The 117374-nt window shown below is 38.0% G+C and overlaps 1 protein-coding gene across 2 annotated transcripts; it reads left to right on the top strand.

Annotated features, from left to right (window-relative positions):
* The first annotated feature begins 38294 nt into the window (after positions 1 to 38294).
* PTPN12 (protein tyrosine phosphatase non-receptor type 12) lies at positions 38295 to 117170 on the top strand. Of its 2 annotated transcripts, none has more exons than XM_086745926.1 (18): positions 38295 to 38514; positions 71001 to 71109; positions 74726 to 74802; positions 75833 to 75928; positions 76964 to 77002; positions 77806 to 77877; positions 80689 to 80748; positions 83515 to 83657; positions 85139 to 85205; positions 85835 to 85912; positions 86046 to 86144; positions 95977 to 96062; positions 107544 to 108505; positions 111733 to 111801; positions 113189 to 113277; positions 114255 to 114285; positions 115138 to 115254; positions 115861 to 117170. In XM_086745926.1, exons 1-18 carry the CDS (start codon positions 38416 to 38418, stop codon positions 115920 to 115922), a joined length of 2355 nt encoding a protein of 784 aa, XP_086602052.1. In that variant the 5' UTR covers positions 38295 to 38415; the 3' UTR covers positions 115923 to 117170. The 2 variants fall into 2 exon arrangements, with proteins under 2 accessions (XP_086602052.1, XP_086602042.1); XM_086745916.1 differs by having other exon boundaries at positions 111733 to 111810.
* Positions 117171 to 117374: the final 204 nt, after the last annotated feature.

Here is a 117374-nt window from a genome sequence, read left to right as displayed (position 1 = left end):
CCCCTTGAGGTACTGGAAGGTGGCTATAAGGTCTCCTTGGAGCCTTCTCTTCTCCAGGCTGAACAGCCTCAACTGTCTCAGCCTGTCCTCATAGGAGAGGTGCTCCAGCCCTCTCGTCTTCATGGTCCTCCTCTGGACTCGCGCCAACAGGTCCATGTCCTTCTTATGCTGGAGGCTCCCTAGCTGGATGCAGTACTCCAGGCGAGGTCTCATGAGAGCAGAGCAGAGGGGCAGAATCACCTCCCTCGACCTGCTGGACATGCTTCTTTTAATGCAGCCCAGGATACAGTTGGCTTTCTGGGCTGCAAGCGCACATTGCCAACTCATGTTGATCTTCTCATCCACCAGTACCCCAAGTTCTTCTTCTTGGGGCTTTATGTGGTTTGTTTGATTGAGGGGGGTTTTAGCTTTTGTAAATATTTGTAGTGCTGATAAGATGCTACTCCATGGCTATCTATAGCCTGCCTGTAATTACCATTTCTCTTCTGACATGTGCTGCCTGATGTCAGCCAGCTAAAAGTGGCATAAAGGTGGATAGACTGTAAGGGCACGCACCAAGCTAGATACGTGCCAAGTACAGAATAGCTTGAGCCTGTTCTAAGAGGTAATCCAGTACCAAGTTTTTTCCCCTTACTGCTAAGCTTTGGAGCTATATAAAGACTAGATGAGAATCAGGTACGACTGCAAAATGCGGATGAAAGGCAAGTTGATAATCAAAATGCAAAGCAGACATATGCTTTGTCTCAAACTCCGTATTGTCAACTTTTACAATTTTATCACAAGTTTCATAGTAAGCATTCTTCTTAAATCTCCTTGGATCAAGTGGTTGTGCAAGAATTTCAGCTTATATTTTCACTGTTGTGAAATAAAGCTTGAAAATGTGGCTGGAATATTTATTTCAGAAATAGAAGTAGAAAACAGACAAAAGATCCCAAATGGATGCATTTTTTTAGGAGATGAGGTGGGGCTAATTCATGATTATGAGTATTTGAGAATGACACAATTGAAGAGGCAAGCAAAGGAGGGAAACAAAGCCAATGAAATGACTGAGCCTATTAAGTATGTGCAAAAAGGGAAATTTTCACATGGAGAAAATCTCTTGTGCCCAGAGCTATAGAGCGCATTTAAGGCCAGGATGAGGCCAACTGGCAGAATTTTTGCTTCTGCTGTAAAGCAAAACAAAAACAAATGTAGAGATGGGTAACAAAGAGTCTACCTATAACAGCAGGCACTCCAAATGTAAAAGGAAAAGAAAGAAAATTAAATACAGCTGTCTAGTTTGATGGTCCTGCATTAAAACAAACAAACAAACAAACAAACCAACCCAAACAACTGTCACTGTTCTTTTGTTTCAAAATCAACCGTGTCAATTATAGTTCTTGAAAGAGAGCCCACATAACTGATGGATGAATTATTCTCTAATATTTACAGACTGAGAATCATATGACAACGCTGTTCCTCCAGAGTATCTTGCACAATATGTGCAAGGCCTTTCAGACTGTAGGAGCTATATGAAGTTAACTAGAGCAACTGCTGGGTCTGACGTAAAACTTAAACTGGTTAACATGATTAAAGGGAATTGGAAATGTTCTTAGATGATGAGAGCTGGTGAGTAGCTATGCAGACAAGTGCGTGTGGAGGAGCTCCATGCACTTGTGGCCTGTACGTAGAATCCATTCCACAGTCCTTATTCAGGAAAGGACTGGAAGAGTTTATACAAGTTGCTGGAAGAGTTTGTACAAATAAAGACTTCACGGTCAGGTGTGCAGTAGGAAAAACCTTTCTTGTTGAGAAAATAGTTAACAAAGTTTCCCCTCAGACCGTGTTTTCAATGCAAAGGACTTCATTATTTTTGTATGCCCAATATGTTTGCATTGTCTCATTGACATTTCTAAGTATGCTTTCTTGAGACTCCTGGCATAGAGTGGGTCCTCACCTCCAGTGTACCTTTCTGGGAACTTGGAAGCTTCTCTGATGTTAGTTCCTGAAACCAAGGCAAGAGAAATTCTCTCAGAAGTTTCCCTAACTCTTCAGTGAGAAGGAGGAAGTGGTAGCTTGACAGATGAAGAGATTTGAGAAACAGGAAGGGATGAGGTGATTCATGATGACTATTGGGGTTTAGAGATACAGAAATATAAGAAGAGCGACCATGCAGAGCTGGGGAAGATGGTACCAACTGAAGGAACTGATAGGAGCAAGAAGCCAGAACAGAAGGGAATGAAGAAGAGGTAATCTGGAGAGACAAGACAAAGGTTTATAACTTGTGTAGAACTGAAGTCAGGATTCCTAAGTTTCTCTGTTGTCCAGCAAATGATTTGAAATCCACTATTTTCCAGTGTCTTATCCATATAAAAATACAAGATATTACTTCTGCCAGTTTCTTTGGTTCAAGTGGTAAAGGTTTCCTTGTGAATCTCAAAGGTCCAACCCTGCTGATGACCCTTGGGAATGCCATTGTGATTCTATGGTGTAATCATCTGTGCTTTCTCAAAAAAAATCACACACAGTTATATATAAAATGACAATAAAACCACTTTTAGTTTAGATAACAGTCTCATTTGTTGTATCTTCTTTCATTTCTAGAACATAATCCATGTTATGAACAAAATAAAAGGAGAATCTTAAAGAAAATGGAGTGTAAACTACAAGATTGATGATATTTCAAAAGGAACTAATTAAGCTTGTACACACAATGCTTTTCTGGCAATTTCTTTTTTTTGAGAGCTTAATTTACATTAGGAGTACAAGTATCTGCATTCAGTTGCCAGAAATATATTTGAGAGAAAGCAGATGGTTTGCCAGCCTGTTTGTGTGTTTACATAGTACAGAGGAAATACTTCCAATCAAATAAATGGTTCACAGTAAATGGAGAAAGTGATGTAGTTTCTGAATTGATTAACTTTAGCAGTCAGACTTTTTAAATTATCACAGGAAACATCATAAAATGCTGATGACTGATGTCAGCATTAACTCAGAGTTAAAACGTACAAGATACCCCGTCTTTCAAGAAACAACAACTGTAGATTTGGGGCTGTACAGTCCTACATTTAAGGAGCAAGCAAATGGTCTCGCATAAGAATTTGCAATGCCACAAAGAAATTTAATCCACTGATGCTCTTTCTCTTCAAGATACCACTATCTAACTGTTTGCCACAGCTGCTGTCACTTGAATGGCACCCAATACTTTAAAGTGGGTTTCTTCTTTCTCTTCCTGTCCTCCCATTGTTATCTGCTGGTTTTATTCTCTCGTTTCTACCTTTATTATCTATTTCCTTCACAACTGTAGAAAATAATTTGCAGATTTAGAGCTTGTTATGTGAAACTCATTATTCCCTGAGCTATCAGTCTGGCTGTGCACATTGGAGGCAGTATCTACAGGCCCAGAGATCCAGGTTGAATTCCTAGAAGCACAACACATTCCTCGGAAACCACAAAGCTGACTCATTCGGAGTACTTCAAGTAACAGTACAGTGTATCATGCCACCTCAACCCTGGTAGATAAAATTAAAAGCTTGATGCAAAAGCCATAAGCATCTAAAAAAAAAACCAAACCCTTACACTTTCTTCAGCAGGCTTTGAATTACCGCAAAGGTCCTCACGTATTCTTGATAACATCTGCCACTTTGCTAGACAGAGAAAGAAGGTCTTGGTTTAAAAAAAAAAGAACTCAAATTCTTATCTGCCAAGTGAAATTAATGTTATAACCCATTTCTGACTTTTGCTTTCTTTTTGCTTGCACCATGAAACCAAATTATGAATTTCACTTTCTATTTATATTCAGTGTCCCTTTCTGATTATCATGCTCAGTTAGTTTGAGTTTCTAGAGCCAGACTGAAGCTGTGTGCAGGCACAGGAACTGATTCCAATGGAGCAACATCTGAGATAGGGATGTGAAACTAGAGCTCTTGTAAAAAAATGACAGGTTAATTTTTTCTTTTTTTTAATCAAGAATCTGTTCCTACCTTAGTAATGGGAGGATCTCCTTCAAATTTCTAGCTGGAGTGGGTCTTGACCATAGTGAGGCAAATCATCAGAAAGCAGTAGTGGCCCTACTGATCACATTGTAACCAGCATCAGCATTTTTTACCACTAACAACAATTGTTGTGCTAATTGCCTATCATTCCTTTTCAAGCAGTTCATGTGGCAGGAATTACAAAATCATGCCATGAAACAAGTGTGGGGCTGATGAGGCATTGCCCCCATCCTGGCATTGACGGGTGTAACATACCTTTCAGTCCTCTCCACAGAATAAAGCTTCATTCATGGACAAAAACATGTGGAGCCATAAATCATCGATGTGTTCCGCATCAGGAAATTATACTTAAGACTTGTTATGAAGAACGAATATCTGAAATAATTATTTAAACACATGACAGCCTGGCAGACGGCTCATGACTTCTTTGGGAAATGCTACTTACTGAGGGCAACGTCTTTTCCCGCCATTCTAGCAACAGAGGGCTTATTGTCATCATGTCTAGACAGTTGTTTCCTTGAAGAATATTTTCAGCCAGTCAAACACGAAATATATAAAGAAATTGTTTTCCTCGAGGAGGTGGTCAATATGTTTATTAAATCCTCTAGGAAACACAAATAAGATGCAACTAGAAATCAATATTTTGGTAGTCAAAATAAAGGCTGATATTCAAGGGCCTTTATTTCTGTGTGTGAGAATAACAAGTTTTTCAGTATCTTTAATCACAGAATGTGAACATAAATCAGAGTAGTTTCACTGAAGTCAGTCAGCATCCTTTACAGATGCCAGTACTTCATGGACATGTTTTTCTATGCTTTGTTTAATAATTAATCATAGGAAATAGTCTTTTAACTTCTAAGGGAAAAAAATCCATCTTGCTATTCATGCTCATATTGAACAGCACCTTCTTCTTTTAAATAGCTTCACTGAAGTCAATAACATGGTCAAGCCATTAATATATTTCAAGTCAATGAGGCTTCTGAAACAATTGAGGTATTCCTCAAAGTGAGGTGGGGAATGGGACCTAACGAAGTTCCTCACTGTCATCCAAGTGGCCTTTTTGTTTCCGCTGGTTCTCCCTCCATGGCCCAGGCTCTGAGGCTCCTTTGTTCTTTCCACAGATGAACCCCTGCTAACGCTGATGAAAGCTCTGTGGGCACACACTGTCTCAACAGCTGTTGAAGGAGCTCTTTGCTCTCTGTTTGTTCTTCCAGCTACAGCCTCATTAGAACTCATCAGCTGTGTTTAGAAACTTGCCCTTTTTCCCTTCGTGATCTTTCCATTTTGACTTCATTTCGCATTGCAAGAGGACAATGTCGATAATCTGCAACAGACTTGCAACTCTTTTGGGAACAGATATAATAATGCATTTATCAGCAGATTAATTCCAATTTCTTTCACTTTTTATGTCTTTTCATTTTCATGGATTTTTTATTGTAAAATATAAAAGAAATATTTGTGCATTCCTTTGAAATGTAAGGCTACAGCATGGTTGTGTGGAGATTACAGACAAGGACAGCCAGGATGAACACATCAATTGAATTTCATCTCATTGAGCTTCAGCTGTTTTGAAACCAAGGTTCTACTATGAGTTCTTTGTCTAGGCTCCTTCTAGTTAATGAAGAAAGATAAAAACTCCAGAAGGCAATTGATTCAACCTGGTTTTGGGACTTAATTTATGGTGCATTTTGCCTGAGTCAGGATGCTGGGTTTCCTGTCTCCTCCCATCTGCTGTCATGCCTACTGGGAATGTGCAGCTGGAGGCCTGGAGGAAAGTGGGACTGTCCCTTTCCGTATCTGCCTCCAATTAGATCACATACAATGTAATACTGAAGAGGGCCCTGAGGGTGTGGTTTGATGAGCAGCTGATCTAACAACTCATGACTGTTGAAAGGATGGTCCCAGACTTCCTTCTCTTCTCGTATTTTCACCCTACCATCATCCTCAGGTTATCCAGCGCTTTTTTTTTTTTTTTTTTTTTTTTGCCAGCTCTGCTGCACATCTGACGCCTGTGTGATCCAACTCTACTTGCTAATCTACTAAAATCTATTTACTTTTTTTTTTTAATGGTTTAATTTTCGGCCAGATTGTGAAGGTGTCTCTGGTGACAGAAGTCTTTTACAAGTGCCACAGCCATTGCAAAGGGAAGTGGAGGTAGCCTGCAGCTGGCAGCAGGGAGGGGAACAGGAGAATAGAAGACCTCCCTGTAGTGGCACCAATGAAGTGTCAGACCCATATGGCTCATTCAGAGACTTTGCCAAACACTGTTGTCTAATTCCCAGGTTGAATTAAAGACACAGTTGTTCTGGCCCAGCCACCACTGGCGTAGTTTCCAGACCAGAGAACTGGTGCAATTGAAAAATAACATTGAGGGGAGAAAGGATGAGGTGGGAGAAGGTGGTTTCAGTAATATCACCCATCAAGTTTACTGAACCCTTATGCCAACAAAAAAGAAGAGCAGAGGACAGAGGAGAGGTTTGGAGCGGGGAGGTTTGGAGAGGAGAGGTTCAGAGAGGTTTGGAGAGGAGAGATTCGGAGAGGAGAGGAGTTGGAAGGGATCTATAGTGATTGTCTAGGAATTCTACACAACTGGGAACAAACCACTCATGCTAGGCAAAGGGCCTTGGAGAAACTGCTTTTCCTGATGTTCGTGCTCAGTTAGGCCAGTTTAAGTTTATGCCAAACTACAGTCTTATGATGGGGTTAATTGTCCGTGGAGGCACCTGCTTCACTCAGCTTAGAGTAAAAGAAGTCTAGGTATCAGCTCTTACCTGGTATAAATCAAGCAAGTAAATCTCATTCTTAGCATCCTTGGCCTGGTTTCCCGTTTCATCAGAATCAATAGAAACCATTGGTTTTTACTATCTTATTTGTATGCTGTAACAACCATTCCTTTGATACAGTGCAACACTTCAAATACATTCAAATTATTCTCTCAAAATCTGAATACATTTTCCTGGCATGTCCTAAAAATATCTTTTATTTATTATATGTGTTGGTTCCAAACAAATGTCACATTAATAAGCAGAGAGGGCTGGGTAGGTGTACGTCATGAGTCACGCAGTGGTTTCTTTTTCCAAAATACTTCCAGAATTCAATCTGACCTCTTTTAACAATGAACTATTTATAGGATTCATAAGAGCCTTATCCTCCAACCCTGACTCAGCCAAAACTCACCACTGACCCTGACCTCCTGTAGTCTATTCTTACAGCCTTACTCATGTGAGGAGCTTTTATTCGCTGACCTGACTTGGGGAGTGTATTCTCATGAGTATGATTTTGCAGGCCTGGTTCCCAGCTCAGTGGGACTTGGTAAATGTCACAGAATCAACTCCTAAGGATGCATATATTATTCTTACAATGTTATAAATACAAAAATCAGGGGAAAATATGCAGTTAAGTTCTGCTTCCAGTACCACAATAATAAGCTGAGTGTAATTACATTAGGTTTTTAGAGCTACAAATAAAAGCATTGAATTCTCCTTATTTTGGAAGACAGTGCCTACATTTTTAGAGGAAGCAATCACTACGTTTGAATCATAACAATTATTACTAAATAAAGTAGTTGTTTTTTCTCAACAAGATATAATTGTTAAGTAGAATATTGTTGCAGTGTTAGGTGATTACAGTAGCACAGTATGACGACGGCAATTTTTTTCTGTATTTTTTACATCTTCTTCTGTAACATCTGAAAACATAATAATAATTTTCTGGTTTTCATTCTGATACAAGATGATACATTTTTTTAAGCTAATATACTGTCATTAGTGGAGCTGAGTAACAAGAGGTATTGTCTGTATAAAAAAAAATATTCTTAGCAGTCTACTATCTCTCAGTTTGTTTGAATGACTCTTCCAATTATAAAGATAATAAATAGATACACTTGATGGATCTTCTTTCCAACATATATTGTGTTACATATCTCTTACATTTCCTTTCTTATTCCTCTCTTGTGGAAGAGTCCAACTTTTTAGGTGCTTCTGTAAGTCTCCAGTGCTTTTTTCATTCACATCCGAACCACTTCTTTTTATTTCCCTATGTTTCATCGTACTTGGTGAAAGTGTATTTATTATATACTTGGATCATCAGTATATTATATGGTGGTCTTTTGTAGCTCCTCTATTTTATTTATTCTTTTGAATATAAGCGTGCAACGAGTGGGTGTCTTCAGTTAGCTGTCTACTGCGATGCCTAGGCCTTTTTCTCAAGTAGTTACAGTAAAGGTGGAATCCATTAAGTTCATCAGTAATTGAAGGAATTCCTTCCAATCAGCACTGTCATGCATTTATCAGCATGACTTTTGTCTGTATTGCCAGTTAGCCTAGTTTCACCAGTCATCAGAGCTTTTTGTATTCTTTTATAGTTCTAAGTGAACTTTATAAAAAAAAAAATGGGTAATCTGCAGATGTTCCCAATGTACAACATACTTATTTTTCAAGGTATTCTGAAGTATAGATAGATACGTCCCCAAAGCTAAGTGGTAGCATTTCATTCTACAATAGCTGCTTTCCTCTATATAGTTAGTGAGAAGTACTTGATCATTGTGATAGTAGCCCAACTTCTTCGAGATTTGCTTGGAGATCATGTAGAAGATGCTTACAGGACATACAGGGTTTAGCATCCTTCTCTTGTTTCTTTTCCAAGTTCTTCACACTATGGGTGTAATTGTCATAACTCATTGTTAAAAAAAAAAAAAAAGTCTCATTTCCTTGCTTCTGAAGACCCACAAACAGCAGGGCCATAGGCAGAAAGGAGCTGCCCTTTATCAACCGTGTTGGAAGCTGAGGCTCAGATTTTTTTCTCTCTCAAGACCAGGCCAAGGCCATGGTGGAAAACAGACCATGTGTGCCTTAACTACTCCATTACTGGCATCAGAGGAGTTCAGCTCTTCTATCCCTTCTGGCTCCTTCATATAGTCTTCATATTTAATGGCCATTGATCCTAATGTCCTACAAGCAGCAGTCTTCATGCCTTGTAATTTCTTTTTTTTTTAAGGTCTCCAGCTTCCCTCCATTCCCTCCAAAACACAGCTGACATAGATATCTGTGCCAAGTTCCCTACAAGCACGTACTGGCCAGCCTCCTCTTCTATATTTTCCTTTGTGTACTCCTCTCCTTTAATCCCAATCAGCAAACACAAGCATTGAAATCATCATATCTGACATGCTTACAGCTGCCCATCTACCCTGGTGTTTAACCAAAAGCCTTCTTTTTTTCTTTCCTCTCTCTCTTATTTTGGGCTACTGGCACCTCATTTCACTACAAATGCCACCAGTCCTAAACAGAGGAATGCTGCAACTTGGCTTGATTCTACCTCTTCCAACAGCACTACTTAATTGTTCTTGTCATGGCGGGAGTACGGGAATTGAAAATGTATTTAAAATTGCATATAGATTGCACTGTTGTACATTCAGAAGTGGTCAATTCCAAATGCTTGTGAGAAAAGTGCAAGAATCCCTGTGGTTGTCAGCTAAAGATATTCTGCACCTGTCTTGGATGTTAGGTTCCACTCCGATCTCTAATAATCAGAGACTGATTTATACCTCCAAATCTAACATTTAATATTCCAGGGTATTCAGATTAATTAGAACTCTGTATATTCTTGAAATCCATGGAAATGTTTAATTCCTTTTTAACTTCTAGGCTCAATGACCGTTTTTATCCGCAGTCTAATTAAAGGGTACATAAGAAGTAAGAAATGTAATTATTTAAGAAACTTCCATCATTTAATTACTTTGAATTAAATTCAAACTCCTGCTCCTATAGCGTGTTTTAGTCTTCTGTCTCTTAATAAGTTAATCACAATTAATCTTCTAGATTTGTCTTCAGAGAAGATGCTTTCCATGCTATGGATCATTCTTAGAGCCTTTTCTGAATGTCTTCTGAGGAGGTACTATGAAAAACTTTATTTAAAAAACAGAAATAAGGTATATGTCCTTGTTTTTACATTTTGTCAGCACACTTAGATGATAAGGAGCATGGTTTTCCTTTACATGGGCAGAAACGTTTGTCCTATGATGCTCATGGTTAGGCCTTTTGTAAGTCTGTCTTTAGAGACCGTCTCAATCACTTGACCTTGTGAAAAAGACTCCCATCTTATAATTCCTAGAAATATTTTTTGTCTTAATTATGTAGATATATACACATGCTACAGACTTAAAATACTATTAGGTAATTAGATTATTTAAAATCAATTCTATTATTCAAAATGAGAGCATTTGTGTGTTAGCTCATTAACTTTCTCATTCTTAAAGTGTAGTTGGATGTATCTTGCATAATTTTTCTTCTAAATTTATCAGTTTATATTAACATCTAAGTCATTTACTCTGTACTCTGTTATTGTATTTCTATTATGATAATAATATGATTTTAACAATGTTCTCTGCTGGAGAAAAAGGTAAACAGAGATGATTATTTGTTTTGCATAAAACTTCAAACTAAGTGTGCCGGTCAGATCAAAGGTCTATCCAACTAGCTCTTGCCTCTGACAGTGTCCAGTAATAGATGCTAAGAGAAAGCATATATAAAACCATAACTTATTATATTTCCTTCCATTGTAACTCTTTCAGATTATAAAAAAATCAGGGATCAAGACAATTTGGAACCTATTAATTATTTTGGCATCCAAAAAATCTTGTGACAAGTAGTTTAATGGTTTAATAAATGTGAAAAAGTACATCTGTGTATTTAATTCTTCTGCCTGATAATTGTGTGATATACTCTAGTTTTTATATTAAGAAAAATAGTGCATAATCATTCTCTAATGAGAATTTTATATATATTTATCATGTTTTCCTTCCCTCTCATCTTTATTCCAAGGTGAGGAATTATTTAATGTCTCTTCATGTAAAATCCATCCCTTACCTCTTATCATCTTTATTACACTTGTTTGTGTTTTTCTATTACTGTATATTATATTTGAAATGGGATACAGAGGCTTTAATGCTTTGTAATTTTTGGTTTTATTTTCTTGGGAGTCTCATGGATCCATAATTTTTATCTTTAATATTGTAATAAAGTTCCCTGTAATTTGTCTTAAGTCAATGTCTATTTGTTTGTCATATTCTCACCTAGGTCTTCTAATTTCCATTTATACTTTATTTTCCATAAGTATTTTTTATGAAGAATGTAAATTAGTGGTTTGCTTTTCACAGGCACAAAAGCCATCCAATGTTAATTATCAATTGTAGTTCAAACATTGTTTTTTTGTTGCAGTCCCTGTGTACCTGTCAGGGCTGGCTTTAGCCCTAGGGAAGGTAGCAGCTGTCTAGGATGGCAGACTGGTGGAGAAAGCAAAATTGCTGTAGAAACAGTCTGTACTTGGCACCATCCACACTGAAGGCTTCAGAATATCAAGATGAACTTACTTCCTCAGCCCCAATAGTAAGACACCATAGCACCATGTGAACCCCATGAGGTTCAACAAGGCCAAGTACAAGGTCCTACACCTGGGTTGGGGCAATCCCCAATACGGAGATAGGTTGGAGGATTAAGAGGTTGAGTGCAGCCCTGAGGAGGCGACTTTGGGCGTACTGGTGGATGAAAAGCTGGACATGAGCTAGCAACGTGTGCTTGCAGCCCAGAAGGCCAACGGTATCCTGGGCTGCATTAAAAGAAGCATGTCCAGCAGGTCGAGGGAGGTGATTCTGCCCCTCTGCTCTGCTCTCATGAGACCTCGCCTGGAGTACTGCATCCAGCTAGGGAGCCTCCAGCATAAGAAGGACATGGGCCTGTTGGAGCGAGTCCAGAGGAGGCCACGAAGATGATGAGAAGGCTGGAGCACCTCTCCTATGAGGACAGGCTGAGACAGTTGAGGCTGTTCAGCCTGGAGAAGAGAAGGCTCCAAGGAGACCTTATAGCCACCTTCCAGTACCTCAAGGGGGCCTACAGGAAAGACAGGGAGAAACTTTTTAGCAGGGTCTGTTGTGATAGGACAAGGGGTTTTAAACAATGGTTTTAAACTAAAAGAGGGTAGATTTAGACTAGATATAAGGAAATAAATTTTTATGATGAGGGTGGTGAAACACTGGGACCGGTTGCCCAGAGAGATGGTAGATGCCCCATCCGTGGAACATTCAAGGCCAGGTTGGGTGAGGCTCTGAGCAACCTGATCTGGTTGGAGATGTCCCTGCTCCTTGCAGGGGGGTTGGACTAGACAATCCTTAAAGGCCCCTTCCAGTCCAGAACTGTGCTATGATTCTATGAACACTACTTGCCAAACCCATTTTCTTACCTGCTTCTTGCCCAGCAGGAAGAGAGTGGCCACACAAAACAGCAGTGTCATGCAGTTGCAGACACGTTTACATGTTCTCACATTCCTGATGGGGACTGTGGGCAGAGAAATGTGCAGGGTGGTGCCAGGTACCCAAGTAGTCGGACCATGGTTCCTGGTTATGGGAACAGGAAGCTTGCTTAGTTTTCATGTTTTGAACTGTTTAAGGACCTCAAATCAGATGCTCTGAACTGCTTTCTGGACTGAGAGCCTAATCAGGTTAGCTAATGAGTTGTGTCCCCCATGTTGTGCAGAGTGAATGTTTCTACACAGTTTTATTTGAAGAACTCCATGAATAATGGCCTTGAGTGGTATTCTCAGGCTGGAAAACAACATTTACATTTAAAAAATGTAAATATGGCTTTAAAAAAAAAGTTTTAATTGTTTAGAAGTCTTAATTCTAACCGTTTGATTGTTCTGTGACTTCCCTCTGAAGTGAGGTTACAGTTGTTTAGGTACCTTAAGGACACATTGCTATTTTAACTTATTTTATTTCAACTATATCTAACCTGAACTCTGAATATTCTGGGACTCAGAAAACAATTCTTTTTGGTAATTACCACAATCTTATTCTTTATTCTAGACTTTAATTACTGGTACATACTCTGTATCCATATTAGTCTCCTTTTCTCAATATCCTGAAATAATATTTTTGACTCTCAATATAAAGGTCAGCTTCATAGGTCATTTTAAATATCAATACATCTCAAATTGCTTGAACTAAAGCCAGTGAAGTCAGTGGAAAGTAATACAGCCTACTGCTGATCTGCTTTTTGTCATTTCTGAAAGGTTTGAAGTTGTTTAATGTGTGGAAAGTTTGCAAAAGAGTAAACTTTTTTAAAATCTAGGTGGAGTTAGAAAATTTGCTACTGTCCCCACAAAACAACTTGATGACGTAATCATCAGGGTCACCGAGGAGGGCAGGTGGCATCCTGCAGAGCCGCACTCCCAGCTCCAGGATTGGGCTTTGTTCATGCAACTAAAATGTGTTGAGGAGCAGCGTATGAATGCACAACATGCAAATCCAACCATTTGTTTGTACCTTTTGTAGTTCTCACATGACTAAGAAGCTAATGATCACAAGTAATGTATTTCAGACTTTTATCCTGTGTCTTTTTATCTAAAGATGGGATCCCCAAGACATCACCTTCCCGAAACCGTGGAGAGCACAGACTGCTTATTTGTAGAGATCCCCTCCATGCTTCATTTTTGGATGCATCACTCTGTAAAGCTGCCACTCCTCCAGCACACATAATGGGCTCACCATCATAGAATCATAGAATCACAGAATGGTTAGGGTTGGAAGGGACCTTCAAAGGTCATCTAGTCCAACCCCCCTGCAAGGAGCAGGGACATCCGCAACCAGATCAGGTTGCTCAGAGCCTCATCCAGCCTGGCCTTGAACGTTTCCAGGGATGGGGCTTCCACCACCTTCCTGGGCAACCTGTTCCAGTATTCTATAACTCGCATTGTAAAAAATTTTTTCCTAATTTCCAATCTAAATCTACCCCCCCACTATTTTAAAACCATTACTCCTTGTCCTACTGCAACAGGCCCTACTAAACAGCCTCTCCCCATCTTTCCTGTAGGCCCCCAATCAGTGTAAATACATCTGTTTCAGTGGGCTGCAAACACTGAAAGTAGCTCTGCTTGTGTCCGCTAGCTTTCATTTTGCTCAGGGCTGCAGCCCCACTGTAATGACCGCTCTCTGACCATCCTTTCAGTAGGAGTTGTCACAAGCAGGGGAAGCTAGGTGTTCTGAAACATGCTGTTGTTCCTGGAAGACCAGTTTAATCAGAACAGACTAGTCCTTTCAGGTGAAATGCCATTAATTCACTTATAGGCTCTGGATGCACAACATTTGGAGTAACCAGGTGATGACTTCAGAGAGTGAAGTAAGAGTCATCCCCATGGTTGGAGGGGATGAGTGTGAGGTGGAAGGCTTTATCTTCTCCTGTGGAAGCTTCAAAACATAGCCAAAAGCTGATGAAAACATCCCAGTCCTTGAGAATTACCTGAGAAACTAAACTTGTGAAATTATTTAGCCAGCGGAGGAAGAAGGGAAAGAGTTGTTCTCCATCTGGATGCTTTGTAACTATCAACCCTGCAATACAAAGCCAAAGCAATGTGTAAGAATTATGAACTCAACGAGCAAAACGATTGCAACCACGACCTGGGCCTGCTCCTGGCTTAAGTTGGGCTTAGTAGCCTGCGAGGGTGAATTGTGTTCATAAAGGTGGGGGAAACGTGGGGGTTTTTTTCTTACAGGTTTGTTGGGATTGGACTAGATCGGGTATAAATATTGCAGAAGCAAAAAAGCACAGGAATTACTGCTGGGCCTGAAAGATAAAGCTGCAACTTTTACCATAACTGTGCACATGTAAGGCATGTATCATTTTTGCTTAAAATGGGGTATCTTTGAACAATAAGAAGTAGATATGTTAGGGTCTGTAGGTACTACAGTAAGTATCTTCTATTTTTATTTGCCCAACAGAAAAGGGAGTGTCACTGTAAATTAACTGGCTTATTGGTCTCAGACCATCCCAGAAGCTAGATTCATATTTCAGCTACTGTTACCCCATGGGTATATAGTTAAAGCTACTAGGAGTTGTATTTCACAGCATACTTTCTAAATACCATAATCCAATGTTTGGTTAGGCTTCCACCTCTCCCAACCCATCTAGAATACAGAATAAATGCAGAGAATTAGAAGCAGATATTACAGTCTTGGAAATACAACTAATAAATATAAAAGCTGGGAAAAAAAAATCTGTGCTGCAAAAATAAATTAACATGATTAGCATAGCATATTTAAACTTTCTTTTTTTAATTGACACAACTGCAGAATTAAAGTCACTTAAGACTTGTCTTCAGGCCAGACTGACTGGAAAATGTTTCAATTTCAATAAACCACTATTTGGTTTAGTCTAAAACTGGTAGGACGTGAAAAACTTCAGCAAAACCTCATTTAAATATAGTGATGCCCAATTTCGGTAATGTAACATGTATAAACAAGATGTCCACCAGTTTAGTTGGCAATTTTGAAAGATTTCCACTAAATACTCTGCAATCTTCTGAAGCATTTGAGAACCACAGATGCTAGGGACTTCTTTGCTATTTAAAGCGTAAATGTAGCTTACTTTCTACTGTTATTTTATGCTAGGATTTTTTTATTCCTGCTTCAGTGTGGTTGGTGCAGTGAAGCTTTTGCTCAGAGCTCAGCTGGAGTCTTTTATTCTGTTGGCTACTGGTTGTGCCTTTGACCTGCAGTGGGGATTTCCTGGTGCAAACCAGGAACATAATTTGGTTTTGGTTTGGAGCAGAATTTGATGCAATGTTTATTAACATTTCCATTCCATTTGCATCTTTATAGATTATACTTACGAGTTAAGTACGGGTGCACATTTGAAAATCAACTGTTAGCTTTCTAGACACTAGCTAGACAGGTAATTTTGTGGATGGGAATAAAATCAGGATTTAAGGGGAACATCGGTGAAGTTTATTTGCTATTTTTCGTGTTTTGTTTCCTATAGTATTAGTTAGAATGACTGTATATTTTTAAGTGTGTCATTTCAGCTTTCAGTTTCTATTTTTACAGAATTAGATGGTCAAGACTGCATTCGGGTCAGAGTTTGGATTTTTACAGACAAATGTAATTTGTACCATGAAAACTCAAGTCACAAATTTGCAAAAACTGAAGAAAGTGAAAGTAAGCTTTATACACAACAAAGGAGTTACGCCGCCAAAGAATTTGGTTCAGAGGCCAAGCTCTGGCTACTTGGAAGGATTTGCCCTCTCTAAAGGGGTGCAGACAATATGACTGCAGTAAGGCATCAGTTTTCAGTTTGGTTCATCTAAACTATTTATTTACCAGAAGTGCAGGCAGCTAGCCACAAAAGTGGCCAAACCAGGAATGTATTGTTCTAATGTTTATACAGTCAAAAAAACCCAGGCAGAAACCCTTCAGCCATTCTGTCCCTCTTTGTCAGCTCTTCTAAAGTCTTGCAAAGACAGGGTGATAGGAAATATGTTTCATTTAGAATAAAACGTTCCCAGAGAAAGCTCTGAGGGCATAAGCCACATTTCTGAAAATCACAATGACTCAAGTGACCTCTTGTTCTGACAACTGCAATTTTAAGCCTCTGCTACTCTGATCTGTAATCAAGATAGGGAAAAAGAAACAGTGATGTGGGCAACACAGACAGGACTGGATTGCATCAGAATATGGTATTTGTTTTCTTGGCTGACCCAATATAATACATGACTTAGAGATAAAGAGTAGTAAGAAAACTGTAAGGACATTTCCTTTCTCTTAAATTTATTCACTTGTACAATTGTTTCAAATTGGTCATTTACTTTCAGGATTGTTTGCACTGCACCAGTCTAAGGGCAGTCCTGCCCCTCTGGGATCGTAGTGCTGAAAAGCTGGATGGGATTTTAGGACATCAGTGGTGCACTCCCCTACACTGGGCTGGTTAGCTGTGTCCTTGACCATCCTCAATAAAAGTATGCCTAAATGTTCTTAAAACTTTGTTGTGGTTTTGTTTAGTGAGGGGGGGCCTAAGGTGGCAGCTTCTGTAGGAAACTGCTAGAAGTCGCTCCCCTTTGTTCAGTAGACTTGGCCAGGCCTAGGGTGGACCCACTGCTGGCCAAGGCCGAGCCAATTGGTAGCAGAATGTTCCGTGATAATGCCTCTGCGATAATGTATTTAAGAAGGGGAAAACAGAAAAAAAAAGAGAGAAGAGAAAATGTGAAGAAGCTGAGCAGGGGCAGAGGCGCAGAGGGGGAGGCGCAGACCTCATGGGCCTTGCAGGCCTCACCCTCTGGCCTCTCGCCAGGCGGCTGACTGGGCCCTACTTGGCCCGGCCCGGCTGCAAGAAGTGGAGAGGAGATGAGCTGGATGATGTGAAGAGATTCTGAGAGGCATCTGCCAGCCTGTTGTGAAGAACTTTTCCTTGTGAGAGAAACAGCTGCAGTTACCAAGGTCAGTTCAGAAGGAGGGGGAGGAGTAATGCGGCTCCTGGGCAGAATTCCCTTGCAGCCTGTGCTGATGACCATGGTGGAGCAGGTTGTCCCCCTGCAGCCCATGGAGGTCCACGGAGGAGCAGAGATCCACTTGGAGCCCATGAAGGACCCCACGTCGGGGGAGGTGGATGCCTGAAGGCAGCTGTGGCTCCTGGAGGACCCGCTGGGACAGCCGTTCTGGAGAGACTGAACTCCGTGGAAGAGATGACCCACACCGGAGCAGTTTCACGAAGGACTGTGGCATATGGGTAGAACCCCACAACAGAGCAGGGGAGGAATGTGAGGAGTTCTTCCCCCAACCATGAAGCAGCGGTGTAAAACAACGTGTGATGAACTGACCACAACCCCCATTCCCTCTTCCCCCCTGTGCCTCTTGTGAGGGGAAGGTAGTAGAGATAATGTTAAGCTTGGGAAGAGGGAGGGGTGGGGGGAGGTTATCTTGTTCTCTGTCTCATTATCCTGCTGTTTGTAGTAATAAATGAATAGTTTTCCCCAAGTCAAGTCTGTTTTGCCCGTGATGGTAACTTTAAGGATTTTCTCCCTGTCCTTATCTCAAACCTTGAGCCGTTTTTCTTATATCATCTCCTATTCTCTCGGAGGGTGCAGGGAGTGAGAGAGAGACTGTGTAGTCTGGTCCCGATCAGGGCTGAACTACAACAAACTTCCAGTTTCCTGACACCTTCCTAGTCTATTGCCTTCTGAGCTGACCTATTTTGGTGTTTAACAGTCCTTTAGGTTGGAAAGCATTTTCATAATGTCTGTGCTAAATCTCCCATGCTATAAATTAAGCCAGTTATTTCTTGGTTTTCCTCTTGTGGCCATGAATAAGAATTAGCCATCTGCTCTTCATTTAAGGAGAGATTGTTTCATTTTTTAAAATCTACAATTATTTAAGTATATATTTAATATGATAAAATGCAATAATACTAGTAGGATGAGGATTTTCTGTGTTGGACCTAGTTAGCGGCCTGTAGGCTCCCTCTCCTTTCCCTGTGCCAGCCTAAAAGCATTCCTTTGCAGTAAGAGAAATCTTCCCTTCTACTGGATAAATGGCTGCCTGTATCTACATCCACTGGTGTAGCCATGAGTAAATTCAGTAACATCTTGTCCTGCTCTGTAAGGGCAAAATTTTTACACTTGCAGAGCAGATGTAGCAAGTACCTAGGGTATTGGCAGATACCTGTGTTCTGTGAATTTTTCTCTGGCATAAATTTTATCCCACAACCATAGTAATCCCTTACACAAGCTTAACCTCAAAATGAGTAAATCCTGCAATTGCTTAAAACTATGGAATCCAGTAAGACCACAATGATAGCTTTGCAGATGAGGAGAAAAAAATTGATTCAATATTTTAACCTCTTTAAAATATTTGTAAACACTAAAAGCCAAATTATATTATCATGTAAAGCAACTGAGTTCTGCTGAGTTAATCCTGAGTAACGCTGCTGCCCATAAAACCAAGTTTGACCTCAATGTGTATGACAGACAGGATTAATCAGTTTAAAATATTTTCAGTATTTCAGAAACATGAAATGTGGTGTGAATGGTAGATATTAATTTCTCTATATAATGTGGATTTCAATTGACAATGGAGAAAAGTATTTAGCCCAGTGACCAACATTTGGTCTCAGTGTGAGGTACAAACTGTAGCTCTGCAGAGTGGCTGGGGTCATCCTGCTCTTACTCCAGGCTGTGTACAGGAAACTTAATACAAGCATAGTAAATGAGGATAGTAAAAAGCTCAGGATAGTAAAAGCTTAGGAGCAACTCAGCAGAACAAAACTAACTCTAAGAAATAACAACGATGTTTCAGCAGGTCCCTTTATGTCTGTCCCCCTGCATGCTTTGAAACATGATTGTCACATACACAGACTGTGCAATGGGTCTGTGTCATGTAGAGGGGCATTTACGGGACCTACCAGCAAATTCAGACTTCAGGAATTTCAGAATTTCAGGAATCATTAACAAAAAGGGATTTTTTCACCTCATAGTTATGGAAAAATCTCCAATGTGAGCCATTTTGCCCAGGCTGCAGAACTGATGCTGTACTATTTTAATCAATTTGCAGAGATACCAGGAATCTCCAAAGTGTGAATATTTCTACCTTTCTGTAGCTCTCGTGACAATATAACACTTTATGATACTTCTGTAGCAGTACCATTTAACTGGTTAAGTGCTGGCCAGATTCTACCTTTGATCGTTGTACAAACCATCCTCTGCTATTAATTGAGAAGTGACTAGGGCAGGTGTAAAGTGCAGACTTGGAAATTCTGCATTTCCTTAGCCTTTCTGCAGCTTCGAACATCCCTGCTGAAATCCAACATCATATTCCCAACTGCAAACTGATGGTGATAGCTTCCCCAAAGCTATCCTGGCAGCACAGTCTTATCCATCGCTTTCATGCAAACCTAAGTATTCTGTTTAAAATTCAGTGGGATTTTTCAGAAAATTCAAAGTAAGTGGGTATTTCCATGTGGGTTAGAAGAACAGAAGCAACACAAAAATGAAAATAACTCCACATCTTGCACTCAGTACTGCATTGGAAAGCCGAAGCACTCAGTTTCCCAGTAAAACTTCTCAGTGCCAATTTTCATGCAAAAAACCTACTGCTTAGAATGCTAATGTGTCTTTTGCTATGACTTGTGATACATGTTTCACTGTTTTGTGATATTCTTTTGCAGGTGCAATAGCAGTCTATTGCCTACATAAGATTACACTTTCAAAATGTAGTCTTTTTAATGTATGTGCCATTGTTCTGGCAATTTGAATTGCATATAAAAATTAGTGTGAAATTTTGCATTGTAAATTGGCTTTTACTGTGCAAATCATAGTGCATGCATGAAAGTTTTCAGTCAAACATTGGGAAAATAGACATAATTTTTTTTTCTAGTGAACTGATAAGGAGATATGTGGAATATGCAAAAATATTTAAGAAAAGGAGGAAGGATACATAAAATGTCAGCCTTGAAATTTTTGTCACTGCTCATTTACATTTTTCATGAATGAAATAATGTCCAATAAAATGCCAGATCAGCTTTTCTTTTCCTTACTTTGAAGCAGTATTTTTAATAGCTAAGATTAGATATTTACTCTTTGGGGCAGAATTGGCCTTCTGTAGTCCTAGCTTTAAGCTGTTACTGTTGCTTTCAATGAAAGTTTCCCAGAGTAAAGAGTTTGAGATTTGGTTCTCCCAAAACATGGCATAGAGTTCATGGAAAAATTCATTCTGCTTGAAATGGGCTTTGCTTCTCAAAAGAAAGAAGCAATGGGATGGTTTAGCTTTATTTTCTGCTCACTGCAGTCTGTTGTATCTACAGAACAGCATTAACCTCATAGGGAACATTATAACAAGTAATAAGGATTTTTTAAAGCAAATTTTGATTGCAAATATAAATTTGGACCAAACACACAGTCAGCAAACAGTATAAATGCAGTAGAGATCTTCGGAGTTGCAAAAAGGCTCAAGTGGGCTTTGAATTCATTCCAAAGAGCCTTCAAGCCTATCCCTACAGTTAAACTTGTCTTTGGAGCTCTGCAAATGCATTGTATTAATTTTTTATTAAAGTTCTCTTGACTCGTTATGCACACACGACAAAAAATGAAAAGATGTTTTAATAATATAACTACAGACATCTGAATGATAATAAAATATTAATAGTCTCTTCGTTTACTTTAGCAATTGATCGACACTAGGGAAATGGAGCCTTGCAGGTGCTGTTTTAAAACAGAAAGTCTATAGGAGAAGATTGGTAGAAACTGCACAAAATAATACAAAAAAGTATGGATATGTTGGAGAAAAATCAACACAGCCTTTGTATGTGATGTGGTGTTTCACAATGTTATTAGGGATGTTAGAGGTCAACGGGCAAGGGTCACCTAGTGTTTATAGCACACTTTTGTTTTCAAGATTTTTAAAAGCTTAAGGCCCTCACCAAAGTCTTTGAAAGAAATGGAGGTATCATACAAGAAAAGAGAAAGTCCTCTTCAGGATTCTTGGCTTCACAATGAAGGAAGTTATGAGCAGTTTCTGAAGGTATCTGTACTGAGACGGATACTGCTCAATAAACCAGCCATAAACAATCTTGGATAGACAGAGAAGATCCCAGTGATTAGTTTGAAAATGGTGAAGGTTTATTCAAGATAGTCAAGTCCAAAGACAACAGCTGAAAACTGCAAACATTGACTAGCTAGAATAGCTTCTGTATGAAGAAAGCCAAAACAGATTTGGACTGACCAGCTTACAAAAGAAAATTTAAGGAGGGATTTAAGAGAGAACTCTGAACTTGTGAATGCAATGGAGGCTAGTCATCATTTTCTGTGGTCCAAGGAATTAGGAGGAGTCAAATGAAATCCTATCAGACAACCGATTTTAAATGAACAAAGGGATGTACTTTTTCACATAACATATAATTACGTTGTGGAACTCAGTACCACAGAATGTTTTGCACATGAAATATATAGTGCCAAGAAAAGGAGCTGATAAATTTGCAGATACTGTTTGGTAACTATAGCACGGGACTGTCAATATATAAACTCTAGTTCAGGATCTCCTTCAGCTACTAAGTGTCAGTGCCTGTGGAGGACCACCCCATGGACGTGTGATCTCTTGCATTCATTCTCTTAGCATCCACTGTTGGCCACTTTAGAGACAGGTTACAGGCGGATATGGACCCAGATGAGACTATGGATCCATCTGTGATCTGACCTACCATGACAAAAAAAAATGTTGTAATTCTTTCTTCATTTAAATTTGGGAAAGAAACACAATGAAATAATTTTGCTGAAATTCATTCTTTGACCTCTGTGTACATCAAATAACAGTACAGAAAAAAAAAAGAAAAAAACAGAGGCATAAAAATAGACAAATTGTTAATGTTAAGGCTTTTAGCAAATATCAATGAGTGACCATTAACTGACCATTACTGTGGGAGACCATTGCCTTTAGACTGCCCACCTGTTGAATTTGAGTGGAGAGTGAAATAGTGAAGGATTTTAATGTATGTTGCTAGTAGTCACATGCACATTAGTATGTCAGGTACATTCAACAGACCTATAATTTCTACACTAAATTCCTAATTCTTAGAATTTTATCCTATTTCAACTGGAAAAAAACTCCTCTTCTGTTGAAATATTTTTCTTGATAGCAAAAATATTTTCTCCACCTATCTCTCAAACAGATGTAGAATGTAGAATGTAAAAAGTAAGATGTGCTGGATTTTTAAAGCTTGGGTGATTAATCTTTCTTATTCAACTTTGGTAGAAATCAAAGCCTTACTGAGTAGAAATATACATTTAGTAGCCATCTACCACAATCCATTTTGAATTATAAACTCAGAAGATGACAAGAAAATAATAACTGAAAAGGTATTACCATAAACATTTCTGCAAGGTAGGTTCTTCTGTGAAAAATAACTGAGATCACTGGAAGGTCAAAATGAAGAAGTTTGCATTATACAAGTGTGTGATGAGATGAGCAATGTGCACAAAAATGACAGCAAAAGGAGTGAGAGGATTAAGTATTTGGCATTCATAGGACATAATCTACTAAATTATGTTGTAATAATATTGAAAAATAATTACCTGACCTTCAGAAAGCTATTTAAAACCCCAAGTTTTTGAGACATGCTTCACAGTTTTTTCTGCAGAAGCAGAAAGTATTTTACAATGTTAAAGATTCTCTATGCACTTTTTGCCAAGACGGAGTATGGTATTTATGAGATGATTGATTTTGTTTCTGCCTTTGCAAATTATTGCTAATGACAGAATAAAAGTGCACATCAGAATCCCCTAATATTAATGTTCTTAAGCTTATTCCATCTTTATTTTCTTGTGGCCGCACCACAAAGAAGAAATTCAGAACTCAGCAGCGATCAATATACTCTAAAACAACAGCCAAAGCCGGTGTCGACTGGACTCCAGCAGTGCTATCGGTGATTCCCCGTACCCCTTTTCCTGCGGTTGACCCGAATGAATGTTCACGCTGGCTACCTCCATTCCTCTTCACAGAGCATGTGGAACAAGAAGGCTAAGCAGGGCTATCTCCTGTGACAGAAATACTGGGTAGTACAAAAGGCCACAAACATCTGCTCCCATATTGTCCCCTAGGTCCTGGCAGGCTGTCGGCTGCATAGGAGCCTCCTGCAGAAGTTGGATTGCAGTTGCTGCTGGGAGTGTCTGCAACCAACATGTATTGTCATTTGGGGCGTCTTTCAGCTTAAAACATGACTTTTTCTAAAATATAAACTAGGCTGTTCATTATTGATGAATTATGTTTGCTTAAGCTTTTAGGAGATGAAATGAGAAGTCTCTAATAAATACCGATACCCATGTATATGCTGTTTTAAAAAAAGAGGCTAAGCAGTTGAAATCAATGGAGACTCCGGCTTTTTGGTGATTGCTTCTGCTGAGCTGACTGTGGAAAGCAGAGTGTGAGCTGGAAAGCCTCATAATTCCTGAACGTATGGAAAGCAAGGGGAAATGCCTCAGGTTTATAAGCTGTTTCATAAGCAGCCCTTGGAGCAGCCTTGTGGCAGGAATGGAGCAAATGGAGAACACTGATGCTGAGGTAGCAGAACTGTGCTCAAGCAGAAAAAGAAGTATTTCACATTGTCACTAGATGTCAGAAAGTGTATCTGTGGTCATTCAGCAACAGTCAAAAGTACCAACCTCCTCCCAGTAGAAAGTCACATTTGTAACAGTAAGAAAACATTCCATGTTTCGTAGTGAGACACGTGAAAATCATAATGCATCTACAAGAACTTTGGAGTGAGACATAGTGATAGGGACAGCAAGGATAACAGTCTGGACAACCTCTGGATAAGTGAATTGTATAAAGAATTCCTAGAAAATACTCTTGAGGAAGGTTTGGTGTCTCCACTGCCAACTTTTAATTGAGAAATCTTAAAAGACAGAAAAATATAGCTTGTAATTTAACTTAATCCTGGGGGAGAATTTTGACAAAATGGTCTCACTTACTCTATTTCAGAGTATGAGAATATGTAAAAGATGTAAAACCAAGAAGAAACAAGAGCACAATACACTTAACATAATCTACAAATGATCTATCAAACATAGACAGAAGCAATGCTTTTAAAGAAAGAAAAAAACTTCAGGATAGCTGGTAGAAAACTTCATCAGTTCTTACAGACATCTAAAATAAAAAAGAGAATTGACTGTAGGGAGTGGGCTAGTCCTACAAGAAAAGAAAATAGTTCTTCTGTGGAAAATGCATATTTGGGGAATATCCCACAGAACTCATGCTAGTATTATGCTAACCAAAGAACATGAAAAAAAAAAAAAAAGAAAAAAGAAAATAATCCAATACGAGGCAGAAACAGAAGATTTTTTTTTTTCACTTTAAAGAAAATACAAAAAAAATGAACTTAAAATAAGCCTGTGCTAATTTGTAAGGCAGCCAGCAGAGCCTGGAAGCATTTGGTAATGGAATTATTTGAACACAGACGTGGCCAGAGCCTGCTCAGAGTTGACTATTGTGCTAGCTGTATTAAAGAAATTCAGCTAAGTAATTCATTAGTCAGCAAGGAAATGAATCACAACAGTATAGCATTAGCCAACAACATTGATAATAAAGCTGTTTCAGATAACAGAACACATTAAATATCTCAGGAATTACAAATATTTGAAAGGTATGGGGGTTTCATAGACACTCTTGCAGCCTGTATTATTCAGAGGTCAATGGACTTTGAAAACTATGTTGAAACAGCAAAGCAAACACTAAGGCAAATGAAGATGATTAAGGTCCTAGCTTGGTTTACCTCACTACAAAGCCACACCTCTGCATTCAAGAGCCTCATTCACAGGTATAATACGGACGAGGAAGATCAGTTTGCCAAAAATGCAGACATTTCAGGGTGTTCTCATGAACTCAACCGCCTCTCATTACGAGAGTGCAACTTGTCATGACAAAAATGACAAGGGTAAAGAAAAGTAACTGTCTAACAAACCCTTAGATCCTACCACCAAGCAGAGACAAAGAGGCAGCTCATTTGCAGACAATGGAAACAAGAACCACCAAATGATATAAAACCTGTCTTTCAAGTCAGAGAAGCCGCATTCACTCGAGATAAAAGAGGATATTCCAAGCAGGACTACCATCCTTCTGTTTTCTCATGAATACATCCTCTTTCTCACTTAGGAATTTTGTCTGGCATGATAGAGAGCAATTCTGTATTTATCTAAGATTTTGAGGTATGCAGCAACCTTTTCCTGGTAAACCTGATGGTTTTGCAATGACAATGAGCAAGCACAGTTGCGACTGGAGGTTTGACATAGTTTTGGAAATCCTGGACATGCACAGCACATTGGAGATTATGGTTCCATGTGAGCAGTAAGTTTGATGATTCCACAGAAAGTGCGGCCATGCATGCACAGTATGATGGCACTGCTCAAAAATTCCAGGCTCATTCTGCAGGTCCAGCACAGAAGACTTCTATTGTGCACACTGATTCTACCCTGACAGTGCATAACCCCAATTCAAACCTGAATAGTAAGATCAAACCTGAAGGCTAAGATCAGAGTTTCATCTAGCTCTGCACCTTGTCTCCAATAGTGACCACCATGTCTCGAGAAGATTATAAAGACCTTCTAAAGACTCTTCCCAAAATATTTTTTGAGTATCTAGTGATAAGGCTTCCTAAATTAGATGCTGTGGTTTTGTATTGAATAGCCCTTGGTGTCTTTTTCTTCCATGAATTTATTGAATTCTTTTTTTAATTCAGGTACATATTTAGCACCCACAAGGTCCTGTCACAAGTTCTACTGGTTAATTAGGTGATGAGTGAAGGCATAGCTCCTTTGGTATGCCTAGAGGCTGGCATCTTCTGGTTTCATTTTATATCTTCCAGATTTTGTATTGAAAGAAACAGTTATTTCCTATTCACCTTGTCCAGGCCACCCCTGATTTTATTGATCTCTGGCATATGTCTTCTTAGTGCTTTTCAGAACAAAAATCTTCATCTATTTTATTATTCTTCATCCTGTAACTGCTCCATATCTTTAACCGTACTTCCTGCACTTATCTTTTACAGTACTTCTCTATCTGTCTTCAGAAGGATACATAACTATAAACACTATTGAAGATGTATTTATACAACAGGAAAAAAAAAGGATATTTTATGTTCTTGATTCCTTTTGTAGTGATTTCTAGCATTGTTTGCCTTCATTTTACATTTCTGTATAGTGCATATTTGCTGCCTAGTCATTAAGTGGTAGAAGGTTCTGTGACTCTGCAGTCGGCTCTAGCCTATGTCACTCTGACATCTTCAGTGTCATCAGCAAACATTTTCATCCCTTTTTGACACTGTTTTCTGATCACTTGTGATCTGTGTTGAGTAACACAGACGTCAGCACAGAGCCATGTGGGACTCCACGTGTGATCTCTTTCTACTGTGAAAGGCAGCTATTAGTTCCTCTCCCGTCTTCCTATCTTCTAAATGTGTCTTCATGTCTGATTAGTTTCCTCAAGAGCCTCGAGGGAGGCAACTTTTTGAGTGCCTTCTGGAAATACAGGCAGATAGTATCAAACAGATCTGTGTTGCCAACATGTTTTATTGACTCTGTCAGAGGACTTTGGCAGATTACTGAAGCTCGACTTCCCTTTACAAAAGCCATGTTGACTCTTCTTCATTGTACCATATTTATCCTGATGGCTACTAATTCTATTGTTTATTATAATTTCTTTTTATTTAACCAGTACAGGTTATTAGTTCAAAGCATTGAAGATCTGCCCTGGAGTCCTGCTTAAAAACTGGTATCAGGATAATGATTTTGCAATAAGGGTGGTGGAACATTGGAACAGGTTGATGCCCCCTCTCTGGAAACATTCAAGGCCAGGTTGGATGGGGCTCTGAGCAACCTGATCTGGTTCAAGATGTCCCTGCTCCTGGCAGGGGTGTTGGACTAGATGGCCTTTAAAGGTCCCTTCCAACCCAAACCATTCTATGATTCTATAATAAGCACTACGTTTAGCAATGTCTTCTCCGAGCAGTCTTTTATGGTAGGTGCATTAAATGAAGGCAGTTAGACAGTCAGAGCTCTGCCCCTTTAACGTACATGCAGGAGACAGCTCCCAGACACTGTGCATGCCACAGCATGGGTTGAGCAGTGCTGCTGGGATCACTGTGTGTGAGAATAATAATCTTGCTGAGTGTTTGCTCTCCTGTGTGGATCTCCATTTCTGCAAGCAATATAGAAGATGACCATTCATGTTTCATTTAGAATGAAACAAGACCAAAACAAAAACAAAAAAAAAGCTCAGGTAGCATCTAGGTTTGAGCTTAACAATAGATCAGGCTTTTCAGGATTGGTGAATTTTGCTGAGTGTATTAAAAGACTGTATATTTGGTTCTACTAGTTTCACAACACTGACTGTTGATTTCATGGGATTTGCATAATGGAAATAAAGGCTAAAATGAAAAGCAGATTTAAACCATGAGTATAGCTAACTTTGTGAGCATTCTGTCTTAGAAGTTGTGTGTGGACCTAAGAGTCATTTGTTTTTCTCTATTTGGTATTCAAAGCATTCAGCCATGATATTACTTACTCATTGACTTTGCCAGATAGATTATGGAAAAAAGTAAGTGGTTTGTTATGTTACAGGCTCTTGGGTTCTTGGTTGTTTGGGAGAAAAATAATGTAATCCAAAGAGTTTCTAATGGATTCTGCAGGTATTTCCAATCAGATGGCTTATATGTATATATAGCAGATTTGATCTATTTAATGTTTTTCAATTATGTATATTATTCTGGCCACTTCTTCAGCGGATGTTCCAACACACTGAGACCATAGTCATTTGTAAAAAATATCAACAGTCCAGACAGTATGTCTATCACAGGGCACATGCTGTAACTTCAAAAAACATGAATGGAACAGATTTGCCTCTTATTTTTTTTGTACATTGCTTGTGATTATTGCTGTCAGAAATTAGAAGTACTCAAGTGTGTCCTCCATCATGCACACTTTCAATTTGGCTTTGTTGTTTCCTTGACATATGACAAGATGCTGTCTGTAATGAAAGGCACAACTTTATCTTTGCTGCTCTGCCCACATGCTTAGGCAGTCTTTCTCTTTCTTGATATTAATAGTTTTCATCCAGTTACATTCTTTGACACATAGTGCTTTGAAAATGCCTAGTATATGCTATAATACTCAATGCTGATTTATATCTTGCTTATTTAGTGTGTGAAATTACATCAATAGAGGAGGGAAAGCCATTTTCAATTTGTAAACACGAGGTTCCCAGACAGCATAACCATCCAGATGGCAGAGAGCGTGAATTTTGCATTTTGATTGGGATGGTTAATATTGATGTGAAAACAACAAAAAAACCCTCATGTTGGCAGAAAATTGCCTGCTGACTATGCACCTGGCAATGTAGCAGGTACATTATTTATTCCAAGTACAGAGAACATGTTGCACTCAGAAAACATCCCCAAGTAAAATGGGTTCTGATTCTAATCAAGCAGATTTTCTTTTGTGACGAATGGAAATTAAGGTGTTCCCTACTTGCAGAAAGTATAATTTAGTACGGCAGCCAGTAAGGAAAAAGCAGTGAATTGTTTTAATGTTAAATAATTGAACCAGAGAACATATATACAATCAATAGTGCAACCAAGTTAGGTTAATGCTGAAGTCTTAGCACTTTCAGGAGTGTGTGCTCAAAAATGATAAGCAAATGCATGTGCAAAATAGGTTTATGACTGATTTATTTAAGCAATTACTGCATTTTTGTACATAAGAGCTAAATAAAAGGAGGAAAAGAGATCATTTTTAAAAATCCTCATGTTACTTTTCTTCAATGAGTGATGCTGAAATATAACAGCTACATTATATTCTACCCTCTTTGTGCAAATTTCCTTTTATCACAAGTGAATCATTTTTTCTTCCTCTTTCTATTTTAGTTCACGAATGTATAGATTTTACTATCTACTTTAGATTGCTGTGAAACTAAGTAGCCCAAAGCCTCTACTATGAAAATGGAACAGTATTTAACTACTGAACATTGCATGCTAATATTTTTTACTCTCTGGATTCTTTTGTTCCATCCAATTTAATTCAACAAGTGTCAATATAGGTGCCAGCTGACAGAAATCAGCTTTTTAAAAGAATATTCCATTATAATAGTCTGATTAGAGAAGCCAAAACTGTATGCCAACATTTTGTAAAATGATTACATATGTTAGTATCCACTGCCTTGATTAGCTGTTAATGGAGTGTGCTAGGAATGTCTATGGTTTATTGATGTCTACGCTGTATTCCGAGTGCAATATATGGTTTATGGTGTGAATAATGACGGCTACCCATTAGGGTACCTTCGGCCATTCCTTGCTGCTGTTCTCAGGCAGCAAGCATAGATCCTCTAAGTGACATGCTGGTCTGCTCTTGCTTACCACTAAGCAGTGGGACTCTAACCAAAAGCTTCCTCCCGTGTTTGCTTCTTTGCCCTCATAATCGTATCTACTCATTGTGTCTTTTACCCTTCATCCCCAGCAAGCAGACCCAGATGTCTGGGAACGTAAATAATCTGGAAGCTGGGACATATCTAATCTTCCTTATTCAAGAAAGATTGATTCAGCTTAGAGAACTAATTTGATTCTCCGGCTATGGAGAAGACCTGTTAGAAATGATTAGAGGTTTATGGCATAAGAGGACAGTGGAAGTGTAGCTTCTCTCATGTAGTAAGACAAAGATGATTGTGATGAAGAGATATTTTACACAGGAAAAAAAATGTCCTTGAAATATTAAGGTTGGAAGTAAGAAAAACCTCCCAACATTATAGCACTGAGGTTTTGGAACAGTCTTCTCATGTGGCCAGCAGAGGCAAAAAGTGATTTATTTTGAGACGAAGCTTAACAGTGTTATTAATCGAACTATATCCGGGTTTACATGTGATGGCAGGAGCTTGGACTTGGTGATTTTTGCTACTCATTTCCAGTTCCTACCCAATGTTCATCTATTCCTAAAGTCAGGGGACGGTTGTGCCCACAGATTTCAGCTATATGTGAGGCTATTATGCCTTTTTTGCTCTGTCAATAATGGTTTGTCATACTCCAAGCCCATAGTATGGCATCTGGCATATCTGATGGAGATGCTGAAGTAACAAAGGCTAAATTAATGGCCACATTTTTTTTCTACATTTTCATTAAGAACATGATATGCATCAAATCACTATATTTAGAACAGTACTGCAAATGGATTTCTGCAGAAGGGAAACTTCACTAATGGTTCTTGCATAATGTGTATTTCTCATGTCACTGAAATAATTCTGAATAATTCCTCCTTTTCTGAAAGACTTTCCTTCTGAGATAGACATGGTCAACAGTCAGAGAATAAGGAACCAAGGACTGCAGGGGATCTCCCAGGTGAACTCCACACGATGGTCTTGAAAACAATAGCATTAGATAATTGTCTTACAGAAAAATAGCCTGTCCTCGTCACTCTGCAAAGGCTGCTTAAGAATTCCGTAGTCTTCTCGGAGTAAGAAGGCTAATCATTTCTAGATTTCACAGCCTCTATTTATTTATTCTTATGACAATGTTGTCTTTTCACTCAGCTACATTCCTCTTTATTTTTTTAATCCCTTGATATGTTTACAGAGCAGTCATGTCCCTTTTCAACCTTCATCTCCAAGTCCTTATTATTCTCCAAAAAGAGAGACTTTCCAATCTCCTTTTCACACTAGTAACCACTCTGAATGTGACCGCAATCTCATTACAGACAAATTGATAAAGCAATACGGAAACTCGTTTTATTTAATTTTTTCTAGGAGGTCTTGGAAAATTCAAGTTGAAAAATTAGTTTATGGAGAGAATTGGCTTTCCTACCTCTATTCAACCTGTTTATTTTTAGCTGAGTATTACTGAATACGGAAGCAGTCCAGTTTACATCCTGGTTTGATTTCCTGTTTACATGAGCCAGTCTGGTGTCACCATCATATTTCTGGATCACTCTGGAAGCCTGTGTGCGGCCTTCCTTCCACCTCTGAGGAGAGCTGCCCTACACAATAGAACTATTGTTGTGCTCTCCGATAACGAAATAGGAATATTATTGAACACAGTATATGCTGTCATTATGTCACTTTGTTAAATGTGCACTAAGTATTATATGCCAGATAAAACAGAAAACCTCTCATTGAAATCTCTGGGAAGACTCATATTAGAGAGTAAATTCAAAATTTTACCCACATTTGTTCCAAGTTAATATAAAAACAGACCTGGTCACATATAGGGTAGCTCCCTGTAGTACAATTTTCATGGGCTTGAGGGGGAGGGGTGTTTTAAGTTTTCTCTTTTTTTTTGGCCTGGTTTTGTTTCCCAACTATAAAGCTCACTATTTCCCGTAAGAGACTATTAAAAATTTTTTTTTTCAATCTACGAAATAGTTGAACATCCGAACTGGCCGTTATGACTCCTAATGGTCATAATGGCAGGCATTTCGCAGGAGGAACTCTCAGAGAGCTCAGTTTCAGCAGCATATCTAATGCATTAGTAGCAGCAGTCTCAGTCCTTGTTATTATTATTTTAATAGGATTTTCGGAATAAAATGGAATAATATGTGTGTCCAGAGAATGCTAATGCCAGGTAAAAAAGTAGTGTTAATCATTCTGGCTTAGATTTTGTCTAATCATTTTTAGTTTTATTTTCAGAAAAGACAGGTTTTAGAGAAGTGGAAATATTTAAATTCATATCAATTAATATAAAACTAGAGACAAACATTAGACTGAGGTTTGTTTAAGGATAATACAAATATTGCTATGCTAATGGTTAAGAACCTTGAAATAGAACAGATAACAAACAGAAGAATTATTTTGTTCTTGAGGCTCATATACCAAACCTGAAAATGATAAATGATGCAAAGCTCATTCAGTTTTTATAGATCTTTTTGATCAATTGATGCAAGATTTTAGTACTAGGATTTTTGGATTTTTTTTAAAAGGAGAACTGCAGATATAAATTTTGTTCAGACAAAATCAAAATTTGAATGAATACCTCCCATTAGAAAATCTGGATTCTTCCCTTATTTCTTTTAAACATGCTGTTTTTTTTTAACTATGCTTTTTCTGATACTTGTAGGCAAAGATTTGAAAGCATAAACACCTAACATGCCCTATGCACAGGCTTACCTTCTGCTGCTGGTATTTCCATTTCAGATGTGCTGCGGCCGTGCCTGGGGAATACCCTTGACAAAAGCTTTGTCACAAGGAGGCAAATGAGGTTCCCCCAGCGCAGCCCACTGTAGTGCTGCAGCTGGCGGCAAACCAGACCCGTGTCACCTTGTGTCAAATGTACGGCGTAGTCACAAGATAGAAATATTCCTGCTTCAGAAATCGTACGTACAATTTTAATAAGGTCAAAAGATACAGATGGCAAATGGCTCCTGATTTTCCTGACCTTATGTCCAATGGTGCAAAGCAAGTACCCTACCAAAATCAGCGTTCCTGCGTTAAGAGTGGCATGTATAAATAACAGTCCTCAGGCCTCTTAGTGATTTACAATGAAACTATCAAAAAATAGCTAACGAAAGGACACACAACAGTTTGTTTGGGGCCCATATGCTATTTGTTTTACTACCGTTAAAATCTTGCAGAAAATATTCATTGTGTTCTGAACGCCTCCTTTTTTTACATTCACAAAAATCAAACAAAATGCCTCAATCAGCAGAGCATATCTTTAATTAAATGAAAAATTTTAAAAGTTAAACAGAAAAATTTTAAGTCTGGACAGTATTTCACAGCTGTTTTCTTTTTATAACTGGTTGTGGTAGAGGATTGTGTTGATGCTCATAATGCACACGCTTATTTTTGTTTCAGTTGCATGTTAGCAATACCTAAAAACCACCTTAAACCTGAATGCTGCTACAGTAAGTACGGCAGCAAGAACAAAGTTTCTTCTATGTATGGAAACTGTGTGCATATGGGGAGGGATGTGTGTTACAGTTAGAGAGGAATCCAAATTATGCACTGATTATGAAACTCAGTAATTATGATCTAAAATATTTATTAGCTGTAGAAGAAATGTCACATTTAAAGTGTTTCAGCAATATTGTGCAATGAATCCCAGAGGATGGTAAGTAAATAAATAAGAATTAAGCAAGCCAGGTAAAATTAAATTGCAGTAGTAGTATTTTCAGTGGTAATTATAGAAGAGGAGTCTGTCATTGCCTAACTGAGAGTAATAGAGGCAAATGTCAAGAAATCCAGCAGTCACATGGCACTTAATTAGTATGAATGGAGCATATTATACAGAGACTGATCAGGTCTTTATGACTCATTTAAAATTAGATTATGTTCGGGTTTAAAGCAGAAATTCAATCTGTTTGTTGTATACAAAGGATACGATGTATCTTCCTTGGATTTATTGCCCATAATGTCCTTTGTGTTCAAAACTAGTATTTTGAGAATCCATGAGGATTGCTGTTTGTTAGTTTGTTACTTATAATCTAAGTGGTCAGACTGTAACTGAGAATTAGCCAGAAAACACAATATATTGTTTTTATCCTCTTTGGAAGCAGAAGTGACTAAATACCAAAATGTTTTGAGGGTCAGAGTATGCAAAAAGCTCTTGATGTGATATTCCTGAATGTTTCACTTAACTATTTTCATCCGGCATGAAACATTTTGTCATTTGTGGAAAGACACTTTGCATTTCAGTTTGTCAGATCAAAGACAAATGTTTCATTTGGACTTAGTTTTTATGTGTACCCTTGAGCTGTTCAACAGCTTCCTGCTCCAGTTCTTTCATGTGCTGGGTCCCTGTCCCAAGTTGTACTGTCTTCAATGGTAAAGACATTTCTGCATCTGTAAGTATAACAGTGCATTGTTTTTGTCAGAAAGCACAAAAACTTTTGCAAAATTGTTTCCTGTGGAAAATTTAACTTTTACAGAAACAGCATTTTCCATTGAAACATCACATTTTTAGAAAACTTCCAACCAACTGTACTTAAAATATATTTCAGGAGTGTTATTTTAAAATCTATGAATGCTAACATCTATTTTTTATCCTAAATGATCTTGATTACAAAAACTTTTCAGACTCTCAGTGCAGATAAAATTAATTGAGGTTTCATGTACAGGATATATCGACCATCATTTAATTATAATTACAGTAATATGTCAGTAATTACATACCACCATAACAAATATGTTTCTCCAAATAAGTAGTTAAAACCTAAGAGTTTGTAGATTATTGCAAAGGGGAGGAGAAATTGGTGACAAAGTGAGCTATCATTGCAATATAGTCATGCCAAATTACAAGGAACGCACAAAGTCTTGCTTTGCTGGACAAAGGAGGAATCAAACCACAGGAGACGATGCCCTTCCTCAGAACTGTAGGGTTCTTTCAGCCTCCCCTCCCACCCCAGTTCTTTGATTTCTTTCTGGCACAGAGTTTTGGGTAGACACGCACTGGGTTTTGAACATGGCTCCAAGCCACACAGACATTGCAGCCAAACGGCTCTGAGGTGAGCCTGTGCTCCATCTCAGTCTTCAGGGAAACCTCTGAAGCGTGGTAAACTAGGACGTTTGATGCTCCCATGCATTTACTGGGCATAACCATGGTATGCATGCTGGGAAGCACATTTACCAGTTAACACATGCTTACCTTGTGGGAACATGAGAAGCCACCTTTGAACAGAAAAAAACTGTCTGTCTTCCTTCCCTGCAGCAGCTGACATACTGTAAAGCAGGGTAAAATGAGATTTATAGCAGAGAAGCCACAGGTGATCTACTTGCTTTTCTCCAAGGACCATACTTGTATGGATTGTTAAGACACAACCACAATTTTCTTCTACAGATTTTGGTTACAACTTCCTGTTCTGTCTATAGGGTGAGTAATTCGCCCTGCGTCTCTCTCTTTTTTTCCGCCTCTCCTACAGCTACACAAATAAACACTCATGCACACATGCTAGATTGGTCAGATGTCTGGGTTTAACCCAGACAGTTTGAGTTTCAGATCAAAAGTCTCAGTTAAAGCACTGCTTTTGCTGCTGAAAGTTTAGGTTTCTGTGTTCACAGCACAGAGACGAGACAGCCTCGTGCAGCCTGTGCGGGGCTGAGGGAGATAAAACTGGTGCCATTGGGTTTGTGCTCAGGACTGTCTGGCAGCTCTCACAGGTACACGCGCATATGCAAACAATGCCAGGCAAAGTTCTCCACCCGGCTATTTCTAATTTCTTTGTTTCATATATGCCTTTATTTTGGCTAGTGACACAGGCCTGCTTTGGGGGGCTTTTTTTTTTTTTCTTCTGAGATTGTATATGTAACCAAATGAAAGGTCGCTGCTACACTCGGTAGTTTGCAACAGTTTATTACAATGCAACATAGATTATGAACCAGGCCAGACTGAAAACTGGGTTCTTTCAATGTGAAGCAATAATGACATGAGATTCAAATGCAATAAATCATCATCTTTCCTTCTCTCCTAATGAAGTCTTCTGTAACTCTGTTCTGTGAATAAATGAGTGAAGAAAACCATAGCACATGCAAGACTTCATCAATGGTTTGCTTAGTCCCAGGTATCCCTTTTCTAAAGTTACATGCCATCTGGCACTGGGAGCAGGTTTGCCGGGGCAACTGCTGAGCAAACTAAGCAACCTTCCCGAAGCAGATGGAAATCAAGCAAGGTGGCCTGAAGAGATTATATGATGATCCAAGTCACAGCTATCCTTGGTGACCTCTGTGCCCTTTCTGTCTATCTACCTTGTTTCTGTATTTCCCTTTAACGCTGCGTTTTGGTAGGGGAGAAAGAGGAGGCTTGGAGAAGGAAAAGGAGAAGGAAGAGAGAGAGTAAAGCAAGAGGAGCAGGCATCTTTTGTGGCTCTTCAGGGCTGACTGATGAGCTTGCTTACGGAGGCTGGTGCAAAGCACGAGAGGGGACTGAGCTCTGACACCTGATGTGTTTGTGTGGGGTGCTCAGGCTTCAACAAACCTCAGCACAGAAGCACTTGATGCCCTTTCCCAGTTCCTTGATGTGTCCTCATGTCTGCTGTATGTTAAGCTCCATGAACATCAACTGCTTAAAAAATAGCTCTTTTATAAGAGGCTGTAGTCTGCAGCAAATCATGCAAGAATGCTAACCCTCTCAATTTTCCAACCTGCCCCTCTGCCAGAGATGACTGCTTCTGTAGCAGATGCAGGAGAAGGAAACGTGTGTCCACGCACCAGCAGCTACAGTTCAGGGTCCTATATCATAGCTCAAAACTTGCCTCCATGAGCATGCTGATGAGTTGATGGGCATTGAATCGGGCTGAGGGGTGGCAACATGCCATTTTGACAATTCTGGTGTAGAGGTGGTAATCTTTGGCAGCCATCTAAACCAGTAATATCTTACACCATCACAGGAAGACCAGGCTTTTATGTAGGCTTGTTTTGGTAGCAAAGCCACCTTAAGTCAATCATCTGAGAAGAAAAACACTTTTTTATCTTGTGGGCTTATGTTGCAGCTGGTTCAATGTAATGTCCAGCAAGCAGTTGTGCTGTGAGACTGCAAGTGCGACCTACTACAGCGGGTGGGAACGAGCAGGAAAAAAAGGGGCAATTTGGCAGGAGCTAACCGGGTTATGCTTCTCAACGTGGACCTTTTATCATTAGTATGTGTGACAAAGTTTTATTGGATCAACTATACCAATAAAGACTGTGTAGTTCTTCACCAACAAAACTCTACTTTGAAAGACTTGACTTAGTATATTTTTATGCTATAAGGCTATGCATACACACACTCCTAAAATTGTTTTGCTTTGCTGAAGCAGAAGTTATAAATGTCATCAGGGCACCAAACATGAAGATATTTTAATGTTTAACTTTTTCACTTAAAAGAAAGGCAGAAACGGTTATGTCTTGATCTTGCTGTCTCGTCGTGTTTTGACATCGCCAAAACATCCAACACCATGTAAGAAAGGCATTGTACAATACTTTTTGGCAGGAAGGCCCGAGGCCATCCCCGCTGCAGCACTGAGGGGTGGGGGGACCCCGCTCCTGTCAGGAGCCGTTGAAGCAGCGCTGCCCCCCCAAGCCTGCGGCGTCGCTTACCGCCGCGGGAACCAGCCCACAGCCCCTTACAAACACCGGCGGGCAGCGCTTCCGCGTTTCATCCTCGCGTGCGGACATTTTTATTAAGAACACAGAGATACAGACGGGCGGGGAGCAGCCCCCGGCCAGGAGTCCGCGCCCGGCCCGTCACCTGCCCCAGCCCGCCCGCCATCTTCCCGCCGCACGGTGCGTTACCACAGCGGCACCGCCCGCGGGGAGCCCTTGGCCCCGCCTCGGTCACCCCACCGCAGAGACCCCCCCAGGGCGCTTTCCAGAGCTTCTGGCTTCCCACACGAGGAGAGAACCCTTCTCCTCCGGGAATTTCTGTGGGACGCTTCGCGAGGAGGGGACAACCCCCAGACCCGCAGTCCGCCCCCGCTGCGGGCCGCCGAGCGCCGGGGACGCAGCGCTGCCGCGACTACAGGTCCCGACATGCCGCAGCGCCGGCCGCTGCCTCCCGGCCCCGGAGCTGCAGGTACCCACTGCCGCCCCATTGTACTCCAGCCGGAGGAAACCGCACTTCGCTCCGCTCAGTCGTCCCCCCCCCCCCCCGCATTCCGAGTGGTCCCTTCCAGAGCTCCATTCGGCGCCCTTCGGAAGGTCCCATCCGTGGGAAACGGGAGGGGCTGGCAACGCAGGGCGAGGCTAGGAGCGCAACGATTTCTCCCTCGAGGCTGGGCTAGCCGATGATTAGCGTTCGCCGCCACCAGTAGGACGAGGCGGCCGTCAGAGTAGCCAATGGGCATGAAGCGGAGACGGGCCAATTCCCGAGGAGGGGCCGGGCGTAGAAAAGCCGGGGGAGCGGGAGCCGCGCCTGCGCAGAGGGGAGGAGGTGGGGACTTCGTCGTGTCCCTGTGTCGGCGGCGGCGTCCAGGGAGGGTCGGGCGCAGGGAGGGGAGGAGAGGATGGAGCGGGCGGCCGGGCGGCCGTGAGCAGGGTGGGGAGCCGCGTTGCGCCGCGCCAGCAGGCCGCGGGGCAGGCCCGGGGGCTGGGAGAGGAGAGGCGAGGCAGCCGGGTGACGGGCTGGTGCTGCGGAGGGGGCTCGAGGCGGAGAGTGGGCGGGCGGCCGGGGCTCCCGCTCCGCAGGGCGGCCGGCGGGGCAGGATGAGCCAGGAGGAGATCCTGAGGAAATTCATTAAGCGAGTCCAGGCCATGAAGGACACGGACCACAATGGGGAGGACAACTTCGCCAGCGACTTCATGGTGAGGGGCGGCGGCGCGGGGTGGGGCGGGCAGGGCTCTGCCTCCCCTCGGGGCGGGGGCGGGCGGTCCCGCCGGGGGGGGCCGGGGTGCCGGGCTGCCCCCGCAGCCCCTGCCCTGTCCCCCTGTGAGCAAGGGGGGCTCAGAGGAAGCATCGCTTCCCCGGGAGTGACCTGCTATTTTGTGGCCCCCAAGCTCGGCCGGCTCCCTTGTGCCCCCCACCACTTTTTGAGCTCGGCGCGCGGGGGGGCGGGAGGGAAGCTGGCGGCCTCAATTTACCCTGCTTCCTGCTCCCACTCCCCCGAGAAGACTTGTCCCCGCAGTCCCCTGCCCCGGCCCGTCTGTCCTCCCGAGGCCGTGGTAGGTGATGGACTGTTGCAAAATTAAACGGGAGCCTTTCCCCCCCGCCCCCCCCCCCCCCCCCCCCCCCCCGCCTTCCTTCCCTGAGCAGATAAAGGGGAGAGAGGCGGCTCGGGCAGGGCTGGCAGCGCTTCCTCTCCCTCGCAGCCCCTCTTCTCGCGGGCTTGTCGTGAATAATGTCATCTGGGGACCATCGGGCACCCCTTCCCCCCGTTATCCACCCTTGTAGCCGCCTGCCTGAGGTTTCTCTCCTTTGCGAGGAGAAATGTTAAATGTGTGGAGTAGTCCTGGGAGGAATATTCATCTTCCTTTCCCGAACATCTCCCTTCGCTCCCCATCCCCCATCGCAGCCCTGCCTGTATCCCTCGTCCTTTCTTCCTTCCAGATCAGTTCACTGTCAGCCTTTGGTTAACGTGTGTGCTCGGGGGTAGAATTTATTGGGAGAATTAGCTCTTTTCCTGGTTTATTTTGGCTGTTTAATCTGGCTGTTAAAATGTTTGAGGGGATTTATCTTTTGAATAGATGGTCTGAGCTGTGAACAATAATTTTCATTGGGTAGATGCTGCTGGCACTTTTCATTATTGTTTAAGCACTTAATATCAAAATACAGTTTGACCCACAGAAGAGCTGAAGAGGAGCGGGTCAGCGACCTCCTTATGTGCATATCTTTGTAGCTTGTTTTATTATCTGGCGCTATTTGGGATTAAAACCACATCGTTAGCCCTTTAAGCTGTCAGTCTTTGCTAGTCGTCTGGGAACAACAACAACAAAAATCTCAATGTAAATGTCGCATCAGGGATTGTCTGAAATGTGGGGAGGAGGCCGCGGATATTGCGCAAGACAGAGGGGCGTTGGGAGCGCTGGCAGGTCCAGGGGTGGAAGAGGAAGTGGAATGGACTTTGGGAAGCAAGGAGTTCATCCAGGGTGGGGTGGGAGCCCGTGGGAAATCGGCCACGCTCTTTGGGCAGGATTTTGCAAATACTGAAAATATGCTGCTGAAACATCTGAGCATGTGGGAAAGGAAGAGAGAAATATGTAAAATGAAGAATGGCATTGGAGCGATAGGACATGTCTAAATATGTTTTGTGAATAAAGCATCTTCACTTCAGAATGTAAAGGTTAAATACTTTGACAGTACAGTTTCATTAAGTGATAGTTTTAGTAATGTAATCGCTATTAAAGACAAACTGATATCTTGTCTTGTTCTGATGACTCTGTCTCGTTCACATCAACTGCATGTACTTCACAGAAAGGGTGGCCTCGACTACTGGAAAATGCAGGATTTTTTTATAGCCTTTATGTTAAATACTTTGTACTAGATCTCCTAACTCACTTCTACCATCTCCTATCTGACAAATAGCCTAATAGTGTAGGCTTTCTTGTAGTCTAATGGCATACAATGATTTTGTCATCCTTTCTTTGAAGTAACGGCACCTCTGTACAGAAGAATAGCTTTTGTTTCAATTTCTCTATTTGGCAGCACATTGTTTCTATAGCTTTCAACTCTATAGTCGGTAAGCTTTCCCATTGCTTTCATAGAGCAGCAAGAAAAGAGAATGCTGATAAAAAATGGGAATAGGATTGTGGGAGCTAATTGGCAAGGCATTTCAGGAGAAGGATGTATTACCTGAAACAATGTTAAATGCTTTGGAAAGAATTGCATTCAAAATGTCTTTTGTCCTCTTAACACTTGCTATTTCAAACTTTTGTATTTGATTTTTACATAATAAATTATAGGAAACCCAGGAAACTAGGATGCTGATCTTTGGTCTTAATAATCACATTAGTCTCAATATTCACCTCTATATACTAAAGCAGGTGTAGATTATTGTGGTGACAAGAATCATGATTACTGACTTTTTTTTTTTCCCACTATGAACATGTTGGGGTTCTTTGTTGTTTTTTTTGGGGGGTATGGGGGTATGTGTTTTGTTGTGTTTTGTTTTTTTTTTTTTTTTTTTTTTAAACAGAGACATGCTTAGATCCTCTTTAGAATGGTTGAAAAGGTTGAAAAGGGAGAAGAAAAGAGAGTTGAAGGGAGTAAAAAAAGTCATTATTCTGTTTTATTTAAGATTTAGTAGAGATTTTTCGGGGGGGGGAGAGGAGGGAAGGGAGGAAGTTGTATTTTTCTCATTTAAGTGCAGGATGTACTTTTGCTGTTAAGCAGTGGTAAATTTGTGGAATAAGAATTGCTGTTACTCATCGCTTCATTTCCAAGTCAAAATGGAATCTAAAAATAGGAATGGAATAGTGGGTGAATGCAATTGAAACAATTCTTTATTTTTACATCTTCATTGCCTCTGAATGTGTTTAGTAATGGTCTTACAGAATTATATTTAGGCCTGAGTGAATGAACTAAAAGTACCTGATAGAGAGGTGACAGGGAGTGCTGGAAGAGAGGGCAGAGAATCAGAGTTACGTGCAGGTACACTGATTAGCCTGGCTGAATGTTACTGAAAGTCCGTAGCGTAGATGACTAAGAGTGCTATTAAATAATGCCATTGACGTACCTGAAAACATGTTCCACTTGGAAGGTGGAAAGTCAATTATTTCCCGCCCCCCGCCCCCCCCCAAGACAAACTGTATAATCTGGGCACCAATAGCAACTTTGTTACTAGAGAGCAAATGTATTTAATTTTAATTAGTGTTCCCTGGAAAGTAAGCAGGACTTACTAGTAGATCACTACAGTACTATGAGTGAACACAATGAGGTTTAAATGAGGCTGATGGTTTGAAAACAGTATAGGCTTGTCTGGTTTTTTGCCAGTAAGCATGTATCTGTGGATATCTGAGCAAGTGGTCTTTTTCCTAAAATAATGTAGGTTAGGATTTTACTAGTAGGGTTATAATACAGCCAAGAGTATACTTTTTCCTTGTTTTCTGCTGACATTGCTATTTAGGCAAAAGGAAGTAAGTGTAGATTGCTTCCTCTTGGTGTTTCATGTTGTATGAATACAACCAGCCTGGTCTAGATTCTGATTTTCTATAATGAATATGTGTCTTACATCAAGCAAGGACTGGAATTCAAAGCTCCATTTTGGGGTAAATAAAACAGTTTTTCTAGATTTTTAGAAAGACCTCAATAAATATTTTTTGCTGATTTTAATTTAATTTATCCACAACTAACACATTTTTGTTTTCTTATGCAATAGTCTTGACAAAAGCATTCTGATACTCTCATTTCTATCATTTGTCTGATGTAGATTAACATTGTTACAGGAGAACTGAAATATGAATGGTGTAAAGCTTTACCTTAAAAAGTCAGATGTTATGTTTCACATGTTTTGTGTTATGTGATGATCTTGCTTAGCCTTTTGGCTTTTATCTCTGGCTAATCTGTTGTCATGGAACACAGAATGGCTGAAAGCGTTTGTGGTTTTTGCAGTGGGTACAGTGTAGGGGACCCTGCGCTGTTGGCTGGAGGTAGTGGTGTCCAAATGATCCTGTCTTATATAATTGGTCTAATAATGATTTTTAACAACTTTGCAAGGCATTACTAGGTATCTACATCTGGTATCAGATCTTTTTATACCTTTCTTTCAAGAGGACACTGGTAACTGACTTGGACAACTGAATATTGTGTATCTGTGTTCTCTTCAATCCATCTAAGCTGAAACTCTTAGGTTTGGAGATAGCAAAGAACTTGATTTACTGTTTTCTAAAGTATGAAAGGGGGTTTGAATGGGTCATTGATTTGAAACAGGGAAATAGGTAGTTTCCATGCTTTTAACCTCTTGATGGTTTTATTTTCAGAATTTTTATTGGTAAGTACTCCTTCCTCATTGTTTTGTGAAAATTTTATTTTTAAAAAAGGGGAGATGGACTGTGCTTGACTTCTAAGCATAAAAGCTAAACTGATCATATGCAGTGCTGTGCCAGATGTTATAAAACTTGCTTTCCCTGTTTTGGGAGTTGTTGTGTTTTTTGGTTGTTTTTTTTTTTCTTTCTTTTTTTTTTTTTGTTGTTTTTCCAGGAACGTGCATCTTTAATAAAATGCCTGCCTACTAAAATGACTACTAAAAATGGATTGGCAATCTAGACTATTCTGAATCACTGATCAAGACAGCTAGGTTACACAGTGAAAGTCCATGTACTAATGGCAATTGTGAAGTTGATTTTCTAATTCCTGTACACTGTTAAATAGCACAATGTAGATATCACAAATACTGTGTTCAACCATAGCCGTATCACTTGGGAAACACCCTTCTTACAGGCTCGTCTGTATATTAATGTGCATTTGTGTAAAGCTTCCTGATTCAAATAGCATTATGCACCTCTTGGGTGTCTGTGAAGATAGTTTTTCAAATCTGTAAGGCAAAACATATAATCTGGAAACTTAGTGAAGAAATATAAGAGTATTATATATCTCTGCATTTTTATTTTTAAGTTTTTTTAAAAATAAGCTGTATAGACATTTTTTGAAAGTATGTTTTCTTGTATTTATTTACTGAGTTTCATGCTTGTAGCACATAGTTTGAAACATGAACTCTCAACTTATACTTTATCGTATACATTGTAAAATACACATTGTCTTTTAAAGAGAAATAATTTTTATCTGTTAAGGCTAAACGAGGAAGAACAGTTTGGTAGAATCAACTAGATGGTACACTGTTTCTTGAAACTTTAAAAATAAATTGGTGTAAATATAGCTTTGCATGAATTTCTTGTAAATTGGGGGCTTTTGAATGAACTTCAACAGTTCTGAGCACTTCTTTCCCCTTAAGTGTGATAGAAAGAGTGATTGCCTTGGAGAAAACCACCCATAAGTGTGTTGTACAGCTGATCTGTTCTGAGAAGCTGTGCTCTTACAGATGTGTTAATAGGTCATACACAACTGTCACTTTAGATACACTTTTAGCATTTTTATAATTTCAGAGTAAAAAAATGGATCTGTTACAACCCATTTTCCATATTATGCTTTAATTTGAGTGTTAATGTATTTTTTAAGTTTTATTGCCATTAACTGTGTTTCAGCTAGATGCTGTTAATTTGATTGAGGGAAACGCACTGGCAGATTACTTCATTGTGAGCAGTGGTAGTCATCCAGGCCATTCGTAAAGCTTCACTTACATAGACTACGTCTGCTTGGAGCAATATGACTGAACAGTAATTTCAGTAACCCTTAACTTCAGAGGCTTCTTAAATTTTTGTGAAATACTGTTCTTTAAATGTTATACAAAAATACAAGTTTCTGTGAACAACCATTGTGTTTAAATATTCAGCTTTTTTTGTCCCCTTCTGAGGAAATGAGTGTTGTTGCTGTGGTTTCAAAGATGCCATTCTGAATTTTCATAGACGCGAGTGAATGCAACCACAAAGCTGCTATAGTGACCCTGGAGTATAAGAACTTGCAAACTGCCTAAAATTGCAGTAGTTCTTTCGGGCAAATGAAACTAAAACAAGTCAGGTGATGCTCTGGGTTGTGTCAAATAGCTTGTGTGGCAGTGAGTTCTATTCGCTCAGTCTCTAAAGACAGCAGTGTATAAGTCAACTGTTCTTACGGAGTAAAGGGCCATGTCCTGATTCTGCTGAACGTTATAGAATTGTTTGGGAGGAGCAAACAGTAATCTTGACTTTGCACCTCATGGCATACTACATGCACTCCAAGTAATTTAAATAGCATATAAAATACATACTTTGCTATTATTCTGATCTCAATTCTACAATGCCTTTTGCTGTATATAGTTATATGTGTATAGAGTGAGATAACGTATATTTAGATGGATACCTAAATATCTATATATAAATGTCTCATGTGACCGTAGTTCGTCAACCCTAGGCCCTAATCTATAGTTCTGTAGATCTATGTGCATGCAGAGATGTATGCATGTACATAGATATATAAATATGTGTATATATGGATGTATGTTTGTATGCTACTCTGCATATATCTGTGACTGATTGCTATAGTAAGAATTTTTTGTTTTGGAGCGTACATAATTTACCTTAAAACTGCAATAGGTTCAGGGTATTTTTCCTTGATGTTATTACAGCCGAATAGAAGTTGCCAGCTCTGCAAGCAGGAGAAGGTTAATCTGAATATCTCCTTATCTAATATGTATACACTTGTTAATAGTAAGTGCAACAGAAGTCCAAGACTTTTAAATTAATCTTAAAGCTATTAATTTGTAATAAACAGAGATCCTGTTTGATTTTCTTCACTGTTACTATTTAAGAATCATGGATATCGTGTTGTGTCCTGCTACGGTTGTACTGTAGCATGCTTAGCACATAGGACACTTTGGCATAGGGAAAATAGTAATGCATATGTTTGTGTTGGGAAAAGGTAAAACTACAGCAGTACCTTGTACACATTTGTAGAACTGAAATCAGAAGCTAGATGACGTTTTTCTTCTTGGTCTTATGAAATAGCTTTTATTTAGGGAGAGGCATCAGTGTTAAAGGTCAGATACGGAACTGAGTAAAGCCTTGGGTAGAGCAGAAGCTCTTTGTGCCATTAGGAAGTGTGGTGTTTGCATCCTGATATTTGCATCCTGGTGTTTTCCTCAGGCTATTGTACTCCACATTTGCTACAGTTATGCTAGTGCAGGCTTGGATAACTCAGCTGTGTATATTTGCCCTAAATGAAGCATGGATATGCATTTCTATTTCTGTTAACTAGCATGTGGATGTTGCAAAGAGATTAAGCTCTTTGTTTTCCTGCTTCATGTGGCAAAAAAAAAAAGAAAATTGCCAATATAAACTTAACCCATGAATTATTTGTTGAAATTTGAATAGTCAGAATATGTTAATGGAAGGAGAGCACACTGGTACAGCTGTGGAGTTTTTAATCCAGAACTGGGAGCCTCGGAGAGTGGCTGTGTTGTTAAAGTACTGTCTGGAGTCCCTCTGCATCTTTGAGAAATAAAATTGTGTTCGGACCCAATACCACTGAGACAGTACAAGTACAAAGCTATTAGCTTTACTAGGGAAGCTGAGAGTGCAACAGTGAGATAAGGCAAGAGTTGTAAGAGAAAAGCAGCACAGTGAAGTCTGTCAGACTTTAAGACCATCATTCTGTGTTGGGAACTGTTGTTTAAAAGCATCTTTGAATACTGATGTTTCAGTTGCTGCGAGGTTCACATAGGAAAGCTACTGCTTGTGTCTCTGAGGGTCTCATTCTAGCTACCCATTTGCCGTCAGCTTTAGAATGAAAAAATTCTTACATGGCTAAAAAGACAAAGTGGAGAAATAAGTTTCCCAAAAGGTACCAGATAAATGGAGGTATAAATAGATGACCTACTTTGGTTGACCTAATTTTTTCTCCTATCTGTCCTCCTACAAACTGATACTTTTAATTTCTTTAAAAGGTAGTTTTATTGGTGGTAATCAATTTGTGGGAAGACCTAAAGGCAATATTGCTCTAATGGAAGTGTCTTGTGAAAGAAAAGCCTAGAAGAATTGAATTATCAGCTGTAAAAAGTAGCAGACTGACGTAGCCAATTACTTCAATGGGGGAAAATACCTAGCTATTGTAAGAGGACTGAAGCTATGAATGATGTTGCCTCCTGGGCTAGACGTGTTGTTAGGAACAAAAGCAAATAAAGATACATGTTTCATTCATTCAGATTTCTAGAAGGAAGCATCAGTAATTTTGAAGGATATCCTACCATGATGCTTCTGACAGTTCATTTAAAAAAATTTATTTCACTTCTGAGCTATCATAGTCCAGTAAAAATAATTGAATTGCCTAGCATTATGAATGTGCCAAAGGCAGCTACATTAGTAGACTGAAAGCAGTAAGTGCGGTATGGATTGGTTGACTTCTTCAATTTTTAATCTACTGTGATTTGGAGAAATCCTAACACAGTTGTTAAGTGTTCATAACTTATCCATATAATTTAGGTTCCTTTCTCTTTGGAGGAAAGACTCTACCATTATTTTTTTATACGTTGGAGAGCAGGCTTTGATTCTTAAACATTATTAAAATATATTAGTTTTAAGTGTATGGCCTTAGCTATGAGTTTTGTTGTCTAAAGCCATAGACTGGAAATCATCAGTCTCTAAAGGGAAATCAACTTAGTTAAAACCATATTGCTTTAAAGAACATACGCAGTACTTTAATATCTTTTACTTATTTATAATACTGAACTTGTACATTTTAAACAAATTTTTTTTTTACATTAACTTTCTTCTTATGTAGTCCTGTAAGTTCTAGCTGGATTTGTTTATTTTTCTAAGCTCAGAGTGCAGTGGTGCCCCCTTGCACGACTTTGCATCTTGCTGCATTTGTCTGTCATCTTGTCATTATTAATGCCTCATGTGGATGACATCTGCTTTTTGTTTTTCATCAAAAACCACACAGATGTTTTGTACTCCTTGTGAGCACAGGAAGAACAGCTTCTATGTGGATCGGTGAGATTGAGAGCAGTTTGTTCTGGAGAGGTAGATGACCATCTTTCAGCTGTCCAGCTGGCCTGCAGTGGGTACATGGGGCTAAGACTTTTTCTTCTGCTCAGCTCATAAAGGACAATCAATGGGAGGCTGAAAAGAATGTGGTACATGAGTGGCATTGTCTCATCTTACTGCTCTTATTGAGGTTGGATAGTTAACGCCTCTGCTGTCTTTCATATCTGCTGTAGGGTCAATGTAATGGATGAGAAATCTGTTTCTGGTGCTGAGCTGGGTGTCTGCAGCTGTTCAAAGTTCTAGTTCATGCAGGTTTTGGCTGGAGTTCAGAGACCAGTAGGCGTGATTCCCAGCTACTCACCATGTTTGAGAGTTTCAGGGGGCTGTTAGTCCAGCATTTTTGTATTGTTAGCCATTGTTTGAGTTTTGTGTTTTTTTTTTTTTTTTTTTAAATAGATGTTGTCTTTCATTTATGTTAATATGGCATTATTCCTCTGATAGTTCTTGGAGGACACAGCTATCTTTGAATAACTGAGTTCCTAATTCAAAGGATGCTGTCTGGGTTTCCTGTCTTTTAAGTGTTCAAGGGACTTGCCAGTGTAGATTATGCATCATGTTGAAATGATTGATTGCTGTGGGAACTGCACAGCTCTTAGGAAGCCTGAGTGGTGTTCCACTCTGTCCTAAATGTTTCACTTCTTATTTGACTGTATTGGGCTCTCTAATGCATAACTCTGTGGTGGAACAGTGTCTCTTTTTCCTCAAGGCACGCAGTGTTCTGGTAGCATATATGGTGCTTGGGTATAGCTTCCTACTTACATTTTCTTGTTGGATTAGTTGTCCAGTATTTGCACAGTCTTACTTCACAGTACTGAGGAATTAATTAACATAACAAGCAGAACAAACAAAGAAAAACAAGTGATATGGATAGTGAACTACATTTAGACTGTGGATAGGTTGGGTTTCTAAGTTGATGGCTACCTGCTCTGTAAGTAAAATTGATCATGTGTGGTAAATGCCTCAGTGGTAAATGTATTATGTCCTGCATTTTTGCACTGCATAGCTTTTCTATTTATTGCTTTTCCACATATAGAAAATAAGTCTTAAGTCTTCCTTTATTTTCTACTTGAATCTTTGCTTTTCTACATAGGAAGCAGGATTACAACTGAAAGCTATGCTTTCATTATTAGTTACTCCCTCATGTATATTCTGATATTTTTAGCAAATAGGTAATTGTTAATTGAAATGAATATGATTGTCCAGTAGGAGTACTCAAGGGAATCATTTAGCTCAAAATAAAGCTGGGAAATGAAAGACTGTTCTGGAGGGAAGAGCATATGTAGGTTAGTTTAACCGCTTCAAAAACCTGAGAACTCCTGCAGAAATGAATTAATTATAAATTGCCTATAGAGCAGCACTCCTATTGCACAAAGTGCTAAAGGAAGGAAATAATCTCTTAGATATGGTGAGTCTCCCTAGATCACTCTAAGTATTTGACAGTTTCTTCTAAGACTTCCATTTTTAGTAGCATAGGTGGTTACACAAAGCCACATTGATTTTTATTCTGACCAAATTAAAAGGTAAAACTGATTTTAACTGATTTCCTGTGAGACTGCATGAACATTACTGTGTGTAAATGTTAATGGACATATAGGGAACTATATATAAAATGTTAATGGCTAAAAATGACTATGATTTTAGGCAGGTGGAAGGATCTTAAAGTACTTCAGGCATTTGCTGGAATTCTATTTTAGTAAAGAAATGCATTAGTTTATAGATACTTTCTTTTTCCTGTTATTTCTACTTCGTGAAGAGTAGTCCCAGAAGGGAGAAATGTAACTTACCTTGTTTCCTTTAACAGCTTTTTACTACTACTAAAAAAAAAAAAAGCACAGTTGTATTTCTTAGAAATTACAAAATTCTACAGCCTGTTAATAAACAGTTTAAATTGAGACACCAATAACACTGAAAAAAGTGTATATCCTAAAGTCAATAAGTTGTTACCATAAATACATGTATAAACTGTGATTTCCTAAAGGGAAATAATATTTACTTCTAAAGTGCTAGCTAATTCCATAACTAATTCTAATATGGAATAGCCCGAGTGAGAGCTTACATTTGATAATTTATATTTTTGGTGCAAAGCTGTAGCTTTCTGGCACAACATTTTAAAAAGCATTAGCACTGTTTAAATTGGTGATTGTGTGAAAATGAAGCCAGCATCCTGTTTGTACAGTCTTATAGCATACATAATAGACTTCCCTTCCTGTATTCATAGAAAAAAATATTCTGTGTCTGGTAGAGTAAGGCAATATGATCATCCAGTGAGAAAGTATGTGCGTATAAAAACCTCAGTGATTATATTTTTAGCTGTTATGGATGAAGATAACTTCCAGACATATGAAGCATACATCAGGCCAGGATGTGTTTAGAAGAGAAAAAAGTAGCAATGAAGCAAAAAGGGAATTCAGCACAGGGATATAATTAAGTAGTGAACGGTTTATTTCTAGAGAGACACTACCTTTGAAATAAACATGACCATGATTTTAGTCAGGTAACAGATCTTGTATGGCATGTCAGGGAATCACTGGAATTGGCTTTAGTACATAAATGCAAAAATGAGTTCCTTCTATTCTTACTTCAGTACCGTGTCCTTTAGATTTTATGGGACCATTGTATCATGTACCACTTTAAAACCTCCAGAGCTCTGTCCTGAAGTCAGGAGTGTCCCGAATCACGTACTGATTCTGTAGATTTTCAGGTGTTGTTCCTTGGAAACTATTGCAAGACAAGTGCTAGTAACACAGCAGACAATATTTACTAATAAGATTTCTACGATAGTTTTTTTTCTTCCTGTTAACAGATTTGTCCTAGTGTGATATTAGAATTTAGCATTGACTGGCAACAACTGAGAACATGAAAGGTTCTGTTGGTAGGAATGTAGCTTACCAATTTTATATGCTTGAACTGAAGATTTGTTTGGATAGAGATCACAACCTTCTCTCCTTCCTGTGGTGGGTCAGCTTAATGACTATATGATTGTCATATTGTTTGGAAAGTTAAATATAGAAAACCTTTTAATTTATAAACTAAGATTGAGAAAACTTCCAGAGAAAGTTGGGAAACTTTGCCTATGCAAGGTGTATTGTGAATTTTAAGGATATCTCAGATGCCGTGGAGGAAGGATTTTTGCAGAAGCAAAGATAGAAGCAGCACTGGCTCGTGTGGGCTTCCCTTTCCTTTCATACTGATTTGTCTTTAGCTTGTTGAATCTAGCTTCTGGACATTGTATAAACAAGATACCCTTCAGGAATTCTGCGTTTGTGTCAACTAGTAGTTGAATCATCCCTGCAAAGTGTGTAGTTTTCCAATGGGCATAGTACTTCTGTCAGACCTTATGCAAATTGCAACATGTGTATTTTGATTCAGCACATATCAACTCTGATCTATCTTGGATATTTTATTTTGCTTCTCTCTCCTTTTTTTCCTCCTTTTTTTTTTTTCCTCCTTCTTTCTTCCCTCCCCTTTACTCCTCTGCTTGTGCTACCTTATCCCTGTACTGCTAGAACAGTTCTGTTAATTTTTAAACCATCAGTTTTTACTGGTTTTGGAAGACAAAAACCATTGCAAGATGAGTGGAAAACCATGTGAATAAGTTAAATATCTTCAACTTTGCTTTTGCCTTGCTTCTAGACTGGAAGCTTTTCAGAACAAGCAATATTAGCTTTATACAGATTGTTATGGATTTAATGAACTAGAGGCAAATGATTGCCTATAGTGTAATTTGGTACCCTTTTAAGCTGTGCAAGCATTGATGGATCAGTTGTTGGATTATAATAAGAGAGAAGGTATATGGGTGGATTTTTTTGTTGTGGTTTTTTATTTTATTTTAACTAAATGTTCAAAGTAGAACTGGCTCGTCTATTTGAGTCTGGTTTTAAATTCAGAACAAAATAGCTTAGCCACACATTTAATTGGCTTTATTATCCTCTTAAAGAGAAAGTTAGGTTTACAAATGTTATCTAGCTCTGATAATCCACATTTTTAATAAGTAAAAAGCTTAGTGTGTTAGCTCTGGACAATGACTTAGCTAGACTGGTTAAAAGCAGGGATTGAAAGGGTTTCTCCAAAGCTGTTCTGAATGTAACAGGCTGTTGTCTCTGCATGTCTGAAAGTTGGACTTTTTTGATTCTCTTCGGAAATGGTCTTTGTAAGAATCATCATGCACACTGTTCGTTATAAATTTTCATATTATAGTTTGTTTATTTCATCAGGATTAATATTCCAGGGTTTGTACTGGACCAGGTAATATTGCTTATAGATCCCTCTCCTCAAAAGAGAAACTGTAGTATTGAACTATTTTCTGAACTTGATTATTATAGAAATTCCCGGAGACCAAAGCCTAATTTGAGAATCTTGAAATAAGTGCAGAGTCCTGACGGCTACAAGGGATGCAGTCAATAGAGAGAATAGCAGTGCAGCTTGTATTGGGGTCATGATGCAATCTTCTAGTAAGTAGTGTGTACTTGAGCGTTCTCACATAATGTACTATTCACCATAATGCATCTATAAGCAGCACTTGCATCCTGATGAGACATTGTGATACTTCACTGCTCCTGTGAATGGATTCACTTTGGCTGTACAGTACTATTTCTGTATTTTGCATTTTAAAGACAAGACTTAGCAATCCTGTAGGTCTCATCCTATTAATTGTCATGCAGTTACTGTCTCTTTAGAACAAATGTGTATTGCTGTCTGGGCTTATTAGCATTAATAGCTGTTCTGGTTACTCAGTGGAATACTGATGCACAATGCTAGCATCTGGGAATGAGAAGAGGGTAACCTTTAAGGGAAGGCACAATGCAGGGATTAAAGAGGGCACTGCTACTGTTCCTTAAAGTCAAACTGCAGCAGAAGCTGAGGTTAAACTTAACTGCCATGTTGAAAGTAAACTGAGATCTTTTAAAGCTATTGATTTTGTTTGGAATGCTTCCACTTTCATTAAGGGAAATAAGATTGAGAAACTTGGTTTGTGTCCTACTTATAATATGGTTAAGTAGTTCTTTTAGTAAGTGTGGGGAGTTCTGATACTTGGAAAGGGTCGTTGTTTCTGCCCAACCCTGCACACAATATCTAGCCTGTTTCCTAGAAATATTGCAATAGGCGGTTTTCCACATCTGTAGGAATTTAGCAGTTTGGTTTTTTGCTGACTAAAGGCATATCTGGTTCCACACTGAAAAGCAGGTCACGTAGTTTTCGTGGCTGTAAGCAGTACAACCTGTTCCTTTTAAGTTGTTCGGTGCTGTGTAGCCTCACTTTCCCAGGTTTTGTTTTTTTTTTTCTCGTATAGAAGAGAAACCTTACTTTTAGTATTTCCTATCTTGTAAAATTTTAGATAACATTCTTTCTTACCTAGCCTGTCCCAAGAGTGGCTTTCATAGATCTGAGGAAGTAACTTCAGTAATGCAACTTTCTTCATTTGCTGTATTTCATCCATGTATGTTGTCATTCTGAAAAGCAGTGACTAGCTGTTTCACAAACTTAAATTTCCATTATCTAAAAGTGTAATTTAAGTGTTGATTCTCCAGTTTTAGATCTATGCATTCAATACTCAGTAAAATGCTATAAAGTGCAATTGTTCTTGAGGGAGGTAAAAAAACCATCTTGATGGAGAAGGAAGCAGTGAATAGTAAAAGTTAGGAAGAAGCTATTCAAAAACAGGAGTTTCTTTGTGGAGATTACGTTGCATTTTAGTGAGCTGAAACAGGAAGGTGTTCGTAGCTTACTTGTGTGCAGGTTAGCAGCTTGCTGCTCTCTCTGTGAGTTATGTATGTTGAGCAATATACTGAGTCGAAAGAGACAGTAAAAATGTGGAAGAAGTTCTGCTTGTGCTGGGAGCTGTCACCACTATTTCAGAGTCAAACAAGACTGACTCCGCAGCTGTGGGCTTTGTGATGCTCACCCACCCGCTGCCTCTCTCCTGATGTGTCTCACCAAGCCACCTTGTTAACTCTGTGGCTTAGCTGAAATGGCTTCTGGTTTTCCAGAATTAGAATGTGAGTTTGACCACAACTGTAGTATTTTCTCACAGTTTTTAAAAATGTATCTGTAAACAGAGAAAAGAGTAATACTTCATTTAGTGTTGAGCAACTTTCCTGTTCCTAGATGGGCAAGTGTGGGCTGCAGCCAGTGTCCGTAGCAAGTTACTGTACAGCGTTTGCTCTGATATGAGGAGGGAATGGCAATAAAAGAGATTATTGGCTTAGAAAATAAGATTAAAGGAAACAGAATTGGAATAAAAAGCTAAGAGGTGGAAAACTGTTAAACTTGCTGCAACAGTTAAGTGATTGATATGTAAAATCTCAATATATAAATAGCTGTTGTCATTGATGTGAACTATTTCCTCCAGTATGGTAAAAGCAGTCCAGCTAACCTTTGCCTGTAGGGTTGGGTATAAAACTCTGTCCTGGTGATACTTCATTGTACCAGAATTGAACAGTCTTGCATTGATGAAATATGGCTAATACCAAACGTAAAAAAAAAATCCCAAAGCTGTAGAAGTAGGAAACCCCTCTATCCACATCTTATCATAATGTAGATCATAAAAAACCTTTCCTGTGCTCCATTTGTTAGCTTCTGTAATATCTGATGCAAAGAAGCAGATTAATCGCAGTTTATGCCCTTATGATTATAGCTAGAGGGAAACTTTTCTAAACATCTCAAGTATGCCATAGAGTTGTATCCAAAGTGTTTACGTGCCTTTCCCTAAAGACGGAAAGGCCTAGGATCTACTTTTGTTACTTTATCGTATTTTTGCTGATTTCTTAAAATAAGAAACTTGGGATTTCCGTCAATCCCTCTAATCCATTAGCATTTGTAACTTAGAGGGTTTTGATAGTATCTAAATATTTAAGAACATAGTTATCATTAAATCTGAATTAATAAACCAGTAAAGTAGTATTGCTTTGTAAAGGCTACCTGTATTCAGAGGTGGTGAGTTTGTTACTTGAACACAATTAATTAGCTGAATATTAATAATTTTAATTGTGGTATTTGGGACAAAGCAATAATGTGAATTGAGTTGTCTTATACTGCCTGGAAAGGATCTCAATGTTATTTTTAGTTATATATATATATTTTTTTTTAGCAGTGTTAAAATTAGAACCACACATGGTACAATAGGTATATTCATATTGAGGGGAGAACGATGAATCTACAGATCAGTTATGTCAGTGTGAGTACACCTGTATTTGACCAACTGATAGTGTCAGCATGGTAGATGAAGATACGATGTAAATAAGACTTAAGGAGGTGTTGTCAGAGTTGGAATCTGGCCAAGATGCTCCCTTTATTGCTGTTAAAGGACCACTTGTTCAATCAAATTATCAAAACAGTTACTTTGGAAGAAAATGGACCAGCAAGCACAGAATTCTTGTAGTGCGTATATGCACGTGGGAAGAAAAACCTGGAGTTATTTCCATATTGGTGGCAGTTTTCTTGAGATTTCTTTGGATTTGCAGCATAAGAGCAGAAGGGTAAAACTGCCTGAGACTTGCTCAGGCAAATAGGAGCTGGGCAGAAGACAGACAGTCCTTTAAAAATAACTTTGTTATAAAACCATGAACAGTTAAAGTGATCATAACTACAATTGTGGTGCTTGGGACAAAGCAGTAACATGAATGAGATTGTATTGCGCCGTCAGGAAAAGATAAAAAAAATAATCTTCTGTACATGGTGCAATAGGTATATTTTTAACTGAGGAGGAAGATAAGTAGATAAACTTTAGGATCATATGATACTTTATGGTTTCTTCAGAATATAAAAAAAAGCTGTAATATGTCACATCAAATGTACACTGAGTTTAATATGTTATTCTGACTGGTGGATACTGAGGGAAAGAATGTAAGAAATGAAACAGCAATCCTCCCATTTTCTCTCAGTGGTGGATTCTGAGTAGATGCTCCCAGACTTTGTACATGGTAGCAAGAGGCTGGCGATCACAGGACACCGGGACTCGTCACTGCTGTATTGACAGTCCAGGTAGCGGCAGGTACTGCTACCTGGCACGTTTGAACAGGCCCTGTGCTGCTTGCAACTGTTTTACAGAGCTAAAAAAGTATAATTTCCTTTCATTCAACTTCCTCATTTTCTTTTCTTTTTTTTTTTTTTTTTCAAGTTCCTATTTCTAAAGGAAAAAATTGTGGTGAATTTTTTTTTTAAAACCTTTTCCTGTCTGGCAAGGATACCAGATCTAAGTATGCAGCAACCCTAAGTGATTCTTCTGGAGATGCATCTTTAGCCGGGTCCTGTGCTTTCTCAAATCTGCCTCCAGGTGATTTTCTTGCTGTGGGATTGAATAAGAGAGTTCTCTGGCAAATTGATTTGATATCTTTAGAAAGCAAGAAATCTGTACTTTGTACTCCATCAAAAATTCTTAATTCGTTCTTTTTCAGCTTCCCAATCTCCTCCACAAGAACCACCAGGTTTCTTGTGTGTGCTACTGCTGCTGTGATTGCTTCTTTGATCGTATAAGTCTTACACAATCCTGGGTGCATTAAAATTTGCTATAGAAACTTAGCTTGATTTTTCTCACCTTGCTCTTGTTTGTCTGTCTGCTTTTGTAATGCATGATGCTGCTGCCCCTCTAGCACGCTCTTGCCTGGCAGTCCTCCATAACTTGTAGGCATTAATTTCCCAGTATGTGGTCCTGCCATCAAGTTTAAGAGTGCTTTTATATTGGTATTCTCCTTTTAGACTTAAATCTATGCATCCCTGAAGCGGTCAAGTGGTTGGACTAGATCCTTTCAACTGAAATATTCTATTCCATGCCAAATGTATGGTTTATGTTAATATCTAGATTTCATGCAGGTGACTAGAAACACCTACTCATTTCTTCTTGCAACAGGCACCTAATGTGCCTGAACTTTGACTTCTGCTCTGTCCTTTATTTAGGGTGTGGTGTTTGCATGCTTATCACAGAGGATTTCACACTGTGCTATAATAATTTATTTTATTGCTTCTGAGTCTAAGCCTCTTTAGGCCTGATTGAATTTTAGTACAGGTAGAGGCCATTCTTGTGTCTAGTATGTTTTGGATATGTGTGTGTCCAAAAGTGTTGTTTTGTCTTTTCGGGTATTTTAGGAAACAGGGAACAAATACCTGTATCTTGTAGCCCTTTTTTCACCCATTTTCAGCGTGCCTTTAGTGTCTATTGACCCATGTCCTGTACTTTTAATGAGTAATGTTGCATGAAACAGGTCTTGGTCTTTAGCCTCTTGCCTTACTGGCTAAACTTTGTGTCCAGGACTATATTTATGTTCTGTATCTGATTTCCACAACTGTTATGCTGCTGTCTGCTCCTGCGGAGGCCCAGGTGATGCCCAGGGGCGCTGTAGGAGCATTTCCTCCCTTAGGGTTGAGCCGGTAGCCGAGGCCTGGCCGCTGTGGCCTTGCCCTTGGCAGCCGGCGCTTGCCTCTGCCCGAGAGGACACTGCCATCTAGCGGGTGGGCCCACACACACAGGGCAAGCGAGCTGCTGCTTTAAGGCCCTCTTTGTGCTGAACTCCCACCTAAACTTTGCTGCCGTTTAGATCCTCAGGGTCGTTCGGAAGAAGGCGGTCGGGGAGGGGGAAGCCTAGCCGGTTTTGAGTAGCTGCTTCTGGGGTTTAAGGATTAAGGGTTGTGCCGTCAAATCAGTCATTGCGTTGTGGTGGTGGGAGGGGTATTCTTTTGCTCAGTCAAGTTGCCTGTGTGCGAGCCTCAGATGTTTGTAATTAAATCATTTAAGATAGTGATAAGTTACCTGTGTAGCACAGCAAGAAGAGGCAGATGTTCCAGCTTCTCACCTCTGAGACAGGTAGTGCCTCTAAGTTACCTTCAGTTCTGGGCCTATCCTTTCCATGAAACTTGAAGCCTAATAACACGTGGTGGTGGTGCTTTGCGGCTTGTCTCAGACATCTGTTAGTTTAACTGGGAACCAAGTAGCAGGAAAGGTTTTAACAAGAACACAGTTTTTCCAGGAATGTTCCCAAGCAGAGAACAGTGCTTAGAAATCAAACTTTCTGAAAATGTGCGTCAAAATGTTTGTATTATTTTTAAAGACAAAACCAGACATTTCAGTTGAAGCAATAAAATCTAGGTTTTTAAAAATAAAATAACATAAACACTGCATAAAGCTTGATAGTTTAATAGTTAAGCGTAGCATCTTCTCTTATCAGAGGCAGTTGACGTGGACTGAGTAGATCTTTGTGCCTGTGAGCAGTTAAGACTGTTGTGCTGATTGTTATTTGATCTCTGAAGGCTTAAGTCATTCTGCACTAATGTTTGTTAAAAAAGAACGTACTGGTGTGAGATTTGTTAACCATCTAGTAACTTCCTAAATGAGGGTAAAACAAGAGACAGTTTCAATGCACTTAAATTATGGCTTGAGATCAAAAGAAGCCTTTCAGGCCCCATTTAACAGTGGAGGAGTCAGAGAAAGTGTAGCCTGACAGTGCTTATAATGAGGGTGGTAGACTTAAATGTTTGCTGATGGTCTTTAAAAAGGAAAATATTGCTTCCTTGTCCAGAGACAGACTAACTTTTTGCTGAAAGATGCTAAGGTTATTTTGCTGTTTGCTTGCATTCTTTGGTTACAGCAAAAGTATCCTCAAGTAAAACCAGATTATCACAACCAAAAACATAAACATAAAAATGGATTGATGTTTTATATGAAATACTAGAAAATAAAATATAAAGGCTACTAAAACGTTTTCTGTGCAAAGGGCAATTATGCAATGCAAGCAACAGATAAAATACAATACGAATGTTTTTATCCTAAGAGGAAAATTTCAGTAATTTTAAGTTGAATAATCAGACCATTAATAAAAATAAGAATGTACAATCCATTAAAAAAAAAACCCGAAAAAAAAAAACCCCAGCATCAACTGACCTGTTACTTCAATTAAGAAGAAAGAGGAAAACCCAGCTTTTATCTCCTGTTGGCTGTTAAGTATTTATACTGTCTTATCTCTAGAAGTTTCCCAGCATGCTTACTACTGAATACAGCCTGTTTATCAGTAAATATCTTGTGTCCTTATTTCCTCAGTGACTACTGTGAACACTTATGAGTTGCCACTTAGTTGGTTTGTGATAATATTCATGTGTATTTCCGTCATTGTCAGCTACTAGTATGCAACTTTATTTGGCACTTTTTGAGGTTAGTCTTACTTCTGTTACCCTGACAGTCTATGTGCTGTAATATTCACATCTTCCCCTCCTAGTGATTGTTTTCTAGCTTTGTCATCAAGTGTCTGTTAGTGTGCTCTGCTTTTTATGAGAAGTCATGAAGGAAAATACCTGATTGGCCTGGGAAGCTTTTTGAAAAGCTCCACTTGTGAAATCCCTCCAGTCAGATGATTTTTTTTCCTAATATTTTTCCTTGTAAGAACAGACCGAGTAGGCCTATCTTGCCTGAATTCTTGTAAAAATTCACATACTCTTCTTTTCAATTGGCACCATATCAAATAATACTTATTTGAAGGTCAGATTAGAACAGCTTCCTTTCCCAAGAAAAGAAGTGGAGTCTTATTACTTTGTCACTTACTCCACATAGATGGGAATAAGAATCTTGAGGCTGGATCTGAAGATATTCCTGTGCGTTTCTGAAATACCTGGAGGTAAATCTGTCATTCAGAACCTGGGGGCGTTGAATAAAGTTGTTTGTATTTCATATAGAAAAAAAATGTAATAAGGGTTTGCTATTGTTTACCAAACAAACAGTCATCTCTTACGTTATGGATTGTAAATATTCAGCTTTTAAAGCAATGACAGTTGAGGATTATTTAAAATTTATCAGCAGCTTGATTGACAAGGACTTGCCAGAACCAGCTTCGTTTCATCAGCTGACTTAAGTACCTTTATTTGATCAAATTTGGCCCTGTAGAAGGACTGTATTTCACATATTAGCTGTGTAACGAGCGTAGCCCGCAGGGTGCAAACATCAATGAGAGGCTGCTTTAGAAACCTTTATGTGATTGGGTGTGTACTGTGTGTGAGTAACATTGCTCTGCTCTGCAAAACAAAAGAATTTTAGAAGTGATTACATTATAAATCTAATAAAGGAATCCTACAAAGTGTTTGGAAATTAAAGCTCGTCTTGCAGCTTTGGTGTTAGGGCAATAAAGCCTTTATATACATTTTATTTTAGAAGTATCAGAGATCCAGATTCGCAATGCTGGTTTTTAACAAATGTATTATGTATATCCTCTTTTACTTGATCCTTTAGTTTGATGCAAGTTTGAGTCCTCAGAATTAAAAATTTCCTCTAAAATGTTCATAATTTAGAAAGGTTAAGCTTCAAACCACTTGATTAAAACACTGTTTACGTTTAATTTTTTCGTAACTTTCTGTAGTATTCTTGTCTCTGGATGTTCTGAAGAAATCAAGATGTAGGACTTCAGAAGAGGTAACTATTTCTTTTGCTAGTCACTTCTGGGCTTGCACAGCCTGAGAATACCTATCATTAAGGTTACCGTGGGACTTGAAGTGCTAATGGTATGTCGAACAATGTATTTTAAAAAGTTGTATTTGAGAAAAATCACAGCCTTTTCCTTTTTTTTGAAGCAGCTTATTGAACAAAAGATGAGGAAACTAAGAAACATTTTCTGTATGAGCAGTAATACTATAAGGTTGTAGAAAATGCTGTGTGTATGCCTATGTTACTTTTGAAGAAGAGAATTGCATATGATACAGCATGTGTATCAAAGGTTTAAGGATGCTTTTTTTTTTTAAATTCAGCAGAAACGAACTAAATGGTTGAGTTTACTTGTTCAGACATTTGGTAGCGTTACTTCGAACTCTTGAATGTTCAGCCATTAAAACAAAAACTTTAATGGAGACAAATGATCTAAAATCATGCTTGTGAATAACTTACTGTCTAGATTTGTTGCTTCTGTACTGGCTATTGCTGCTTTGGTTCTGTTTGAGTAGTTGCTTTATAGCTCTTTGTGCTGTAACTATGAGAATTTAGTTGGCCATTGCATTCCCTGTTCTCTCTCTTTTTGAAGTCAGAAATGGTATAATCTGTTTGGAAGTTGTGTGCTTTTGAAATGATGGGGACACATTTGTTAGACAGAAAGTGACATACTATAATAACTGATAATATCAGATACTATAATAACAGATAATATCAGTTATGACACAGAAGTCTTTTGCTGATCCATAAATATTGGGCCTACCCATAAATATGGTGCTCGTTATTAGCTAGGTTTATTACAGTTGAAATCTTTGTACAAGTTTGTATCTTTAATGAGGCTACTTCTTTCTGGCTTTTAAAATGCTATTGAACTCCATCATAAATGGCCTCTTTATAACTAGCACATTCCTTGGCTTCCAGACACAGCCTCAAAGAAGGGGTGAAAATACTTATAAGCATGTTTTCTCCAGTTAGTAGAAATGTATTTTCTATTTGATACCTTCTCGTTCTTTTACATTCCCTTATATATTCCCTATGTAAGTGTTACTGCATGGAAGTACTGATTTGTGTTTCTCAAAATTTTATTTTTTTTGTATTTATGTCTGGAAAGGTTTTAGATTGTGCCTTTTTGAAGGGGGAATAGTCATTAAAATCTTGTCAGTGTTCTCTTGCCAGTTATAAACTAACGTAACTATATTAGCAGTATCTTAATCTTGCCTGCTGAATGCTGGGGGTTCTAAACTACTGGAAGTCTCTACAGATACTGTATTTCTATACAAGGTTCAAGCCTGCTTCTGAAAAGAAAAAAAGTTAGACTTCTGCTTTTTACCCAGAACATTTGTTAGGTTCCAGCTTTTCAGCTTAAAGTCACTCTTCGTGAGAGTCTTACAGGGCAGGATCTCTGTTTCAAATGAATCAGCAAGATGTAGCTGTTAAAAAGCCCTGATTAATTTATGGAAGGCAGAATATAACAACTGCAGCACATCTCTTTTTTGAGGGGTGCAGATTTATTAAAAAACTTTAAGACTGTTCTCCTGTGCCTTTATTTATGGCAGCTTCCCACCTACCTTCCCAGTAGGTGGGAAATACTAGTTTACTTCTGTTGGAGTGAAAGCTCAGTGTTTCCTGTTTCAATTGTGGTACCTTTTTTTTTTCTTCTACCTAGTATGAATTGGGCAAAAAACAAACACTGATGTCAAGGAAATGTGTTCCAAGGTGTGGGAAAAGAGGAGGAGTTTGCCTCTTGTGAAAGGAAGAGGGAGAAGAATGTGTTGTGTTTTTTTTGTTTGTTTGGTGGTTTTTTTGTTTTTTGTTTTTTTTGTTTGTTTTTAATGCTAAGCAGAAACAAAAGCAAAATATATTCTCATGAAACTTAATGCCTCATTCCACATACTGTGAAGTCACGAGCAAGGTGATGGTAAAGACTGTGGGGAGAAGAAAGTTTTGATGGTAACAGATGATGAAATTTCTCAGGGAGAATTGACATGGTTGAACAACTAAATATTCTTCAAAGTCAGATACCTGTCAAAGCTGATACCTATTGAGATCCTTATGCTGCTTATTTTCATGAATTGTTCCCGATCTGTATTGGCTATACAAGTTTCCTTTTGAATTCTTGTCGCAGGGTGCTTTTGGCTGTTTAGGGGTGTTACATATGTTAAGGTGTGGACTCTGAAACCAAAGAGCCATAGAGTCATAACCAACGGTGACTGGCCCTGCCCCTCTCATGTGACCATTAAAAAAAAACATCGCTTATGTTCCTTTTAGCTGCCTGATTGAGATAGAATAAAACCTCTTGCCTTTGGGCTGTTCTGTGTGGAAAAAGTCTCAGCTTGCCTTTGGATAGTTTCTTCTACGCTTCCATGGGTTTGTACTGGGGATGCTGTTACTCTGGTATCCGTTCTTATTACATCATAGCTGTTGGATTTTGACTCCACTGAGAAACTTGAAATCTGGTGTAGGGGAGGTAGGACAAATATCTGCCGTTATCTCTATTTCACATGAAGGGCATGCTCTGTAGAACTCTGCACTCAATTCGTATGTTGCACTGGCAGTGTCAGTGTCACAGCCAGATTGATGTTGGACTTCAGAGCTCATCTGCTAGTTAGTGGACTGTAGTGTGGTCACCTTTCTTGGACGAGTCAAAGGGTGGCTCTTGAGAGGATGTTTACCTGGACCTATAAACAGGTTCTGTTTTTAAAAGGAACAAACAAAACCCACCTCCAGCACCAGAGTAGAAAATTAATCCCATCTGTCTCATACTTGCTTTGAGACATGCTCCTAGCAAGGCCTTTCAGCAGAGCTCTGCTAAACTGGTGTTGGTGTTGCAGGTTTACTTCTGCTTGCTTTTGCTGATCAAGATGAGAGATGAGGTGGCCGTTTAAACTGTCTCTACATCTTTTCGTTTAAGTCTAAATCTCTGCTTGAGATCAGTGATTCCCCTTCTGGTTACTGTCTTAATTGAGCAGCTCAGATCATTGGGACCATAACAAGACTGAGCAATCTTCCGCTTGGTTTTGGACTGTAAATGCCTGAACTGATTGCATCTATAGATGACATCTTAGAGAACAGCTGCAATACATAACCCTTCCTGTTGTCCCCCTAGGATGCCTAAACCCTGTTCTGTAGGAAGCTGCTGAAGGTGAAGGGTTATGCATCTTTGTACCCTTGTTATGAGTACTACGGTACAGTAGTTTTCTGCTTCCAAGGAAGTATGCATGTAAGGAAAACTGAACTGAGTCTGACAATTCTTCTTGCAAGTTATTTATAGCCATCAGATCATAAGACCTTAAATTTCTGACTCTGACCTGAATGCAGATTCAACCTAAATGAGGCATAAATATGCATCCGTCAGTTTCTTGAACAAATCAGCAAAACTGGTGAAATATTGGCAGTACAGCTGTGCAAGAACTACAAAAAAGTCTGGAGATCATTGTTTCCTTATTTCAAGATGTTTTGTATTCAGTGGATTGGTGTACATTGTTATTCTGCAAGTTTTAAGAGTTCAAGATTTTTAGATACTAGTAATTCTTTTTCTCATAAGAAACACTCATAATTCATTTGCCCTAGAATGAATGGTGTTAGTTGTCTTGAAAAAATGCAGAAAAATGTATGGCCTTTAGTTACCATCTTGACTTGAAAGTTCAACTGCTTTTGAAAAATGAGTCAGTGAGGAGATTGGTATAGAAGGTGTAAATATGAAGATGACATATTTTATATGCTATAGCTAACAGATGTGTGTTTTACCGTATTTAGTAGCTGTTTTCTTCAGTAACAAGCTGTTTGATTTTTTTTTTTTGCGGATATATTGATTGATTCCATTGAGACACTTCATCAACTAGTGTTGTAAAAACATTTTCTTAAAAATTATACATCAAAGCGTTCTTAGGAGTATCTTGCCTTTCAATTACATAGCAAGGTAAGATGAATAAGAGCTGTGTATGTTCAAAGAAAGACTTAAAGAGAAAATTAAGATTAAATGCAATGTTTGTGCTGTCAGAATGCACAAACCCACCAAAACCTAGGAATGAGAGGGAAATAGTGAGTCTAGTAACTTGGAAATTATGCTTCTAAGCAGAGTGGGGGTCCCTGGTTATGAGTTTTGTTTAAGTGCTTTGCTGCTTTACGTGTTTGTGTTTATATTGTTGGGTCTGAAAATCATCTTGTGGTGTGTTGCAAAAAATCTGAGGCTTATTTCTGTTTTGAATTACCACGAATTGTTCCTGAATTGCTTCAACCCTGTTAAAGAGCCTGTTATTTGTAGCGTGTGCTTATTTTAAATGCCTTTTCTGTTTTTGCTTCAAGACATGCTTCCCAGCCTTCAGCCCAAAACAGTCTATTTTTCTAATTTTGTGGTTTCAGAGTGATAGAAGTATTCATGTTCTTCACTCATAGCCTATAACTGTCACTGCTTTGTTGTCCTGCACGTTTTCGATTGATGTAATGTGTTCATAGTAGTCTTTGCAATAAATTGTGTGCTAAGGAAACAGTATGGTTTGGAGATAGAAAGTTATAGTCCCAGTTCTTGCATGTGTAATAAGTATGCTGCAGAGCTTTCTAAAATATCTTAGAACTTACATTAGTAACTTACTTAGTAAAGCTTGATTGTGCTTTTGTAGTTTAGTATTTTGCTTTGCTTATTTATTTGCTCATGAACAGATCACAGATCTCTCTTTAGTCTTTTCCATCCTTGTAAAACTAGCCTGTTACTGGCAGTAGGTATGTTGCTTAACTATAGTGCTGCACATAAATTAGCTGCACCTGTAATTGATAGTACTGCAAATTTAGGCTGGGATTCATACGCAGATAATATAAAAATACTTTCAGAAATGAGAGAGAGAAAAGGAGATTTTGGAAGCAATGACCTCACATTTTGATAATGTCCATGTAAAGCTATCTTTAGTTATTAGCATTGTGGGAGACATGCCTGATTCTAACACTTCTGTTAGAGAAGATCCAGGTTTGGAAAGATGGAAAACATTGGTCTTACTCTGGCAGTACCTAATTCTTGAGTATGCTATTATTTTTCATCCATTGCTGGTTTTAATGTGATACTGAAGAAAGCAGGATGTACTCCTTAACTGACTCCTTTCAGTACTGTCATTTGGCCTTCTCTGCATGAGGACCTACCAGCATTGTCTTCATTGATTAATCCTTCTTTATTGAATATAAATCTCCAGTTATTGCAATAACATGAGTTCCCCTCTTCCCTGAGAAAATACTGAACAGAGTTAAGATGTTCTAGAACACACCACACCATCTAATACTGAAATGATGCTGTTCTCAGTTCCCTTGGTAATTTCGGAGGGATTTTTCTTTTATGTGGTTCACAAGCTTCCTTGAATGCAGTGGGACTTTTAGACCTGTCATTGTGCTGCAATGAAACATGGAAGACAGAGCTCTCAAGGGACTGTAGTTATCAGGCTTGTCTATTAATCACTTCAGCAGAGATTCCCTTGCAGCACCTAGAGCTCAGGAGTTAGTCTGTCTTGCTAGAAGAGAATGCTAAGGTAGTGAAAACTCTTCCTGCTTGCATATTGTTCATTTTATCAACTCAGTTTGCAGTCTCCTTTCAGGGCTTTGTTTCAGAGAAATAAATTAAATGCAGACTGCTAGCCTGTTCCTTGCAGCCAAAGCCATCTGCGAATGTTGAGAAATGGTGAAGCTCTTCTTTTACAGAACCAGATCATACTTCTTTCATTGTTTGTTTGGCTGGTGTTTGGGAAGGCTTTTTCCTTCCACCATGAGGGCTAGGAACTCTTCAAAAATAATTGTTGTTTGAAAGCTGATATAAATAACTGGAGAAAGATTGGCATGTGTCACAAGTGAATGCTGTTTTTCAAGTCCTCCTAAGGCAAAGTGGTGAAAGGGATACTCTAAAAATTTGTTTTATCTATAATTTCATATATACGTACTCAGTATTAGCATGATAACTAATTTTAATTGTCAACTTAGACTCTTTGGACATTATCTTGCATGTAGATATTTTCATGTTTTCATACTGTTTTTACTTGCAACGACACATGCAAAGCATTTAATGTACAAATGTAAGCCACGGAGATATTTGTGAAATTTAAATGCAAGTATGATACCTGAAATTATACTGAACTCCACGTTATTTGTGCTATTTAACAGGAAGATAGGTAACCAGTGATACCCTGTGTGGGATGGTTCAGTGTTGATTCAGCCCAGCTGGATCTGACTACCCCAGAAACTTTGGGCTAAGCTGCACTATGCCCCACTCTCCCCACACAGCTGCTCTTCTGGCAGGGTGACTAAAGGAAACCTAGTTCACTGTGTTCATTTATCCCTTGCTGTTGCAACTCAGAGGCACCTCTGACTCAGAATAGTCCATCCTCCAGCTGAGTTTATTAGCATCAGCTTGTCTTGGTATTTCCCAGAGCCCTCAGTGGTAAGAAAGCAGTATAGGAAAACTCCAGTTGGATTTGCAGGGACTTTAAGCTAAAATGCTTCTGGAACCAAAGCAGTTTTAGAAAGTCAGAGCACTATTTGAGCAGTGATATATCTGAGTCTGCACTTGAGCTATTTTTGACAAAGGCATCTCTGCCATCTCTGTGTTCATGGTATTGGTACGGAATCTGGAACCTGTGTAATCTGACCATAAGATAGTGGGTTTGACTTTTTTGTGGTAGTTTGGTTCACGTTGCTCCTTACAAATACATTTTTCTCACTATGTTAAAGTACTAGGAAACTTATTCTTCCCTAGTAATCTAAATTATTAGGATGAGAGCACGGTTGAACATAAATAATGTGTTTTTCTTCCCTTACTGCTAGTAAGAACAATGCAATGTCAAGCTTATGATAGAAAAAGCTGTCTTATGGAATAATTGCATTAATACAACATTTTCAAGTGTTTCCTAGCATCTTCTTTTATGCTTTGATTTTTAGGCTTTTATGGAAGCATTTCTTTAGTTTTCAATTCTTTGAGTATTTCTCAACATACTTAAGCAAATTTTGCAAAACAATATATTCTTGTGTGATTGGTGTTATCTCACACCTCTGTTGCCGTAGCTGGCCGTGTAGAGCTTCCTAAGCCTGTTGCCATTGCTTGTTGTCACATAACAAATGAACCATAGGTGCCGTGGAGTGTTCTAGCAGCTGGTGTTTGACACTATGATATGCAGTGCTCCTCAGGTATGGTCAGAAAGGAAATTCAAGCTAACATCATTGTTTTACTAACTGATAGTTTGACTGTTGGAAATGTCAGATGAGCTGTAGGAGACAATAAGTGAAGCCCTGATGCAATATTTGTCATACTTTCCTTGAAAAGAAGCCTGGGAAGGAGTGACAAGAACTTCCGTATCTTAAATAAGGTTCAGGCTTTTAAAGTGAGCTCTTAAAATCTCAATAGGCAGTATTAATATTTTCTTTAATCCACAAACAACACTTCTATGGTATTAAGCAAGATGTCTTTACAGGCTTTTTAAAGTGTTAAATAGATGAACTAGGTTGACTGCGAAAGTCGGAGATCTGTGTTTCCTGGACTGATTGGACTAAGTTCTTCTTAATATGGCTTGCACAAGTTGGGTTTGAAAAGCTGGTTTGTCTTTTTGTAAAAACACTGAAGTAAATTTGTAATACAGACTGTAAAACCACTGTGGAAGTTGGAAATATGTTTCTGAAACTGAAATTTTTTCGAAGGCTCATCCCACCACCGTCACATGTGGTAAGGGTTTGTCACCATCCCACAAACCACTTCTGTCACGCGGTGAATAAGCAGAATTAAATTAAAGCTTTTCTACTGGGAATGGAACTTAAGGCCTTATGAATGTAGCTCTTTAAGTATGATGAGTCATGAATATACACTTATTTTTTGACCACTTTGGTCTTAAAGGAATACATTAATGAAGTTGTTCTTGTGGTACCAGAATAGCAGTTCCAGTGAATATGCAAGTGTCACAGAACCGTCCACTGTTATCTGCAGAGGCTCCAGGCTGGATCTCTAATGTCTCTGCTGTTGGCATCCGAGTATCTTCTGGGAAGCGATTTGGCAGTTTACTGACTTAACTCAAATGAGTGCTGCTTTGTACTGTAGACAGTTGTTTATTATGAATTAACATGAAACTGGACTGTGACGGATCTTACTGGATATCTTGTCATCAGCTTACCATAGTCTGAAAAAAATTCTTTCTTCTGCCCTGTCATTACCCCCATTCTGCTGCTGAATACATCCTCCTCCTCCTGGTCACTCTAGGTTGTAACCTAGGGAGTACTGAGTCCCTTGCATCCTACAGCAGGCTGTGTGCACGTTGCAATAGCTTTCCGCAGCAATCTTCTGTTGTGTGTAGGGTGAAATATCCTGCTGAGTCTGTCACTCTTCCATTCCTGTGGTAGTTTCCTCAAAGCTCAGTTTTTAGAATTCTTTCCTTACTTTTTAGTTACCTCTTTCTCTTCCAAAGCATGAAGTAGATACTATTCTATGTAACAGATACTACTACAAATTACAAAGACCACTACTTATTCTTTTTGATTGCTCTCAGGACTGTACTTACTTATTTTCTATTACCCATGTCACAGAACAGCTGACAAACATGCATTAAAAGCAGGGATCCTAAAGTATTTTAGGAACAGATGTGTTTTAAAATCAACCTGTATTTCATTTCCAGTCTTTGCCTCAGAGCTGGGCTGTGCTAATTCTACTTTCCAGTCTGTTTAGCAGATTGTACAGCTATTGAATCATCCAGGAGAGAAGGCTAAACTGAATTCTCATAGCATCATTTTATTGGGAAAAAAAAAGAGTTGGTATAAGTTACTCCAACCTTTTTGGCTTGTGATAGGTCCAAGTTGTATCTGTGGGGTTTTTTTTGCATGCCTTTAAAACGAGCTAAAGCAAAAAGGATAAACTTGCTAGGGTGCTTTTTGATACCTAACCTTTTTCTTGTGTTTCTTGCTCAAGTGTATCCTTTCTCATGCAAAATAACTTCTGCTTCTACTCACGGTTTTTGGAGGCCATTTTCTCTGTAAACTTCTTTCTGTTACTTTTTCTAAGCAGAGGTATGGCATTTAGCCTGTAAAAATCAGTAAGATGAAGAAAAAAAAAAACACTTCAAAACTCACACCTGACAACCAGGTTGAAATGTGGAACAATATACAAAATCATAGTAGTGACTGTGCTTGGAAAATATCATTGTTTCTCTTTGCTCCCCCCACCCCTGAATTGGAGGCTTAAAGCCTGCTTCAAACTATTTCTCAGTCTTGCAATTCTTAGCTGATATAGCTAAATTATGTGTATGTATTCTGCTATTTCTAGACTTCTGGTTGTGTCTAGTCTTGGCACAGGCAGTATTTTTTATTTTGACACAGGTAAGGGCAGTATTACATAGGACAGTGGTATTCTTTGTACCGTGTTACAAACCAGGTTTCTCTGGCTGCTATGTTAAGGTTATGTTGTGAATCTGTTTTTAGTGTTGCAAAGATGAGTGTAGTCTGCATGGAAGCTTCTTGTACCTGTTCACGTGTTTTCTTGAGAATTGAATCTTCCTATTCTTCCCTGTAGCAATGTTTTCAGATAGATATTTAGCACCTAGATCACTGTGTGGTCAGAGACTTACTGTCTCACCTCCAAGTATTTACAGTTTTTTTTTCTTCATTGACTAACACTGCAATTTTTCAAGAGTAATGCATTTTAAGAAAAAAAAAAACAAACCCTGTGTGCTAGTTCTGTTACTCTTTTTAGCATTCAGTGATTTAATCTGTGATAAGGTCCTCAGAGAAGAAAAAAAAATTGTCTGAAAACTGATACTTCTTTATTTTCTTTTTTAACCTTGCCATTGTTTTTACTTTGTAAATGCTGCTTTCATGGATTATTAGATGCATATTATTAATCTAAATTAATGTAAAATTTTATCCACATTTGCATACAAAATTTGCTGTTTTTTCACTATATCCAGACAAATTTTAAGTGTTTTTCTGTATGTATCATAAATGCTAAATTTTGTGTGGTTTTTGCTTTTCCTTTTTTTTGCTGGAAGAATTATTGGAGGACTTGAGTTGCCAATTAAATTTTTATGTAAAAAATGAAGTGTGCAGTGGTTCTCTGAAGTGTTCAGTAGTTTTAGAAGAATTCAAGAAAACTGGCTTTCTGACCAAATAATCTTATTTATGATGTTCGTTCTACCTGTATGTTGTTACATAGTCAGCGATAAACAAGACTTATATTTTTAACTAGTAACCAACCTCCGCCATCCTCCCTCTTTCCCAAAAGAAAGTAAGCTATGAACATTTGAGGTCTTCTCAGATGATAATCAGACATCAAAGTTGGAGGGAGGGGAACGTGAACAACCTCTGTCCTTCTGCTTGCACAGAATACCACTCAGTGGAAATACTAAACTGCTTTGAAGCAACATTCTCTCTTTTCCTCTTGATTGTTTTATATATCACCACCATGTCAGTATTGATAGAATGACTGATTTTGCAACCACCTAACTTTAGCTGGAAGCTGGAGTTAACTATCTGAGTTCTTCAGGTTACTTTTAAAATCTGGATGTCTTGTATTTTTTTTTTTTCCCCCAAGGAGAATTTATACTCTTTTCCTCCTCCTCAGTTTTAAGGTTACAAAGGCCTAATTTGAGTGTGTGATAAAAGCTGTATTGCTCTTGTTATTTCCTAGGTTGCTGGAAGGCATGGGCTGGATTTTGTTCTTAGAGGTTTTGACTGTTTAAAATTTCTAGGAATTGAAATAGAGGGGAAAAAAAATGACATATTGTTGTGAATACAGCAGACCTCCTGTCACTCACCTGAACTGCGAATACCTTGTACCTGAGAGGCAGGGACCTTCTCTCTCTGGGTGAGCTTTAAACTCAGCAGGAATTGGGCATTAGGAGTTGATGCCTGTTGAAAGTGAGATCATGCTTTCCGTTCAGTTGTCACTGTGTTGGAAGCCTTGTGTTTCAGAGCACCAGCTGCTACAGCCGTTCCTGAGCCAGCCTGCTCTGTGCTCTTCCTCAAGATATTCTGAGCAGTAACACATTTTTCTGTTTCTCACAGGTATTCTTAATACAGTTGTTATTCCCTAACAGGGCAGTGTATTTCCTAAATAAAATATAGCCGTATTCCATGCTGCTGCTGTAGCAGCTTTAGCTAAGTTTCATGTCTCATGATGTATAGAGCTGGTTTCAACTTGGTGGTAAACTGCTGATGAGCTAAAAGTACAAGACAATTAGATTTTTAAATTTCATCACTGTGAGTACTGTAAAAGGAGAGAAGAGGTATTTTTCAGTGATCTTATACTTCATCTATGCAGCTAATAACTAGTGATGTTTCTGTTATCTTGAGACTTGAAAATATAACAAATGTTTTATTTCAGAGGTTAAGAAGATTATCAACAAAATACAGAACAGAGAAGATCTACCCAACAGCCACTGGAGAAAAAGAAGAAAATGTTAAAAAGAATAGATACAAGGATATATTGCCATGTAAGTCTGATTGACGTGTTACTAGAAGATGAAGGCAAATGCATGTTATTCTTGATGTATTTTGAATTTTACTATTTAGCTGTTACTGAAAGGCAAAATTTGAGATAATTTGCTGAAAGACAACTTTCCTAAGTTTCGGGGTTTTTTTATTATTATTTTTAACTTGGAAGGCCAAGTAAGTGAACATTTATGCATTTTCTTAGGAAAGCTATAACCTAAAGTTAAAATATGTGCTAGGTCCCAAGCCCTGTCAAGCTGACATTTTCATTTTATCTTGGAATAGTCTAGAACTTTACTTGGTGCTTAATTGTATTTTTTTTTTTCCTCAGGATAATGCTATTCCTTGTAGAAAACAAATGTCAGCATAAACTATAGATGAAATTTTAAGGAACCTGGATTTGTGGTTTGTAGTTAAATAGGTCTTTTTTTTTTTTTTTCTTGTTTGTATCCTGCAAACAATGTCAAAGAACTTTCAGTGCTAGATTTGGTTTGTATTTTACTAGAGCTCAGATGAAATTGTTTGATGTACGAATACAGGAAACAAGTCAGAGCAGAATTTAAATTTTAAAACCACCAATGTGTGGCTATAACAGATCAGTGATCTGTAATGACAAGATTGCTTTATACAAGCTCCCTTGTGTAGCTCATGAGGCCATGTATTTCAGCAGCTCTTACTGTGCTTCTCAGTATGAACAGCTGACAGTGAGATTAAAGGACAGTCTTCTGACAAATGACATTTTTTCATATACCAAAAGATTAGAACAGATACATTTTACTCTGCTTAGCTTTCTCAGAAGTGTTAGGAGGTTTGTAACCGATCTGAAGCTGAAAATGGTCTTAAGCGTTATGAGCTTTCATTTTCAAAATGTGTTCTAGTAATAAACTCCAGTGAACTACTGTGTGTTTCAAATTGTTGTGTACCCGTGTGCTCTGTTTTTCTAGTGCTGGAATTTTTACTGTTCATCAGCTCTTGGAGTAACATCTCCAGCAGTAAAATTTGCCCTAAAGCTGCAGGCTCTAGATTGTTTAACAAGGTGGGCACAGTGCTTAGTGCTGCAAGGAAGGAAAGGCACATATATTCCAATTTTTCTGGAGGATATATGTGTAACATACATCACATGTTGAAGAGTAGTGTGATACTAAGCTCAACTGCAGCAAAATGGTTAAATATCGTTGGAGGTTTTGTTTTTTTTTTTTTTTTAGCTGGGAGGAAATGCATTTAACAGATGGAGTGAAAGAAAGAGGGGAAGTTGTTATTATCATCTTAAGACTGTTACAGTCTTTCTTCTGTTTGGCATTTTGGTGGATTGTGAACGATATAGTAAAATCTTGGTAGCACCTAGGCTGAGTTGCTGAGACACCAGCAGCTAGTGCTGTAGTAAATGTCTGCAACTAGAGTGGTGGATGTGCTTTTCATCTACGTAAAAATAAAAACTGAGTCATTGGGATCAGAAAGGGTACGCAGATCAGCGAGGAAGATGAGCAAATCTCAAAGCTGATGATGGTGAAAATTAATGTATATTCTCATTTAAAGTGAGAATATCTTCAAATATCCAAAGGTTCCAGCAATAAAGTGATGGGAGACGAGCTTGACAGAAGTGAAAGCCAGGAGACATTTTGGGGGAGGAACAGGGGTGATGCTTTGCCTATCTCTTATAAATCCAGGAAAAATTTACAAATGTAATTTAATCAGAGATTAATGCTATAGTTATCAGACATTGTTGCTGCTACCAGAGAGATCAGTACCTCAATACTAACTCAGTACTGACTTCAGAGTAAAAGATATGTGCATGTTCACATTATGGTTTACTAAGCCGTTCTAAATGATAGTTAAATGAAACATGGTGTTCACTGGTTACCTGAAGACACTGATTAGTAATTGTGAGCTGAGCCTTTAAACTATATATAAATATCGAAGCACTTAATCTTCTGAACCTGGAACCTGCAGTAGAATTTTTCTTGGAGAATTCTATTCCAGACCTAAAACTCTGAAAGAGCTGAGCTGTGGCAGATACAGGCAGGTTGGGAATGTTGACATTTGGAAGCTGCTCTAGAATTTTGGGTCTTCTGTGCTGGAAAGATAGGAGCAATCATTAGCCTACAACTTTAATTAGTCTGATCTGCCTTTTAAAAGCAGTTTTTAATATTAAGTCGATGACACCATTGCATGTTTATAAAGCTTTCTGGCTTTTATGTTATATGTATGAGAGTGTAAGATGTTTCAAGGGTTTCTCGAAGTCTTTATGCGAGAGTGCATTGTCTTTAGATCTGTGATCTAAATGTCTTGTAATCTGCACTTGAGCTTTTTTTAGGAAGCATTACATAGTAACACAAACGTTTTCTGCATGTTATCAGGAGTCTGGCAGAAAATTTCACCATCTTGGACACAAGTATCTTGGAAGCTTTTTGGAAGAGCTTTCTGTATAGAAATAACTCTTAGCATGTACTTCTTGTGGGCATGGTTCCCTGTTTTATTCCCAGTGATATTTTGACCAAAAAAAACCTCTCCCAACCAAACATATTTCTTCCTTTAAAATAGACTCATTCTTTATGTTATTTTTGTTGAATTTAGCTCTAATGAAAGTTTTAGCAGCTGTTCTGTGGTTGGGGAATTGACCCTGGGAGCAGAAAGTAACAGAAGTTGCTTGAGCAGATGCTGTTTCTGGAGACAATTCTGTTCCCTAGTTCAGATAATTTAATTTTTTTTTATTTAATCTGGATTTCCAACTAAAACAACCTCTCTTCTAGAAATAGTTTGAGTGATTTTTATGTGATAGCTAGGAAGTCTTGGTATCAACAAGAACTGGAAGGATTGGTGAACCTGCCAACCACCTACTCTCCTTCATAGTAAGAATCATCAAGTTTGTTTTTTTTTTTTTTTTTTTTTTTTTTTTTTTCAATGCCAAAGAGAATTCCAGGAGGTTTAGTTTATTCTGTCAACAAGTAATAAAGGCTGTTTTTAAGACTGATTAGGATTTTGGTCTCCAAAGATCTGCTGGTTTTATAAGAAGCTTTCTCTGAGACAGTAATGCTTGAGGCAGAAACTTGAAATGTCAAAACCCCCTAAATGAAGAAGTCTACTGCGTCTAGTTTAGAAGTGCCCCAGCAAAGTGCCGAGCCCAGTGTTTGGGGGATATAAGTTGGTCTGTGAATGAGCAATAAGCCCCAATGCCTGTTCCCTGTTTTAATACTTGGAGTCCTTCTTGGCAAGGACTTTAAGACCTGTCAGCTACTTTAACTATGTACTGATGCTTTATTCTTTCTGCTTTCTGTACATGTGCTTTTAATTCTGACCATCGTGATCTGTGTTAGTATTTTGTAATTACAATTTTTATTACTTCTGATCGGTTGAATTTTGCCTCTTTGTAACGAATGGCTTTTGGAATTCCAAGAGTTGGTACTCTGTAAAGTTGAGCATCAGAAGTACATAGCAGTAGCACCTACTCTGCTTATCCCTGCCTGAGTTGGTTTACCCGTAAATTAACTGAATTGCTTGTGAGACTCATCTTTGGGAAACATTCTTTAATCCTTAATTTAATTTATATGTATAACACGTACTATATATATTATATTTACTATTACGTATTGATTTATACCTGTTGTAATTCTTGTTTAGTTGATCATAGCCGGGTTAAACTGACTTTAAAAACTCCTCCGCAAGATTCAGACTACATCAATGCAAATTTTATTAAGGTATGTATTACTGTCTTAATAGGTCTTAAATTCTTTTTAAGTTTTTATTTCCTACCAGTGCACTTCTAATATTATAGTCTGAGATAAGAATTTAAAGCTGTGAGGGAAGATTTTCTTTTGTTATGGCTTGAATAATGGCAAACATTATGCCATTTATAAAGCAATTTTGAAAAAGTTTTAACATTACTCTAAATGTAAGTATCATATGAAATACTTCATATTAAAATGACAGGCAACCAAATTGGAACTACATACCATAGGAAAATTCATATACAATTGTTTTAACAGTTGACAGTGTTAAAAATACCAGATTTTAAGAGTCTGTTTTCAGAGATCGTAAATGAGATGTTTGACAAATTGTGTACATCAGTATGCACTTCTTGCTGTTCATGGCAGAGGTGTGGCAATGGAATTCTATCTAACATTCCTAAAGAGAAGCCAGAATTTGGCTAAAAGCCTGTTACACTTTTGTTTCAAAGTGTAATATCTTGGATTTTCCTTACAGCCTTATTCTGATGCTGCTTCCACACAGTAATGCTTATTAAGAAACAGATATTCCTATAAATTTCACTTCTTGAGTGTTTAGCTTGAAGAGCTGAATGTAAATATCTTCAAGCTTTATATAAAACAAATTTTAAAATTTTGGATTTTTGAAATGTGTATTACTGGGGAAGGATTTAAATTCGTTCGAAGGGATGCTTTTTAGGAGAAAAATTTTCAAATTTTTATCATTAAATGTTTCAGTAACAAAGAAAATGTAGACTTAAAGGGAGTCTTAAGAATCTAGACATAAAGAAACTTAATGTTTTCTGTTGCAGTCTCTGTCAGCACAGTAGCTGTTATAATCTTGGACTCCCTTGAAATTAGCAGAAAAAATCCCACTAATGTGAATGGGACTCATTCACCCTTCCTGTTGTATATTTTTTAATAAAAAAAAAATAATTTTACATTATTATAACCTAATGCCTTTTTATTCAGTGCAAATAATTTTTCTTTAAAAAATATTAATGATTCCTTTGTGCAATCCTAGGGAGTACATGGGCCAAAAGCATATGTTGCTACCCAAGGACCATTAGCAAACACAGTAATAGACTTCTGGAGGATGATATGGGAATACAATGTTGCCGTAAGTACCTGCTTAAAAACAAAAGTTGGGTATTACCTTATTTGATGGCACAGTGAGTGTGTATCTTTTGCCTGAGCTGGCTGCTGTTATCAAAAAAGTTGAGTGATTTAGTCCATTTACTTCTCAGATCTTGTTTTTGTAGTTTAAATAGCATTCTGTACATAAGTTATTATTTATTCAATTTAATAATATAAATTCAAGATAATTTTATTGAATGAATGTGAAATCATGCGTATTTGTGAATAGGTCGGTGTTTGGTTACATCTGTCCTATAGACAGAACAGACTTTAGAACTCTGACTTAACATGGACTGGCAAAAATCAGATACAGAAGCAGTATGTGAAACAAAAAAAAATAAAAGCCTACCTTTCTATTTTTGCTGATTTTGGGTTACTTACTGGTTTATGTATCCTATGTCTGTTTAAACAGCTATTGCCAGCAGTTAACTTTTAAGTGCTGTTAACATCGGATATGTTCAGCAAATGATTTCTGAAAATACTTTTTGTTTTATCGTACACTTAAATCATAGTTACTTATTGTAACAAATAGCCTACCTGTTGGTGCATTTATTTTGTGTTATTCAAATTAGTATGTCTAAAACAGCTTCACTTAAGAAACCCGATTCTTGTTTTTAAAATAGGTTTTTGCATGTATTTTAAGCAATCTCTGTCACTTTAAGCCAGTGTAGCTATGTTTCTTTCAGTTGGTATGTGGTTCTGTATTTTTATGATTGAGTTTAGACTTCACAATCAAGCCAAATAGGTAAGGCATTTGTACAGGATTACTGTGAATTCAAATTAAGTAGCCTTAAAGTGTTACACTAGTGTTGTAGATTATTTTGTACAGGATAAAACTTGGGTACTAATTTCAGATTAAATGAGCATCCATCTGCAGGTAGGAAAAAAAGTATTAATTAGTTTCTTCAGTAGTAACCCATTGAGGAGTATCAGTATCTGTCCAGGTATATGCAAACAGTAAAGTGTATTTACTTGATCTAAATCCAGCTAACTTCAAGCATCTTTTTTTTCTTTGCAGATAATTGTAATGGCCTGTCGAGAATTTGAAATGGGAAGGGTAAGTATACCGAGAACAAAACTAAATTAGCGTTGCCCATGCAGGGCAGTGTGCCAGTACCTGTGAAGCCTCATATGCCAAGACCATAACTGTAAAAATAATCTACCAGATTGAATGAGAATGCCTATCCTTATATTTGTATGCATAGAAAATAGTGAATGTGACTGCTTTTTTTTTCTCTATTTATAGTGTTACATTATTAGGTAGGTGTCATCTCAATGGAATATACATATTTGTATACAGAACTGTAAAAATGGTCTGTTTCTGGTCATGTCACTATGGAAGAAAAATCTTGCTGTTTGTGGGATGTAGGCCAACTGTCAAAATCCTGAGTCGTTCAGAATTTCCTGTCAATTGATACAGCTGCAAAACCAATCTAACTTTTAAGTCTCTCTGTTATATTCTTGTGACCTGAGAAGGAAAACAAAATGTGGTTCAGAATTGTGAACTCCAGACTTACACAAAAACTAAATTATCTCTTGTTGCTTCTCTCTGTATGATGCATGTTTGTGCATATGTAGGCAGTCATGAAGTTCATATCTCAATTTACAAAGTGTCTTTTGGCTGTATTTATTGGTCATCTGGGTTTTTGGTTTTGTTTTTCTTTTGGTATCCAAAAAAAAAAGACATTTTACTATCTTAAAAGTTGTCCAGCAAGGCACCAGTGGGCAGATGTTAATGAGAAACACTGAATAAGAAAGAGAATAAGGCATTTGAGATTATCATTTTGTCTGCTGTGCTTCTGTTAATCATCATCTTTCAATACTACACAGGAATTAAATTAGGATTCTTTGTTTTAACAGAAAAAATGTGAACGTTACTGGCCCCTGTATGGAGAAGCAGCTGTAACTTTTGGACCATTTCGTGTTTCTTGTGTAAGTATAAAGCTTTATAAAGAAATTTTGGAGGATTTAATACTTTTGTAACTTAATACAAACTTGTGCACCTTCAGATTCCTTAGATGGTCCTGAACCTGCTCTTCCAGTACAGTGGGCAGTTTTCCATTCTCCCAGTCCCTGCTTTTGCCTTCTGCAACTTGGGCAATGTGGCTAGAGCCCTTGCTGGTGAAGACTGGGGCAAAGGAGTTGTTGACTACCTCAGCCTTCTCCATGTCCCAAGTAACCAGGTCTCACATTTTCTTCTGGAGAGTACATACTTCCTCTCTGGTCTTTCTTTTATCCTCAACATACCTAAAGAAGCTTTTCCTGTTGTCCTTGACATCCCTGGCTGGATTTAATTCTGTCAGGGCTGTAGCCTTCCTGATCTGATCTTTGGCCGCTTGGACAATCTCTCTGTGTTCCTCCCAGGCCACCAGTCCTTGCTTCCACCCTCTGTAGGCTTCCTTTTTGTTTTTAAGTTGATCCAGGAGCTCCTTGTTTATCTGTGCAGGCTGTCTGGCATTTTTGCCTGATTTCCTCTTTGCTGGGATGCATCGCTCTTGAGCTTGGAGGAGGTACTTTCTGTTAGTAATAGATACAGGTTTATTTGAAAATACTTCCTTTGCCTCTTTTGTTACTTTTAAAATCAAACAAAAAAATGAGTAGCATATCACCATGAGATCTGAATCTTTTGCTGGAGAGTTCCCGAGAGCTAACTGTAAGATTCCAGAAAGATGGAGGAAACCTGGATGTTTTCATTGCGTGTTGTGTCAGTGTTATGAGGAGTTCTGATCTCTGAATGTAACTACTAGAGCCTCTTCCAGTTTTGATACTTTTTCATAAATGGTGATGTTAGGGTTTGTGGCAGATTAATAGGCAGGAACAGAGACTGTGGATATCTCCTACACCAAGCACAGTAGGGAATTCAAAGCAATTGTTCTTTTGGCATCTGTCATCTCGGCATCATGCAAGTGTATACCCCAGGGGGTTTTTGCAGTCATCTTTTTTCAGTAGAGAAAGCTGGGTAGTAAAAGAAGTCACAGTGCAATTAGCATTTCACAAAAGGGGACGACTTACATAGCAGAAATCCACTTCATTAATTGTGTTTTCAGGGTATGGGTGAGAATACAGGTGTGTGGGAGCACAGCCACCAAAATAAATTTGATCTGTGTTCCTTAGATGAGGGATAGTATCCAGTTGCATTTGTACACACCTGTTTAAGTATTTTATTTCTTCCTGCTTTAAACACATTTGTGGCCTGCTTGTCCAGCTTCTACTTCTTGGAGTTGTGATCTCATAGCCTTTTGCTTCTAGATGGCGCTGAGGGCCATCCAGCCTGTTGCACTGTGTTCAGTGGCAGCCTCATGACTTCAAGGAAGAGAGTAGAACATAAGCCGTGTATAGGATGATCCTGCTCCATATACTTGTTGTCAGCTTCTCGCAATGGTCTAGCAGAACTTCCTCAATTGAATGTTGCCCCTGGATTGTCAGTATTTTTAGAATGCAGTGGATTATGAATTTGGCAATTTTTTTTTTGTTTTGGGTTTTGTTTTTTGTCACTTATTCTTTCTGATACTCACATCATTGTATTGTTGAAAGAAAACACTTCTTTGTATCTTTATTTTAAATCTTGCCACTTAGTAGTTTAATAAAGTTCTACTATGTTCTACTAGTTACTGTTAGAAAGAGCTAGCATGCCAGTTTGTCAATATATTCTTAATCCTACTTTGAAATAGTCTACGAAGAATTAAGCACACTTTAAGTTTGTCTTGTCAGGAAAGCACATACTTGGTAATTTTAGTTTATAAAGATTCTGAGTAGCCTTTTCCTACCTTAAATAGATTTTAAAACTGGCTTGTGGGTTTAGATTTTTTTTGTAGGTTTGGGGGTTTTTTGCCCTGTACCTAGTGGGTGAAGGTCACATGCCTGGCAAGTATTTGTGAAAAGGGATTGTATATACATTGTAGTTGACTTCTCAGCTACAGCTGAGAATGTGTTACCTTTGGGTCCAGCGATGTATATTGCTGCTAACTATGCACTGTCTCCTTTAAACCTGCAATGTGTTGCAATTGTTTTCTTGATGGCAAATGGCAAGCAGATAGGAACATATTAAAGCATATACACAGTCGCCTAAATTCACTGTGGGAAGCTGTGATGCTAAGCTTTTAAAGGCATCTTCAGATTGTGATATTTCTGGTATTTTAAGTACAGTAATATTGTTTGGTATCTCCAGTATCAACTTTCCTTGATGTTCCAGAGGCAGATTTGAAAATTCTGGGAGTCTAGAAACTATGCTTTTTGGCCACAAGCAGGATAATGGCAATGATCCATTGACATGCACCTTTAATTGAAAATAACAGAAGAGGAAAAAATGAAGGGAGATGTCAGAGGATAGAGTGATAAAAGGCTGAAGTTTATACAGCAGAAGCATTCTAGAAGGACAGCTGTGGGAGGCAATCTGTACATTTATTCAATTTATGGAGAAATAAAACAAAAGAAATACCTTGAAATAATCTTACAAGGCTTAATGATGGTTTCAGCAGCAGGCTAGATGCTTAGTGGCTTGAAAACTTGCATTTTTATTTGAAGTAAAAGTAAAAACTTTCACAGATACCTTATGTAGCAAGCTAAGTTGCCTCTCTTTTAAAGTTTTTTTTTTTTTTTAATTGCTCATCTTTTGAGGAAATGGTAGATACAAAACCAGTAAATTAAAAAAGATATCTAATTTTAAAGTTCGGGTTTTTAGTTATATCATGTGTGCTGCATATTGATCTTTTTTCCAACTCATCACTGTTTTCTCGTGTTTAGGAAGCTGAGCAAGCAAGAACAGATTACTTCATTAGAACATTATTACTTGAATTTCAAAATGTAAGTATATGATGACTTCTGATCTCAACTTTAATGGTTGCTCAAAGGTCTCTAAAATGATTCAATGGAGGAAACTCATTAAAATATCTTCTTTTTTAGATACTAACTCTGTATGTATGTAAATGATAAAGTTTAGAAGTGATGTTAAGAGCTTAGTATGTAAGAAAAGAGTAGTGAAACTCTTTACTTTTCTTTTATGTATGTTCTTGGTTAGCCAAAGGTGTGTGATGGTCTTCAACAGCATGTATTAACAACTAGAAAGCTTCTGTCACCCTGAAAGAATTTCACTGTTTACCCCAACTGAAAATATGGTGACAAGTTGAATCAAACATGTCAAAAACCCTTGTTCCTATAGTTAGCTGCTTTTTGGATGAAGTATGTGTACTTGTTAGAATTTGCCCTATACTTTCGTTTATTGTCAAGAGGCTTTTACAATGGTAAAAGATATTTCTGATGCCTATTCATACACTGTCAGATAAAAATAAAGCAAGAATGACAACTTGGTGATTCCCCCCCCCTCCCCCGAGTTTCTTACTCTAGCTTGTATAAGGTTATTCTTTTTGGAATTGAAATAGATACGAAAAATATGGAATGTTTTTGATTAAATTGAGTTGCATTGTCTTTTTGCTTGGAGAACTTTTGCATGGGAGAATTGTATGTAATCTATTAAAAGGTCAGGATAGAAACGTACTTTTAAAAGTGAGCTCAAGACAGTGGAATTCTTAAAGGTTTCATATCCTACTGTTCAAGATATAGAAATGGCTTACCAGACAAGTATTCTGGTAAACCAATTCATTTACAGTATTTGTTAAGCTGGAAACTGTAAATGGTTACAATGAGTCTCTTTATGGAAGAAACTGAGTTTATTCATTTTAGAACTTAAGACACAAACTACTGTAAAAATGAGACCTACTTCTTAAACTGAGTATGTTGTGTCAGTTGTGGAAAATTAGAATATTTTCGGTGAAATAAAAGCACTTGCATTCTCATAAAAGTGTTAAGAATGAATGATTTAAGCTTTTCTTGCAAACTTATACTTAAGTGTCTGATTTGAGGTGACTGTTTATTTTTCTGAAAAGCAACTGTCAGTAAATAAAAGTAAGTGTAGAGCTGTCCTGCAAAACCATGAAGGTTGACAGTCTATTTTACAGAATACCTGTAATTTTAATTGGCATCTTGAAAATTATTTATTACAGGTTAGTCTCACTTATGGTTGTATTTCCTTTAGCAATGCTTTATTCAATTTCAACAACTGATATCACAACAGTTATGGAAACTGTTTAATCATTAATAATTTTTTATTTGCAGTAGCTTGCTAGGTGCTTGCATTGGGATGCATGAGCATAATCAGTTTGTTTTAGTGTGGCCTGAGTGCTCATAACTGACCGTGGCATGAAACTTTTTAGATAGCAGAAATTAACTGTGTAATAAATGTGGGGTTTGCAACATTTTTTTGAAATTATGTACTAAAAACAGAGCTGAAAAGATATCAGAAAACCCCAAAGCATAACCTACATTACCTGAGTATAGTGAGAACTGGTTACTTCAGAAACTGTAGCTAACATATTCTGCTTGCATATACTATACATGCAAATCATATTTAGCTACTTCCATGAGTTCTAGTCCAGTTAATTTTTATAGGATGCTTGTGTACTACATAAAAACTAAGTAGTAACAAAAAGCTACGGTTTGTGCTATGCTTTTGCTCTTGGCAAAGAGCCCAAAGTTTACATTCCTTTAAGGAGTAATGAAACTGCAAGGATTCAGAAGATGTATTCACAGCTGATAAAATGATCTTTATTCAGACTTACCTTCCAAATTTGCTTCAGGATTTCTGTGAGCACACTTTTTGGTAATGAATTACAGACTTTTCATCTTAATTTGAAGAATTCTAAGTGTAGCCTTGAACTGGGGAGGAAAATAAGCATTTGTGGTGTAAAGTAGTAAAGAAACTTGTAGTCTGTAATGTTGATCAAACAATTCATACACGTCTCTAGTACATTATTTTGAGGGTATACTGGAATCCAGAGGTGTGACAACAGCATGGAAAGGCGCAGTAGAACTAGCTATACTGCAGATGGCTTGGATAAAGATGAGAAAGGATTTGGTCTTTCAGAGATTCAGGTAGCTGAGTAACTAGACTGTTCTAAAGCCTGCTTCTCACCTTGTCTTTAGTGTTATTGTTAACTTGAGCTAACCGGAATAAAAGTGTACTTACTGTCATTGCAAGTGTGATCCATATTTAGGTACAGCCTGAATTATTTTCCTCAGTTTCTTAATTTCCCTCTACATATGGGCACATGCGCACACACACACACTTTATTTTGTAATGTGACAAAACAACAACTTCAGTTTTTTTCCATTATAAGTTACTGGCATACAACTGGAAAAAGAGCCTTTCATGGTGGTATTTTTCCCTTTCTTTCTCCCTTTCAAAGTTTAAGACTGTAAGGGCAGAGAAGCCTTTAACATAGTGCAACATTGTGGGTCCTTTAACTCATATATTATAGAGAGGGGCTTCTGTGAACTGTTCCGTAGTGTTCTCTCCTGTGTGTGAGCAGCACTCAAAATACTACTTCAAGCTTTCCCTTTTGTTTTTCTAAGTGGTATAAGATGTAAGTTGGTTGTTTGTTTGTTTTTAATACAGTAAATGACTTTGTCCACATTTAATCACGGAAAAAATGGAGATTAATAGAACTATTTATTTCATACAAACTCCTAAAATATATATTATCATTAATACCTTTCTCTCTCCCTCTCCTTTAGGAGACTCGTAGCGTCTATCAGTTTCACTATGTTAACTGGCCTGACCATGATGTCCCTTCATCTTTTGATTCTATTCTGGACATGATCAGCTTGATGAGAGAATACCAGGAACATGAAGATGTACCAATTTGTATACACTGCAGGTATCAAATATATATATATTTTTTTTTAAAGCTTATATGCATCTTAACTTTTTTGAAGTCTAGATTTCTGGTATGAGATGCACTAGTTTGATTCTAAATCATTATTTATTTGGTTTAGTTTTCTAAAAAGGAATATTTCCTCATGTCAAAACTTTGCTCAGAATCATGCAGTCTTTGTTGTCTTAAAACTAATGCCACAGTGAGATTTTGCTTCTATTTCAATTTAAGACAGCATGTAAATCAGAAAAAAATTAGTCTTTGAAAGGGAAGCCATTTTGTGGTTCTTAAGATATTGAAATCCTCATTAGGGCAAAATAAGCTTTGAAGATCATTCCAAATGAGACATGGGAGTGAAGGCTCCATTCTCTATTGGTGAGACTATAGCAGGTGCCATCACTACCTAAGAACTTTGTCTGTCTTCTAATATGACAAAACTGTAGTCATCAGACTGTAGTTTCTGGTTGTTAAGTCTTTGCTTCTGAGCAGCAGTTTCATGTTTGACCTGAAATTTTGCTGATAAAGGGACTGGTGAATCTAAACTACCATGAAAATGTTTTGGTGAATTGACAGTTTCTGATAAATTATCTGTAAAGTTCTTGCTTATGATATTTGATACTTTTTAGAGCAACAAAAGTTAATGCATTACAGATCAGAAAAACTTAATTCAGATTCATAAGCCAGGAAATGTTAAATTGTTGGGGGCTTATTAATTCTTCCAAGCTTGGTTATTCTTTGAAAGTGTCTATATAGAAATTTATCTTTAGCTATCTCCTTTTTTAACTTGTCACTCTAAGTAATTGAGATCTAAAACAATAAGAAACTTACTTAGCACTGAAATCCATTTCACTTTGTCCTGTTTCTCTTGAATATCACTACAATTGTGAAGGTTGGTTCTTTACAGTAGTATAATTATAATGCAATAAACATGCCTGCATTGTAACTCTTCATCTGTAAAATAGAGAAATTCGTACTGTTAAGAAGAACAGATGTGATAGTTTGCTGTCATTTTTTTGTAACTTTGAGATTTAAAATTTTTAGATAAAAAGCAGAAAATACACATCTAGTACTACATCAGAAAAATGTAGGAAGTCTTTAAACACGTTGTGTTCTGCTGTTTAATATATCTGTCATTAAACTTGGACAAAATCCCTACTGTTGAAGCACTGGTAACTAGGAATAGTGTGATGAAAGAGGAAAAAAAAATGTCAAAATTGAAGCATCTTTCATGATTGCTGTTTGAAGTGGCTGTGAAAAACTTGCATTAAAAACTTCAGTGCTCCATTTTGCTTTTTGTACTGCTAACTTTTTCTTTTTAAGACACTATAGTGTCAGGTTGAGTGAACTTGAAGTGGTACTTGGGTGATTTTCACATATATATATATATTTTTTTTTTTTACGTGGACTTCGGAAGTATAAGGGTTATAGTGAATTTTTAACAAATTAAAATAACTTCTAACATACCTGACTGTTTATGTTCATAGCGCAGGATGTGGAAGAACAGGAGCCATCTGTGCCATAGATTATACATGGAATTTGCTTAAAGCTGGGGTAAGGAATCTTAAAAGAAGATATTTTGTGGCATACCATCATTTCATAACAGTGGTTGACTGAGCTCCCAAATGTTCTAAAATAGTGAAATGTTTAAGATGTTCCAGAGCTTCTGACAAGTTGGATGTTTAGTTTCATTGCATTCATTCTTTAGTATGAGCTTACTTGCCTTTGACAGCAAGTTTTTATTTAAAAATGTCACTATAAAATTTTAAACATTTTTTTCCAGTATATTTCAATTTAAAGTGATTTTTGAATTCAACTTTTTCAATGTCTCTGCTTAATCTTGCAGCTCTTAAAGTCTGTATTTCAAATATGCAGGGATAACTTCACTCTGGGGTTTTTAGGTTATGAAGCATCATTAATGTTGCAGTGTCATATTAATGCTTTCATTGGATGTCTCATTTTCAGAATACTTGAAATGCTCTCATCTGGTCCAAATAAAATGTTTAAAACCAGTTCTGGAGAGGAATTGCTTTTTAATAAAATTTTGGATAGCTGCAGTATAAAGAGAACAGATTTACGTCACCTACAAAAGTTAAATATACTTTTGGATGTCTAACAACTTTTTGTATTGCTGTTCTGACAAACAATTATATCAATATAATTGACTTTTTTCTATATTTCAGAAAATACCTGAAGAATTCAATGTATTTAATTTAATACAGGAAATGAGGACACAAAGGCATTCTGCAGTGCAGACAAAGGTATAGTTTTAAAATTAATCTGTCATATATATTTATATCATATATCTTTATCATATATCATCGTATATGATAATATACCATCATGCTTTGTAAAGATCTCATGCACTAATTTTTATCTGGTAACCTACTCTAGGAGCAGTATGAACTTGTCCATCGAGCCATAGCACAACTGTTTGAAAAGCAACTGCAGAAATATGAAAGTTGTGCAGACTGGAAGATTGCAGATGGAGTGGTATGTGTCTTTCCCATACAAGTTTCAATCAGTTGTAGCTGTTAGCTTCTGATTAAGATTTTTGCTGTAAAGTCTAGTTTTTAAAGTTAAGTGTTCAGTGGTGTTAAGGCACATGAAAAACTTGTTTGGACTACAAGTAGTTTTTGCTGAGTAGGGACAGTTAACCTGTACTGAGCTTACACTGAGGACTTGGTGGTAAAAGTTCAGTCAGATAATTAAAGGAATTCTTACCACGTATACTAAAAGCTATTGCAATGGGGGAAGCAATAGAATTCTAGTATGGATGAAATGCAGACTCTAACTCAGTATTTAAATTGTGAAATGTGCCCTTACCTTGGTGAGGTGGCAGTAGTTGACTGCTGATCTCTTGCTTTGACAGGCAGCTCCTACCCTGATTCCAATATTTTGTCAGCAAATGAACTTTTGTCTAAGCTTGACCTTCTGCAAAGCACTTGTGAAATGGTACGATAAAGAGCAAGTTAAAAATAAAAGCTCCAGCCTACATATGTGTATATTTATATATAAAAAAATACAGATAGAATTCTATCTGATTTATGTTTAGCTTAAACTCTTGAAAGGGAAAAACTTCATCCAAGTTTTTTTGGTTTTTGGTTTTTTTTTTTGTTTTTTTTTTTTTTTTCCCCCAGAATGGGTTTGGCCCAATTGTAAACCAGTAATAAGCGTTGATCTGACTCTTCAACCAGACTTGGATATTACATGCCATTGCATCTTTGTCTTGGCCCAACACAGCCTTGATGTAGTTGAGCAAGACTGGCGATGAATGATCTTAAGTTTCTGTGTTGCGCTGAAGTACTGTTTGCACTGGAACAGATTGGGGGAAAGAAAAATAGTTTAGAAATGCCTTTGTCAGGAAGCTTAATACTCTACCCTTTTATCAGCGCCTCCTCTCTGCCCCCCCCAACCTTGGGAAAATAACTGCCTCTTCATTGGCAATCACGGTATTTGAGGATTTTTCTGTCCTTCTGTTTTTCCACTTAAAACTTCATGTCCCCTAGTTCTTCTCCCCTAGGGGAAAATATGGGGTTTTTTCAGATATGTTTTCTTGGCTACTACTGGGCACTAAGTGAAAAATAACTTTTTGGATCAATATATTCTTTCTCTCCTCCACAATCCAGAACTGCGTACCACACTTTATCCTTGGACTGTGTTTTGTTTATTCAGCAATTTTGTCTGTGCTTTCAGTACCTAATTGGTGTAGACTCTATCGCTCTCTAGAAGAGAGTATGAGTGGTATTTTCAGGACCCTTGGAAATACCTGGAAACAACTTTAAATTTGCCTTTTTTAATACTGTGCTTTCTAGGAAGTCTAATATGTTTTTTATTCTTGGAAAAAAGGCATATACCCTCCTGTTAATTGCTAAGAATTTATATCTGTTTGTGCAATAGTTCTGGGGTCTTTAATGCTGACAAGAAACCTGATGAAATAAATGTAATATGGATAGGACAGGTTATTTTAATTTGTTATAAGTTTGATATTCAGCCTAGCTGGTGTGTGAATTTTCACTTTATTTCTGAGGAATGAGCACGATAGGGTTTGGAATGTGCAGATTTATTAGCTTTGTACAGAAGTGGTTCTGAATTCTTTGAGTTTTGGTCCTAAAATAATAGATCGGTCTAATGTATCTTCTGAATAAGGAGGTGACACAATATGCTGATACTATGTCTGTAACAGAGGCAAGTGCTCTCTGTAAAGAATTTGAGATTTGAGTGTCTGAGTAATGAAATGACCAACTAGATTATGGATAGGTAATGTGCGTGGGAGTGAGAAAGGGAGAAATCTCTTAATATGGTTGTAATAAAAAATATTTAAAGGAAATTGAGTTTTAGCAATTATTTGGAAACTAATAACAGCAGAGAATGTAATGTCATTGTGTGGATACCTTGCAACCTGAATACTGCTTCAGGTCTGGTCTGCTTATTGCAAAAGCTTATTACTGAACTAAAGCATTAAACATTTGGACAAGATCAAAGGTGTTAGAAGGCTCCATCTAAAGAACAAGCAGACTGAGCTGGAAAAGAAATGGCTACAGTTAGATATGATAGAGGCTAAATAACAGTAAAAAGCTGATTTCTATTAACCTTTTCTGAAGGCTACCAGTGAGACCTGGCAGACTTCATGTAAAAGGAGATGGTTCTTAATGCACTGTGAAGCTGCAGCGCTCCTTGCAGCTGAAAGCTTGTAGCTTTGAGGTGAATATCTCATCATCTTGGAATCTTCTTCCGTGAATTTGTCCAACCTCTGACCTGTGAAATTCCAGAGTTGCAAACTGTTGGAGAACATGCTACGGAGAGATCCTGCATGCTTGCTCTGTCCTTATTCTTCCCTGTACGTTTCCTTTTGGTCACTGCTGGAAACAAGGCAAAATGAACCTTACAGTACAGCCTTTTTTTGCATTAGGAAATGATGCTTCTTCATATTGTAGTTTGAGTAAAATTTCTGCAGGAGGGTTGAGGAAAAAAGTCTCATAGATAAATAATTCCTGTATCTAGAAATTTGGTACTTAAAACCAAATTTGCTACTATCCATTTGTTAGTTAAGAAACTTTGCCTTCAGGGAATTAACTGATGTTGGCTTGGCTTCTGTTTTGGTTATGTGAGGTAGAAGGCTACCTTATAAATCCAGTTAAGTAACTGCTTGTAGCTTTAACCTGATGCTCAAAACTTTGAGCCTTGCTTGAGACAGTGGTTTTACTATTCTGAAAAGGCTCCCTTTTTTCCTCCAAGGGTGTTATGTACTATCTGTTGTGTATAACATCTAGTTTTCCCCAGAAATGTTGTAGTTTTTTTAACTAAGGTACATCCCAGAATGTTTGTTTGGTTTTTCAAAGGAAACAAATTCAGATGCAGAAGGCTTTCAAATAACTTTATTAAATATAATGTAACATCCTGGGATGCCTTCCCAGATCTTACTCTGCCTGCAGATGCTACAGCAACTGTGGAATCGTGTACATGTGAAGAGTTTTAATTATATTCGGTGCAAACAATTCCAAACAAAAGAATGTGCCTACTTTGAATACGTTACTGTTAAAATATATATTACTGAAGAGGAAATTTTCTTTCATCTTTCATTTACTACATTTTGATAGTACTCTGACAAGTTAGAGTACTCCGTAACTTGTTTTCATTGTTGGGTTGTCCAATTGCTTTTCACATTTCAATCAGTGTTTGGAATGAATTGAATTACCTAAGCTTTGTAAGCAGTGTTTGCCAGTAACATAACAGTAAAAAGTTAATCTGATTGGCAATGAGCAGCAGTATTCATAGGGAAGTAGCTTAGACACAATCCTGAACATTTGTTCCTGTGAACTTGCCAGCTTTGCCCTGCTGGAAACAATACTGTAACAAGTCAACGAAAAAGCACATGCAGTGTTTGAAAATAGACTTCCATGGGTTTAGAATTTCTATTAGAATTTGATAGAGGATTTAAAACCATGTAGAAAATGCACATATGATATAGTATAATGTAGTAATTGTATATTCTTACCACAGTTAATACGTATTGTGAATGTATAGAACTATAAATGTGCTCAAAATAATACTAAGTATGTAAATTATATTATACGAAGAAAGTATTTCTTCAGTAACCAGATAGAGTACTTGAAACAATCCTCACAGTAGCTGTATTTCAGGGCAAAGATGAAATTGTTGCTCAGAAGCAATTTTTTTTTCTGGTAAGAAAAGACTCAGGTGCTAAATTTGATCATCAGAACTATTCTTCCCCCTCTGCCGCTTAGTAGGACTCTTAAATTATCAAACAATGATATTGGAACTGAGTCTTGGACTCAGCCCCCTTCTCCCTGAAACTCTTGATCATATGGTCGTGCATTTGAAGTCATCAAGTGTGTAGTTCTCACCATCATTGTTTTGTTAGTACTGCTGTGAAAAAATTACACTTGGTTTTGTGTTTGGAAGCTTTGAAACGTATGTGAGATGATTAGTCTTCATCGTCTGATAAGGTATCAGTCAGATTTGTTTCAGTAGAATATTTTGCGAGTCGCTTGAGGCATCTCCATGATCCAAAGTGAAGAATGGCTGTCTTGGAAAATCTGAATCAGCTGGAATTAGGTCAAGGTGGATGCTCTGTATGTAGAAAAAGGAAAAATCATTAAAAGACAAACAACAAAAAGTTTACTATCTTTTAAAAAATATTTCTTGTTGAATTCTGTCTCTTGACAGTAAAAAGCATGTTACAGTACTGCAAGTCTTTGTTTTACCCTTACCGACTAATAGAAGCTTGTATTAATAAACACTTTGTCCAAAATGTGGCATTGCTAGTGCTTTCAAGTATCTCTTGCATTTCTTCCTGTAAAAGTGACAGAGTTCTGTTGCTGTGGTTGGTTGGACTTTTAGAAGCTGTGGAGGAATCAGCTGCTATAAGAACGTTGATACTCAAAACGTTAGTGGTTTGGAAGCTAAGTGAAAAGACTTTGCTGTTCAAATTCTCTTCACTGTTTTGCAGCTTGGAAAGAGATTTTTGGCCATTATAGCATTCTAAAAAAATAATATATGTATTCAGAGACATTTATCTTGTTGTCTGTGCTTGGAAAGTTTTATTTAATCTGAATCATTTGAGTGCATAATTTCAGTCTGAAGTATTTCTCTTTATCTACTGATGCTCTGTGGTTCCCATGCTGCTTTATGATAAGGGCAAAAGGAATGCCTCAATTCCTTTTAAGGGAAACCATGAGATTACTTCTGCAAGAGTCTTTGCAGTAAATTTGCTAGAACTTTACCAGTACAGAAAGCTTCTGAATGACATTAAGTATTTCCACTGTGAGTTCCAAAAAAGAATTATGCATTGTGATTCCTGAGCAAAAGGTTTTGAATTGTAGGCAATGGCTGTGAAATCTCAGTCTAAAACTGTGTTCCTCTGTTTGCTCAAAGTTAGTGACAACTCTGTTTGGTGATTCAGCCATTGGAGGAAGTAGGTGAGGGAAAGGCCCACCCTTGGGAGACACTAGCACAATTTAGGTCACCTTAGAAAGCTGAATTCAGACACCGCATCTGCCTTGAGAATTGCTTGTTCCTCTGCATTACCACAGGAATATGATACTCTGTTTTTTTTTTTTCTAGACTAGATGTAATCTACACTTCTAAGTATGTAACTTTATTGTCTTTTATTTTGTTAATGTAGTCTTTCATAGATAGATATACACGCATTTCATATATATATGTATATATATATGTGTGTGTGTGTAATTTAACAGAATACCTAGAAATTCCTAACTATGAGCATTTTCACTTGATCTGAGTAGCTCCTCCCTCAAATCAACAAGGACATTAGAACTCTTGAGCTGTTCAGCAGTTGTTGTATGTAGAGGCAAAGGCTGGGGAAAGCTCCTATTCTTTTGTTCACCCACGTATTGTTGATGCTTCTGTTTTCTTATAGTAAGAAGCCTACCACAATAGGACAGGTATCTTCTGTAAGAAGGCAGGGTTCTGCATTAAATACTTAACTTGACTGAATTGCACATTTGTTAATCCGTTTTTAAAAAAAAACTCTATGTGATGACCCTTGTGAGCTATATGTGTTGCCCTGATTTTTCTAAGCTGATACTCTTTAAAATTGTATTCTGCTCGAGAATGCAACATCAGTCTAGAGAAGCAAGAGACTGATGCCAATAAGCTGTGATTAGAAAGGCTGGAAGGCTTTTTCTTAATACTGCCATCTGTTCTTCTCAACAGATGAGGTCATCCCTGTGAGATACCCTACATTCACTTTTGCAGTTGAGCTTCCTCTGCTCCATGGTAGTTGTTTTACGTGTTTACCAATTCACCTACTTTGATATATGACAGAAGGGGAAATCTGTGAGTTGGTATCACCCAAGGGTGCTCAAAATACCAGTTGTTCACTATCTTTTGTGACACAGAGTGGAGAACAAGTAACAGACTTGCTCTCAGAGTTCAGCAAGCAGCATTTCTTCAGTTAAAAACAAGAAGAGATCCAGAGATCCAGTAGTTACGGAGCACAATTACTTAAAAATGCTGCAGTAGCATAAAGTTGATATGAGCATTGTTTTCTTTGCTGCATGGGTTAGTGCATTTGGTTACTGCCTTCAACTTTTATCATCTTCAACCTTGGAAGTAAAAAATCCTTCACTTACTGGGAAATGAGTAAATGAAGCCTTCACAGAAACATCAGTCTGAGCTAATAAAGCCAAGTAGTGAGAAACCTCTTTTCTGGTGACAATAGTTCCTATAACATTCTTCCAATTCAATGTGACTAGAACAGAGTGAACTTATCCTGGTTATAACCTAATGCAGAAGTGAAAGCTTTTGAACGTGTATCTGCCTGAAGCCTTCCCAGTGTATGAAGCTGAGGTAACCACTGACTTCTCCTCTGGGGGTGAATTTAAAAGTACCATTTTGTGTGTGTGTTTTCTGTTGTTTGGTTTTGGGGCTTTTAAATTTTTTTTTTAAATGAGTTGTTTCTATAAACTCTCTGTGGTTGTGTATGTCCCTCAGACATTTGAGTTTATACACATTTTTGCAAGGTATATCCATACATTTTATTACTAGTAGCAAAAATGGCAGTGCCTTTTCAGCTACTTCTGCCTGTGTCAACTAGAGAGAGATTCTTACTGTATGCATAGAGTTTAAAAAAACTTTGACATATGTTAGCTTCTTTTAATAGGCTTTTTCTTCCACCTGGGAGGAAAACATAATCTCAGGAAACATTCTGTTCACAAACACTTCACTTCACAGATATAGAAGGACAGGGATGCAGCTGCTGGTTTGTTTTCTGAACAAGTTAGTCTGCACCAGAGCCAACAGGCACACTCTTTCCTGTGCCAGTACCTTTTAGAAAACTGAGCACGTAAATAAGAAATCTGCTCCTCAAAACTTCTGTGCTGGCAGAACTGAACTGGAATACTTTTCTGATCTGTTACAGGGGAGGAACTCCTCCTATGGAGTTCTCTCTCTAATCTCTCTGCCATATGAAACTTGGATGTGCTGTGGTGCTGAAACAAGGCAAAAAGCCCACTCTGTTCTCTCAGTTTCTAACTCTAGTTGTTAGTACTTATGATTAAGGGGGACCTTTTTAGTAAATGTGTTTAGTGCTGTCCACAGTAATGTCTACATACGGGAGAGATTCAGAGTTCACTTTGCACAACTCAGGGAAGCAAAGAGGAACATGACACAACCAGTGAGCAGAAAATGTAACTGCTGCTGTTGGATAGTGTGAGCCTCAGCATCTTTGGCACCAACCTTCAGAATGGTACTCTGCCTGAATGAGGGCAATAAAATTAATTTTGATGTATTTTAAGGACAAAACAGTCTGCATGGCCACCCATTACCTGATGTAAAAAAGCTGGAAATTGCTTTTCTGCATATTTAAGAGGAAGCTGGTAGAGAGGTTGGATGTCCATGTACCATGGTAACGTTTCATTCTATCAATGATTAGGAAAACAAAAATGAGGTGGTGTTTGGTTTTGTTTTTTCTTTTTTTTTTTCTGTTTGGGTTCTTTTTGTTGTTTGTTTTTTGTTTGGTGGTTTTTTGTTTTTTTTTAAATATTAGTAGCCTTCCAGTACCTAAAGGGGGCTTATAGGAGAAATTCTTTAGCAGGGCCTGTTGTGATAGGACAACGAATAATGGTTTTAAATTAAAAGAGGGCAGATTTAGACTAGATCCAAGGAAAAAAATTTTACAGTGTGGGTGGTGAAACACAGGAACAGGTTGCCCAGAGAGGTGGTAGATCCCTATCCCTGGAAACATTCAAGGCCAGGTTGGACGGGGCTCTGAGCAACCTGATCTGGTTGGAGATGTCCCTGTAGGAGGGTTGGACTAGATGACCTTTAAAGGCCCCTTTCAACCCAAGCTATTCTATGAAAACTAACTAGCCTTGGTTGACTGCAATGAGAGCTTCACTTGTGGTCATCTAAATGTCAGTGGCTTTTATCTACTATTTGAATCTTACTCAAGAAAAAAAAAACTTGATAGTTACAGCCAGTGGTCAGCACGACAATGAACTCCCTGTGCAATTTGCCTGAAAGGGCTAATGCAGGCCATTGATACAGGAACAATAGGGTATTTCTGCTGGAGTACTTCTGGAACATTGTATTAGGCAGTGAGTTAACGGGAGAGGTTAGTAAAGAACAATAAGAAGGGTTAAAAGATTTAAGTTTTTTCTTCACAGGAAAAGCTTCACATAGTACACTGAGAATAGAACTCGGTAGTAGACTCTTCACACTAGCAGACAGTGATATGATAACTGTTTTAAGACTAGTAATGTAAATTTAAAACATGTAACTAATGAATCTAAACTTAAATGAGGGTAGTTATCTGTTATGATAACTTAGTTATTGTTTATCTTCCAAAAATGAAAATGCTTGCCAAATTCAAATACAATTATTACATTTGAAGCAGAAATCAACAGAGAATTGCCCTTTGTTTTGTAAGACCAGAGAAAGTCAGTCTCTGTCACCCAATCTGAACAGGTACGCTGGCAGATAGTAGGCCTTGTTGCGTGAACCTGCTGTTGTGTTCGAACAGATTTGAGATGTTTGTGGTTCTTTTTTAAAATGGCTTTTCAAAAGAAAACTCCTGCAAGAAAAACTTTTAGGTAAAATACACATACTGTACTGAACATAACACAAAGATCTTCCTTGGATTTGCTGGATCTTTGGCTGTGGTGTGCGTATGGAAATGGTGTATCAGCTTGACTCTTGCGTGTTCTGTTTTGTTTTTATACACATACATGTATTCCTATTTGTACTGAATTTGGCTGAGTTGGAGTTAATATTCTTCATAGCTGCTCTTGGGGTGCTGTGTTTTAGATTTGTGACCAGAACAGTGCTGATGACACACTAATGTTCCAGCTATTGCTGAGCCGTGTTTGCACAGTGTCAACATCGTCTCTGTTTCTTACTCTGCCCTCCCAGTGAATAGACTGGGGAGGGGACACAGCCAGGGATATTCGTAACACCGTATAACATTATCCTCAGCAATAAAGAGGGAAAAAGGGGTTAAGTGACGCTAGCTATCTTTTGCTCAGGAACTGCCTGGGCATAGGTCTGCCTGTGGGAGGTGAAGTGCGATTGCTTTTGCATCACTTGTTTTGTTTATTTACTTTCTCTCTTTTCCTACTTCTCCTGTGCTTACTAAACAATTTTGTCATGACCACCAAGTTTTCTTGCCTTTCTCCTTCCACCTCTGGGGCTGGGGGGAAGAAGTGAGTGACTTTGTGGTGCTTAGCTGCCTACCACGGTTAACCATCAACAATATTTTATACGTGTATGCATATAAATGTGTATGGATACATACATTTTATATATATATAAAATATATCTCTCATATTTATGGTCCTTCTAAAACGACATAAAAATCTTCATGCTTTGCTGTGTAAGTTAAACTTCATTGTACGCAAATGGGAGATGATTTGAAAGTGTTTTAGAACAATGTGTTAAATCTTAACCACTTGTCAGTTTACAGTAACTGGAATTCTCACTTTCTCATTGCGCTGTAGATTAGTTTTATCTTCAGTGGACTGACTGTACAAGTGAAAATAATTGGACTGACTGGAAACTAAATGCTTTCAATATGAATAATTTGGAGGGCATAAGGGAGCTTGCTTACTACTAACCTGAAAGTTTTATTTTTGTTGGATACACAAAATATAAAATAATAATGTGAATTTAGAGTAGAATTCAATCTGTACTTAATTTTGAAAGTGATCTCTATGATAGCCAAAAACATGAAATATCGTCATACATTATTTTCAAGTGTCATTACGGATCTTCAAACCTTACAGTTTAAGTATTGTGTGTATCAGCTTTACAGCCATGAATGAAAACTTTTTCTTTTAATCAGGATGAAAATAATACAGAGAATGCTGTCAGTTCTTCAGATGCTGAGAAACAGGATTCTCCTCCGCCAAAGCCTCCACGGACCCGCAGGTAGTTGATTATGTTAATGTCTTGTTTTAAGCTGACAGATTGACATGCTTCATAAATAAAAAGTAGAATAAAACTACTGATACTATAAAGACTTTAAGATGCATTTTTCTATTTATAAACAGAAATATACTTAATAAAATTGAAGTCTTGCAATTGGCTCTGTAAATAAAAGCTTTAATATCTTTGCAAAGTATGTGTTTGAATATACAGATCTTGCAGTGACTACATGTGAGTAGACAAGAATACCCCTTTAGTGTCAAATATGTCAGGTCTACTTGTGATCTAATTCTGGTAGGTGACAGCAGCAAAACAAACTTCAAAATAGGCTCAAGCAATGACTGAACACTCATTTTTGGAGGCAAAACCATAATGAAACATATAAATTTATTCAAGAAAATATTACCTTACAGACAAGTACTGCTATTGACTACAGTATGCCAAAAAATACTTTTCTTACTGAGAAGAAAAATTGGTGCCCCCAGTCCGTTCATTCAACAGAGGAAAAAAAAAAAATTCTCTCTAGCTCTTAAAATACGTAGACTTGACTTTAAGGAAGCCAAAAGTACATCTGAACTAACACATTCATCTGCCTAAAATGGGCACACAACCTGAGCAGTGGACAGCTAAAGAAGCAACTCTCCTGAAGTAAGCAGCTAAGTTCCCTAGCTAGTTTCTGGAAGGCTTGTAGGGACCTTTGGCAGGTGATCTTGTCTGTGCTGCATTGCTTGCAGTTAAATAGACATTTAAGGTAAGCACTTGGGTTTCTTGAAGTTGTAGAATGACCTAAGAAACTACTAGCAAGTTTAATATTCTTGCATAACATTTAGTCATGTAAGGTAAGAAGTTTTACTACTTTAAAATGTAATCAAACTTAAGTAGTGCAAGGTCAGGTTGGTAGTGGGAATTCCTATTCAATACTTCAGTGGTTAAAGGTAGAAGATGAGAATTAACCACTTATTTTCAGTACTACATTTAATGGGCTGCAAATAATATGGTAGAGTGATCCCATTTTTGAGGGGCTAGTAATGGGCTGCAAATAATATGGTAGAGTGATCCTATTTTTGAGGGGCTAGTAAGATGAGAGCAGTGATTACACGATAAAATGAACTTTAACTCTTAAAATATTCTAGGTTTGGTAAAGGAGGAAGTTTAAATATGTGTATATGTATACAGAAAATGTAATTGGACATAGCCATTTCAAAATCGGAGACTCAGATTGGGTAGCAGTGTGTGTGTATATTTAATATTGCAACATCATGTTTTTGTCACAGGAATATACGTAGTTTAAAACTGGGCATAGAGTGTTCCACTTAGCTGTCAGCTAGTAATTTGGATCAGATCTGGAATATTGCATGCAATTCTAGTGCCCATTCTAATGAGGATATCAAAGAACTACCGTAAATGGACATGCTGCTCTGCTGCTTTAGTGGTCCTGGGGATGGTATTTGCAATAAGATAACTTTGGAAATAATGTATGATAACAACCATTAATGATACACTAGGATAAGAATATGAGTAACTGTTACAGTTAACTTAGCTTTGGTTATGTCAAGCAGAAGTTAGAGTAGAATATGACATGGAAAGAGAGAAAAGGAAATGCGTTGGGGCTTTTTGCAGACAAATGGCACAGTTTGTGCTATGTAGGTAATATAATTTTTACCTTATTTAGATTGATGGTAATGTGATTGTAGTCAGTTACGTAGATTAAGATGTTGACAGGGGAGTCTGTTAACCTGTGTTTGATGAGTTCCAAGTTTTTCTTGAAACTTAGTCACTGAACTTACCTATTGGACAGAAATCATATTTATTTCCCTTATTAGTGTTCCTTGAAATAATCTGAGGTGTACCTAGTTTTTTATCACTTTTATATATTTGTGTAATTATCACATATGCGTAATTCATGTTTTAACACATCTGTTCTGTCTTATCCACATTGTATTGTGTGTTAAGTTGAAGTCTTTTAATCTCTTTTATAAAACCTGGTCTTTTTTAGGCCTGCTTCTGTAAACTCATACTTTCTTCCTGCCAGTGCTGGCAGATGGGATCGGTTCCTTATAGGTGAATAAACGGAAGCTTTTAGCAAAGCTGTTGTCTTCTTCAAAAGGAGATTATTTTTCAAAAACAATTAATTACAGCCCTCATGGAAGATGCTTCTGAGGAAAGACTTTATTTGCTATTAGTCACATCTGCTCAGAATACCCTCTAATGAGCATGTATTTTCTTGATGTGGGAGGTAATTTTACAAATTTGCAGTCAGGGCTTGGAGCCAGGTTTTACATCTTGTGGATGCTCTGGCACAGGTTGACATCCTTTTCCTGGGGAGGGTGAGAGAGTGGAATCTGTGAAAGATTCTAATTTAATCCCATATGGAGAATGAAACTGTTAAACGTGATCCATCTCCTTATTGCATCGGTAGCTTTTTCCTCAAACTGTTCTCTTACCACTTTTTAAATATCACTTCTATTATTTTTTGGTACATTGCTGTGACTAAAAATATCTCAGTACAACTATTTTTAAGTATTTGTCTACATCTTTTCTGTAGTGAATGTTTTCAAGTGGTATCTAAGAGTCATTGCCATTACAGGTAGGTTCACATTCAATAAGTACTCTTGAAATAATCTAGTTTAACTCACATTTTTAGTTTGATTTAGAATTTTCTCTGGGAACTTACTTAAAATATTTTGTTCAGTAACATTTCAAGGTTGCCAGCCAAAAGTGTACTTGAGTTGTAGTGTCTCTGAAGAAGTTGCAAGCAAGTTGCTACAGCTAATTTTTTTAAGTCTTATTCCTTTTAAAAAATATATTATATACTGTGTCACAGTTGGCTCTAGAATATGTAATTAGTAAAGCAACTTGCTTTATTTTTTTTAAGGGAAGGTTTAACAGTTGCTTTTCTTTTTTCTAAAGCACAAAGGTCTACAGTACTGAGTACTACACTACTGAACCGTACTGTGTGCCAGCTTGGTTTCAGGTGAACTTGTCTGAGATGATGCTGACCCAGCAGGAGAAAAGTTTGTTTACATCTCTTCACCTCACCTTCTGTATTGCTATCAGACCAAGCAATGTTTGCTTAGATAGTAGTACTTCTGATTCCTGTTAGCTGTTTTCTGACCGCCCTGAGGCTGTTTGCTGGATGAGCTGGTGACATCTCCTCTATAGTGCTTTTGCAGTGCACTGCAGAATTTTTCTATATAGGTGGCTTTCTCACCTCTCTCTTCTTTGGTTTGTGACAGTGTCATCTGTATTATCCTCAAATTTGTAGATCTCTTAAAGTGTAGCTAGTATCAAGTTAACTCTCATGTTTGTACTAAGGAAGGATGAGATGCCACTGAAGAGTTTTGCCATCTAAGAAAGGAAGCTTACTCAGAGAGGGGTAGTTAATCCTTTTAGTACTTGTATTGGCTTGGGGATGTTTCAGGGAAGGAGCGGTACAAAGTGTAACTTCTAATTGTACTTTTCTAGGCTTCCTTTATGTCTGTCTCTGCTTGGAAGTTACAAGTATCTTGAAGCTATTGCTGTTAAATATTAAATTGCAATTTTGTTTACCTTTATTAACTCACCTTGAAGCATCCAGCTATATTGTTCTGCAGAGGTTCTAGAATTGTTTTGCCTTCCAACCTTTTATCACCATGCAATGCTTTAATGTAATTAATATTTGCTGTACAATATATGAATGTAGTCATTTAGCTTAATGTCCATCTGCATTTGACATCAACGTAAAAAAAAATAGTGTTACTCCTTGATTATTACAAAGGTAAGCAAGAACAACTCATGAGTGCATGCATCAGCACCTTACTCTAGAAATTGCTTGGCTTTGCAGTTTATGATCACTTCTTGTGAAAGTCACCTTGAACTTACATCTATGTTAAATTTCGTCAGAGGAATTGAAGGGGTGGAAGGCATTCTTTGTTAGAAATGTTTAACTGTTTTCAGGTTAAGACCGGAAGAGGGCATAAGTAAGTTTTGACTTTATTGTTAGACATAAGACTGTAAAGAAGCAAAGTTTTAAATTTATAATTTAGGACTGTACGTGACTCTACATGACTGTACAACTGGAGCTCTTACTTCAAATCTAGAAGCAATGACTGGTACTTTAGAATTCAGAGGAAGCATCTTAATACCTTTAAGGAATAGTCCTTGAAATATTTGTATGTTTAGTAGTTCATTATAAAGTATTTGGAAAAAGGGTTGTTTACTATAATCAGGCTTGGTTACAGAAAATTCTTTATTTTTGAGTTAAAATGCATTTTGAAAGAAATGGATGAACTGAGACATAAACTTAAAAAAAGAAAAGATGAGGTAACAGCTTTTTTGTTTGCAATGTAGCGAAGAGCTACATGCTACTGTCTGAAGGAGAAAAGGTGAAATCCTGTAGCAATTTAACTTTTATTCGAATTATGCTTGGACTTAAAAATACATTTCAAGGGTTATATGTAATTCTGTTTCATTTCAACCCCTGCAGAACACTCTCTTTGCCTTTTCTGCAAAGCTAAGATGAAAACCATTGATTGGTGTTCCTTCTTAGTTAACAGTCTCTGATTTGTATGTCACAATTAAAAAAAAAAAGCCTCATGTAGCTAAATTTTGAAAGAAAAATTCACCAGTTACTATAAGGAATGAATACAAATAACCTTTAGATAAATTATCTGTAGTATGGTTTGTGACAGCTTCACTGAACTGCAGCTTTTCTTCCATGTGGATGGCAGTGATTCAGTGCTGAGGAAGAATAATGTGGTTGTCTAGCTTCAGCCTGCTTACATTGAGTTGAATTTTCCTGTTTTAATTGTGAGGGAGGATGTAGAGCTCGGTATCTATTTTTGGTTGGTGATAGCAGCTGAATTCCATGACCTTGACATCACTCTCTTTTATTTGAAAATAAAACCCTAAAGGATGTTGCGTAGAAGAACAATAGTTTACTTACGGGTCTGTGGGTTTTTTTTTTTCCTTTTGAACACTGGCCAAGATTGATTTAAATCTGAAACCATGGTGTTCGATTTTAATAATATAACTCTCTTCCATTAAGGCTAGAATGGCTTGGATTTTAAAACATTCTAAAAATTTAGATTTAGATGTTGCAGAAAAAGCAAAAACATTGTTGCTGTTGTGTAATTTTGTGGGTGGTTTGATTTATTTTATTTATTTATTTATTCATGTGTACATTTTTGGTGGAAAGTTGTGAGAGGGCTCTTTTTTTGATAAATTATTGTAGTTCCGACAAATTATAATTATTTAATTTTTATTATCACAAATAATTTTAAAAATGATTATTAATGCATAGTTTGCCTGACAGCTAAGAAGCCATGAACTGTGAGGTCTTTGGCACTAAGGCACTGCATCGGCTGCTCAGGTTGCACGGCCATGGGAGCACATGAAGAAGCTGCCTTGATCACGTAGGGAAATTCCGTATACAGTAATGTACGAGGAAGTGCTGAGGTAGTGGAATTACGAGATAATCAGTAGCAGTTGTATGTGAGGAGATACTGTCAAGGCTGAGGTATGAGAAGCTTTCTATTTTTTATTGCACAGAGTTATCTTACAAATGTACTTGAGAAATGCTTGCTTTAGCAATATTTAAAAGCGATGCAGGGTTAATTTAAAGAGCTAATACAGGAAAGGTTACTTCTCTTTCTTAAATGGTCTGGCATTCTTTGATTCACTGACTCTTTTCTGTCTCAATATCCCCTTTCATGAGCTTTTTATTAGTTTCCTGGTAATTTAAACCATGCTGGTTTTACTATACTGTCTCCTGTTGTTTCTAATAATATTAGTAGATCATCTTCAGATAATTATCTGCCTCTGGGGGGAGAAGTGTCTATAGAGCACAGCTGTTGAAGGAACTGCCCAAAGAAAGCATTATGTAGCAGCCCAAAATGCCCATGATTTTCTGGCAAGAGTTTCACAAAAAGCCTACTACCAAACAAAGACCTCTTAAATGTATACATATCCTAATATTTCTGCTGTGTAAAAAGAAACAAAAACATTATTGGCAATGCAGAGTATGTGAAATAATAATACTGTGATGTCACTAAAATGATAACACTGCTACACATCCAGGAAAAAAAACAGGAAATCCTGGGTGGCATGTATTTCCTTAAAAAAAAAAAAATCACATCACAATGCTAGTTGGGCATCTCATTTTCTGAGGATGGATATTCTTCAATATTAATAAGGCAAAGAATGATGTTGATAAAGAATTTCTCATTGAATCACTGTAAGCTCTCATTTAAGAGTGAAGAAATGAAATTTAATTTCATATATATTGGGAATATATTAATATCTCTGTTTAGCTGTGTACGAGGAAGAAGATCAGACAGTTTTGGATGGCTGACTTGTGCAGTATTTCCTGTATCATCAGCTCTACACACACCTCTACGAGGGCTGTTTGTGTACATGTGGGGTTCTGTTTACTAGTGAATCAAATGGGAGAGTGATTTAATTAAACAGTAATCACCGAAGAACTTCATGAATTTTGACTGGTATTACGGGCCTATAATCTTGTCATATCTAATTTAATGTTAATTTGCTTCTTTAGCTAATTGTAATGCTTAATGCTATGCCAGTAGCAGATAAGAAATTAGTTTTGCTGATTGCGTGTGTAATTCTGGGTCAGGAAAATGAGATCAATAAGGGGGAAACCTCATTTTCAGTAGGAGGATTTAGTGGAGATTACTGATGAGCATCACTGCTAGTAAAGGGGGCATGTAAACATTTGTGCAAATGAACTTTCTCCCTCTCCTGGCATAGAGGAGAGAAATCCCAGAGAAAGGAAATTCTCCTGTCCTTAGTGTGTCTTAAATTGGAGCAAGACTTTGTCTCCCCACCACCCCCTACCCCACTTTATCTTTACTAATTCAAGGAAACAACCTATTCTCCAGCTTTTCCATTTTTCAAGAATGTCTAGAGGCCAAAGAGTTCACAAATTACTTTTGAATAAATTGTTTTGATGTGCTTTCTATTCCTCCTATCTTAATGTAAAGCGAAATAGCAATATACAAGCACAGGGAGGGGAGGAAGAGAAGAAATTTGAGGCCTGACCCTTTGTAACAGGAGTCGGGCGGAGAATGGGAGAGAGCACCTGGGAGAACTGCAAGGGGGTCTGAGGTTTCCAAATATAAAGATGGAGTAACTTTTAGAAGATTTGGAAGGAGCTTGCAGTACTTCAACTGCAAATCCAAACATTTCTCTTCAGTTTGGAATCCCTTGCATAACGATTCTGGTTCTTCATCCCACGCTGCTATAGCTTGGTGCTAATAAAATCACAAGGACGAAACTCATGCTGTAGTCTGTCCCATGACAGATATGCTTTCAGTTCTGTACAAGAGTAAAGTGTGAGGCAGTCTGTGTCCCCTCCTCTTTTTTTTTTTTTTTTTTTAACCATAGGTCATGATAGTCTCAAGAATTTGCACTGGCTGAGTCCTTTTAAGGCCTCATTTGCAAGTAAGGGAGCTAATAGTATTTCTTTGATTTTGTTTGTGATATGACATGCAGACAAGTAATGAGAGCCTGTCTGATGCTTTTCACTCGTGGATAGACAGGCATGGATTCTTGTGCGATTGTGTTAGCCCTATTCCCTGTAACTCTTATAAGTGAGCCCACTGGTGGCTTTATTCCAGTGTAGCAGAACAGTGTGTTTGATACTTCAGGCTTTTTTGGTGTTTCATGTACATAATGCCCTTTGGGAAGAGGTAGCAATTCAGTTTTTCAGCTGTCAGGGTTTTTATTTGTCTGTTATGTTCTCCAGTAACCTTTTTGAAAATATGATCAAGATTTCTGAATCATTCTTGCTTCCCGTCTTGCTGTCTGACAAAGGAAGTCTGGCATATGTGAGCAGTATGAGAAGCAACCGCAGCATGAATTGCTGGATAATAAAATACTGAAGGGATACAGAGAATAACCTGATACTCTGCATTTTTATTATAAACCTTTGTACTTGTTGTTTTTAATTAATATTTTCTTATTAATGTTGGCTGAGAAGGTAGAAGATGCTTTGGCCCTAGAGCTATTTAAAGTATTAATGTTTTATCATAGAATGGTTAGGGTTGGAAGGGACCTTCAAAGGTCATCTAGTCCAACCCCCCTGCAAGGAGCAGGGACATCCCCAACCAGATGAGGTTGCTCAGAGCCCCATCCAACCTGGCCTTGAATGTTTCCAGGGATGGGGCTTCCACCACCTCTCTGGGCAACCTGTTCCAGTGTTCCACCACCCTCAGTGTAAAAATTCTTTTTTTTCTCTATATCAAGTCTGAATCTGCCGCCTTCTGTTTTAAAACCATTACTCCTTTGTCCTATCACAACAGGCCCTGCTAAAGAGTTTCTCCCCATCTTTCTCATAAGCCCCTTTTAAGTATTAGAAGGCTGCTATAAGGTCTCTGCAGAGCCTGCTGTTCTCCAAACTGAACAGCCCCAACTCTTTAGGCTTAGAGGAGAGGTGCTCCAACCCTCTGATCTTCGTGGCCCTCTTCTGGACCCTCTCCAACCGGTCCACATCCTTCTTATTTTGGGGGCTCCAGAGCTGGACAGAGTACTCCCGGTGGGGTCTCACCAGAGCAGAGGGGCAGAATCACCTCCCTTAACCTGCTGGCCACACTTCTTTTGATGCAGCCCAGGATGCAGTTGGCTTTCTGGACTGCAAGCATACATTGTCATTTCATGTCCAGCTTTTTATCCACCAGTACCCCCAAGTCCTTCTCCTTAGGGCTACTGTCAATACCTTCATCCCCTAGCCTGTATCGACACTGGGGGTAGGCTCAACCGACCCATGTGCAGGACCTTGCACTTCGCCTTGTTGAACTAATGAGGTTTATATTGGCCCAGTTCTGGAGCTTGTCCAGGTCCTTCTGGATGGCATCCCATCTCTCAGGCATGTCAGCACAGCTTGTGTCATTGGCAAACTTGCTGAGGATGCTCTCAATCCCACTATCTATGTAACTGATGAAGATATTAAACAGTCCTGGTCTCAGTACGGACCCTGAGGGACACCACTTGTCACCAGTCTCCTTGTGGACATTGAGCTGTTGGCTGCTGCCCTCTGGATACGACCATCCAACCAATTCCTCGTCCATTGACTAGTCCATCCATCAAATCCATATCTCCCCAGTATAGAGAGAAGGATGTTGTGGGGCACTTACAGAAGTCCAGATAGGTGACATCTGTAGCTCTTCCCTCTGATGTAGTAATTTTATAGTTAGACAAGATGTGGTATTAATGGCAAGCTTTTTATTTGGTCTTGTCTGTCCATGGCTCTAAACAGTTTTAATATTTTGACAGTAGTGACACCCTTTCTCTGTCTAGGTGGTTATCTGATTAAAAAGAGTTTGTTAAGACATATCTCTTATTTCTGATCATCTTACACGTGTGAATGTCTGTGATGATCCAGATGAGGTTTCTTGGAGCTCCTCTGCAGTTACTGAAAACTGTTAGACCTGTGTTAGACTCCTTGTTTCAGACTGGGCTTTCTCTGTGAAAGATTTTTAGGAACAAGATAGATAGTGGCAGAGCTGGATGCTTTGTAATTATTCCAACCTGAATGGCGGTTGCCATTGTATTTGGATGCCAGACTTCACCTAGCTCTGAAGGTGTGGTTTCATTATGTAACTGATGGCTCATTATGAGAGTTCTTTTTCCTCCACAGAATCTGTCAGGTCCCTAAAATGCAACTACATTCTCTTTTTTCATCTGAGTTAGTAATGTGTGATTAACTACTACTGCTATCATGGAGGTTTCATTTAAGTAGTCTGAAAGTACAGGGCCTGGAGAATATAATCTGCATATCATCCTGCTGGTCCTTACAACATGAGAGTTATTACTGGCACGCCTTCTTCCAGACCTGCCAGATAAGCTGTGTTCTCCCAGGTTTGACACAAATGCAGCAGGAGAATGCTGTCACAGTGATCTGTCATCTAGTAGGAAGTAAGAGTTTTTGCCTTTTTGGAAGCCTCTGCTTTCTAGCTTTTGGTGTGTAGCCTTCAATTCATTTGCAAATAAAAGTCTATTTTACATGATTACTGTGAACAGTCTTCTGAATAGATTCAGGTCTTCAGGGTGTTGGATCATGAAAGGAAGATACAGTCCATGGTCTGCTGGTGACTTCATTTTCAAGGGAAGAGAATGTGCTGCTATAGCTTCAAGGGCAGGTTCCAAGTCTCCTGCTGCAGAGCTGGATTTGGGTCATTTATGATGTCTCTGACATAGACCATCTCCAAAAAACTAACGGTATACAAACATTTAACTGACTCCTGCTTATTCAAGGTTATTCTGGTGCTAGGACCACCTGAACTTTTCAGTTAAGACTTGGTGACCCTGGGAACTGTCTGTTCCCCTAACATGGAGGGATGGGAGCATCTGTCTTCTAAATATCACTGTCTTGGACATGATGTGCTGGTCTGTGTAGAGGTTTTATTACTTGCCCATGAAGGACATCTCTGCCAACAGCAGAAAGTCATCTGAGCTTTGTACATAAATTGGCTGGTTTTTCAGCTCAAGTATGTAACCAAATTGCACTCCTTTGCAAACTGTAGTCTATTGTGATGTGATTTCTCTGTCTGGATTGAAAATATCACTTCTTTAAATTATTTCATTGTATTTTTGTTCTGGTCACTCATTTGTTTTACACCTCAGTTATTAGTCTGTTCCTAGTCTTACATAATGAAAGGACTTATTTTTAAAAGCTCTGAAAATGCCTAATTCCTGTTTGTAGACAAGACTTTAGTCAGTTGTGCAAAATGTTTGTAGTCAAATATTCTGCATCTAATCTGAAAGTCAATGGACCATATGCTTGAAGAGCTTCTCCTTTTAAGTAGCTTGAGATGAACTGTAATAAGTGCTGTGTTCTCGCTAATATGCACTGTAATTTGGATCATATGTTCTACTGTGAGTGGTTTTTACACAGCATGCATCTCATGTCAGCTAAATCTGATCTGCATCATTAGCCTTACAACTATGGAGAAACTATTAAATACACAAATAGCAAAATAAAATCCTCCTGGACATGTGGAGAAAAGTAAAAGTGAAGGAAGATATTTGGTATTGAACAGGCTGTAAGGTTTTTTTTTAAATAAATTTTTCTTGGCTTTATTGAAAATTGAATTCCATATGCTGAGTTCCTCTGAGCCACTTCTTAAGAAAGAAGAAAGCAAAAAAAAAAAAGTACTGAAATCCTGCCACAAGAGGGCCTTTCTTACAGGCTCTTTGAAAAAATGCTTCTGGGAAAGGATGTGAGCAATCTTTGAACGATCAGTGAGGATTAGTTGTGGCCTGAATGCCTGTCTTTGTGATATTCTGAAAGACGTTTATAGTGTGTTGACTTAGTTCTTGCCTACTTCGTTAGTCATATTTTATAACTGTTGTCTGTATGCACTGGAAGTGCTGCTTGTGTTAAATATTGGTATGAATGCATTACTACTGCAGAGATAGATGGATAGGTATCTGAAATATTGTCAAAATACAGAAAACTTACACAACTGTGTTTTGGGTTTTTTGCAGTTGCCTTGTAGAAGGAGACGCTAAAGAAGAAATCTTGCAGCCTCCAGAGCCTCAGCCAGTACCACCAATCTTAACACCGTCTCCCCCATCAGCTTATCCAACAGTCACTACTGTGTGGCAGGACAATGACAGATACCATCCAAAGCCAGTTTTGCACATGGTTTCGTCAGAGCATTCAACAGACCTCAATGAGAATTATAATAAGTCAACAGAACATTCAGGGAAGAATGAACCCAGTGAACGTGCAGAGAAAAGGCTGGAGCGCAACTTAAGTTTTGAAATCAAGAAAGTACCTCTTCAGGAGGGACCACGAAGCTTTGATGGGAACTCCCTGTTGAACAGGGGACATGCAATTAAAATTAAGCCTGTATCATCCTGTGTAATTGATAAGAGCTTTAAGCCACAGGAACAGATTTCAGGGGATTCATTTGTAGGTGCTTCTCAAAACTCATGTATGGACTGCAGTGTGCCACAGTCTAGCACAGCCTTAATACCTTCACCGGAAAGTCTGCAGGGTCAGCATGTTTCTGATACGCCACCAAGACCAGATCGTCTGCCTCTGACGGAAAAGGGACATGCCACGTGGTCACTGCATGGGCCTGAAAATGCACTGCGTACGTCAGTGTCTGAAGACATATCTTCAGATGTCTTATGTCATGGTGTTAAAACTCTCTCTCTGGTATCGAACACCACAGTTGAACATCCTTCCAGTGATAATGTTGATCATACTATCTCTGTTCGAGCACCCCTCTGTTTTACTAATCCTCTTCATTCAGATGATTCTGACACTGATGAGATGAACTTTGACAGACCCATGAGCAAAAGCGCATCTAATGTGTCAACCGCAAGTGCCACAGTTTCTGCAGCCACTAATACTGAAAACATTTCTGCCAGAAAAGTATTGCCAATGTCTATTGCTAGGCAAGACTTAACAGCCGTAACATGTTCTGAAGATGGCAAAGGTAGGTTTCACTGTGGTTCAAAAGTGCTACTCTTTAACCTGATTGCATCTGTCGAGTTGGACAACATAAATTTCTTTACAGTGTAATTTTTCTACATGTAGAAATCTAGTATGGCAGCTTGAGAAAGGGCTCAGCTCTTTTCCTCCCAGTTTTCATTTTGCCTGTGAGCTATGTCTGTTACACTGTTGGTACTACAGACTCTGATAAGCTACTTCAAAAGCTTTATTGCAAGGTATGAATGCATTCTTAATTGCAGACTTCTGTTATTGGTTGGTGCATATTTTCTTTCCATGTCTAATTTCATGGAAGTGTCTATAATAATGTCAGTTCTGAGTAGCTGAAGTATTTTAAACAGGCTTGTCCAAACACACATCACACTCATGCTTGCTGATTGATGTGTTGGTCCTAAAAATGTAGATGTAACCTTTTTCACTGTATCAGTCTTTGAAGTTTCTCATGATTTAGCTCCTACATTTTAATAGCACTGTAAATATTTATTCCTGCTTTCCTCTTTTTCTGTATATGGCCAGGAGGAGACAAAGTAATATTGCTGTTCATATAAAAATCCAAGTTCCGCTCTAGAAGCGCTTAGAAAATTATTCAGTTGCTTTTAATTTTTTACTGCTTTTTGGAATTTTTTGAGCGAGGAAGGTTTGCAAGACTGCTTCTGCAAGAAGTTACAACATCATTTATCAAAGGCAAATGGTCCTAAAATGTGCAGATTCAGATTTCAGGTAGGCTGGCACAGTTAGATCAGATGAAGGGCATAGCTGGGAAGAACAAATTTGCCCTTGGTAACTGCCTGTGCGAAGTCCAGCAAAGCACGTAGTAAGGCTGTTGAGCTGAAAGGAGAACATGGGGTGTGTATTTAGATCAGGCTTTTGTGCTCGGAGCTCCTTACAGCGATGGCCTTGCTGCAGAAGTCAGTGCAGACTATGTGACTTGGAGCTCGGGCTCAGGCATCAGATGATGCAAGATGCAGAGCCAGCTTTATTGAAAATACTTGCTTTGGGAACTAAGTTTTCACCGGAAGTCATATATTCAGAAATGTGAACTATTTTGCAGCTTTAAAAATTATCTGTTTCTATAGATTTTGTAATACTGTGTACACACACAAAACAATACTTGCACATGTGTATGTTTTTAGCCCTGCAACCCTTTAAAAATGCTCTGTGTAGCAAAGATGAAGCCCTCTATGTTACAGTTACTTCAATGTTTATACCCAGCAGGCCTCCTTGGATTTGGTTTTTGTAGATTTGCATGCTCTGGTATTTTTCCAATACTGCTTTTTGCCAGGCTTCTTTCCCAAGGCAATCACTGTTTAGCACTGTTTGAAAATAATTACCTCTCTACACATCTCTTTATGTAGATGCTGTAAGAACATGCAAATAAAATAAGTCATATGTTGTAAATATGATAAAGAATGGGAGAAATGTCACTCAATAATTTGTTTCATGTAACTGCATATCAGAAACATCCTGAAATAATGGTACAGCCTTTGTGCTGCTGGTATGTTGCTGATTTTACAGGAATGGCTTAAAACTTTTATATTATTTTTCAGTAATTTCTCTCTTGTTACTGAGAGTGTACCTGTTCCCTTTCGTATGATAGCAAACACTTTCCATTTTACGTTCAGATTGCACGTCTTGTAACGCGTCTCAAACTCAGAAATATAGGGTTACATCACTTTGCCACTGATCTAACCCGTGTTTTATAGTGGCTTTTTTCATTTTTCGTACTTGTTCAAGACGCTTCTGTCTGAAGCTGGGGATGTGGGTACAATCATCAAAGGAGCTTGCCTGTGAACTTACCAGCACCCTAGTTGCTTAATCATAGCCGTTGGTGTGCATGATCTTACCACATAGTTAAATCTTTTTCATTCAAATGAAGTGAAAAGTAGTTGTACCCTGAGGCTAAAATAAACAAAAGAACAATGACAAAAAAAAAACCCCAAACTAAAACAAAACTCAAAAACCTCACTTTCAGTTAGTGTGTACTCCATATTGACTTTATTTGCTGATTTTTACAGAGACTATTTCCATAAATGAGAGTTTTCTTATGCTGTATAGTAAATTTGAGATGGAGCAGATCTCAGAGAAGGCACTTTGAACTCGGTGGCTTCCCGTCCCTGCTGCTGGCCTGTTGGCAGGGCAAGCTTCACGGCTTCATTAGTTGAAACGTAACTTCATATTTTTATGAATCCTGTGTAGAATACAGTTGTCAGATGAGACTTCTCATGGCAGCAGCTACTTCGAATTGCTTTAAACCTTTAATTTGAACTCCAAATTCCTTAGCAGGCAGGAGTGGGGCTTTTACTGGCAGAACAGCTTGTGCAGTACACTCCAGAGAGGTGAGAGGGAACAGACTGGGGGCAGGATGTGTTACTGGCACCAGTGGTAGCCATCTCCTCTGGCTGCTGTTTACCCTTCTGGCTAGTAAACCTTGCCCTAGACTGTTTAACTAGTTTGTGTCAGTGGTGTGGGAGCCAGCCTGACTGGGCCCCGAGATGGACTTTGGGAAGGAAACCCGAGACTTGGGGCTGTAGAGAAGCAGCTAACGTGGAGCTTCCCTACAGCTTACTGTTGCACGATGCAATCCTGAAAAGCAGCAAGAAGCATGCTTCTTACCGTGGTTTGGGAGCTTCATCAGTGGTTCAGCTGGCAGGCACCAACTGTGTAGTTACCAGTATCTGCAGGAGAGTTCAAGAAGCCAGTGTGTTGTAATGAGCTTAACTCTCACTTGCCGTGGCTGCAAATAGACATGTAATGAACTGCAATTAGATTACAGAACTACTCTGGTTACAGTTATTGGCAAGTTACTTGCTCAAGAAGCAAATGATACCACTCCAGTGCAGACTGTTAATTCTGCTTATCTTCTGTTTCTGAAAGAATGAAGAAAAAGTATCCATTGGATACTTTTTACCAATGAATATCTATTTGGACTGAAAATTATTTTCTTTCTCTACTGAAAATGTATTTTCTTTCTCTCATAACACACAAACTGATCCTACTCCCTTAATATAAAGATAGTGTTAGCATGAAGTTGCGCCCAAGGCGTTAGTATGGTAAATCAAAATGTTTTATAACATTTAGGGCAAATTTTCCTTTTGCTTTAAATTTCATAGAAAGTTTAGGATGATCTCATGTATCAAAAGATCAACTTCTGAAAATGTAAGAGGGAAACTTAAGTGTGTTTTTTAACTTACCTAAATGTCGTATTTGATTTAGATGCTGATACTAGTGAAGATTCCTCTCCCCCGCTCCCAGAAAGAACACCAGAATCATTTGTATTAGCAAGTGAACAGAGTGAGTTTTTAATGTTTGGTGATAATTGAGGACAAAATGTGAAATGCATTGCAGTAGTGTATTTGAATGCCCTGCTTTTTGGTTACTCCAAAAAGTATTGGAGCAAATTGTAAAATGGAATGAAATCTAGCATATGTAATGGCTTATTTTGAGGTTTAACTTTCACAAGCCTTGAATACAGTCAAATTATTTCTCAATTTTTGAATAAGCATGCTGTTACATGATATTTAAGTATATTGGAGACTTCAATATTGAGTTTAGTGGAGCTGGTTTTCAATCTGAAGGGTATGGAAATGAGATAAAGTGGGGAAATACAATACAATCAGGGAATTCCCCAACTATTTTAGGTAGTTTCGTACTGCTCCCGGCTAGGGAATGGGAAAACACATGAACAGTGCTTGTCCGATTCTCCTTTCCTGGGCAAAGGAAAGATGATGACATCTCACACTGCACTGTATCTAGTGAACAAGCCCAGTTTATTTAAGTTTAACGTAGTTTACTCTTTGCCTGTATCAAAAGGATAACTGAAAGAGAAAATTGACACTTACAAATGATGTGCTTATATCTCTGTATTTTATTCATTAAGCCAGTAATGGCAGAACAAAAAAAAAAACCTAATTGAAATCAAGTGATAAATTAGATTGATGTTTGGTGTCTTCCAAAAAACAGTATGATGTATTTATTTACTGAGGCTTTTATTTTGTGTCACTTCGTGAAACTTTCAAAAATTCTTTGCCAAAGTAGTTAATATAGATATTTTCAGAACAAAAGCATTGAAATAGTGTAAACAGGTTCCTTGAGCATCGTAATCATCAGTAGTTCAGGTCAAAACCAATCCTTTCTTTGGGTATTATGGACTTGCTTCTTTTCTGTGAGAACACAAGAAAAAAAAGCGTTTTTTCTTAAAAAAAAAAAAAAAAAAAGAAAGAAAATTAAAAAAAATCTTTGGTATTGGAATCACTAAAACCACTTCAATTTTGGTTGTGTTTTTGCATGATGTCAGCAAAGGACAGGTATGGCTGTCCTGGCTTGTGTTATTTTCTTTACTTAGTATGTCTTTTTCAGATCTACTATTACTGCACAGCTGGTATAACAAATTTTTTAAAACATTATTGAAAAAGAAACTAATTTTCCTATTGGTTACGAAGCCTTCAATGAAGGAAATAAATGTCCATAATGCAAACACTGCATCTTGTGTTTTGAATTCTGTTGTGGAATCTTCCCTTATCTTGAAAGCTCTTTGTATAAAGAGAGATTCATGTTTTTTACAAGCATTTAATTTTATAAAGTTGCTTTATAGCACATTTCTAATGCTGTGTTCTAATGCTGCATCATGGAGAGAACTCAAGTATGTTGAGTTTGACTTAATTTTTCCTAGGCACGCCCTTGTTGAAGCCAGTTATGATTGCAGAGTCTGAGTGGAGCATATTGCATGATCAGCCTCTCGCTGAACAAACAGTCTCTACAGTAAGTACAGGAGACAAGTTTGTACTAATCAGTCATCTCTAGTCTGGTTGGGAGCTATAACAAAAAGCAAAATACATAGGTAAACAGTCACAGCTGTTGATCATCTACAGCTAGCCAGTTTTTCCTCTGCCTGAGCTGCTGAACTGGTGCCTTAGGAGCATGTTTTCTTTCCAGGAAAACTATCTGGTTTTGTAAGTTCAGCAGTACTTTTAAAAGTCATCCTTAATATACCTGAAATTATGGCTTTAAGAGGGTAAATATTCTACTCTATGGAGCTTGCTGTCTGCCCTTAATTGATCACAGACTTATTCAAGCTGGAGGAGAATTGCAGTCTCTCATGTAAGCTGCTGCCTGAAGCTGGAACTCAGACCAGGCTCTCAGAGCTTTATCCAGTTGGGTCTTGAAAACCTCCAGAGAAGGAGACTTTATGTCCTCTGTTTCACTGCCTGATAAAGTTTTTCCTTATATCCATATTTATTTTAAGCAAACCCTTTTCTGCCCATCAGATTTCACTTCTCACATCAGTCTACTAGTTGCTCAAAGTAATCCAGCATAACAGCTGGCAAAACTTCAAAAGCATAGAAATCCTCTTTACATTCATGCTTTTTTTTATGAGCCCCGAATACACTTTAGAGCCACCTTTACACACCACTTAAAATTTGACAAAAAAGATAGATGTGAATTTTCAGAGACTGTAAACTTAATATGGGAACTAAACTACCTAATTTTGCAAATAATTTGTAATGTGACAATTAACTTTTTATTAAATATTAAGTAAAGTTCTGATAGTAAATTCTTTAACTACTGTAGCATCTCTTTTGTCAGTATAATAGCAGATCAGAAATGTAGGAGCAAGTAGATATTTCCATGGATGTTGTGTATTTTTTGAAGATGTTTTTGTCATCTTAAATTTCTGATGTTCTTTCAGTATTTTGGAAGCATTTTCTAGACTTATTTTAAATATTTCTCATTAACAGGGTTTGAAAACAACTTCACCTGTACTACCTGGTAAGTGATGGAATTTAAAAAAAAAAAAACCACTTAATTTAAATGCATATTATAATAACAATATTTTTCAGCTTAATTAGAACCTTCCCATGTTATTGCAATAGAAATTGTAAAAGTTGGTGAATTAATTTCTTTAATTTCATAAAGACAGGAATAAACCTGAAATAAGTTCAGCAATGATGTGTGTATATATATGCATGTTGCATATTTACCGAAGGCTTTAATTTTTGATCTTCTGAAAAGGCTTCAGTAAGGAGTGTAGGTCAGCTGATGTTTATCTTTGCAGCAACCTGTTTCAGCTGGAAGCTTATGTGTGCCATGTGTCTTCTGCATGTGCTTGAATGGGCTTGTACAGTCCATTTGGAGCTGCATGTTAAACACCTGGTAGATTTTTAAAAAATAATCAGTTTTCGGAAATATTTTCAGAAATGTTACAGATTTGCTAATGGCGTAAGTGCATTACAAGTAATGCAACAGAGATAAGTGCTTAGGATGACATAAGTAACTTTAGTTTAGAAGGAACATGAACAGATGCCTTTATATTGATGTATTAGCATGAGCTCACGCTAGCATTTATAAATAGGTGCTACATGGGATTTTAAATAGCCATACAAACTTTAAAAAAACCAAACATATTTGGCAAACAGGAATGTGTCACTGTCATTGAACATCTGCTTCATAAACAATTTTGAAATGTTTTTTTAAGAAATAAGAAATCAGCTTTTAAATCTTTATTTCTGTAACAAATATTTGATGCAAGTTGTGTTCCAGACTGAGCTGTACTTAAAAACAGTGTTCACGCAGTGCTGACTAAATGAATGTTACAGTAAGGGGAATGTGTCTGTTTTCCAGATCGCCCTGAAAGAAGCAACAAAACACCAACTGACATTTCACCTCAGATTTCTTTTTCTGGTTCCACTGATACAAGAGGTCAAATTTCAGAATTCCCTGCAGAAGTAACAGATATTGGTAATTACTATTCATTCAAAGCATAATCACTAGATGATTTAAACAGAAGATTCATTAACAGTAATAGTTTGGATGGCTGATGCTGTTATCTCCTTTCGACTCACTGAGGTGCAGAACCCAGACAAGTATGCCTGCCTTGTCTCTTCAGCATCGCTGAAAGAGGTTTTCCCAGAATGAGTGATTCTGTCACTCTTTGTTTTTTAGAGTGTATGAAATACAGAATTAGTCAAATGAGGTATAATTTCTGTAGACCGCTGAAAACTTTCAGAAATAATACTTGAGAAAACTGCTTTGGTACACAGAGAAGGAAAAAAAAAATCAATAAATGACAACAAAGGCAGTAATACTATATTTACTGAGAAGTATGTTCCAAGCGAGGCTTAAATAGTGAACTATAGTTACATACAAATTCTTCGTGTTTGTCTTTCCTATGGCCATAGTGCCTTTAGAACTCCTAATACTACACAGTCATTTTCTAGCCCTGACAATAAACCTTTTCCATAAGAGCTGGAGCTTGTCTTACAGTGATTTTTCTGATTGCTGCCAACATTTGTGAGTCTGCATTGTCTGAGTGGATAGAAGTATTCAGTATGTTTCTTTCCTTAGGTTTCGGTAACCGCTGTGGAAAGCCCAGAGGACCGAGAGAGCCACCTTCAGAATGGACATGATCCAAGAACCAATGGACATACTATCAATAAGTTATACTGGAAAACTCAAGTGCCACTGAGAACTACAAAACTAGTATTCCACTTTTTTGGGGGGCGACTAACACAGAGCAGTGTAGATCTAACTACCAAATGGTACACTCTTACAGTACATCCCATGCAAAACCTGAAACATTGTTCACAACAGTGGATTCCAGTATTACAACTTAACTTTTTGCTGGGGCCATCTACCTGCCTTATTACACTTAGGAGAAAGTATTACGTATGATTTCTTTTGTAACTTCAAGTATTATTGCCTTAATGTCTTTTAACCCTGTTACACGCTGCTTGTAGACATATGTTAATATAGTAATACTTTTGACAGATTGTGTTTATGGACTACTTTTTGCTAACGTTTGATTACCATGTATGCATTATTTTGTATATGTACAGGGCAAGTAAGTATATAATTTGATAAAGTTGCAATCGTAAAATATTAACAGAAGATGTAAGAAATCTCTGCATGATCTAAATTTTTGTGTACCTTATTTGTAAATTATTTGCCCTGAAGTTTTAGAAAATAGTTTCTGGGGTTTTTTACAAAAATTGCTGGACACACACAGCCAGAATTGCAGGTTAGCAGAGATAAAGATTGTAATACATTTTGTAAATTGTAAGCAAAAGGTTATTTTTATATTATATACTGTTTAATTGTCAGACCTAATTTGTTCTGGTTTTCATCTAGTCATGGAGATTCAGTAAGTGCCTTGGAACAGTATTGAATTCTCTTAGCTTATGTATGTTACTTCAGTGTTTTGAGTTCATCTGAAATTAGATTATCAAAAATATTTGTACATTTCTAGTATATTTGACCTGCCAGTAAAAGAGAAACCATTCTACATAATCAACACTCCTTAGTTTTCATTTTAATGTTTCATCAATTGCAATCTTTAGAAAATTCATCTCTATTAGCTTTCTGTATAATAGGGTTTTACAGTTTTAATATGGCGAGTTTCTAATTTGGGAAAACCAGAACATACCGGTAAAAGGACTGTTTAAATACCACTGTCTTCTCATACCAATGGTAAATACCATTTTTGTTGTTCAGCGACTGTGTATGTAAGAAAGCAACGTATATGAAGGTTCACATAGAGCCCTTGCAGCTACACTGTATCTTGGCAGTATATTATGTCAAGAGTTAATCCTTATAAGGATTCCTTACTTAAACTTTTCTGTAATACAATCTTTAAATTAAAGAACGTAAAAATCTCACTATGGGTCTTTTTACTCTTAGGGGAAAAAAAAACCTGCATTCAGAAGCAAACTAAAATAGAGTGAAAGATTAGCTTATAGGTCTCATACTTGAACAAAACAGTGACCCTCAGGATGTTATTTTTAGTAACTACTTTCAAAGTTCTGGCTAGCAATAATGCCAGAGAAGTGAAGAATAATGTTCAGAGGAAAACAGTTTATTTT

Source organism: Chlamydotis macqueenii, chromosome 1, assembly GCF_036417535.1.
Source record: "Chlamydotis macqueenii isolate bChlMac1 chromosome 1, bChlMac1.mat, whole genome shotgun sequence".
NCBI classification, from domain to species: domain Eukaryota; kingdom Metazoa; phylum Chordata; class Aves; order Otidiformes; family Otididae; genus Chlamydotis; species Chlamydotis macqueenii.
Note: the sequence above shows the minus strand (reverse complement) of the source record. Positions and strands in the feature narration are given on the sequence as shown.

Bases quoted from the DNA above. Each gene is read 5' to 3' on its own strand.
- PTPN12 (XM_086745916.1), top strand. From the start codon at position 38,416: ATGAGCCAGGAGGAGATCCTGAGGAAATTCATTAAGCGAGTCCAGGCC. The intron at 38,515-71,000 runs GTGAGGGGCGGC...GTTTTATTTCAG, and splicing joins ACTTCGCCAGCGACTTCATG to AGGTTAAGAAGATTATCAAC. The intron at 77,878-80,688 runs GTAAGTATAAAG...TCTCGTGTTTAG, and splicing joins GACCATTTCGTGTTTCTTGT to GAAGCTGAGCAAGCAAGAAC.